Genomic DNA, 144,179 nt, shown 5'->3' with positions numbered 1-144,179 from the left:
AAAAGCATCTAGGCCAGAAAATAGCCAAGATAGTGTCAGAGCATGCCAGAATAGCTCTGCTGCTCCAAACAGGGACTGATGTCAGTGTTTTTCTTTCCAGTTAGCTCTGACAAGCTCTGCAGCTCTGTAGGACCACAGAGTAAACACTTCTTACACATATCAAAGAGCACCTATGATAATGTCAAAAACAAAAAACCCAATGACTTCCATAGAATCTTGTGTTATTGAGGGATAGACCAACACCATTGCTCTTCTGGCTCAGGCTGTGTCTGAAGCATTGAGAGTAGTTAAGTCCTCTGCTCATTCATCAGTAATTCTAATAGATTTATCTGCAGCCTTTGATGCTGTTAACCATGAGATTCTCCTTTCTACACTATCTGAACTGGGAATTTCTGGGAAAGCTCTTGACTGGGTTGAATCCTAGCTTAGAGGGTGTTCTTTTAGCGTGTCTTGGCAGGGACAGGTATCAGTCACACAACCTCGCCACAGGTGTGCCTCAGGGATCAGTATTAGGGACCCTGCTTTACATCACTTCCTTAGGTGAGACCATTCACTCCCATTCAGAATGCTGCAGCACACCTGGTCTTCAATCAGGCAAAGAAGACACATGTAGGCCTAAGTCCTCTCTACTCTCTGCATACATTTATATTTCTCACTTTGGCCTATAGTACACTGAGTGGATCTGCTCCCTGCTATCTTAATTCAATGATCAAGATGTGAAGAGCTCTTTTCCAAAACGCTATAAATCCATTTTTGAAAATATTAAAAAGTCATGTTATTTAATTGTGTATTTCACTTAATTTCAATAAAAATGCAGATGTTTTGTTTTGATTTAGTAAAGATAAATCCACTAAACATAATCCAATACAGTTTCACTGAAATTACTTGAAAAATAAAATTTAAAAAAATGATTTGTGAAAATGTATTAAAATGGTGGATATAGCGTTTTGGAAAAGAACTCTTCATGTATATCCCCAACCACCCACTGACTGCAGTCTTATTATGAGCGTCTGTTGAGTCGATCAGCCATAAACGCTAAACTGTAGGTCATAATTCAAGACTCTTTTCCTCCTTGGTTCCTTGTTGGTGGAATGAGTTGCCCAGTGGGGTCTAAAGGCAACATGCGCATAGTTTATTATAATTATTAAGTGTTTCTTACTGGTTTGTATATTATATATTTATTTATTTTCATTAGGCAATTGATTGAATTGACATTGGTGCTTATTGTTGTGGCGTGGTCTTACCAACTTTTTAAATTGTTTACTGTTAGGTTTGAGTACTGCATTGTTGTTATTTGTATATTCTTTGGACAAAAGCATCTGCTAAACACCATAACCATAACCATAACCATTCCTGTAACAATCCATTCATCTTGCCTCTTCAGATTTCAGTATTTCTGTAAATAAAAAGACATGTTCTATTCACCATTAAACTATAGCAATTAGTAAAAAGCCAACCGATCAATGGCGGCAATAGATACAAGATACAAGCACAACACTTGGCTGGTTCAATCCAAGGATAGAAATTAGACTCTTTATCTGCAAGATTCAATTATAAAATCAATGGCCTTTTTATCAGAAATAGCTTAATCTAATTCAAGCTCAACTTATTCGCCACAATGAATCCTCACTTTTATTATTATTATTATTATTATTGGGGGCCAAGCAGCGAAGCTGCGAGGAACCCATTGTGATTCTTAGTTTTCTTATTATTATTATTCCTCCGCCATGGAAGTCAATGGCAGCCCATAGAACCGACTGGTGAAAAGTTGTGAAATTTGGCACACTGATTAGGGACAGTCCCATTATTCATGTCACCAAATTTCATGTCGGCACCTCGAACCCTCTAGCGCCACTAACAGGTCAAAGTTAGAGGTGCCTTCATGCACGTAACTTTTGACCCGTTGATCCGATTTTCAAAAGTCAGGTATCATTGGAATCCTTGGACCTGCCCGAGTTCAACGCACCCTATGACGTCATTTTCCGCCATGATGGATTTTCCGCCATTTTGGATTTCATCAAAAACACTTGAGAGCCTACTCCTCTCACAAATTTTGTCTGACCGACACCAAACTTGACGTGAAGAATCCGCAGAATATGTTTTGCCAGCGAATTGCTTTTTTTCTCCGGAAGTATTACCGTTTGCTCAAAACAGCGAATCGAAATTCGTGGCGAAGCCGCCAAACAGGAAGTTGGCTCATATTTCAGCAAACCTTGCACGCATCAAAACCAAACTTAGTGCATGGACTTGTGACTCCATCAGGAGGATGCTCAAGAAATTTGGTGACCTTTGACCTCTAGGAGGCGCTGTTATTCAGAAACATGCTTTTTGGCCTATAACTGCTGTTGTGCTTAGAATTACAATGTACTAGTGATGTCTAGTAATACTTTGGAAGATACTTATGTCTACAGATGACAACTTGTGACATCAACCTAATTGATTCGGCCGCCATATTGGACTTAATCAAAAACACTAACACATTTCCCTAGGTCACAAATTTCAACTGATCCTCACCAAAATTGGCACAGACCATCTACAGACCATGCCTTGTTAGTGTTTTGATTTCTGTAACAATTGACAGAAGCGTTTGCCCGTCGCAGCCAATCGAAATTCGCGGCGAAGCCGCCAAACAGGAAATGAGCCCATATCTTAGCTGCCTTTGCATCTATCAACACCAAACTTAGTATATGGACTTGTGACCCAATTGGGACGAAGCCCAATAAATTTGGTGACCTTTGACCTCGAGGGTATGAAGCCACCAAACAGGAAGTGAGCTCATATCTCAGCAACCTTTGAATCTATCAAAACCAAACTTAGTGCATGGACTCGTGACCCGATCCTGAGGACGCTCAAGAAATTTGGTGACCTTTGACCTTTAGGATAGCTTCAATTAGCAAAAATGCAAGTTGGCTTGTAACTTTTGACGTGTTTGACATGAAACTTGTTCTGACTGCTTACGGCCATATGTCTCATTGCCGCATTGAGCCAACAGCGTCGAGTTGCCGTGGTTACTCCGGCCTACTGCTTGGCCCCCACATTGCTGCTTGCAGCTATATTTATCATTACTATTATTATTATTATTATTAATTTGTAAATGGAATGTAAACAAATGTATTATTTTATACAGCTGAAAAAACTATTTAAACTTAAAACAACTTAAAACAATTTCAAGAAAGATTACAAACGCTGTGTGAAAGATATCATTTGATAAAAGGAATAAAACAATAATCTGATTACCATTTAATACAAGATGACAACAAAATGTAATGGTTCACTGAGAAAAAATGTTTTTGTGTTTGCAGAAATTGTCTTCTGCATTTACATAATTGTTTGAGTATGTTAAACTGAGGCTAACCACTATTATCTCATATTCTCTCTCTCTCTCTCTCTCTCTCTCTCTCTCTCATAATAGCAGTGAACCTCACAGTTGTGGGTGCTCGAGTCCAAGTGAAGGTGTAGTTCATTTTTATGTTGTGATGTTAGCTAAACATACATCTAGTCATTGGGAATGTTTGCACTAATCTATCATTAGGAGAGAGTCTCCCACTAGATTGCATCTCCAGGGCCGCAAAATCATTAAATGAGGAGTTATGGGAGCGTGGTACAGGGCGGAGGGGAAAAAATGACCACTTATTCAGCTTACTTTAGCATGCACAACAGGATCAGGCTCTCCAACAACACAAATGTTGATTTCTTGTTTCTTCCCATAATTGTTTTCTGATGTTTTTCTAATTGATGAAATAATATTTACAGAAATCGACAGTAAATCCAGGCCTGCAATTAGATTTCTTTCTCAAGTCTCCAGGGCTAAGAAGTCATTAGAAATTAACATTCAAGAGCTTCCTTGAGGGTATTTCAATTTCTACAAACTCAAAGAGAGCATGGAACCCGCATTATGGGAATGGGAAAAAAGAAGCAAACATGTATGTATGCATGACAAGACTGGTCACCAACAAAGAATTTGAAATGAAGATGTTGGAGAGGTTACAAAAGGTAAAAAATTGTTTTCTGACTCTTTGATTATCTTTGGGGATGTCAATGCTTTGGGGAAATACCTGGTGGCAACACAGAAACCATGTCTCACCATAATGTCTTCACATAAGGTCCTTCTTACACTGATTTTTAATTTACATTTGCGACTGCATTTCTCTGCTTATTTCAGCACAATTGGACTTGAATTAATCATTGAATCCTTCAGCGCCAGTTGCCATCCTTGCAATGATAGTACTTTAAAAATAGAGCCTCTTCAAAGCTAAGAGAATGGAATGAGAATACTAAACATGCAATGCCATGTGCTATCAGCGACTGCACTGAAAAAAAATTGTTTCCTCGCCAACTGCATTCTCACAGTTCATTAACCTGTACTTATTGCCTCCATTATTCAGTCTCTGGCAATTAGAAGAGAAAATACAACCAGCGAAAAAAAAGAAATCACGTCCATTGAAAAGCATATCTGATGGAGTACATGTATTGGCATGACAATTTTTGAGGTGCTAGCCTCTGTCTTAAGAGGGGTTTTCTCATTTTGCAGTTACTATAATTAGTGAAGCTAATTTCACATTTCCTGAAAGCCATTTTTTTCAGTGTCCTTATGGCTGAATGACGCAAATGAGTTTTCTTCACAACTGGCCCCTCTGAAAAAAAATCATTTGAAATCTTATCACTAAAGGACAGCAGACAATTAAGGGCGGTACTTTGCTACTAAGTGTAAATAGCCTCTTTGTCACAAGATGAGGCTGACAGTTATCAAGGTAATTGCAAAATTGATGCTTAAAATTATAGGAGACCTACTTTCTAAGCTTCATGATGATGACCTGTACGAATCGAAAAGAATTGCTGAAATTGTACAGACTGTAGTCATTTAATGGCTGCATTGACCATTATCAGTCATTCCCAGAGGAGCATCTAACAATGATTATCTATGATCTCACGATGACCTCTATAACAAAGACGCTGTCAAGAATGTTGACAGGCATGTTGTCATTCCCACGAAATTCTGCTTAATGAGATGATTCTTCTGTTCTAGAATTATGGAGTAAATATTATGACTTGAGTGATCTGTCATGTGGTTCTCTCTCTAAAAAAAGATGTTGGTAAATGTATAAAAGGGCAGAACCTCATACAGAGAGAAGTTGAAATACACAAGCATGTAAGCAATACTGAAACCAAAAATAGTGATTTTCCCCAAATATTTTGCTGTTACAGTACAGTACAGGATACAGTACTTTACAGCCAATAGAAAAGTAAACAAAATACAATGACCACATTGAGTTTGAATTTGGAAAAGATAGAGATGACTGTGTGTGTGTGTGTGTGTGTGTGTGTGTGTGTGTGTGTTTATTCATTTATTTTTTTGGGTGGGGGTGGGGGTTGCAGAGTTCTATCAGGTTTTTATATGACAGTGAAACCATTATAAGATCCTTGCTAAATCTGTGTAACCTGAAACATATAAAACATTGTAACCTGTAAGGACTATATATAACGTTGTATGAGGAAAACGAGAAAGGGGCCACTTTCAAGAGTAAATCATACAAGTTTTGTATATAAAACACATTGCTGGCATATAAGGTTTTTCTATATCCCATATGGTATAGTTAGTGGAGATGAGGAGGCCATCTGAAACCTGACATATGAGGTGTGCCATGCAGTGCAGCCAGGTTGTGTGTGTGTTAGTCCACTCCTGTTAGGTTGGCAGTCAACATGAGTTGGAGGGAGCAGTGTAGATGAGATGTCAAACATTCATGCCTTTGATATCAATACAGAACTTCTATACAATCATGATCGATTTTTTTTTTGTCTGAGACCAGAAGACTACCTCAGAAAATGACTAAAATACATTACATTTATTTCTATAATAACAGTCATAAGAAAACATATTTTATCCAAATGGAACACTGTAATGTAACTTTAAACAGCTACTGTATCTACCTCAAACCGGATATCCATTCAGGTTTCATCTTCTGTTCGTTGTGTTTACATTAGTGCAGTCTCAGCAGGATAACCCAATTATGCCTCAACTTATATTTCTTTTGAAATGTTGACAATTCTGCACTCATATGGATATTCTATAACGGACAGAAAAATACAACGTTTGCTTTTACGTGGCTACATCAAGCACTGTCTACCACCACCTTAAAATCAATACAACACAGCTCAGCCGGAAATAGAAAACCGCATTTCTGAATACTGGTGTGTCATAGCAACACCCATTGTTGGCTCAGGAATATCATGTATGATTTGTATCATGGAGGTATTATAAGAACTGGAGAAAGTGAAGAAGTCCCGCCCCCATTCATTTCAATGGGAATGCTAGGCTAGTGAAAATTGCCAAAATTGAACGATTTTTTCAGGCTTCAACATGGCGTTTCAAGGGGCTTGTTTCCGGTGCTGTTTTACTTAGCCAATTAAGTGCCAGGTTACCGATTGACGTAAGGTACAGAAGGAGAGCTCTCGCCCACACTAAGCTGGTGCATGAGCTGAGAGTGGAACAGCCACCAATCAGCATGAGGAAAACGCAGGGAAAACGGCACCGGACATGATGCATTTCTGGAAAATGGCGACGAGGAAGTGCTTTGCTAATCGGCGAAGCTAACCAGTCAAATCCTGACCCCCTGATTTGTATATCAAACAATATTTAATTGAGTTTTGCTGCTCTGTCCCAAGACTTGTGTGCTGCTGGGATCAAACTCAAAATTAGCTTATTATGACCGCCGCTAGCGTAGCTAGCGAAGCGGTCATATAGTTGTTGTCAAAGTTTTTTTTTTTTTTTCTTTTTTCCCGTCATTTTTTGTCAACGATTCCCGGGACACCGTAACACCGGAGCGCATGAAACTTGGTGGGCATGTAGCCCCAGTAGAGTTCTATGGAAAATTTTCGTTTCGTCCCCGGGGGTCACTCCACCCCCGCGCTGCCCCCGCCCGAAGCCCAAAAATGACAGTTTTTCCTACATAACTACCTGAACCGTGGCACCGAGGATGACAAAATGTTTATGGTATGTTGTTCTCTAGAGCTTGCATCAACTTAGCTTATAACCAGTCATTTGTGATTTGCCCCCCCATCGTAAAAATTGAAAATGCAATGTAATATTGCTTTAATTGCCCCTATCTTCAGATGAGATGTTATGAACTGCACCAAATTTCATGTGTATGATTAACCTGACACCCTCTGGGAGTATGCCAAGTTTTGTGGAATTTCATCCATGGGGGGCTATAAAATAAATGGATTTATGTGTACATTCAGGACTGTATACCCATCGGCCAGTAGATGGTGGTATTATCTGGAGTCTAAATCCCCCCCTGGGGATTTCAAAAACTGTTCCAAACATCTCAATCTCTGCTAGTTTTTGTCCTAGAAACATATAAGTGACACCATTAGAAACCTTTAATCAACTAGTTTCCAAATATGTTTTAAAAGAGAATGGTTGCTCTGGGTGCAACAAACATGCAGGAACACACACACACACACACACACACACGCATACCTACACACACACGCACCACTACATACACACATGTACATAAAACATTATACAAACACATGCACAAACACGCCCACACGCATGCACACATACACCCTTACACACACGCACACACACACCTACACACACATGCACACACACATCTTTGAGTACATTTTGTGAGACCACCGGAGCTGAGAAGTGAGTGTGTGTGTGATGTACTATAGTGTGTGGGTGCGTTTCTGTGTGCCCATCTGTGTGTTTGCATGTGTGTATATGTGTGTATGTGCATGTTCTGTGTGTGTTCTCTTTCTTTCTTTCTCTCTCTCTCTCTCTCTCTCTCTCTCTCTCTCTCTCTCTGTGTCTGTGTTATCTGTGTGTATTCTGTGTGTGTTCTCTCTTTCTCTCTCTCTCTCTGGGTGTGCCTGTGTGTGTGTGTGTGTGTGTGTGTGTGTGTGTGTGTGTGTGTGCGAGTGTGTGTGTGTGAGTGTGTGCCTGTGTATGTGTGTTTGTGTGTGTGTGTGTGTGTGTGTGTGTGTGTGCGTGCACACGCGCGCATGTGAGTGTGTGTGTGTGTGTGTGTGTGTGTTATCTGATATTGGAGTGACAGTGACGGCAGAGAACACAGTGAACATATACTCAGAGACACATTAAACACACACACAAGCAGACACACACTCACACTAGACAGAGAAGCACTCATACACAAAAGCAAGCGCACACATGCACACACTCATTTACATACATAAAAGTTGCAGTAGGGATGGAGTAGGCGATGGAAACACAAGCGTGATTGATATTTGCGGAGAGAATGTGCAGGACTGAGCGGCGGTCATATTGTGTATCGCTTTGCGGTACATCTAGTATTTTCTGTGAAATTGGCAGATTATCACATTTACATTTTATAGGATCTCCCAACTTTTTTAGAGAAGGGGTTGTACAATTTAGCCAGTGTTTGGACCAGGATGTAATTTGCCACATCGTACAAAGCAGAAAGAGCCACTATAAATATTAAATTTCTCCCTGTTCCTAGCCATGCTTACCAGTTTAAAGTATGACGTGATGGATGACTCAGTTGATGTGTGTCAAATGTCAATCTATGGAACTGCCATGAGCACTCTTAGTCAAGAATAAAAAATGGGATTTTTTTTCAAGATTGCTTGGGGGATACTTGGCTGTGTTTGGCATAGAGTGATTGGCAGGATTCAAGATGCACTGTACCAAAGCCAGCAGCTGACTGAGTATTACAGGATACAGCAATGTCATGGAACTGACATCAAAGCACATTTAAATGCACTTCTATACACAATGGTGTGATTATCTTGCATACATGATGGTATATGAAGGACAGGGGCTCAAGTGAAAAAAAAAACACATTTAATTTCATTGTCACCTCATTTATTTCAACAATTTATCAACAAGGCTATTTTGCACTGCTTCCCCGTTATCTTTCTCTGGTCAGTCAAATCAGACAAGTGATCATTGCAAAAGTGGTGTGGCTCCTTTAAGAGTGTGACATCACTCTCTCTAGTTTTGTCCACTTTTCACTCAACTCCCGGTGAAGTGCTACAGTAACATGCTAGCCACCAAGTGTGTGCACAGGTTAGGTGAGCTAGTTTCAATGGGAAACCATTTGTGCAATGGTATTAGGCTGAGTAGATTGATGAATGTTTTTGAAGTCAGCTGTGCAACACTGAAATAAGCACAGTGGCAGTACATGGAAGTATTGGCGTTCCGTAGCGGCTATGCAATCTTGCAATCTGATTACTGTAGCTCCTAGAATGCTGCAATTTGATTGAATGTGAGAATTCTGCAATTTGATTGGCTGTTGGTATCCTGCAATTTAATTGGCTGTAAGAATCCTGAAATCTGGTCGGGCCCCAAAATCCTGCGATTTTATTGGCTGTTGGAATCCAGCAATCTGATTGGCTCCCAGAATCCTGCAATTTCATTGGCTGTTGGAATCCAGCAATCTGATTGGCTCCCAAAATCCTGTAATTTGATCGGCTGTGGGAATCCTGCAGTTTGATTGGCTGTTGGGAGATCGATTGCAAGTTCATTGTCCACATTAGTGCATGCCTACCGGGTAAACACCTAGGATACAATATGTATTGTGCAAAATGGTAGTCTGTCTGCATTTCCATGGCCTCAATATTTCCCACAGTGAGAGAGGGCCTTAAAGACTGAGAAATGTGGCCACTCAAATAAATAGATAGATAGATAGATACTTTATTGATCCCCAAGGGGAATGACAAGGTGCATCATAATGCTAGAAACCCAGCAGTTCACATAAGGATGTGGACATTAGGATGTATCACATTAGGATGTATCATGAGCAAGTCCCAAGGATGCTGGCGTGGCATTCGGTAGACATTCCTATACCCCATACCTGAGGACTGAGGTTGTCCTTTTCAGCCTCTTGAATTATTCACTCCAGTTTGTGAATTGATAAATAAAAATGGTGAAAAATGAAAATAAAACAAAACAATAAAACCAAGGAGAATAGATGGGTTTGGTAGAAGCATGGCCTGTCTGCAGCCTCCTGCTTCGGGGGGTCATAATTATTTAGCATTCTGACATGACATTTCATTCATGAATATTACAACACATGCATTGCCGTAGGGCTGAACTCAGGTCTTGCCAGCCTATTTGAATTCTAAAGCCTTCATCTTCAGTTAGAGTGACATGGCTATTTTGAAAGGGTCAGATACATTTGATCATAGCCTATCTGCAGGAAAACAACAAAGGAGAGATTGAGAAACATATTGTTTCTAAATAAGAATCATCCCAAATGAAGTATTTCTTGTTGTCTTTTTTTACCTGGAGGGATTTTGTTCCATTGCCAGCGTTGTTTGCTTCTAATGGGATTTTGCTTTATGATTCAGTAATCTCATATGTAAATCATGAAAGAGAGAGAGACCAAATGAATAGTTATCATTTTCAACTTGTTTTCATACCCCTTGATATTTGCATGACAAAAAATGGCTACCATAAATGAAATAATAATAATAATAACAATAAAACAAATTACATTGTGAATTTAACAAAAATAGGCGAGGTCTGAGAAGGATTAAAAGGAAAAGGATGTCAAACATGTCAAAAGAAGTGATACATTAATTTCATTTACACATACTAACACTAATAATTCAACCCACATGCATGATACACAGCTTATCAGAACACAGTACAAACAGTTTGTCTATGTGCTTATTGTACCACATATATTCTCAATCAATTGAACTATATTTAGGCGACTATGTCCAGCTGCTCACAATTCCTGAATTTTACTGAAATACCCTTCTGCCATAGCCTAGAAATCTAAACGCACCCTAGCGGCAATTTTTTTTTTTTGCCTAGCGGGATGGTCTAGGGTCGCACCGTTAAGGCAATCCTGCGTCCGACACCAAGTCAGTCGGTCCAATCAGAACACTCTATCTGTGTACGGAGTCCTTGAGCCCGCCTTAGCACTGTGACGACAGAAATGCATTTACATTGATGTCTATAGCAGCCCTTCGCGTTGCATATGAACGTGCGGGGCACCTTCGGCTTCCGATATTGACACCAAAGGGTCGTTCAACGAGTTGGGTGTGAGACCGTGTTTCAACCTGTAGAAGGCGCGGAGAGCTATATCTCCAATACAAAAATCGTACAAAATGTTACTTTTCTTGGGAAACACGATTTTTGTCCATATTAACCCTGGCAATGTAGTTCACCACTTATGAGTAATTTCAATCAATCAACAGCTTAAAAAACATATTTTAGGGTGCAGTTACACTTTAATATGCATGACATGGAAAAGCGCAAATAGCCATTCTCAGCTCCCACGGCAGGCAGTCTGCGCGTTTCCCTCATTGCGGCCTGTTTGTACATCCTTCCCCATGTTTTTACGCGCACGTTACGCCTGAAATGGGCGCAAAAACGTTAGTACATCTGGCCCTCAGTTTCTTGCACATCATTTTGACATAGTTTTGAATAGCCACAGCAGGCTGTTGCAAAATCCACGTAGTCATTTTATGCAAGCAAGCCGCATACGGAGCCTCTTTATTGTTATCGTCAGACATGATAATCATCCACACATCTTGCACTGTGCCATCTTGCACACTTTTTGTCCGTGTATTCAGTTGTGCCAAAGCCCCGCGTCTATCCTCAAGTGCTGAGTGAGAGGGGGAGTGGCTATTCATGGGTTTCATCTGGTCCCTTTCCACAGGTGTATTAATCAAGCATGCAGTCAGCATTCCTAATAGGTGCTTGATTGTGAGGAACTCATGAATAGCAGAGCAGCAAAAGCCAATATGTGCTTCTTTTTACTGATACATTTACAGATATATTTTGCATTTCTTTTCCAAACAAGACCCAACTTAAGCATACTAATAGCTATTATCTATTGGGCCTGAATTAGGCCTATTGCTAACAAGTAGAATTCTGTCGAATAGCCCTTTGGCAAAGTAGTGTTGGTTACTGCTGTAGTTATGTTGCGTGTATATAGCAAACATCTCTCCAAATTGTTTACAAAAATATAGCAAATTTTTGAGTGAAATTGATTTACATAAATAAAATACAGCTCTAACACTTTTATAATCTCTTAGGGAAATCTCTCTCTCTCTCTCTCTCTGTTGGGCTTGCGGTTAACTTATTAACTGAATATTGAAGAGGGAATGAAACTCACATTTGTCAGCAGGAAATTCAATTGCTCCAGCCACTGCACACAAAAGAATGCACACAGTGTACCCTACTTACAGTTCAGTCACCCAGCATGGCAAATGGATAGGCTACTCAACTGCGTGGATGTCAGTGAAATTAAGAGTTTTGCTTCTTTTTTTTTACAGTATAGTATTTGACTTCCGAACACGTGTATTTAAACTGAAAAGAAACAAGATCTGTTCAGAGACATGAAGCAAAGGTTAGACACATTCTGGATAACTTTTCATCCATATATCAACAGTGAACTAGAGACTCGAATGCACCAGCAATCAAAGCAATATGTGAGAGTGAGAGTGGCCTCGGTGGCAGAGATCACCACAGCCATATACAGTAGGCATGAGGCCGGAGACAGAGTGGCACTTTTACACTACAAACTCATTGTGTTCAAAGTTATCAACCGTTCATTTGGATTTTTTAGTGTTTTAGTCTTGGTGTCTCCTGTTGCTAAGCAACACAAAGTCTAGGTGAGTGAAGCTCTATGTGCTTGTACACAATCATTTGTATTGGCTACTTTTTTGTCTATACATCACATGATAAATTGAACATTCACCCTACTCCATTTACACCATTTCCTCACTCAATAACTATCCATATTGACCGAATCAAATCGTTGCTCTCTTATTCTCTTATGAATGGATCATTCTTGTCAGATCATTCAATGCAAAAAAAGAGTGATGATTTCTACTGATGAGAAATCCCAGTTGGGATGTCCTGAGATATTGACTCATAGAATGCCTCTTAATAATAAATAGTTTGGCCAAATGAATAGTTTAGTTGTTTAATGTAGATTTTCATTAGCTTTCATCAGCTATTTCCACATTTTGTGTTACTGCACAGCAGGGGATCTAAGCTCTCTCTTCTGTGGCATTCATTCTACACGGCTGTTTCCTGCTAAAACAAAACAGGTGTGCATATCAATGCATGGCTATTCATAACCCAGCTGGAGCTGGGTGATCAAGGGTGAATTATGCTTGTTTTCACATGGACCTAATCGTTGTTTACTTATCACCCAAAATGAACCACAAACCAAAACTACACCAGGGTTCATTGTACTTCCTGAAATCCCGTGAACACACCCATAGCTGCTGTTTCTGATGTTTTTGTCCCACAAATGGCTGATGAAAAATGTAGTGCAAGGTACAGTACACAGCCTGGTTGAAAAACATATTGACAACATAACAGGCGGTGCTGAGAGCAGCACAAAATACAGCCATCATGCTCTTAAATATCACTCTTATCCCAGTATGGGGTTCGTTTCTGAGACCTGTTTCTGTGAGCAACTCAAGCTGCTCGATTTAAGATACAGAACCTGTGGAGAGGGTATAACATCACAGCAGTCAGGTCCATGTTGGGAGACCACAAACTGAATATCGACACCTTTGTTTTTTCATCTCACTGGTTCACAGTACTCTGTGGCCAAGTGTGCCAAGACTAAGTCACATATAATGGGTAAGTTGTGTGTGCTGACTGGATCACAGCTCTTCGAAGCGTCATAAATAGCTTCAGTTTTAATGTGGCAAGTGTAATTTTAGACTCAAAATTCCAGGGATGTCTGCAAATCCTTTCTTTGATCTTTCTGAGAATCCGGTTCTTAAACAAATCCAGGATTCCCCCCCCCCAAAGTAACAAAGTAAAAAGGCCACTCCACATTCATCTGCATTGCAAGTTTTTTCCAGATAAAAGGCAGTAGCAATACTGTCATGAATATATTTAGATATAGTTTTAAAGAATCCTTCTTTCACTGGGGATAAACAGCTTGACAACATGAAAGAGCCCAAGTGAGTATTTCCATTTTTATGAGCACTTGTGTAGTCAGACTCTCTTGGTATGCCAGTCTGACACAATGTGCCAGAATTCAATTCCCTGATGTCCTGTTCTCCTAATAAAAATAACACTTCCTAGTAAACTGTATATCCCCAAGAGGGTTGGAGGTAGGGGGAGGGTGGTCAATCAAATATTTCAACTTCCAAAAGCCTATAGAGCTTGACTAAATACAGTTGGTTTCCGATTCCAATTAGGAACATTGTCCAACTGCAGCACATTAGATACTGCTAATCCACTATTGTTACAAATATTTTGTTTGTGGGACTTTTCATTTCAATTTGAAGGCACATACAGTACAGTCCTGACCAGTCTTGACTCTCTCTCTCTCTCTCTCTCTGCCATGTGAAATCTCTTTGCATTTTTAAATGCTTCTTTTCCAAAAGTGTTTCCACATAGAAATCTGCAGTACTAGTCATTGAAATTGGCCCAATATCCCAGCAGAGCTTTGCAGTGGAGACCTGCCATGTGGTGTGTGGGGCAGAGTGAGCTCAGAGCACGGATGAGAGCTCAGTGTCCTCTCAGGCAGAAACACACACTGAGCAAGTGGGCCAGCGCACAAATATTGAAGCTTTTATTTGTTCATTACACATCAATTGAAACCTTACTAAATCTGACCAAAAGCCTCCTGTCCTCTGCCTCACCCCATCTCCTCCTCACTGTGAGGAGAATGAGATTAGTTTTAGGCCCTAATTACAGTGTGGTTTCTCCAAATTCAATTCAAAATTCAAATATTCAATATGGCCATCTTAAATTGATTTCCCTCCCATTCACCGAGGGTGAAGTATGGATCTGAATCTGAGGTGACACTATTGTTGACATCAGACACTATTAGTAGAAAAATAGAATGACAGATAAATGGCTTCAAATGAACAGACGCATTCAAATAAGCTTGATGGGCTGGAAATGTAAGAATTGCTACAATATGTCATATGGTCATACAGTATGTTTAATGGCTGTGACATTAGGTATTCTGATATCATAAGAATAGCAGAAAATTGGGCTGTCTGGTTCTTTACAGACCAAACAATAGAATTTGTATAGACTGAGGTTGTCAGCCATTCAGAGGCAGAGAGCACACTTTGTATACTACTGTATGTTCTGTAGCCCAGATACTGTATTTGCATTTTGAGGAAGGCTTTATAATCTTCTCCTCCAATCACTCAATGTGTTAGCCATGAACCCTAGCTCAAAATAATTGCCCCAAATAAAATAAAAGCAGCACTGACTGACATGCTATAATCCTCCAGCTCTTTTGATCTTATCTGAGATGCTTTGCAAGGGATGGAGAATTAGAAATGACAGGAAATAAAAAATATTGCTAGTACTCAATCTTTGAAGAGATCTATTGTGAAACAAAATGACAGCGTTTCTGTATCAAATTGAGCTTGACACAAAGGGACACTGTCAAAATAAACAACACATGAATTGTCAGCAATTCAACTTTGGCACAGAAATGTACTTTGTCCAAAAACACAGCGTATGCAGATTGAGATGAATGAGATGTTTACATATACAATATTGTCTCTGCAGTGTGTCTCTTTGCTATATACACATCATCCTGCTTTCTTTTGCACTCAGGGTAAAATGCGGAGGGAGAAAGGTCTGTGACATTGAATGACACATATGGCCCCTGCGACATGCTTCCTGCTCTGCTCTGCTGCGGCTGCCCAGGCTCCTCCGCTCTAACCTTTTCCCCTTTGACAGGTGCGGGAGGCATGCACCACCTTCCCTTTAGGCCAGTGATGGACAGGTCATTAAAGACTTCCTTTAGACACACATGTGCACACAGCCTATCTCAGAGCCCCTTCCCTCCAGTCCTCCTGTATTTGATGTCTTTTCCTTAATACCACACAAGGTTACAGTCAGTGAGGAGGCAATCTATTTCCTCCCCATGCTGGACCAACCCCAGCCGTGTGGGGGCTGGGATCTGTGGTACTGGTTGACGACTTTATCCATGGTTCTTACGCGATATCAATTATTGAGAAGCAGAAGAATTGTGAGGGGAGGAGCAGTCTTTCACGTCTACTGAATCTTTCAGTCCTTTGGCCAAGTGAAATGAAGATGAGTTCAATACAGCTGCCGTGAGGGCCGTAAACTCAGCATGGTCAGACCAACAACTATAGGATATAAAACATTTTCATGGGCTCTTTTGAAATGTAAAGGCCTTTCTCCAGACAAAGAATAGCTCTCCCTTTACTGAAGCATGGCACATAGCCTTTCCAAGTAAGTGAAAACCTGCAAAAGTCAGAGTGAAAAGCAATAAATTGAAAAACCAGCAAAGGCCATAGTCCTGGGGTTGGAGGTGAATTACATTGAGTGCTTTAGCTTAAATCCTGGAGGGGGCTTAAATGGAAATCTCTTGGAGGGCAGACAGTGATGTTGACTGACAGGGCTGTGCTGTGGAGCCTCCTGGGCGGCGAGTAATAGCAGGGAGAAGCTCAGGCAAATTGGGGAAGGACACTGGGCTGTGTCTCACGGTCACTATTGGTCAGCGTTAGCCATTGGCTCAGACCTTAAATCATGGTGACCTGGCTGTCATATTATGACACACAAAAGATGTCATTTTTTAATGTAAAATGATTCTGGCTGAAGCCTGAAGAGAACGACTATATCAATGTTTACAGTATGTGTCAGCATTGCTATTTGTTTAGCTGAGTTAGCAAGTTGTCTTGCGATGGACATAACACAGAATAGCTTTGTACTATAGCGTTGCTAAAAATGTACCTCACAAATGGATAGTCAATCTTCATCCATATTCCCATCTTGATTGTCTTTTGAGTTTATGATTTGTCTCGTGTCCTATTAAGCAATTTCATATATGAAATTAGAGCAACAGAACTTGGTCCCTCCAGGGTAAAGTTAGCAAGGTCAGTTAGGATTATTGAGCAGGATCCAACAAGTATTCAACTTCTGATACTGCTGAACGCAGAGCAGATTCAGAGCACGGCTGTGGGCACATGGCCAGTATGCATGGGGATGGTGCTGCAGGACTCAGTCTGGCATAACAACTGAACCAAGGGCTCGAACTCTGTGTGAGTGGGGGGTTTTACTGTGAAGCTCACTCTTTGAAGGAGGTTTTCTTCTGTTGCCGTAGGCTTGCTCTTGAGAGAATAGTTTCTGGGTTTCTGTAAAGCATCTGGTGACAATATATTTGGGCAGCCCATTCTAAAAAAAGTCTGCTAAAAATCCTAAACTCTAAACTACCAATCTGTTAAAGAATCTTATTTCTAATATGTTACATGACCATAAACTCACCCAAACATCATTCTTCTCCTTGGAGTCTGGAGGTTATATCAGTAGGCTAGAGCCATTGGAATCAAATTGAACTGATGAAGTGGCTATTGAAGTACCAAACATGCTCATGTCACATGACAGGTTGATGTATTGGTACTGCATTGTCTCTGTGAAGAGATGTATGTGTGTGGACACATGTCAGGGAGGTGCTAATTGGATCCACTCCTCCAGCAGCCCCTCTCCTCTACTGCCCTTCTCCTCCCCCTCCTCCTCTCCTCCTCTCCTCCTCTCCTCCTCCTCCCTCTTGCCGCCTCGTCTGTCAGCGTGGAAAGGTGATCCAGCGGCCGCCCTCCCAGCAGGACGAAAAAGCCATAAAGCATTCTTACCCACAAACACTGACACGCCAGTCCAAATAATCGGAGAAGATTTATTTCCTTTACTCCCACTACTATTACTACCATATGATCACAATCAGGAGCAGCTCCAAGAGTGCCTGTTCAACCACAGCTAATAGCAGTGTTGACATTGTGTCGAATGTCGATTGTGATCATATGAGTGCTGCCCCACTATTCTTTTAAAGCATTATTTAATCAATCATATTTAGGATGCGTCTGTGTGTTTAGAATATGAATCTGGAGTTGCCTTGCGAAACATGTGAGCTGAACAGAAGAGGCTGGGTCCAGCCTGATGGGCATGAGAGGGCCAGTTTCATGAGTGCTGGACAGACACACACACAGAGAGACAGAAGTACTACTCCATTATTACGGGGGAGGATGGGATCTTTGCCATGTAGAGCATGAAAGCAGGAACCTGGAGAGGTGTTTATGGGCCCTGGGTGGGCAGAGGCACCGACGGGAGCGGCTTTAAAAATAAAAGATGGCCGCGCAATGGCTCTCATTTATAATTCAGGAATTCGGCCGGACCGGGCCTCCACAGCTAAATAAATGAAAGGGAGAGGAGGAGTGAACAAGCCTTAAAAGCCATTAGTCCCCTTAGTGCCCTTTGCTTTGGAATGGAGTGAGCAGCCTTAGTGGTGAAGAGCAGCAGCACAGCGCCATTCTTTAGGTGAGACAGAATGAATTGGAGAGAGACACACAATGACCAGAGAGAGAAAGACATTGTATGAACAACAGAGAGGAGAAGGGACAGGGGAGGGAGAATGAGGAAAAGAGAGCGAGCTTGAAGAGCTAGTAGTGGCACTCCATCAAATATGATATCGATGGCAGGTGGAGACATATTGGGGTGAGATTGCATCTTGAAATGATCTGGGAGCCTCTAAATGGAGCTCTGAAATGAGCTGAACCTGTAAATAGCCGCCGACATTTGTCCTTGAGGAGTCCCGAAGGAAGGCGACGGAAGGAGGAGGACTCTCTCATCCTTCTCTTTCTCTCCCTCCCCCTCGTCTATGCCATCCATCCCTCTGTTTCTCTGTCAGACCCCTGCAGATGACACTGAGGCGCCTCTCTCCAGTGTGGTCCCTCTACCTCTCACCTCTCGCCTCATGTTTTCCATTCCATCAATAGATTGTTCACTGGGCCCTTCCCTCTCATTCTGCTCCTCTCTCTCTCTCTCTCTCTGCGCTGCCTTCCCTACTGTGCCTGCTGAATAATGTACTCTGATGTTCTTTAAATAGAGTGGAGGTCTGTGTGCGTTTCCTGCATCCATAACTCTGCATGGCCCACGGCCCCACAAGTGTCTGACTGAGATGTCAGTGAAGAGGCTGGCTGGAGGCATGACTACACTGAGTTGATTAGGAATTTTAATGTTGGTGTCGGGGGCAGAGAAACAGTGATTTGCTACATATCATGTCGTATCCAATACACCAGTCAGTACATACCAACAATCTTTGCTATACCCTGCTGTGGGGTGAGACAGTGTTGCTAACTGGCTGATGGTGCTAAAATAGACTTTAAGTTTAGCTCTGATACATTTAACTAAAAAATAGAACACTTTTACTGGTTGACATTGACAAGATTACTACTGAAATAAAAGTCACTGAAATTCTTCTTTTTTTTGCCATTTTTAAAATTTCTGTTATAGCTCCAAACTGAACTGAGAGAGAGAGAGAGAGAGAGAGAGAGAGAGAGAGAGAGAAGGACAGTATGCCTTATCTCATTCCCATCCTGTCTTTGGCAATTAATTTCCTCTCCAGCTGTGATCGCAGGGTGACAGTGATGCATGACCAGTTGACAGCTTCAGAAATATTTGCGGAAACTGAAATATGGAAATGAGAAGTGGAAAATTAATTGTTTTGATTATCTTGTCTGTTTGTTTTCACCTCTAGTCAGAGCCAGAGCGATGCCAGCCGAAGCTGGGGTGAAGAAAGAGAAATCTCTCTCTCTCTCTCTCTCTCTCTATCTATCTATCTATCTCTCCCCCGCTCCCCCTCTGTTTGCTTTATGTATTTTGTATATGTGGTGTGTGTGTGTGTGTGTGTGTGTGTGTGTGTGTGTCTCCTCTGACTTATTTGTACACTTTACTCCTACCTCTTTGTTTGTCTATCTGTTACCTCTGCCACATGCAATGCCATATACAGCTTTCATTACATTTTTTAGATGAGGCAAAGAGAGATTTTCATCATCTTTTTTTTGCTTTTGATGGTATTACTTCTGACATAAATTCTCGAAATTCAACTGTCAAACATAATGCACAAATGGGCAGCGCTGTAATTTTCATCTGGTAGATAGATCTGTTGTAGCATTTTTAGATGAAGTTCCCTCCTGTGACTCTTTATCCAATCCACAATTCATTTATTTTCCCAAATGGAAGATGTGTGGAGAATAGATAAGCATTGATTGTCTTGCTCATTTTTTGCTGTTTCATCTTTTTTTTTTTTTTTTGTCTGGTGCAATTTTTAGTGTATACTGCCATCCTGTGGCTTTATCCTACACTGCAAATGAGCACAAACAAGTCTAGAAACATAGCCTGTTTTTTAGCTATATATAGCTATATCCAGTTTAGTTGTGGGATTAGAAGAGTGACAGAGCATCTTACATTTGGCCCAGAATTTTCAAACAAACATCCCACTTATACACCAAAAATACACCAGAGAATGGTGCCACCAAGTGCAAGCTCAATGTGTTTTGTATACGTACCATGTCTTTCAAATATGAGTGTCCTCAAGGAATATAAAATCAAATTAGTTATTGCAGCATTGCTTTCCTACTGTTCTCATAGAAGGGCAAGTGCTCTCCCAGAGAGGCCGACCACCTGGACACTAGATGGCAGTACTGGTTCATTTCCCCTTCATATTCCAGTAAAAGACTCCTGAGTTCGCCACTGATATAGGTAGCGAGAAGCTACGTCAAATGGGGGAGAACTCTCCAGTGAAATGAAGTGAATTTCACTGTTTTAATTTAATATTGTCTATATTATTTTTGTATTGTACATTCCCCTGGCGTAGTTGAACTGTATATTGTATACCATTTGTATACTGTTTGTAGGCTATAGAAATATATAAATTCTGATCAATCTTTTTTTTTTTTTTTTACAGGTTTTCACAATTGCTAAAACACATTTTTTGAAACCTTCCACCCTTTTCTCAAAACTGTCAACACAAATCCCAAATCTCAAACTACTTTTCTGAAACCTCTGGAAAACTGAACTCTAATCACCTAAGAACAGTACTCAAAACTAATATAAACACTCTCTTCAGATCATCTCACAAAGCAGTCCAAATGCAAACACTATGCAGTCATTAGACACTACTAGTACTACATAAAAAACAAATGGAAGACAGTAGTGAAACACAGTGTCCAGGGGAGCTCATGTAGCTCCAGAATGTCAGGTCACAATCGTAAATCCATTTTGCATCTACAAAACAAAACATGAAGTATCTTTGGGGACCTTGAAAAGCACTATATAAAACCTATGTATTGTTATTATTATTATTATTATTATTAATAACATGTACAGTACTGTAAATACAGTAAAAAATATATTGAGAATGGGGGTTTGTTTTGACTGTTTTGAGAAAAGGTGGGTTTCTATACTAGAAGAGACAGGCATTTCAGTGCTGGGAATGACTTAGTACATTGCAGTCTACAGCATATGTACTCTGAATGTATTACTGATAGTTACTGTCAGTGTTGAACCTGCACTGTTCAGCAACCTGTTTACACTCTGAACTAGCTATTGGTTGTGTCACCTTTGCCATTTGTGGTTACTACTAGACATCACAGGGCAATGGCTCTGTCAATGGTTTGGAGTTTAACACGGTTTAAAACTAGAGTTGGAGTTGGGAGTTAGTGACAAACTAGTGACAGAGCAATTGCCCCCACAAGTGCATAAAATGTGTCTTGTTATGTGATAATGTGTTTAGAGTTTTGCAAAAAGATCAGCAAATTGTGTTTCAGATGCGAAAACTGTTTATGGTTTTGCCCAAATCTGTCCGATTCAAGAAATCTTCAGGTAAGAATTTGGTTCAAAGAATGAAGTTTAGTGTTTTAGCAATTGTGGAAAAACTGTAATTACTGTAACTTCGACCAAGTCTGCCCCCTTTGCGCGTCTGTCTTTGCTCTGGCCTCAGTAACTTTGAAATCATTGGTTGAGGCTTACACCAATCACATTGATCAGAGATTCCTAACTCTAGTTCCTGCTTCGTCTAAACTTTACAAACTGACAATAAACAGCATCAACAGTCAGGAAACAGTGTACAGTGGATTTACCTTTGCTGTAATGTCTCAATTTTTCAAACCACATTTTTTACATGTGCAGGTGTTGCTGCTTCTGTTTATCGCCATAAGTTTCAGTTTTGTCTTGCCCTCTCATCCTTGATTGGCCTGACATGTTTCTTGTTTGATGTAAATGGCTATGAACTATGGTATTCCAGGCTTACTCTCTCTCAAAGAAGATCTAGGTGGCATGGGCCAGGCAAACGGTGTGCATGCACTGTCGACAAAATATACTAACTCGACAAACTCCCACCCCATCTTCTATATCCTGATATGAGACATGCCCTTTAGTTCTCTTGAGCTCAGATGTATATGGTTTATGATCCAATTTATATATACTGTATATTTATGTGTTGGTCAAAAACATTTTACATTTTGCTATACGTATATTACTCACCGCCATTTTGGGGTCAAAGCTTGGAGCTGACATAAAGCATAAGGAGCAAAAACTCTGCATTTGTCTTCATGTTTCTTTCTTTACTTCTCTCTTTCTGCATTTTCTGTCTTTACTAAAATCCCATCCTCACCTGTTACTTCAGTACTACAGTGAATTACAGTAAGATGATTGAAATCTTTTGAGTTTGTGTTTATTATAATTTGTTGGATGGGAATTGCATTATGCACTTGATACCGCAACATTCTGGCTATTAGTAATGTTATCCCAATGTGACAAATCATTCAGGTTCCTTATGCACCTGCATAATAAGATTACATGCCTTAAAAAGTCCATATTTGGAAATGTTCTGTTTTAATTTAGTCACTAGTCTGACAGAACTATGTACTACAATAGATATGTGGCTTGTATGATATTATTTAGGCTCCTGAACTCAAAATCCTACAAATACTTATTTTAGATTCCGTATTAATTAAATAAACAATTACCTGGTAATATGGGCCTGAATCAAATATGCAAACTTTATGTAATAATTCATAGTGGAGTGTGAGGTTATAATGTCTAAATGCTGCCATTTTAAATGTGGTTATGGGTTCCCATCAAAGAATGAACCATTTGTCCGTTAGTGATCTCAGAAGAGGGGAGCTCACTCAAGCCACAGCTAGAGGGCAGCATGACTACACATATGGAAGCACTTGTGAACATGTACGATGTTCTTTTTTATTATCAATAATTCATACACACAAATGCTAATGTTGCTATTGAATGAAATTCCTTCTCAGATATAAAAAAGATTTACCCATGACATTTGTTAATGATAAGTTAAAATACTCTCGTCTGATGTTACCTAGACGACTCATGAGTGCCATCTGTAATTGGTTCTGTGTTACTGCAGTCAGGAGCACACTCAGTATTCCAGTCAAGCAGGCTGGACTGGACATGCTGCCATGGCAACCCACAAAGGCTTTGGAGGGTGCTGGACAGAGGACACCTCTGCACACTGGCTCCCGTATGTGACTTTGGCTGGAACAAGGGCCTATCTCCCCAGAAAACCATGTCATCTGACAAAATTTCCCCCCCACACACAACTGAGGATGTAACTGACACACTGGATTTTTTATGGAATATTTTGTCATCAGCTCTGCGTTCATATGTTTTGAACTTCAGGAAATTTGACATCAGCAGTGTAACACAATGCAGGAAAGAAGGATGTTTAAAATGCTTTTCATGACCCAAGTACACATTCAAAATGAAGTTCAGAGTGTTATCATAAACATTTTTTTTTTCGTGGAAGAGAAAGAACGATGTGCTTTGTGTGCAAAACATCCAGCAGGCCCAGAAATGTCAGGTTAGACGTCAGCAGGTTGGAGAGGGCAGGAAGAACAGGGCGGCTCTTTTACTGCCTGCAAATCAAAGTGCTCTTTGTGCTGGCCAGGTTGGGAGTCTGGGGCCCCCGTTGCAGGTTTGGAGCAGGTTGACTGAGTTCAGAGATTGGCCTCTGTTTGTGTGTGTGTGCGTGTGTGTGTGTGTGTGTGTGTGTGTGTGTGTGTGTGTTCATAATACATTCCATCTATCCTGGAGTCAACCACTCCTTAAAGTTAAAAATATTTCCTAGATATACATAGTACAGAGTAGCAGTAACTACATTCTTGACCTCTTTTGGAGCTGTAGTGCAGAGGGAGTTGCTCCATGCTCTTACTACAGTGATGATCTAGCACAGGAGGACAGGACAGGTAGACGCTCCACAGCCCTCTTATATCCTATAGCACAGGAGAACAGGTAGACACTCCTCAGATCTATATCCTATAGCACAGTAAAGCTCCACAACCCTATATCCTATAGCACAGGAGGACAGGACAGGTAGACGCTCCTCAGATCTATATCCTATAGCACAGGAGGACAGGTAGACGCTCCTCAGATCTATATCCTATAGCACAGGAGGACAGGACAGGTAGACGCTCCTCAGATCTATATCCTATAGCACAGGACAGGTAGACGCTCCTCAGATCTATATCCTATAGCACAGGAGGACAGGACAGGTAGACGCTCCTCAGATCTATATCCTATAGCACAGGACAGGTAGACGCTCCTCAGATCTATATCCTATAGCACAGGAGGACAGGTAGACACTTCTTAGCCCTCCTATATCCTATAGCACAGGAGGACAGGACAGGTAGACGCTCCTCAGATCTATATCTTATAGCACAGGAGGACAGTACAGGTAGACGCTCCTCAGCCCTCCTATATCCTATAGCAGATGTAGAGTGCTGCCCACCACAGAGGCTCCTGATGGCTGTGTGCTATCTGACCGGAGTGACCCTTGTGTCCCCTCCCACAGTGGTCGTCCCCACTGGTCACTGGTCAGACCCGTGTGTAGGTGAGACCCTCCTCACACACCTGGAGCTCATGACTCACCTGGGAGCTCTAGCTTTTCAGGCTCGTCAGGCTTCACATGACCAGCACATTTGTGTGTTTTGGAAGACGTGTTCTTTTGCATCAATTAGTGTTGGAATGACATTCTTGATCGAAGATTAATGGTGTTTGTCTGGAGGGATGACCACACACATCTAGTCATAGAGTACTTCATCAGATCTCATCACCTCCAGTGTGCTAGTCACGTACTTATTGTATGTAATGTATTACAATAAGTATATATACCTTTGCTGAGCTGTGAACACTGCGGGAGGGTTTAATTGAGACGTCTCATTCTGTAACTTCTGCAGACTTCCGAATGGTACATGTGGTGCAACCCTGGGAGCAGACAGCTGTCTCTGTCCCATCTAGACACGTCTCTGAGAAAACAAAGCAGCCAAATGGAAACTCTTGATTGCACAACGCTGGACGAGGGGGGAACGAGATGCCTGGTCAAGTGGGCTGCCAAGGGGCGGTGCCATGTTCTCTGCTCCTCGGTTCTGAATCCAGGGAATTTTGGAGGGCTATCCAAACACAAAACCTGACCTGGCGCTGGGAGGGCACGCCGTGAAACTGGAGCACAAAAACAAATGAAACACACACACACACACATACACACACACACACACACGCACACACAGCTGCCAGCTGCAGAGCGCCTCGCCTGCATTCCAAGCCATTTTGTTCTTGGGTCTGGTGGCACATGATTATGTACTTGATTTAATGTTGCTCTGTGTATTGTAAATAAATGCATTAGACCCTAATGAAGATCCACTCTGGTGGCAAGGTCAAATATGCCATGTGCTGGACACTGGCTGCCCGTCACTCTCTCCCCGTCCAGCCAGCTGGTGAGGAAGCGAGCAGGTAGGGGGCTGTGGGCTGCTCGCAGAGAGAGGTATAAATCTCGCTAATAGGTATCTTCGCTGCAGGTAAGAATGGCGCTTTTGTTATGGTGTCTGGGTTCTGTCTGGATCCCCTCCCCCTCTCTCCTCCCTCCTCTCAGTCCCCTGGGGTTCAGGCAAGGGTGGGGGGAGGTGGTGCTGGTGGTGGTGGTGGCGGTGATGGTGATGGTGATGGGGTGGCTGGTGGGGATTTGTGAGTGAGTGTGTGTACATGTGTGTGTGCGTGCCTCCCTCTGTGTGTGTGTGTGTGTGTGTGTGTGTGTGTGTGTGTGTGTGTGTTGGGGAAGGAGGCGGTGGGGATGGGGGGGTTGATGGTGGCGGAGCAGAGTGACCCATTGCAGCACATTAGAATTCAGCTCGTGTCGTCTCCTTGCGCTGCCTGGCTCTGGAGCGGGGAGCGGAGCCGAGAGTTGGGGGCGGCCGGACGGACAGAGGGGGGTGTTGGGGGGAGTGGGGTGTGTGTGTGTGTGTGTGGGTGTGGGGGTGGTGCTGCTGTGACAGTGAGATGGATGATCTTCTCCCCGGAGGACGAAGCAGCGAGGCAAAGCACTGTGTGCATGCTGTTGGCCTCCTGCTCTAACTGCTGCATGTGTCGCAGCATGCACACACACTCACAACAACCACACACACACACACACACACAAACACACACACACACCTCTGTCTACGCATATACATAAACGCATACAAGAAAATACATAGACACTGGACTGGTCTGTGTGCGTATGTGTGTGTGTGTGTGTGTGTGTGTGTGTGTGTGTGTGTGTGTGTGTGTGTGTGCCTGTGTGTGTGTGTGTGTGTGTGTGTGTGTGTGTGTGTGTTTGTGCGCATGTATATGTGTGTGTCTGTCTGTCTGTGTGAGAGAGAGAGCTGACACATTGTTGAAACACTTTGGCATTTTAATGGCTTTTGAAAAGAAAACACTTGGAAATAATTAAAGTTCAACATCCAAAGTCTTTATTAAGAGAACAAAATCAATTCAATTACCTGTAAATGTGTGTTTCGTCTGAGCATGATAATGAAGGAAAACATATTAACTTCGAGTTCCAAACAGAGGTTTACCTTTGCCACTTTCTGTGGATTCTATAAAATGGCTATGGCAACAGACAGTCCAAGTCATTCCTATTGGATGGTACCTGGCACGTTTCAGTTTTAACAACCAATAGGGCGCCATGTTCCTCCCTGTTCATGGTGGAAACCAGTTAAGCAGTGCCGATACACCACCAGTCTGTAAAGGAAGCACACAACTTTAAAACAAGTCTGGTCCCCAGCAGAAGTAGACCCTAGGCATTCTTCAGTTGAATATAAGTAATGGTGTTAGCATTAAGAACAAAAGCTCAGGAAGGACATTTTTGGAGTGAGAACATTTAAAGCTCAAGTTATCCACTTGAACACATGTGGGAGCAGCTCATGGGTGCACTCAAATGGCAGGACCTACAGTATGGTGCTGTTGGGTGGCCAAGATAAGATAAGATGGGAGATAAGAGTCTTATCCAGTGAGCATCAAAACAGATCTGCAACCCTCCTTCAAATTATCTGTTCCGGCTTGGTTCTGTGAGGGAGGGAAAAATCCTAGACGTAGCTCAATGTCATGAAGGAGGGGAAAAAAAGGAACTGTTGCCATGGAGATGGGTTGTCAGCGCGTCAGTAGAGGGCGCAGGGGAGGCGGTGCTCTACCTGGCCAGAGGGAGAGGGAGAGGGAGAGGGAGGGGGGGGAGTGGCCTCGCAGGGCTGTCTGCAGTGAGCACATTAGTAGGGTCAGACACCGCCACCCAGCGCTTCATTAACACACACAGCTCCTCAATCTCCTCATTAGGCACCGGCCAGCACACACACATGGACATACAGTACAGTACACACAACACACACACACCACCATACAGCACATACATGCACATCCATACATACAGCGTATAGAGATTAAATGCACATCCATTTGGCTTTGTGTATTAGCCAATGTTTTAAGACGATGCCAATTACAATCATTATTTCATATCATCTCATCACAAAGAGAGAAAATGAATTGCTCAAACCGATCGTTGTGCCTGTTCTTCACAAAGTGTTTTGTCTACTGTTCCATGTATTTACAAAGCTCTGGCAATCCCCAAAGAAAGCAATTTGATTTGAGTTTGAGCAAAAAGAGGGGAGAGAAAGAGGGGGTGAGAGACTGATGCAAATGGCAAAGGGGAGAAAGTGCTCAGGTGACTGTCTGGTCCCCTGCCGCAGTGTCTGAAAACCCAGACATCAGCCACTTCTCTTTCCGTGTGTGTGTGTGTGTGTGTGTGTGTGTGTGTGTGTGTGTGTGTGTTCACGTGCATGTGCATACGTTTTCTATTAGCAAGCCTCCCTCTGTTCCCTTATCTTTCTCAATAAGAAAGCTGCCAAATCCCTTATTGACAGCACATTCAATTACACATTTGAGATAATGAGCTCTTTTCTTTTGCACTACATCAGTCTTGCTGGCAGAGTCATCTGTCTAGATATTAAACAGATAGGCAGCTTTTGTTCCATTTGCCTTGATGGTTAAACACATGAAAGCACGCTGCCACAGATTAAACTCAAACATGTGGAAATGGAAACGGCTGTGCTAATTGACCATGTTAGCATCGTTGTGCCTGTTTTAGAATGGTGCATTATACTACATGGATTATATACATTTCTATGCAACTCTATGAGTTATTATGAGGTTATGCACTTAAAATGTAGAAATATTGCCTACAAGTTACATTTTTTCATTGAAGTATTGAAGGAATAGAGATATGGAATTGTCTTTGTTGTACTACATGATAAAACAAAGTGCTCTTTTGTGTGCTAAAAAGAACAGAAGAGGGATAGCACATGGCATTGCACAGACATGTCTGTGGCTGGCTTAGCACTGTCCACAGGTGAACCGCAAGCGCTGGTCCCGTTTGCAACAGTCCACTGCAATCCCAGGTCACCCTGAGTGGACGGACGTGAGATTGGAGCACCGTGCTGGATTAGCTGTCATTCTCGGGTGAGCGGCGAGCGCTCAGCGGCAGACCTGATAAGTTGCTCCCATCGCATGTGCATCCCGCCATTGTCTCATCACTCACTGGGCTCTGCCCGCTCTTTGGTATTCATGGAGGACGGCTATTGCTTTACTGTTGCTGGGGGCTTTGAGGAACAACCCACTATTAGCTGAAAACCGCTACCACTGAGAGTGAAGATTAAAAATAAATAAATATCTACGTGCAATGCATAATGAGACAGTGTGAGCCAATGGAGGGGGGGTGGGGGGGCGACTATTTTGTTGAGGCTGCATTTTCTACCACAGTTCCCTTTTTAGCACAGGTGAAAAAAAAACAACAAAAAAACAATCAGTATGGGACAGAAAAAAGACTCCGGAACAATCATATTTCAGTCGGCTCATCAATTCTGACATTGAGATGAATTCTGTTTACTGAATGAATCCAGAAGCACAAATGCATGGGAAAATACCCTTCCTTGGAGGGAGAAAAGGAAAAGGAATGAAGTCAGGACAGGAAATCAGGAAATAGTCCAACTTTGTAATAGATGGAACATGGACTTCAAAGCTGTTTAATTTCATAAAAGCAATATGAAGTTTAGAAAGCTCTGTCTCAAATGTTTGGACTCTTTTGATTAGCAAACCTTTAGGCAAACATCTGGCTGGCAGACATGATTCATATTGGATGATCTTGATGATCTAAAAATCTTGTTCATTTTAGAGCATTTCACAGTCTATTCCATTCCATTGTGCGTATGTTGTAAAGTTTAAATATAATATAATATATATATATATATATAAAAATACTAAACTTGTTTTCCACACAGGATTTACATGTTAAAATTAAACAATTTATTTGAATTAGTTAACCATGGTCTCACAGCTAAGGAATTTCTGTTTGCAAAATACATATTATATATCACTCCATGTAATCTGTGGAAATTGTTTTATTTAAACATTCCTTTAACACAATGTGAGGGCATTAGATCAATTTCATTCAAGCAGCGTCAGAGAGGCTAGAAGACCCCTCCGCACCCCTTCGCACATATGAAACGCCAGACAGCAATAGAATTGGATTAGACTTTGAAAGAAGAAAAGATGATTGCATAAAGGTTAACATTTAAATATTGATTAGGTTCTCCCCATAATTCACTAATTGTGTGCTAAAATAAAAAGCAGTCCAACGCTACTTTAATTACTATGCTGCTGACATTTCCTACAAAAGGATCTCTACTGCATTCACAGTCTAGCTCTGGCAATACAACACTAATAGCAACCAGATGCCTTGGCAGCTAGCAAAGTGAATGTATTACATTCATATTACATTTGCTATAAATTCTTCTGTTGATACACTTTATAATGCATTCACCACGCTTGGGAAAAGCCTAGAGGGCACTACTTGAATTGAAAAAAGGAATAGTATTTTTTATAAACATGTTCATTAGGTTTGAGTGTGTGTGTGTGTGTGTGTGTGTGTGTGTGTGTGTGTGTGTGTGTGTGTGTGTGTGTGTGTTTGTGTGTGTGTGTGTGTGTGTGACTTCTTAGAAGGGTATAGCTTACAGTATAATCACATTTAATATCTAATGGACTGACTGACTGATCTTTCAAAGTCAGAACTTTGTTTCTTTGTTCCTCAAAATACTATAATAGAATTCTGACTTTCCTTTGGAGGCTAGAGACCGTTCTTATTCCAAACTTTTCGTCCAGTTAAGTGTAAAATGCATGGTAAACGTCTCCGCTGAGTAAGTCGGTGATGGACTCCACATTTGTGGAATGAAGAGAGCCCCTCTGTGGGCCACAGGGCCAGTCTGCCAGGCCAGAACACAAGGAACGCAAAACAAGTCTCTCCATAGCCTGAGCCAAGCCACACACACACGCCCGTGCTGTTGAAGTGAGGAGCGGAGCGCCGACTCCTGGATGTGTCCAGAGCTGCTCGTGCCCTCCACCCAGGTCCCAAGAGCCTGACCCGTGATCTTTAGTAGCCAACAACCTCACGAGTTAGGGTCTCAGGGAACGGGAGGAGTGCGGCCGCCGGCAGACGTCCAGACACACACACACACACGCGCCCACACACATGCGGACACACGCACACACACACACACACACATACGCACGCACACACTCACGGTCCAATTCCTGCAGAACTGAACCGGCGACACATTGGAGACACGACTAACTGGCCCTGCCCCGTCGACACACACCACAATGGAGATCAGCGGCGCGTGCTGGCACTCGCGGAGCCTCCAGCGGCACGGCTCGGCACGGCTCGCCCGGGTAGCCTGCGCTTGGCGCCGCCCGGCAGACGAGGACGCTGGAGCAGGCTGCCTGTGTGCTGCACACGGGCCACTCACCGCCTCCGTCTCCTGTCCCTGTCCTACCTCTCACCCTGTGCAGAGAGCGAGCGAGTGAGCGAGCGAGGGAGGGAGGGAGGGAGAGAGGGAGGGAGGGAGGGAGGGAAGGAGGGAGAAAGGTAGGGAGGGGAGAGAGAGAGAGAGAGAGAGAGAGAGAGAGAGCAAATGCAAAGAGAGAGAAACAGAAGAGCAGCAAGTCTCTGGTCTCGTTTCCCTCCTTTCATTTCGAAGCGGCCAAGGTAAGGTCCCGACTGATTCCGTGCCAGACTGGGGCCAGACGCGGTGCGGAGTCCGGCGTGGCGCGGCTGAAGTTGGTCCCGAACAGAGCGAGCGGCTCAGTGGCCAGTCACAGAGAGCCGGGGAGCCCAGAGTGGAGCCGCAGCGCTGCTCCAAATCACTGCGCACAATGAGGCAAAAAAAAGAGAAAGGAACCCCGGAAAAAAGCCAGCGTGCTGGGAGGGAGGGAGAGGAGAAAAAGGGAATCGGAATGGTGGTGACGAGGCTTAATAGCCGAGTCTCGCAAGACTTTTTGATTTCTCTTCTCTTCTGTGCGAATGACGCTAGAGAGGATGGAGTCTGGAGCAGAGGCTGCATCTTGCTCGGCTGTAATAAGGCTTTGTGTGCCTGGAGGAACAATCCAGCCCTCCCCACCACCCCCCTCTTCCACAAGCCAGACAGTCATTCCTTCCTCTTTGTCCGCACTGCAAAATACAGGTCATCAGTCCACATCTCTCACACACTTGCTGACCCACCCCCCCCCCTCACACCGCCGGACCCCCCAGCACGCTGATGTTGGGATTGCAGAGGGCAGCGCTGTCCCTCCACCCCTCACACAATTATCTGTCTGCACACTACAAGATTGAGAACGCCGCCGCCGCTACGCCATTTCTATACGACGAGACGTACAGCGCCAGTTAGGTCCCTGTTCTGTAGCGCAGGCAAACGGGCTTGACGACGAGAAAAAAGAAACGACTTAGACAATAACTCAAGCAGACCCATTTTGACTTCATTTTGTTGGAATGCACTACCATAAGGACTCCACCCCTTCCGCACCAAACTCCCCATCTCCCTCCTACTGACAGCACAGACACAGACACAGACACAGCCACCCGCTGCACCCCCACACAGTGGGACACGAGTGAGTTGTCAGTTCTAGGTAGACCAGACCGCTAGTGTGGAGGACGCCATCTGCATTTATTTTTCTCCTCAGCACACACATGTACATCAGACGAGGGAGAAACCCCAGAGAGATCACCTCCAACCTGTCGACAACACATGCAGCGCTTTATTTTTACTATGAGATTTCTACTATTGAGCCCCTATGATGGAGAGCAAGTCACTTGTCATCAGGCGAGAATCTAAATGATATTGGTCCATCAGCCTCTCCCCCTCCGCACCCCTCCCCCCACCAGCGCCGTGTCCAGAGCTCCCCAGGCCCTCGTGCTCCCAGGAGGGAGGTGGACTGTGGGGGGGGGGGGGACAGAGGTGGAAGGGAGGGATGCCAATGATTTGATAGAATCCCAGAGCTGAGTAGATGATAATCGGGGCATCATCGTTTTCCTCCGACTACTCCACAAGCCTACACGTCTGCAATCAGCCCCGCCGCTGCCGTCGCTCAGCGCCATCAGGAGCCATCTTAGAGGGGAAGGAGGCGCCGCCGCATCAGAGGGAGGCTGAGATGGAGGAGGAGGGAGCGGGCGGCGGGAGGGAGGGAGCGAGGGAGGGAGAGGAGGGGAACGAGGGAGCAGGTGGGGTGAATGCAGGTGCTCCCTCATTCGCTCTCCGCCCGTGATTGGATTGCTGGTCACGTCCATCATCTAATCTCCATGGCAGCCAAGCATGGGCGTCTGGGGGTGGGGAGGGGGTTGGCGACACTGCGTCGCGCCAGAGACAGGACTGCTGCCACTCTGACACAGACAATGACGCTGAGACCCAAATGAGTCTAATAGAGCAAATAAATGATTGGCAAAAGAGAGAGAGGGAAGAATTCTCCTACCGCAGAAGGGGGTAGTTGTTGCTAGCCACTTGCAGGCTGGGTGCTGTGAGCGCCCCAATGCTGCCGTAGTGAGCCGAGTTTCAGACAGTGAAGACGGCACTGCGGCACCAGCCCTCCACTTTCCACTCCTCCCTAACCTCACCTCACTTTGCTGCTCTCTCCCTCTCTCTCTCTCTGTCTCTCTCTCTCAATCTCTCCGCACCTCTCTTTTCCTTTAGCCCTCTCTTTCTGTGTCCACACAGCTCCCACTGACCCTTCAACAATCAATGGTCTGGTCTCACGAGGAGAACAAAGCTCCTTTGGCTCTCTTGACGGAAGGCAGGGATAGTCACATGTCACAGGAGCACAGCTTGACTGTATATCCTTTGTTTACTCCCATCCCCGACATTCTACACAAACAATGCAAAAGATTTAGTGGAGAGAAGGAAGGATGTGGTACAGTGATGAAAATGTAATATCCGTAGGACAGAACGCAGATTTGTATTCATTTGGCTGTGTAATTACATTGTAACAAAACTTGTAATTACTCATTGTTGAGCCATACTAACTATTTCACCAATGCAATTCGGGTTTTAAACATGACCAAATAAACTAAACAAGCTCAGCCCACAGTAAATCAATACATGCAATACTCTTGAATGCATGTTCAAGTCCATCTGTTCTATGCTGGGTTGTGCAGTTTAATAGATCTGAAGCCCTTTCTGAGACGTTTATTTTCCGAGGCCAAATAAGGAGGAGTCATTTCTGTATGAGCTTGTGTTTCAAGTCCAAGTCCATTTGTGCTTGGGCGGCGAGAGGCTCGGGGAGCACAGGAATATTAAAGCAAATGAAATCAATAGAGGCCTTAAACTGGCGGCTGTAATCAATCAACTCTATTACCACCACCGCAGAGTATGGGCTCCAACTGTGATCCCCCTTCACCTCCACACATTTATATGCTGCTGCTTTTCTTTTATATATATATATATATATATATATATACACACACACACACACACACACACACACACACACACACACATGCACGCACACATATACATATATATATATATATATATATATATATATATATATACTGTATATATATATGTATATATATATATTGTCCTTGTTTGCCTGATATGTCATCAGTGTGCTTCAGTTCTAGCAGAGAGAGTGCTACACAGCTGGAGCATAAGAAATGTGATAGGGACGAAGAGGACAGTATGAATTTCACCACAAGTAGAGTTTGATCCCAATGTTAGGAGAACATTTGTCAAACCCAGTGTGTGCCTATTATACTTATGACAGCACTGACAAATAATCTACAACAGCAATGGACAGCTAAGTAGGTAAAGCTACCTTTTCCTTCATGCTTTAATGAAAGGTCCTATTGTAATACTACAGACAACATAGTGTCCACAACATTATTCATGTTGAAATGAAGAAACAAAACTGAATCAAAATATAATTCCGTTCAAGTGTCTCGCCTAACCCCAAAATGAGTTTCTGAGCCTCCGAATGTAGGCAGTGCAGTGGGGCTGATTAGAGCGGCACATATAACAGCACTGGAGCACTTTTATAGGTCATTAGAAGCCCCATCCAGACAGTGTCTGTGTGTGAGAGTATTAATAACCATCATGTTTTGTCACACCAGACAACGGTCAAGGGCCATTTTGTTGATGCTGGCCCGCCGTTCAATGTCATCGATTTCTCCAGGGGGGTCGGAGGTCACGGCTGCATTGATTGGAGAAAGTGCTTGACACAGCGCAGGGAGGACCAGGTCCAGACAAATCAATGTCACCTCAGTCCAGCATGTATATATTATCCTTATTTATTGGGTATAAAACAGCCTGCTGCTAGGCATGTTTGTTACTTTCTCTCCCCATCGCAAAGGTAAAGCTTCAGGAAGTCGAAGGTATGCCCCACTAGCAGGTCATCTACATGTGCCCTTTCCTCTACGTCCACTGGCCTGAGCTCACAAGGAATGTGTCAGGCTGCATGAGAGATGTGTCTGGGTGGGGTGAAGGTCAATGACGTCCACACAGCTTTGAGAAGATGAATGAGCTGATAAAGAACTGGACACAGTTGGAATGCGGCGGACCTTGCAGACAAATCCAGCGACATCCACAAAACCGACGGGCAAGAGGTTCTATGATAGATTCTGACAGGGCAGTGAAGTTAAATAAAATAACTTTATTTAATCATTCAATTCAATATAAAGTGTAGTCGACTGAATAAAATGTACCTTCATGGATACAACACAAAGCACCTTTGGTATTGAAGCAGTGAAAACGTTCAAAAATGTCCTTTAGCTTTTGAACCAGCCATATAATAATGAAAACCTTTCACCACAAAGGTTATTTTTTCATGTTTTCACAATTCCAGTTTCCTAAAAGCATTAATTAGGGCTTGGCTTCCTCCAAAGATAACAATGGAAATGGCAATAAACAGGCGCGGTGGCAAGACAACTTAGAAAGAGAATGAACTTGACACTGCATGACCAAGTGAACAATACCAGAGCAGAGCTTAGAGGAGGGATGCAAATCCAAGTCATGCTACATCATACTATCTCTGAGAACTCAATGGGGCCCTTGAATCGTTCAGCTTGCTTGTAAGAATCCAACACCATGACACAGTTCTAACACCTCTTACTACAGTAAGCCCCAGTATGCATAGCCCTGTGCCAAAGAAGAAAACTATGCAAACACATAACATTTTCGTAGAAAATCTCATGTGAAATTCAATCAACCATAATTCGTATTACTAAATCTACCATGCTCCTGCCAGATTAGCCAAAGGAGCTAAACAACATCTCTCCACAACAGCTGACCCTGGATCAGTTCTCTTCCTGGTCTGATGTGACCAGTGTGTGTGTGAATCTGGATGTCCAACTCAGGGAGAGATCTGCTCTCGAGTCAGCAACTACTTTGAATTCTGTTGACACAATTCTCTACAGACTCCAACAGAAGACTCCAACAGACCAAAGCAGAGACAGAGAGTCATACAGTATGTATATTGAGCTCAAGTGGTCCTCATAGTGTCTCCCCTGAAGGAGCCCAGGTATATCCACGTGGAATGGACTTCTCAAGTGCCCGCTTCTTTGCCAGTGATTTCCTGCTCTGCCTACAGATGGCACAGCCCTGCATCAGGGTCAAGGCCAATGAGAGACCGATGCCTGTAGGGTGTACGCTGTGTTTAATTGATCCTTGGGGTTGATTCATTTAAGCCATTACTTGGGTTGAGGGTTGTGTGTTTTGTGGTGTGAATGAGATGGTAATTGGACAGCACCTCAATCAGAGGCTGGCTCAGAACACGAGAATGCCCCTCGTCCTAATGAACAGCTTTAATGAATTGATTAGATGCAAAGGAAGTGGTAAATCAGTGGACAGTGTGTGCCTGAGACAACTGGACCCACAGCCTCCTGACAAAGCGCTAGAAGAGGCCCTCTGTGGCATCCTGTTTGGTTGTGATCATGTCTGGAACTGACAAATGAAACAACCCTTGAATGTCTTGCACTTACTATGCATTTCATTTGCTTCCCATGTTTAAATAACAGTCATTCCTGGGACCAAATTGTATTACTGAGGGGTTGGTGTTCATTTCAGTAAAAAGAACACGAAAGAAAAAAAAATATATGAACTTGACTAGACTGAACCCCATGGCCGAAATCCTTTTGAATTCCCAGTTGTATTGATTAGCTGAGATCTTATCCTGGTTTGACCGTTGCTGGATGAGTTAGGTGAGTTCCAAGGAAAGCTAGAAGGTTGTACAGTTAACTCCCAGGGTGTAATTCTAAACCATACAACCTACTACCTCAACCCGGATACACACAATTTCTCATTAAGATTGTGGTTTGTCTTGCTGTTGAATTATAATAAATAAAAATAAAATGGTTTCATTAGAACCCTGCTTGTCTCATTACATTTGAAGTGACAACCGTTTGACTTGGGCCACATTTCCATTCAATGGGTATGCAAATATACAGCCAAAAACTCTGCAGTAATTCTGAATCTAAAACCTGCATCACACAGTCCCACTGGAATCGCATCAATGAGAAATGACAAAACCAAACACATCCACAAAACATCTGGCTCAATGGTTTGAGATTGTATCTGCACTATGAGCAGAAGAATTCCTTGACCCATGATCTTCACTTACATGCCTCTTAAAACAGTGTTCCAGAAAGACGCTGGAAAATCCTCCCTAATACTCTTATAAAGATGCCAAAAACAGACTCACTCATGGCTCTGCCTAGATGATATCACATTACCTGGAAAACGGCAAAGGTTGGAATGAATTAGCGGCGGCCTGACAGAATCTCAGGGAGAGGAGCTTTCATTGCCATCAAGGATGTATGACACGCCACAGAGCCAGAGACCCAGAGACACGAGCTTGTGCTGTGCAAATGACCACAAGTTCGGATCTACGGGTTTATGACAAGTGGCTCATCCATGACGTTGGCAAGACTAGCAAAAAAAAGAGGGAAAAAACCACACGGCAGAGCTTCTGCTTCAATTGAAATACACTCTTCTACTGGTCCAAGCATTTTCTTAGAAGTAAAGAGAAAACACCTTACCTAGAAATGTCTTGTCCCTTTGGGTTTCATGTATGGACTTGATAGAACTGGAATGATAAAAAGAAAAACAAACAGTACAATCAGTCAAGTGAACAATATCAAACAAAGTCCAATGCCAAAAACATGCAAATGTCATATTTTCTTTCTTTCTTTCTTTTTTTTTGGATAAGGCACAATAGCTTGTTGTGCCATTGTTACATGTATGCAATCTTGTCACACTTCCAAAAGTACAATTAGACCTTTTTAAGTAAAGAAAGATCAAAGGAGGCCATTCACTGAGCACTGAAAGGTAAAAAAACATACACAATAGATAAATGAAGCACATAAATTACAGCAGATAAGAACGTAACATGCCCGGATGCACGGATCCAAATGTAGCGAGAGATTTCAGTTTCTCTGTCTTTCTCTCCCTGCTAGTCCCTTCTCTCACACAACTGGCATCCACAAGGTCCCATGCGTGCACCCCAGAGCTCTGTAGAGGACCCCAGGCCCGCCTGCCTTCAGCTTGCTTGGAAGGGTGAAAAGAAGCAAAATAACGAATCAAATCCAGCAAGCATAGCACCTCAGGTGGCTGGGGGTCGTACGCTACGGGAGCCATGGAAACGTCCATCTGGCCGGCCGCCTGTTTCCCCTGGCCATCAGGACAGATGAAATTGCACTGGCTAATGTGGTGATGATCAGGAATGCCTACTGTATCCAAAGTAAATACGATGCTCATGTTGCATGCCTCCACTTGCCTCGGAGACAGAGCTCCCTTTCATGTAGGGGTCATCCGGGCCAGGCCCAGCACATACTCCGAGAGCAGCTGACCCTTACCCAGCGTGGGTCTCAACCACACCAAGGGCCACTGAGCTGCTATCAGCAAAACTGCTCTCTCGCTTTCTCTCTCTCTCTGACTCTCTCTTTGCCTCTCTCTCTGTCTGTCTGTCTGTCTGTCTGTCTGTTTCTCTCTCTCTCTCTCTCTTTCTCTCTCGGATTGCTGTGCTCCTTAGGGGGGCATTGTAAAAGTCAAATTGTCCTCACACAATGCAGCAATGCCAGTAATGCACCAAGGATCTTTGGGCGAGGACACATTTGAACACTTGCAGCGAGGGCCGAATGGAGAGGCATTGCTGACATATTTGTCGGGCTCTCTCTCCCTCTGAGTAGCCACTTCCATTAACTCTAATGACCAGCAAATTGTGACTGAAGTCATGCCAGGTTTCTGAGAGCATAGCCAGGCTAAGGTTAAATGTTTGCCCGAGGGAGCCTCAGACATTCCAGAGGGGACTGGGCAGCGTACAGAGGTAAATCAGGAGATGGATCAGTGGTTTTGCTTACAAAAGCCACAAAGCATATCTCAGCTCCACGTCTCCGCTTGTGTTTGTGCATGCTGCACATATAAATATGAGGGTGAACGGGTGGTCACGTCATACAAAGTATTCATTACCAAACTAGAAATTACTGATTATCCTCGTAAGTAATCAAGACAAACACAGGCAGTAAAAATACACAAGAAAAAAGCCAACATGCTTATGAAGGAATGAAAACAGCTGTCATGGTAATAAGGGTGCACTATATCAGTCAATCAAAACAAGTGTCAGTAGAAGCTTGAGATCTACAGGTTGGCCTGAGTGAGTTAGACTTCATCATTACAGATACATCCACACATTACATGCTTCAGTTTCAGAATACTAATGCTGGGTTTCACAAGGGCGCGAAGCTCTTAGCAACTGCAGCTCAAACTGACACGTGTTTACAACTATTAAGGATTGTTTAAGACAGGCCCTATTTTTAAACCTTCATTTGGTCCAATTTTTTAGAAAGGACAAAAAAAACAAATCTAAATCATTCCAGTATTAGAGTTCAGACTCTTACTGTCAAGCACAAAACACCTCTACAATGGCATGCTTAGGGGCAAGTGTGCACAGTGAGCTGCTTGTTATCGCTCATAAATGTTAAGTGTCTGACAAAAGCTCCCTACTGAGATATACCTGTGTCTGTTTACTTCAGTAAATGCAAAGAAATGGTAGAAAATTATTCTTTTTTTACAGTCAGTCTTTACAGAAAACCCCCACCATCCTGTAGTCACTAGTATAGTGTAGTGTCAGATAACATGAGTGGCTAGTCTAATGTATCAGCTAGTGCATGGAGTTATAGAACTGCCATAACATCACAAAGTTGTTTCAGCAATACCCTCACATTTTCAATTTTACAAATACAAAATTTAGCAAACAAAAATGCTACTTTCAAATAAATAAAGGACAGGTCCAAAAAAATGAAAGAAAAATGGAAATAATTTAAAGATAATCTGCATTTCTTTCGTTGGTTTTAAAAATGCACATAATTGTTTCTACAACTACATAGCAACTACATAATTTGTAGATCATACAGTATGGCTTTTTGGCACTATTGTTCCATTTGTTCAAGTTGTAAATGCAAGAAAGCCAGGCTTTGACTTGGTCTGTGTTAGTCGACAGTCAATAAAACAACTTCCGTCGCATTTTTTGGTCAGTCTTTGATTTTTCTTTGTTTTTTTCTGAAAGCATTACCCAGACTGCATTATGGGATATTCAAACAGTGGCGGCTAGTCAACCATATCAGCAGCAGAGAGGCAAACTCTTCATGCTGCGTCACCATTTGACATGAGGGGGCTTTTGACAGACTGCAAAGCCGAGGCGAACCATGTAAACAGTCTCCTCACATTTCACACACATGTGATAGTCAACAGAAAGTCAATCATACAGTAAATGTACACAGAGCCAAGGAAACCACAACACACACCGCCACCGACGGAGAGAGAACAAATCAGATTACAGTATGACTATGGATGTGTATTGTTTACATGTAAGAGAAGTGTACCAACAGGACAGTTCCCATAACTCAAGCTGAATGGACAAGAACAGACAGTAGAGGTTGGTGTTGAGGGGTGTGTGTGTGTGTGTGTGTGTGTGTGTGTGTGTGTGTGATGTGTTTGTCTGTCTGCATGTGTTTGTGCGTATTTACGATGGAGTGAGAATAAGACAAAGGCAATAGGTGAGGGAGGGAGATAATGTGAAAGAGAGACAGAGAAATAGAAACAGAGGGAGAACGAGAGAGATAGATACAGACAGAGATAGAGATAGAGAGAGAGAGAAGAGAGAGAGAGAGAGAGAGAGAGAGAGAGAGAGAGAGAGAGAGAGAGAGATAGATACAGAGACAGAGACAGAGATAGAGATAGAGAGAGAGAGAAAGAGAGAGAGAGAGAGAGAGAGAGAGAGAGAGAGAGAGAGAGAGAGAGAGCACAGCAGTGCTCACGTGCCACTTGGCCACAAGGCAGCATTACATGCATGGGGGGAGTCAGTGGGTTCATAGCAATTACTCAAACATATGACAGAACTCATGACTCACGCACAGGGCTGCATTTTGCCCTGCCAAAATAAGACTCCTAGTCTGAATTCTATTAAAGGAGCGCACACACACACACACACACACACACACACACACACACACACACACACACACACACACACACACACACACACACACACACACACACACACACACACACACACACACACACACACACACACACACACACACACACAAACCCCTACTCCTTCTGACAGATGTGCTTCCCCTCCTCCCAGCGCTCTGCTCCCAGCTCTGCAGAGCCATGTTTATGTAACCAAACCTGCAAAATTCTTCGCCTAAGATCCTTCCCCTCCAAGAATAATAAAACAAGATCAGAATAACAATAATAACAAAAACAGCAGTGCGGATCACAGCCATCCACGTTTATTCCGTGTGCCATATCCTGTCTCCAAAACATTTGCGAGATTTCACTGACAAAGGGGAAAAAATGAACTGAGTCAACTGTGATCCGTTGATCGCTTTCAACAGAATTCTATAATGTCATGAAGGAATTATCACATACACATCACAGTATGTGTTATCATGAGCTAAAAGAATAGCAACATTTGTAATAACAGGAATAGTAGAGGATATATATATATATATATACAGTATATATATATATATATATATATATATATATATATATATATATATATATACATATATATATATATATATATACAGTATATATATATATATATATATATATATATAATATAGTATATATCATCTCTGGTGGCTTTACCTAAATGTTATTCAAGACCTAGACAATCCAGTAAGCTAGAGCACAATAAAACTGCTCTGAGCTGAAAATCAGCATCAGAAGGCTGAAGTTATTAGATCGATCACACTTGCCCTTCCAGCCACCAAATCCCAGCCCCCTTCTCCCCATGGATTTCATATCTAAGGGCCAGCAGACTGAGGTCAAAGTTCACCGGAGCTTGACCGAGACTGAACAAATGGAAAGGGAACGCTGCTTACTGATGGGGCTGCTAAACCAGCCATCTGTGTGGTAATGACAATAACTTGAAGCACATTGCAGAATGCCTGCAACAACACATATGCCAAAATTTCTTCAAAAAACACAGTGTGTATCACACAAATTGTACCAGTATAACAGTTAACTACTAACACACCCACGCCTTTAGCCTGCGGACGCCTTGAGCCATTTGGACACAGTGGTGGTTTCATTTAGAGCTGTTTCAGCACTGTGACTCACCTGCGTGTGTGTTGCAGGCGCTAGAGAGAGGGGGATCCATGCCATGCAGAGCACACACACAACCACTTGGCTTCCCCTCACTTTTCCAGATGTAAACCTGTCAGAGGCCAAAGCCCCTCTGGCGCTTGATAAATAGCTAAATCTCTGCTGTTAACGTCACGCTCACAGCAACAGGAGGCTTCTACTTCCCCGCTCTTAGGGCCACTCATATTCCATACTTCATAATTCAGCGCTAGAGCTGGACTGGACATGTCTGTCTCTCCGCCTTCCCTCACTTTATCCCCATGCGCTGAGCTTTAGCACTTCTTACATTGATGTATGTGCCACTCAACTCCAGGGTAGCTACGGTTGTGTGTGTGTGTGTGTGTGTGTGTGTGTGTGTGTGGGGGAGTGTGTGTGTGTGTGTGTGTGTGTGTGTGTGTGTGTGTGTGCGTGTGTGTGTGTGTGTGCATGTGTGTGTGTGTGGGCGAGGGGGTTCAATTCTGTTTTGTTTTGGTCCTAGCCAGGGCTTCGGTGGAGGAAGGGGGGGTTGCTTGATACCACCAGTAAAATGCACATGAAGATTTGCTGGGATGGGAAAAGGGCCAACGCAATGACTTTGTTTGACCCATCTGCCAATCACTGGCAGCGCTGCGTGCCAGACTAAACACGGACACCATTTTAGGGGGACTTATTGGCGGCAGCTGCAGGATCTGCAGCCGCAAACGGGAAGGTGGAGAGCAAAGAGCAGGGGAGCTGCGCGAGACAACAAGCCGCTCACACACACAGAGCCATCTCAAACAAAGCCTGAAAAACATCTCATTTTAATCAACGCGCATGCGCACACACGCGCACACACACACACACACACACACACACACACACACACACACAGACACACACACACACACACACACAAGCGCGCACACACACACACACACACACACACACACACACACACACACACACACACACACACACACACACACACACACACACACACACACACACACACACACACACACACACACACACACACACACACACACACACACACTGTGTCATTGTTTCCTGATTCCCTCTTAAAGACATCTCCTCATTCTGTTGGTGGACTAGAACAGAGCAAATGATGGTTGGCGCCGAGGTCACTAAAAGTCAATCAGCGCGAGCAAATGCTCCCCAAAAACCTCACTATGATGGATATTCAGTAAGGATCCAAGCCACTCCATGTTTTAGGTTAAGAGTCTCCAGGATAAATAGTTAGTGCTGGCCCTTCTTTTGTCGAAGCCTTCAAGTCCACATACAGCTACATTTGCTATCTGAGAAGTGACAAAGAAAACACTGTGATGAAGCAAAAGAAAATTGCACAAAAATATGTCCCATTTGCCAAGATAAACCTCCTCTGACAGATTGAACTAAAACAAATGTGCGCAGCTGAATGAGAGCCAGGCAATAGTAATTGCTCTTGACTGACACGCCTGCAGAGGCCAAGCCTTTCTATAGTGGAGAAGAAACCCTCACACAATCAGCATACTGGGGCTGTGGCTTAAAGGCACTGCGTTCCTCTGGATGGAAGAAGTGACCAGAGGACTGAACTACTTCAAGTTCACAAAGTACAGCTGAGAGGCAGACAACCTCACCCTGTGTGGGACTCCATCAGCTCTATGGATTGCGTTAATGCGTGGCAAATAGTATATGTATGACCTGGATACTCCACATATGCATAACCAGAATGTAAATATACAATCTACAAATTGAATCAAAAATGGGCTATGTCTTGTGAAGTGGAAATTCCAGGTGAACTGAGGCAACTCCTATCAGCTGTGTGGTGCCTATTTACTGACCACACTTACTGGGACCACAGTTTACCACAAGAAAAACCAAATAGACACAGGGCTTTGACTGCACTACCCTAGACAAAACACAATTATCCTGTCAACATCATCGCTTTTCTATGAATAAATAGAGAATGGCAGAAGAATACAATCCCATTCACACGATCCATTTTAGTGTCCAACAATGTTCATGTATATTTCTTTTAGTTTTTCTTTTCACCTTGTGTACATGTGGCTTCTTTTCAGTTATGAAGTGAAAATAAATAGCAGAATGACCATCCAGAAACAGGCAGAGGCAATAGAGTATGTACAATGCTGAGTCACGGGCTGGTATTTTTCCCTTTTTTGCCTCTCACAAACACACACACACACACACACGCACAGACACACACACACAAAAGAGACCAGAAACGAGTCTTTCCCGATCTTTCTATGTAGGCAATAATGTGAGAAAATTTGAACTAGGTTCAAATATTTGTCATACTTCCCTATTGCCTTCTTTATCAATATGCTCGCAAAGCACACAGGTGCACTATTGCTATTTTACAGTGATTCCCTTTATTCAGGCTTACAGGTTGATTTGAAAACGACTAAATCTGCAGGGAATTTCACAACATCAGACTATTACCCTCTGTCTATAGTAGGATCATGCCACATTTTTATAGTCACAAATAAGGGACAGTACACTCATAATGGCAGATTTTGATGGAAACTGAAGTGTACCAGCAATGCAGTAATCTTTGAGGGGCATGTATTGATGAACTGCCATAACATCCAAAGGAAAGACTGCTACCCAGCGTGGTAGTTTGGATTTAGAGAGAAAGAAAAAAATCAATATTTTATGAATTTCAAATGATCAAGTCTACAAAATAAACATAACCCTCCATGTGACTAAATAAGGCATTATGCCAGGATCGATGCTTATGGCATTTCACAAGGCGAGTGAACACATTCTCTTGATTGGCTTTCTGAAAGCATTTCACATGAATTCAAATGACATTTTAGCTTAATTACTTTTCTTGTTTCTGACCATGCAGCCAATATGGTAGAGAATGACAAATCATTCACAAAGGTCCTTCAACATTTCAGTATGTAATGAATTAGTGCTGGGTGCTGCGTCATAGCATGGAGATGGCCAAAACTTCATGCATTATTGCTATATGTCTAGGAATGCTTGGTATGACCCCTGTGAACTGAAATAAACTTGTCTGTAAACACATACAAAATGGGTCATCTAAATATTCATCTGAAAACTGGAGGAAATTAAAAAAGAAAAGAAAAACAGTATGTTTGGTCTTGAGAAGTTTGTACTATTCTCATTCAATACTCCTTCACATGGTTGCACAATCAGAGGGACAATTTAAATTACTACACTAATGACTTCTTAATATCCTAGATAGATTAGCAACCTGTGCATAAATGCTGCTATCAAACATCATTATGTCTCCCACAGAAGTCATTCCTTTTGAAAAACAGAATTGCAGACATGATTTTACAGTTAACAGAAATGTTATACAGTGGACAATGGTATGGTATTGGGTTTAGAACACTGTGAGCTTCCACAGGTATTCTATTCCAACGTCTCACTTTTTTTTTGTTTTTGCACAGACTTTGTTTTGTTTTTGCACCCACTCTCGAATATTTTCAAAGGAAAATATGATATAAACATATTATTCTAACCTTTGCAGACAGCCAACGGTCATACATTTAGTGAATGATTGTGAATTTAAAATGTTGCATTGTGGTTGTTTCCACACAAAGCTCATGTCTCTACAGTGTTTGCCAAGTAACAGTTGTTTCCTGACCTGACTGTCACTTAAAACTGTGCTAGGCTTCCAAACCCTGCTATATGGCAACAGACCCAGGCACAGAGGTCATGGGACAATTTTACCAAGAATTGTCTGATAATAAACAGAATAGAAACGGGGCGGTCCTCCAACGCCACAACAAAAACAGAGAAAGAAAAGGAAAAGCTGGTCCCGGGAGCAGCAGATGCCAGACGAGCTGACGGACTCCCCGAGGGCAGAGGCACACAAAAGGCAGCATGAAACTGATAACCCAATCTTGATGGCTGAGGCCACCATTCACTGCCATTACCACAAGTCCTATTAATGGCCAAGGCAATGTTGTGTTTTTAAATGAGGGAAGCAAGAGAAAGTGAATGCCATTATCACCTCTTACAAGGGATTACAATTAAAGAAACCTCACGCACAGAAAATTCCAATCCATACTCTTCTATTTATTTCAGGGTATATTTCATACATTAGTATGTACAAAACTTATTTAGTGTTATTCAAACTCAAGGTTGTCTTACATGGAATTGACATGAAATACAGCTCTGGGAAAAATGAAGAGACCACTGCACATTTTTTCTGATGTCACCCTATGGTTGACTTTCAAATAAGTTGGCGGTCATATTCATAATTAGGAGACCACAGCAAATTTTAATATGACTGTCAACTCATTTGAATGTCACTCAGCAACCATGGGATGAAATCAGAAAAATGTGCAGTGGATTCTCTGGCTGAGAATGGCCTTTGTATAATGAAATCAATTCTTCATTTTACAATTATTTAAATTCAATTTATGTGTAAATTAAATGTAAATTTGTTGCAATTAACTACAATATTATAACTGCAATTAATAATATATTGACTATTATATTCAATAATATAATATTCATAACATGTCGTGCAGAATGTAATGCACAGACTCCAGACTGAATAAATCTGAGAGATCCAAAACGAGATGTTCTGGCAAATAAATCCCACAGAGGGGGACTCACGGTGGCAGTTAAATAATACAAAGCAACTATGAAATGTCTGACAGTGCAGACAGTGTGGGGACAGACTCATAAACTGACGAAAGAATGGGCAGACTGCTGTGACGAGGCATTTTCACAGTAGACTGTCCATAAAACTAATCAGATCATAAACACAAAAAAGAGCAGCTTAGTTAAGGATGACATGGCAGACAATAAGAATACAAACAAAGTAGAAAGACCTCGGTCTATGGCTGAACTTCAATGTTTCTTGAGGTAAATATATATTTCATCTAATATGATTTATTAATCTTCAATCTGTAGACAACATAAAGGTCTAGCAACAGCATCATTTTATAATAAAAAATTACTGACAGAAGACCTATTTTGCCCGCAAAAATGTTCTGAGTACAGAATCATGAAATCTTAGTGCTAATGTTTGGGTCAGATGGCCCATTTCAAGTGGGTATGTATAAAGACAGGCAGGAAGATATTGTCTGACAAAAACGAGCAGACTTGAAACCAAAGCAATTGCATCTAGCATACAACTGCTAATTTACCTCTGTAATTTCAAATATGTGGCAATACAGAAATAATTCGATTTATATTTCTATTCGGAAAGCCTGAGAAAGTCCATCTATTCTGCCTGCATTCTGGACTATGCCCTCATTGGAGAGGCAGCTGCTATTCTTTGGTGAATTGCGATAAGCTTGGCTATACAATTGGTGCAAATGCAGAGCTGTATAAAATCACAGCAGCCATTTCCATCATCTTGAGATAATTCACAAAAGGTCAAAGGAGATCATTAGTAATGCATTTGCGGTTGTCTGTTGTCTGCACAACTGAAAATATGCTCATGGGGCATTAATAACTCAAAATGCAATGTTATAAGTGAATGAAAGCAAACATCAAAATATCATCAAAAGACCCCTCCAAGAACAATATCTGAATAATAAAGCAATTGTATTAATACAGGGGGATACTTTGGGGTAAACTAAATCGAAATGAGTTTTAAATTTGAGGACAAAGGATCTTGATCATGCAAAGTTAGAGTTGATTTACATTGCATCTAGCAGCCATTTGAAAGTATACTATTAGCACAGGCATACTTGACAGAGGACTAAAGCTATACGTATCCAGCCCCGTCTGAGAGCAAGCAAGCAAATCTCCATCATGAATGAAAAATATATAGACCAACACTGAAAGCTGCAATTCTAGTGTTTGTTGAAAATGATCAGGATCCCCTTCAGTCAAACGAACTACACGAGTTGCTGTTCAAATTTGTTCAAATTGCACTGCCTTTTTGTCCTGAAATTATGTGCGATAAAAAAATCAAACCGCAGAGACACTCAGACTGCAGACCCCTGCATGGCCAATATGTCCTCTCACAGTGTTAAAAAGTCAACAAAAAAACTAAACCAGAATCCTCCCCTAGCTGCACATCTGCTCTAAAATGGAACAGGCTCTTCCTGTGCTCTTGCACTATCTTACACCAGTTTCATGAAATCATCCACATAGTTTCAGGGACGGAATCAAAAAAGTAACATCCTAGTCGATATTTCTTTACTCGCTGGTGACAATAAGTGAAATGTATACATTTCAAGTGTGACCATTTTTAACACACCACAGTTCAATGCCAGAGCTCTGTCAAGGCAACTTCACACAGTGATAACACAACAACGACAATTCAGCATTCCAATTTACATCCCATTTAGGAGCTCGCCCAGCATGACAACAAAAGGATGGCCCCAACTGTCCAACAGTTTACATTTATCTACAAACAGCTACACAACAATTGAACAATAAACACAAAGAAAATGGTTGGTCTTGACAAAATTATCATAATATCACACACACACAAACACACTACTGCTACCACCACCACTACTACTCCTCCATCCTTCTATATGTCAGAAGTGAGCGCGGCGTTGGTAGGGCCGAGCAGGGCGGCATGAGGCCGGAGTGGTGGAGGGCGAGCGCAGACAGAGAGGGTTTCCAGTGGCTGCTCCTGCTGGGCTGCATCCCCAGAGCTCCTTTTGTGTGGTGTTAACCCATTAAATCCCACCTAAGTGGCCATTCAGTGTAGTGTCATCTACCCCAGGGGGTATTGTGACTGTGCTTTGTTTGGAATAATAGTCCTAAAGGGGTTAGACATCAATAGCACTTCCCAGCACCTCCAGGCTTCCTCTTGCTCTCCCCACTCTTGGCCATGTGGGTTTTAACAAAGAGGTGGAACTCCGTGCTCTGCGCCACCTTGGAACAGGCTGCACAAGCATCTCTTGAGTCCATCATGGAGGCCATATAAACCTATAAACCTCCTCGGAGCTCTGCTGCTCACGCACAATGAATGGAGCTTGGAGGTGAGGCACTTTCAGCTGTGTCACCCAAGAGTTTCCATCAGAACAGACCTCATGCTGGAGATGAGAGGAGCTTGTTTGGACACACAGCCCAGCACCCATCTGTATTTGAGGACTGCTCATTGTCAAAGAGAGCAGGCTATCTGCTGTTATTTCACCTTGTCATGACCAGGCCGCACCCCTGTTGTTCCTTTTAATGGCGCTTTCTAGTCTGTCTAGCCCTATCTATGGACGTTTCTCACTTGTAAACAACCTCTTCCCTAAAAATGCAGGAAATATTAAAGGAAAACACCAAAATATGGTGGAGAAAAAAAAAAAAAAAGAATCTGTTAAATGAAGGCTGAAATGATATTTACAGTGCTATATTGTACTTATAATAACAATTCCCTGCTCCAGTCTCTGCATTGTTTTCTTATTCTACTTTGAACATCTGTAGGGAGGCACTGAATCTACAGGTGATTTTGAACCTGAGGAAATAAAAATGACACAACCCTATACGCATTTCTGTATGCATCTTAATGTCAACAAAAATAGGTCGCTCCACAAGTTAAGATGAAATGTATATGAGGATTAAGATGTTGGTGAAATAGTAAAAAAAATATTCCCTTGCCAGTAAAATCTCTGAATTGTTATAAAATTAAAAAAAAATGTGATGTCCTAGCTAAATACAAATGGAACTAAAGAAATGATGGTTTAATGTATGAAACTCCCCCCAAAATAACAGAGTTAATGAGCACAGATTCCCTGTTACTGCTAAAAGACACTAGCACATTTATACAACGCTACACGTACAGTTCTTTGTGGTCTGATGCTAATGAATGTTGTGAAAATGTTAGCTCTGCTGTGGGATGCTAATTTCTCTTCAGAAGCAAGTGCTCCTACTGCGAGTGAGATTTGTTCCCATTTTCTTTCATTTCTTTTTTTCAGTCCTCTGCTGTGCTCTGGTCATTCTAAACTTCTCTATTCAGCACGGGTCACTGCTTGTCAAACGCTGCCTCAATTCTGGCCTTTCTGGTAGCAGGTGAACTGAGCTGAAGACTTTCCCACGCTCCTAAGCTAAACCTCCAACACTGACCCTTCCTGCGTGACGGCCATCTGTCTGTGTGAGGAGGAGACAGAGGGGAATGTGTATGTGCGTTGGGAGGAGACAGCGTCAGCTGCGCCACACACACACACACACACACACACACACCAGCTTAACATTCCTAAACAGTGCTAATCAAAAATCCTCTATTTCCCAAACTCTTTTTCTAATCTATATAATCAATTAGAATAATACTGCTGTAAATTTGTTTGATGATGATCACTGCTGAGTAACTTTTGCAGTATTAAACTTCAAACGATTGGTCTAACATCAAATGCAGGTTATATTTTCACGTCTAATTTACCTAATAAAAAAAAACTATTTTTAAATAGTTTAATTTTATGGAATGTAAAATGTGATGAAAATTGAACGGATGGATTAAACGATCTGTGCAGATGTGAACTTTGGAGATTTACTACAAATTCATAAATAAACAAATACACTGTGATAATGTCTATGATAGACAACAATAGCTTTCTACTGAAATTAATAACTGAATAGGGATAGGAGAGCACAGACTGATTTATCGAAAACAACCAAAAGCTGCTACGCCTGCCCAAGGAGGGGCAAAAAGAATATTTGCAGTTTGGAAAAAAAGGAGTTGAGATTTGTGATCATGTGACACATGGACGGACACACACACACACGCACGCACACACACATGCACACACACATTCTCTCCTCGATCATCTCCCCCCTCATTTTTCTTTCTCTTCTTGAGAACAGCCATGTGCTGTAAGGTTTCATTTCGCTCCCAAAGAATGTTGTCGTCCGAACCGCCGAGCATCCGAACACCAGAGCGTGTACTGCCTCCGTACTTCAGAAAACATTTTTTTTTTTAAAAGCACCCCACGAGATTATTGCTCGTCTGACAGCGTTGTTTTGGAGCCTGAGAACCAACCCTCTTAAATGGGGAGCTCCTCATACTTGGCTGGTAACCATGGAAGCAGATGCCTGCTCGCACCGAAGCTCCTTACCTCCCGGTGGCAGTGGGCTGCTCCCCTCGCTGCAAAAAGAAGAGGGCACGCCTCGCCTTTCTCCTCCTCCTGACCCAACTTGCCTCGCGCTGAAAGCCAGCGCTTCTGCAGGGTCACTGGTCTAGACTTGTTTGCGTGGTCCGCGGAGCAGCCTTGAGGTAACCCTTGCTCTCTGCATGCCGTACTAGCGCAGACTGCAGGGGGGTAGGGACTAGGGGGGACAGGGGGACGAGGTTGGGGTGGACGGGAGGGGTGGGGAGCGCTGGAAGTGGGGGGGTGAGGGGGGGCAGCAGAGATGTGGATTTGAAAAGGAGCTCCCATCCGATTTTGCCATTGTGCCTTTTCAACTCATCGATCGAATGAGTATCGAACCTTCTGTCAGTGCATGTGTGTGAAACTGATAGCTTAGCAAGCATTTTTCTGTTCAAACCTGTGCTGTGGGCCAAATCTCTCTTGCTCGGGCTCTCTCTCTCTCTCCTTCTGTCTCAGACTCTGTCTCACGCTCTGTCTCTGCTCTCACGCTGACTTCTCTTCTTAATCTTCTTTTTTTGTTTGAAGTTGAAAAGCAGGGATCCTTCACAGTGCTTTTTTGTTCTTTGAATTAATGACAATTAGATTTAGCTCTTTTCTTCTCATAGAGGCAATCATCGTGAGATTTTGGAGGGAACTTCCTCATTCAAGATAAATGTTCAGTGAGAGAGTCCTGAATTACAGAATTTAAAGTCTGAGAAAGATGACTGGTTTGTTTGTCCTGGTTAAACATTCACATTATTATAGTTATATTTTCTGAGTGTATAATATTTGTTTCCTTTTTGAGGCACTTTACAAATGCATTCATAGAAAAGGTGAGTTACTTCAGACATTGTGCCACTATAAAGCGCACACTCATATTGCTGCATGAGCTGTTATTGCTAGTCATAGGTATCAGATAATTGTTAGTGGGTTGTGCTATTTTAAAGATAATCAACCCACTATTAGTTTCCTTTCTAAACAAAGAAAATCAGAAAATGAACATATTTTTCCCCTCACAACTGTGATACAATTCAACTAAATGAAGAAAAATGTAATGTCTTGAACCTCATCTAGTGTTATAGTATAGCAATAATGAAAACTAATATAACTATATATTAAACTGCCCATTAGGGACAGGTGTTTGGTGCAAGAGTTACAAGATGTTGATGCTAAAGCTGGCTTTAACAAAAGTGGATCTTGGCCACATATTAGCCATAGGAGAGACAAACTGTCTTCCACCCCCCTCAGGTAGAAAAGAGAGAAAAGAGTGAATAGGTGGTACAAATCTGAATGATTTTAGAGAACATTTTCTCTATCAGCTACAGCATGTTTGATGACTGCCCTTGCCATGAGTCTACTCGAGGCATAACGATAGAAAGAAAAAAGAAAATTAAAAATAAAGAAATATTTTTGCTGTGATAATTTTTTTTATATTAGGGAGAAGAAACATAAGCCAAGGCTAAATACCTTGTTAAAATATTTATACAATTACTGAATTATTTCATAGAGAAAATAATCCTATATGATTGATGGATGTTCTGCAAAATAAAATAAAAAACAATCTGCTAAATCTTTCAATTCAACATTACCTTAGAGAAACATAATGTCAAATTGCATTTAAGATCAGTTTGAATACACATTTCAAAGACAGCTTGTTAGACTTTAAGTAGCTATATTGGCTTCTCAATTAGAATGAATGAGATACTTCAAACAGTATAATACAATACAAATGATGATCCTCCAGGAACTAATTGTCCAGTAATTAACACCAACCACAGATGTGCACAACCCTAACATTTGAAGCCTGAAAATGGCAATTGGCACTAATTGCCCGGGCATAGAGGGAAAAACAAACAATTCAATGGGAGATGCAAAAGAGCAACGAGCCCACAGCAAAGCTGTCATGACTCGAAGGTCAACAGCATAATAAAACTTTATGTTCCACTTTTGTCAACTTATTTAGGGCTTGCTACGTTGTTCACACAAATGAAAATGAGCTCCAAGTACCACAGCGTGTGTGTGAGAGTGTGTGTGTTTGTGTGTGTGTGTGTGTGTGTGTGTCCTAGCCTGACATGAGGAGAGGCAGACTCTTAAATAGTAAGCTAAATGTTCCTATTCAGTTTAATGTCTCACTGAGAATTTAAAAATATCTGAGCAATTAGTCCGATGTTGATGATGTAAAAATGAAATGCACTATATATATATATATCATATATTTTCACTCATGCTGCCAATACATGTGCAACAGGTATATACGCAGAAACGGCAACAGATTAAATAGGACAGACAGGACAGACAGAGATATCAAAATGTTTCTCCTTGTTCTAATATTATGAAGCCAGAACTGTTAAAAATGTCAAAAAAGTTGTTCTTTTTGTGGAGGGGCGCCTATGTTGGTGGGATGCGAGGAGCCGAGCCAGTGTGTGGGGCAAGTGGAAGGTGAAAGGGGTGCATATGGGAGTGTGTGGGGCGAATGGAAGGGGTGCATATGGGAGTGTGTGGGGCGAATGGAAGGGGTGCATATGGGAGTGTGTGGGGCGAATGGAAGGGGTGCATATGGGAGTGTGTGGGGCGAGTGGAAGGGGTGCAATATGGAGTGTGTGGGGCGAGTGGAAGGGGTGCAATATGGAGTGTGTGGGGCGAGTGGAAGGGGTGCAATATGGGGGTTCACAGCCACCACCCGCGGAGTGCCACCCAGGAGCAGCAGGAGGGAGACACAGCCAGGCCAAAGGGAGCCGACAGCCCTGCAGCCGAGGAGCCTGTGCCTGTCCACACGATTGTTCCAGTGCCCACAGGCCACAATACAGCACGCGCACTGCGTCTGATCTCAACCAGTTTTGTGGGACTAGGATTAAAAGACACAGGATATATTTACAGACTAAAAAAAAAAAAAAACACAAATGGGATTGTGAACTTCACAGTGATTTGAAATTATTCAAATCATCACCAAGCTGTATAGGACAATTCACTTCTAATAATCCTTACAACATGATTGATCAGAATTATCACAAAACTATTGGACTATTAACGTAGTCCAATACTACTAACAAATTAATTGTAATAAATAATAATCAAAATGAAATGTGCTGCAATTGCTAAAGGTAAAACATGCATCAATTGTTTGAGGGAAAACGTAGTGTGCATGATTCACAACTGTCGCACTGGTTGGGGAACAGAAAAAATCACAAAAAAGTCCTTAACATCTTCCAAAAGTTTTTGAAAAACACATTTAAATCGATAATTAAAGTGCCCTGTTTTTATAAATTACTTTGAAGAAATAGAACCGCAGTTTTGGAATGAGTTATGACCTGCCTCTGTAGCTTATGTTGGTTGCTATGGTCGTCATTTCATAATATCAGGGATTATGTGAACGGATTGCCTGAGCTGAGTATCACTTATAAAGAAGGAATAAATACAGACACACTTTCTAAACTGTTTAAAGTGTGTCTATTTGTCATCTCTGTCCAACAGAAAAATTAAAAATAAAATGTCCACATTAAAATCAGCTGCAAAGTGCCTTGCTTTACATCACTCACAAACAGCAGCTGAGAACAGCTTCAAGCCATACATTACACTGCATTATTGTGATGAACCCCTATTCCCTTCCTCTTCACCAGACAGACCTGTTCCAGCGTCCACATCCACCAAGAGCAGTGACTCACCATGAGCGGTTCAGCCAGGGCCAGCTGTGATTTTCTTTCTCTTTTCGTCTTTATTGTTGGAGTGCAGGGTTGAGATTGCTCAATGCATTATTAATAGCCCCCATCAGTAGCGCGCTCTGACCCTGCCAAACGCCACTCTCTGCCCACTCTCAGGCCCACCAGTGTTTGCCAAGCGAGCCCACAGCCGCCACTGACTCCACAAGTCCTGCGCCAACTCTCTCACACACACGCACGGACTGATGCACCCACAGACACACAGGCATAGAAACAGACAGACAGACAGACACACACACACACACACACACACACACACACTCTCTATATCTCTCTCTCTCTCACACACACACACACACACACACACACACACTATTCTATACATTATGTTTACTCGAGAGCATGTTGGGTCCTCAAAAAAGGGAATTGGTGAGCAGACAGCACTGTTCACATACACACACACACACACACACACACACACACACACACACACACACACACACACACACACACATTTTTTTCATAACCCTGCTCTTCTTTTTACCTTCGGTAATTTATAAAATAATACAGCCACCCTTAGGAATGCCATTTTATAGCCCACCACTACTTCAGCACAATTTTAAACAAAAACCTAGATCAATCACTGAATTTAAATAATAACAAAACACATACATTTTGTTTATGTTTGTTGTTTTACAATAACATAGTGTACAAGTAAACGTGTTTGAGTAAATGAGGGGCTTCCTGATTTCTTATCTCACATTAAGGACCCTGTCATGCTTGGGCTCTTTTCTGTGAGAGAAGGAAACCAGCCATACCGCCACCACCATGGTCTCTGGAGACAACAAACAAACAAAAAAACAAACACACACACACACACACACACACAGAGAGAGAGAGAGAGAGACAGACACAGCCCATCCTGAGGGCTTAACCTACACACAGGGAGTCTTCCTCATCATTGTCTCACATTAAGCTACATTAAGCCACTCGCTTAACAGTGTGAAAAGCAGTTAAAGGGCCAACATTTACATGACAAGATGCCGCTTGTTGTGAAGTGTGGCATGGACAAGAGATCAGACAAAAGCTGATGGGCTCGTAGTCTGAGTGTCGTCACGAACAACCCATAGAGACACCCCCCTCTCCTCTGTCTCCTACACACACACACACACACACACACACACCCAGACAGAACTAACATAAATGACAGATCAGTCCATCTGCTTTGTTCTTTAATAAGATCGTAAATGGCTCACTATTGTTCAAACGTGGGGGGAAATAACAATTCCATTTCCAATAACACACACACACACACACACTCTCAAATGAGAGGGCAAGCGGCAGCACGGCTGAATTGTCAGAGACGAAGCAGCCAAAGATGGGTTAAGATTGGAAAATGTCTTATTGCCAGCACACACACACACACACACAAATAAACAATGATAATGTGTGTATTTAGCTTAACATACCTCATAAAAACACAATTATGTTCCCATGTGAACTCTGGTGGCCAAAAGATTTGGACTAAGACGATAAAATATCTCCCGACAAAAATGAAAAGAGCAGCACTAACAACACAACACATGTTGGACAGCGCAGACCAACTTAAAAATCTCAACAAATACATATTGATTTTGATCTTTATTCAACATGAAATCAGAAGCGGAGATCTGCTTATCCTGGGGCAGTACAATATGAAAAGGAGGAAGGAATGGGAGATGGAGGATTGAGGGATAACATCTATGATATCATTAAGGAGCAAACAGACGTTTTCTACTGGCTGGGCCGATAAGGATGCATTTTATTTATTTATTTTTTTTCTGGTAAGAGTAACCCCTTTTGAATAAGCATTTGAATAAGCACCCTTTTCACCAGAATTCTAAACAGCCTTCATGAACAAGAGAAAGAGGAGGATGTGGAGGGGGGGTCAGGCTTGACAGCCCAAAAGCAAAACAATTGAATGTAGAGAGGTTGAAGATAGACCTTCAGAGATGGCGCGGAGAGCAGCGAGAATAAGAAATATAAAGACGGAGAGAAATTAAGGGATATGGAGAGGAGCCGAGAGGGAGAGGGAGAGAGAGAGAGAGCGATCTGTCGCTTTCTCCCAGAAAGAGAAAAGCAAATTTCTCTCCCTCTCTCTCGCTCCCTCTCTCTTTGTGTGCAGCGCAGGAATGTGCTTGCTTTTCATTTCTGCCTTTGTGTCTGGCACTCAGGCCCTGGCTGGCACAGTCTTAAGCCACTGCGGGGTCAGCCGGAACACAGAAGCACATTCATGAGCAGATCAAGTTTATGGGAGAATCCACTCCTCCTCTGCACCCCCCCTCCCTTCATTTCCATATGAATTGTTAATAAAATCGCAAACCACCACAAGTGTGCTCTCCCATCAGTGAGTGAAGTCAAGCAGAGGAAACCTTGGTTGAGAAAAAAAAAAAATGAGAAAGAAAAAAAAAGAAAGAGAGGGGGAAGAGAGGGGGAAGAGGGGGGGGGGGGTCTCATCCCCTCATCCTTGGGCTGAATAGGATCAGCCGCTCATGCAGCCCCAGCACAAGCAGACTAGCCACTGTCATCTTTTACACGCCACAGACACGTAACCTCTCCCTCACCTAAACCCCCGCCGACACCGACCGCCTTTCAAAGGAGCACAACGCGTAGCCGCAGTGGGTCTGTTGAGAAGGGGAGGAGGGGGGGGGGGGGGGGCGCTATGGAGCACATGGCGTAGGGCACAGTGAAAAATGTGCTAAACGCTAATTGTTCCACTGGCACTCTCACGGCCAATCTAAATTGTGAAATGAATTCTCTTTTTGGCGGGGGGAGAAGGCAGACATGTCCAGGGAATCCAATCACACAAAGCCATAGCTCATAACCTCCCCCAAACACACACGTAAACACACACAGACATGCCTCAGATAAATCAAATAGAAGTAATGGTGCCTCTGAAGCAATGGGTGAGAGAGGATGATTGGATGCAAATAGAACTGCCCCCCCACTCACAAAAAGCCCCCCGCCCAACAGCCCATCTCAGGAAGAAGAGGGGAGGAAGAGAGGAAGAGGAGAAAGAGGACAGAAGAGAGGAAGAGGAGCGAGAGGAAAGGCTGGAAGCTGCCGCTCTCTGAGCGAAGCTTTGCTTTCTTTTCCAGTCGTGTTTCCTTCTCACCCCAGCCCTGCCAAACAGCGCCATGGCACAGAGCAGAGCAGAGCGAGCGCTGGGGAGCGAGGGGGCCGAGGAGGAGCAGTGGAAAAACCCACTGCAGAGCCAGATAATGATCCCGGCAGAGCAGAGGGAGCCCATCGCCTTGACTCTAATTACCAGCGCCCCGACCCCCACCCTGTCAGATTGGGCCGGGCCAGAGAGCAGACCCTGAGCGGGCCCACACGCACGTGTCCTCTGACCCCGCCACACTTTCCCAGGGCTCCGCCGAGCGCCCACCATTGATCCTCACCCCCACCCCTCAGGCTCCCTCTACATCACCCCCCACCCTCCACCCCTAACCTGACGCCTGACACCGGGTGTCTCCCACTGACACCCACAGCAGCAGCAGCAGCAGCAGGGTTTCAAACGGGCCCAGAGACATCAGCTGATCAGCACAGAGGTGAGAAGAGGGAGGGGCTGCTGGAGGAGGAGGGCGAATGGGATTGGACGGAGAGAATCCTCTCGCTGTCTCAATTCTCCAATCACACGTGTTTGGAAGAGTTTGTCGTCATCCGTAGTAGAGGACTACCTGGCTACTGCTACATTTGAGTAAAAGGCATCCTCTGTGCTTGTGTCCATCTATAAAACAGCACTCTTTATCAGATCATGTGTCCGTACACAGCAGATGGAGATAAAAGCTTCATGGAAATAAGAAATGTTGCTTTCTTATCATTAGTAACATATTTCTAGTTTATAGACAGTGTTCATAACACATGCTATATAACATATATAGCAGAACATACCGTATATATCCATGGTACCTACATTTCAAACTTGACAAGCTACTGGCATATACAAACTGCCAGCTGCAGTGCTAATATGGTGAACTGATGCATACATACTTTTCCATTTCCACATCTCAGAGGATACCTGCTTTGCTGCACCCCGTTTCCCACATTCTGCACCTACAGGCATTTGTTTTGAGTTGCTGACACAAGACCATAAACCTAATCTAAACACAAGCTAAAGGAGAGACAGACTCCCTGGCGATCTCTGACAAGAGTGAAGGACATAAATATTCTGCTTCAAATGAACTGCAGCAGCCAGGGGGAGACTGCAAACAAGGCTCCAGTTTAATCACCATACGTGTAAATCTGCCCCTGCTGTAAATTAAACTGGCTAAGCTCGCCCGCCCCTCTGCTCAGCAGCAATAAGGTCCGCACACACTGGACTCATCTGGCCGCAGCCTGCATTTTTTGGACTCCATGATTTGCAGGCGCGCCGAACTGGCCTGCATGCCTTGTGAAGTGGTATGGGCGCTAGCGGCAGTGTGCTTGGAGCACTTGAGACATGTTTGTGGAGACAGAGAGGAAATATTCATTACTCCACACAGACAGAGAGGGAGATGAAAAGATATGGAAAGAGAGAATGTCTCCCTCATCCGCTTCGATTTGCTTCAATTTGCAACATACTGCATTCAACTCTTTTCTGCACTTGGACCAACATATACATACAGTACACTACATGCATACAGCACATACACATACAGCCCTCTTATGCAAGGGCAGTCAGTTGCTCACTATAGCTAACTACCAACCAAGTTAGATTTAAATTCCTTGCTTTGATTTCGTAAGACACACTCTGTTCTATCATGTCACATCATGTGATCTTCTAATCCAACACACACACACACACACACACACACACACACACACACACACACACACACACACACACACACACACACACACACACACACACACACACACACACACACACACACACACACACACACACACACACACACACAGAGACTTCTTCCCAGAAGTCACCGAGACTGCACTGCATGACCCTTGACTGTATTCTAACATCGCTGTTTTTTTTACTAACAGAAGTCATCTGGTCCTGTAACTTGAGGGATGACCGCCATTTCAAAATAAAGGTCCTCTTCCAAACCTAACTGTCACTTCAAATCTGTATTGCATGAAGCACTCCCACCTAAATGAGAGTCTGTGCTGGCTTTACAGTAGGAAGACTTGGGTGCCAGAGCAACAGGCTTTCCTGCGCAAAGGTTACTCTATAGCAATAGAATCTAGTATGCAAACACAATACTTCGAGGATTAGAAGTCAATTTAAAAAAAATGTTTTTTAGCTTTGCCGCAGCTCGAATATCTCAAATGTGCTGATTTTTCTGACATTGTTCTCCCCCTCATGCCCCACAGAGTTGTGCTGCATTAAGAGAGTGGGAGTCCTTGCTAACCCCTGCAGCACCACTCCTCATCTGCTAACCCCTCCGCGTGCTGGCCCCTCGCCCTGAGTCACACATCACTGCTGAAGCCGGTGCCTGGATCTGGACCAGTGTGAGCCCACAGTAAATCTCCTCCAGACCTCTGCAGACAGAGCTGTTTGTTCCACCAGAGCAGGGAAATGAATTCCTTAAACGCAATGCACAGTATCAGCATGGCCGAGCCTAGCTCAGAGCAGAGGGCCCCCTCTAATACACTCGTATAGCCAACGGTCTTCCTAAACATCCCTCATCCATCAACACTTCAATGCAACTCTTGCCTCATATGAACCCACAACTGGGACATACATTTATGCATTTGGGGGCATATACTAGGACAAATGTATGAGACAATATATGAGTAGCAACTCTGTTTTTATCGATAACGTGACAACAATAAAATTGGAGGAAGCGCAACACACTCTCATTTTCACAAGTCAACTTGACAAACATGTGAAGTTATTGCGAGCAGCTGGGTGGCTGGCCTTGAGGAGGGGTACTGGCCTGTGGACATTTCTGTCAGCTACACAAACACAGAAGGAGAGCATGACATCAGCACTCTGTCATTTGGAAGATCTATTCAAGGATTACAGACTGGGGCTGAGCTTCAGCCCCAAGCAGGCTTATTCCACTGAAACTCTAGCTGTGTGTGCACACTCTGTCTCTCTTGCACACACACGCACGCATGCACACACGCACATATGCATGCACACACGCGTGCACGCACACACATACACACACATTCTATATATCATAACTACCATAAGCATAGTCTTATACAAAGACACATATACCACACTCATAGGAAACTCACTACACACACAATACCCTCTAGCCTTTGATGGGCGTGTCATCTCAGTTTGACTCCTGATACAAAATGGAGAGAGATGTTCCATCCCCAGAACGCTGACCTACAGTACAGACCTATCTGATCAACAGCTTAACCATATGAAAATGCTGAATTACCAGCATAATTCTGAGGTTTGTCCTGCCACATATATTTCAGGGGAATTAGGCTGTGATTTGTCAAACAGAATAGAATGCCTTTATTGTCATTGTGTTTAAGAACAATGAAATATTGGTGGTCTGGTATTCGGAAAGTCCCTGAACACTCAAACAACACATTATGAAACTGCCAACAAAAGTGCAAAGAGCATGAAAGGGTTACTTTGCAAGGGCCATTTCCAGCATTCCTCTTCTTCTCTCTTTTGTGAAGGCAGAACGCGCTGTCTGTCTCACAAAGTGAAGGCTAATTAAAGTTCACCAACTGACCACATTTGACAAGGCGTTATGCTGTTGTTTCATTTACTTATTTTGAATTTGGTCTATGAGGCAAGCCCCATGTCTATTCACTGGCAGGATTAATAGGCTCTTACACTCTTAGCAGCAGAAGACTGGTCAATATGAAACCAGACAACTAATTACTTCACACTGAGGCTAACTCCCACTGCTATAGGCTAGGTCTGAGGAGCACAATGGCAGAAGACAATATTAAGTTTCCTCTCCCCTGTTTTCTTTACTGCTTTTAAACCTATTTCCAAAGGCCTCTTTGACACCCTCCCAACACTTTACAGGGTTTCCTCTTTGTCTAGTCTGAAAAGGCCAAGTTCCTGTATTTTACCTCTCCCTCTATGTACATCTCTCAACACCCACCAACTGCTTTGTCTTTTGCTTCATTTTGTGTGTCAAAGAGGCACAATTATCGTAGCAAGCCAGGGTTCCTTGCAGCATTTTGAAGCCTTCTTTCAGAATATTTTGAAAAGATTGTGACTGTGTACTATGTCTGTGTGTCTGAGACAGTATTCATCACTGCAGTTTAAATACATTTATTTTTCTTAGCTAAAACATTACTTTTATTTAGCAGAGCTTCCCAGATTTGGCCAACGGCAACTTTGTAAATGTAATGCCAACTGCAGTCCTCCCAGAGTTGACGTAAACTGAGTGATGTGCTAAAAGACAGTAACAGTACGATGTAAACACTGAGACTGGAGAGTGAAGCTGATAAAACATGAACCAGAAAACCAGTCAGTAGGCAGCAATGCTTTCAAACTACATATCATACACATTTAACTGTACCACTTCATCTTTCAAATATCAGAATAAAGCTTTTACATACTTGGGATCCAGCTAGGACTGCTATTTGTCACTGTTAATAAATACAAAAACTCTTACAGAACATTATTAGCTTATATTATATTAATGGATTTTGAAATCTAGTTACATTGTATTTCACTGACAACTATTACAAGATTTGAAAAATAACTGCAAAATAAACAATTTAAGCAACATGTAATTTTCCACTTTTTAAAATGAACTAGTTTTAGCAACATTTTAAATTTAATTTTGATGGTATATAGTCATGTAAAGGACAGATCAACAAAACTACGGTATCATTACCACACTGGTATTCAAGGATATGTACTATGTAGCTGTTTGATAGATAGAAAGATAGATAGATAGATAGATAGATACTTTATTGATCCCCAAGGGGAAATTCAAGATTTGGTTAGCAATACAAATTTAAGAAAAACATTGTAGTCAAAAAGTAAAGATAAATATGTGTTTTCATTGCAGAAATGGATGTTATTAAACACTGATGAAAAATATTAATAAATAAAAAGTTTAAAAACATCAACAATATGTTAAATTAGGCTTTACAATGTATGTTCTGCTCTCGAACTGTGTGGACAGGTCCACCGACTAAGCTAGACCGTCAGAAAGAAGCAGCTGCCCCTCTCAACTGCTCTACCACATACTGTAGATCCACCCATTCTCGAAACCACCTGATTGTAATTAGCACAACTCTACAGCCAGATAGATGACATAATCAGTGAAAACACCTGTGTTAAGTGCACAAAATGATCTGAAATGATGAACTGTGCTAATCTACTGCAGATTTTCCACAATGCTTAGAATATGAAAATATGGCAAACACTCAGGACATGTAAATACACTGAACATGAACCTTTTCTATTCATGGCTTTCATCAGGTCCCTTTCCACAGGTGTATAAAATCAAGCATCTATATGCAGACATGGAAAGGGACCTGATGAAACCCATGAGCTGTGGCCTAATTCGCTAAAAGCATTTTTCGAGAATATGTTCTCGAACCGGTTTCATTCAGAATTCTTTGAACCTTGGTGCTATCTAGTGAACTAGCCCACATTTCCACCAGTTTTGAACCAAATCAAGGATGTGTCATCAACAATGAGAGCTGCATGCAGAGCAAAAATTAATAAGATGCAGAAATGGGAGAATGATACGAACAGTTGTCCTGTGAAAACGGCAAAAATTAGCTGTTTAAAACGCTAGTGCCTTCAGTGTAATGTTAGTTGACTGGTTTTGTTTACTCATGACAACAGTTGATGTGGACAGAAAACTCATGCTTCTAGCCTTCTCCCCTCTGAACAGCCGAATGACACAGCCACTCAGGTTTGCAGGGAAAAAACAACTATTTTCTGGTACGGGTTCCTAACCAATGTGCCACGTTCCTAACAGGCTTTTGTTTGGTCGAAATGCTCTGAAGGGTTAAAATGTTGGTTTGCAAATGGGACAGAGGGGCAGTTGAGCAACAGTGACGTGGTCATCCACGTCAACCTGAGCACAGCTCTTTACAACAAAAAATGCTACTGTTAGAGAACTAAGATATATAGATTCTGTTGTAGGCTAATACAAGAAATTGAGCACACAATAATTCTAAAAGAAGATCAGATAACCAGCCTAACTGTAAATGTTAGCAAAGTCAAATTCATCCTCAATACTGAGTTAGTAGATTGTGACATCACCACCACACCCACCGCCAAATAAAATGGAACACTGAAAATGATGATGTCCGTCTGACTTCAGGGTTCAGCACCACACAGTCTTCACAGGTTTTCAGGATAGTTATCCAACCTATACAATGTTTCCAAAGATGTACAATGTTTAAAAGATCGACAACAGGGTCAATGGTAGTGTAGTGGTTAAGGAGCTGGGCTAGCATGCCGTAGCCTAAAAAGTTGAAGGTTCAACATTCAGCTTCCACTGTTGTGTCCATGAGAAAGGCACTTAACACTGAGTTGCTCCAGGAACGATGGCCTTTGCAATATAATTGGCATAAGTCGCTAATGTAACTATAGCATCTCCAAACACCATCACCAAAAGATGCCTGTCAGCATATTAGGCTTCATACTACAAACTTCATACTTCAAACTACTGTTACTACTTTTCCATGTAGCAAAAAATGGACAAAGGTTGACGTGCACTATATTTTTCAACTCCTCATTTGTTTCCTCAATTCTCTCCTAAATATGACCAGATCTTGTGAGATTTTCAGTGAGGCCTGCAACAGCACCAGTCCTCTGCAGTCTTCTGAGATGTTTCAATGCAGACATCCAAGCCAATCACCCCTTATTTATCAGCACTGCAAAGCATTTGAAATACAAGTCTTTACCAAGGAGACCAAACATGCTTGAGTATGCATGAGTTTGAATGTGCCTGAGGCAAACCCAAGCTTAGGCAGTTTGATTGTGTGCGGCTAACCACAGAGCAAAATTACCATTCCACCAACTCAAACAGTTTGTGCCACATGTTGCTCTTCCAATGCTTCAATATCTGAACAAGAAAAACGCATCTAAACACATCTAAATACATTGCATTCAAATTCTAAGAGTTCCCATCCAATTGGGCCAACATTTCTGGGCTTAATATTAGCAACTATTTACATCTTTCAATTTTCAATGTTCTTCTCAATGATATATCTCCACACAAGTTGAGGTAAGGCACACAACCTCAGTGGCAGTCTCAAACTAGGCCTCTATCGCTATGATGGTGTTACAGGCAGTGGTGGTGGTGGTCAACACCAAATTGGGCCAGTGGAAAATAACCCTTATGCAGCAGGATTTGTTCAAATTGCAAGGTTGAGATGCAAAAGTATTTAGGCATGCAAGTTCCTCCCCCAAATGACTGGGCAACATACTCTGTACAGTAACTGGGCTTGACTTAAACTGCAGCATAGACAATTTATGAAAAGCGAGAAGGTTGCAAGCCAAACCCTCAACAAATCATAGGGTTCACAGAGGGACAGTGCTGCAATCTGTGGTGAGGGAGGATATCATTAGATTGTTACCCATCAAAGATCATTACGATGTTGGTGTCGGGTGCCCTGTAATTCTCAGGACCAAGGCAAAGTTGGCCATGTTTTCTGATAGAAATGTCACTTTCCCTGAGAACTTAGTGACGAACGGTGCCTCAGGCCATATTGGTTAAGGGACAGAGTGATTTTCTAATTTCCATTTACACTGCATGGTGGGAACTGTGATGAGTATGAATTCTGCCACCATTCCTCAGTACACAGGGACACTGAATGAGATGAAACATAAAATGTATACAGTATGTTTCAGATAATGGTAAATAGCTATTTCTCCACTTACAATGGACAAAGCACCATTAAGGCTGAGATTGATAATACACAAGGCAATCTATTGAGCAGTGATGTCAGGGAATAACATGATCCATTCCAAGTGTTCGCATTGGACGATCACAACCAGTTGTCCACTAATGATTTATTCTCCAGAAAAATATGTGCCTGAACAACATCGCTGAGGCCGTTGCCCAGCAACACTGCTAAAAAAGTTACCCTGTGTTTCACATTAATGATCTTATCACTCAGACAGAGGGATACCCCACAAAGCTTTTTGAAATGAAGAAAACGAGTACGACAGTAGCTTCAAAGGTACAGACCTCAATTGAACTCCATTACAATCTCAGTCCTGTAGGACAGAGCAACATACTATTCCAGCTAATGAACCTCACTGAATGTTTCAGTCCACCAGCACCCACTATACTAGATCCTGTCCCACTCCCACATAACTATGAAAATATTGGCGTGTTCTTTCACATGTAGTTCTACTACATCCCTGAAATCCTGCAGGTGGACACAGGATGGATAATAAAAATAACCAAACTTGGTGACGTCTGTTTTATTTCAAGCACCAGATCCAGAAGGCTTAGTTTGGAAAGAGATCCAGGTATGTTTACTGGGTATTTTAACTTTTGTGGCCCGTGGATTAAAGCGAGCAGGGCTTATAGCAAACGGTGAGCTAATACAGTTGATTACTGACTGGCATAACAATATCTAGCCATTGTAAATCTAAATCGCACTAAACACTGTCTTTGTCTCATTTTTTTTTTTGGTTTCAACCGGATCATGGCGCTTCAGAACATTATGTGCTTTCAATGCATGCAAACACAAATAATACTCGAGAATAAAACAACTAAGCTTACTGTATTTCATTTTCTTACTTTATATTCTATTTTAGACCTAGAGTTCCACAAGACAAGTCTACTCCCAAATCAGTTTCTCCTCAGCCACACCCGCAGTTTGCAATCAAAATGAGTCGTGTAGCCGAACTCTTTTGGCTGGGACCTGTGGGTCCCGCACTCCTCCCCAGGGAGAGCAGGCATATATGCTATTGCTTCAGAGAAATTGAAGGCATGGCTGTGTTTGATTCCATTGATTTCGATCAATCTCAAATATCAACAAGCTTTCACAGGATCAAGGACCACACCTTCAAGTTCACCTTTAAATTCAAGATTTCCACATAGACTTCATTTTCAAAAATCAAGCTATTTCTATCAAAATCACCTTAAAACATTCAACACAGCACAAATACTGTAGTGCCCCAATAAGGACCCAAATGCATAACAATTTTGGATTTCTCCAGCTCCAACACGGATCAATGGGAGCTGAGCCACACACACACACACACACACACACACACACACACACACACACTTCTCATGTGTCTGCATGTCCAATAGGAGAGATAAGGCAGACGGGACTGATGGGACTAATGTGAGGAGAGAGCGAGAGGGCCAGTGGCGTCATTAGTCTCAAGTGAGGTCATGAGTAATATTGCTACAATGGACGTGAGGCGGGAGGGTTCTGTGTGGCATCCATCTTAATAGAGCAGGTCCTGCTCTGAACACCCTTGCACCAAAGATGGTGGTGGGAGGTGGAGTTGGGTGGTGGTGGTCGGGAACCTGGCTCTAAAGTTCTATAGCGGAAGAATAAAGTAGCCTGCTTTTCCTTTCTCCTCACTGGCAACTTAAAGAGGAGAGAAAGAGAAATATTCTGAAGATCAAAATCCTTTTACTAACTGTTTATTAGTTGATTAGTTAGTTAGGTAGGTAGTTAGTTAGTTTGTTTATTTATGTATTTATTTCCACCGTGAGAATAACTCTGCTGCTCACAGGTGAAATACAGTACATGTTATCAAAGAGAGACAGAAGATAATAATTTAATCTAACAATGAAAAGGGGGCTATAGATCTGCCATTCTGATTTTAAATAAAAACAATAGTTTCATTTTTATTCCCGTGAGTACTGGACCTCAGGACTTCCCTCTACTATGAAAAAGTATCAAAGTTCACAATATGTCACAAGTCAGAATATGCATAATTCGCCTTCCGTACAAATATGTACAGGAACTAAAGTCTGCAGGTAAATAATTGATGCAAAGGCTTTAAGGGGAAAACATAGCTAACTATTTATGGCCACTTTCCACATCTGAATATAGTTAGGTAGTAACTCACTGTTTGGATATTGGTTCTAAGCTGTCTGGGATTCTCTTCACATATATACTTCCATCTGCAGACTGCAGAGCTACATTTTTTTCTGATTAAAACAAAAAAAAAATATTTATGGTCTATTGCCAACGTAGGTCCCGTGATGTTATGTTAATACATGCCATAAAACTATGCATCCTACATTTTTTCACACTGGTTTAGAAGAGTTTAAGTAGCCTGTTCATAAAATATAATTATCACTACTCCTATTTAGATTTGTATAATTGTTACAACACATTTAATGCTGACTTTTTCATTTACATTTTGGCAGTCTTGCCTATTCCATCATAATTCAATAAAACTAATGTGATTTTCTAAATATTGAAAATCAATGCAGGATTTTGGGTCAAGTTCGAAAGATTCACACCTTTCTTATAGGACTGGACAAACACATTGCCAAAGTTCTCCATATTCCACTACGTGAGGACAAGTGATATGAAATGGACATATATAAGCTTTGTTAGTTTACAAAAATGCTGTCCAAATGGCCTGTATGAACACATTCTTCCCTCTATCAATTCTACTTCACATAGAGACAGTCTAGTGATAGGCCGTGAACCTCAGCTTGGTCTGGAATTTCCAACACAAAGCTTTCTTTTCACCATGAACACAGCTCAGTCACAAAGATAAGGCAACCACACTTTGTTTACAGAGGGAGAAAGACAATCCAGGCGCCACAGTCAAGCGGTCCAATGTTAAGAAGCGAGCACGGAGGCTATTCATACAGCATCTGGTCTGCACATATATCCAAATGCAAACATAAGAGAACAACCAAACCTTAGGAGACAGTTGCTTTCTGGGCTAAGGACTGTGCCCACACAGACACACAGAGAGGAGAAGAACGACAGAGAGAATGAGAAAAGGGGAGAGCGAGAATAGAGTTCAACTCACCGTAGTTGAGCAACAGTTGAAGCATGTGCAGGAAGCACAGAATCCATTTCAGTGAACCCCCTGTGCCATTCCAGTTTTGCGCGTTTCAGACAACTCCCTCTCTCTCCAGCCCAAGCTGAAAGCGAACCCCCTCCCTCTCTCCCTCCCTCCCTCCCTCTCTCTCTCTCTCTCTCTCTCTCTCTCTCTTCAGCCCGAGCTGAAAGCGAACCCCCTCCCTCTCTCCCTGCCGCGCTGTCCCCCGCCCCCCATCCACGAGGGAATCATTTTGGAGTGGCCATCAGACAGCGAGCCGGCTTTAGCATGGTGCAGCTGTACCCTTGTCCAGCGCTCTTTCTCTCCACTACGCTCCCCTAATCCTTTGCAGCACGAAAGCAAAGAAGAAAAAGAGGAGGAAAAAAAGTTGGAAAGGAGAGAGGGTGTGTGTGTGTGTGTGTGTGTGTGTGTGTGTGAGGGTGGGGGGGTGCATAAGATCTGGCCTGAAGCAAACAGACAGAAAGAAAGTGAAAAAGAGGGCAGAGAAAAGTATGCACAGCTGCAACCTGAGTTGGGTGATCAGAGGGAGAAGAGCTCCCACCTGGGCCAGGGACAGGCTCGCTTCTCTTCTCTTCTCTTCTCTTCTCTTCTCTTCTCTTCTCTTCTCTTCTCTTCTCTTTTCTCTTCTCTTCCTCCGAGGGCCTGCAGATCGGCTCAGCGACACGGAGGATTGAGACGGCTGCTATTGAGGGGGAGGAGAGCTGGCGGGTAAGGAAACAGTGCATAATCCCTGCCTGCAGAAACTTCCTCCCTCTCATTTTCTAATAAGTGCAGCTACCCCCTTGGCCAGGAATGTTGAGGCAGGGCTTCAAGGGGCCCAGTTAGACAAACCCTCTAAGTCATTTCACCATAGACCTGAGGTCAGACGCAGCAAGTGTGTGTGTGTGTGTGTGTGTGTGTGTGTGTGTGTGTGAGAGAGAGAGAGTGTGTGTGTGTGTGTGTGTGTGTGTGTGTGTGTGTGTGTGTGTGAGAGAGAGAGAGCGGGAGCTTGCACTTGTGTGTGGGTGAGCATGCTTGTTAATTCACATGTTCCACCACATTATAGAACTTAACTGAGCTCACAGGTAAATGGAAGAAATAAGTTCAGAAAAGATTTTCTCCCCTCTTTTCTCATCTTCTACATAAACACAATATCTTGTTACACACTGTCTTCATCCAACCACAGTCTCTCACTGTGACTAAACTGTTTTCTAAATCTGAATATAAATGAACCAAACCATGTAACTCATTCTTTTTTTCCAAACACTGTCCCTTGCGCTCTGATCAAAGATAAAGAAAACACAGCAGTCTCCCCTAGTCCATGGCCCTACATAAAGAGTGGCTTGTGTTTTAAACAGACAGAAACAGTTCCATTATTAACTACAGTGGGGCCAGCCGTATCAGATAACAGCTGTCATCCTGCTGAATGACATAAACCTGCACTCTCCTGCTCTCCCGCTCCCTTTCCCACATCTACTCATAATGCAACCATATAGCCTACCTGACCAAAAAAAGGCCTTCCACATAAGAACTCTGCAGGGAGTACGCGATATGGACAGTGCTACACTTTGATTTCAACTCTCATGTTGTACATACTTTTCTGTTAAAGTGACAAACTGAAACGCTACGTGCAGGATGTATCAGTTTTGACCTGAGTCAAAAGTGAAGTTGCGAGATATCCATACATATTCAACCAGGCATTGCGACGGGCTTTGAAGTAAGTGAAACTGTGCAAATGGAACTAATCCAAATGTGAAGCAGCAGAGGGGCCACGCCAACAGGGCCCACATGAGCTGCAGTGCACTTCCTCAAATCATAATGAAGCTGACAGGCTGTCTTAAGACCATCACAAGACATGAAGCTGCTGCTGCTGCTGCTGCTGTGGCGGAGAGGAGAGGCTCAGCAGAGCGAACCTTCAGCCTGCCTGGCCAGCACTCCAGTACTTGACCCTCAGCGCAAACATCACCCCACCCCAGATAAATCAGAAGCCCGCTCAGGCATTATCCAGTGTGATATGTATACAAAAAGACTCGGGATTTGAAGATCTGAGTATGTTGTTTGCTGAGAATAAACATACTATCATTTACATTCAAGTCAAGCGAGACCATTAACACATTATATTTCAATGGAAGCTCCGGTGTTTTAGAATATCCACGACGTCACTGAATGAAAAATGTCCAAACCAAACTATTAAACTCCAGAGAGGGAAAGGAAAATAATTCTAACACAGAGACAACCATGACCTCATGCTGACTTCTTGTCATGGTCCCTTATAATTATGTTCAGCCTTATGTTTTGCCTCTAACCCTGACACTGCAATACACTGTACTCTCCTTGTGAATTGCAGTCAGCACCATGCACCAAGCCCTTGATCCCTTCACAGCATTAATCACCGACTGTTTCTCGCACCTCTCTCTCAACATGGCTGATGTTCTTCAGCTTTTATTGGCCTTTTACAAAAGCCTTTATATCTTTTTAAAGCTCCCTTTCTTTAGGGCCTATGAGGGTCCTCTTGTATTTTCCGGCACAGTTCTATAGATGGAACGGATGGTAAAGGAGCAGAGACACAGCGCTGCTGCTCGGTGAGCTCTTCTTTGCTTCTGAAGAGTTGAAATGCAAAGCCAGTCCCTAATCCTGGTGAAAGACGCTTGATATGTGAACTCAGTGCTCCTGAAGCAATACCGTTGATTGGCTGGAACAGCGCTGGCTCAGTCTGAGTCACCATATTTGTTTCCCCTTCTTGTAGCCAGGACCAAGCACAAGCTTATGTTTTTGAATACGCAAACACAACAAAATAACTAAAGCATCATCAGAAGAAATTGCCTGAGTTTGAGAAAATGTGCATTTGATTATTATCAATGACCGCTGCTTCAGATTTCTCTCTCCCAGATACTCATGTCATCAGCAACCACTAAAATCTTGAAAAGGTTCCACTGGTTCCATGACTCCTTCGCGTCTCATCTTCTATGTTCCTTCTTCTCTCTCTTCAAACAAGACCTCCGAATTCCGACAATCATGGCGGGCCATCAGACACTTGAGTCAAGCAAAATAAACAAATAAAGTGCTTGTCTCTCTCCAAAACAAACAATGCCAAAGATTCTTCTGCAATTCTGCAAACACAGCATCCATTTTTCGCTGTTCAGGCGAGGTATCAGTACCAAGACCACACAAGTCTCAAACGCAAGGGCAGTTAAGCAGTCGTCAACCTTGTCTTCACCGTGGCCTTTTCCAGAATTATTTTGGAGACTAATCACGCCCTGGGGAGCAGCACCTCGGCAGCCGTGGGCTCAGAATAGGGGCTCTATTAGATGTGCACTTGGGGCTCCGCCAGCCTACAGCACTGGGAATTATGGCCAACAGGACAAGTGCTTGTGTTCCTGCCCATTACAATCCACCTCTCGGTAGAGTAGCATTGTTTTTGTCCATGGGTTGAAGCACCATGGATCCCACAGGCCAGTGGGTCAGAATGGCGCTGCTTCAGTCTGCATACCTATATTAAACCCCACTCCAAATAGCGTCTCAGCCCTTCTGCTGCCTGCAATTACTGGGCTCCAATGGAACTAACATACCATGGCTGCTAGCACTTTCCTTTATAGTTGTTCCCTAATTACAGAGAAATACCTCTATAATAAGGTGGTCATTAAATAGCAATAGAGATGCTTGTATTCACCAGGGTAGTTAAGGAGTGGGTTCTTCTATCTAAGCCTTCATTACAGTCTCCTAAACCTACCTCCTAGGTAAGACCAAATTCAACACAGGGTGAACTAAACAACTTTAACAAAGTAATTGTAATTGAATTTAGCGTGCAATTTGCTGCCACGGTTTATCTTGACCAAGTGATTTTGATCTGATGACTTTCAAATTAAATATGAACGACGTACTGGGTGAATCTGTCTGAGTGTTTTTATTTTCTATGAACCATGGCTTTGTCATATTCACTTAAAAGACATGCATGTCCACGGCAAATTCATTACAAATGATTACAAATGATTACCAATTGCAGGACTGATCCACGGTAGCAATTCACCTCAACAGTCCCATTCATTTTATGATGACTTCAGACTTCAGAAACCCATAACAACTTTAAGACCCCTCTTCCTTGACTAAAAAAGTCTATATTTTTAGCATCTTTCTCCAGATGAATCATTGCGATCATCCAAGTTCGTGTTCTCCTCTATCTTAATTTATGGGAGTTGGGGAGCGGCTGCTGACACTGGGAGGCCCGATCTGGCCTCCCAGATGTTATTGTTGAAAGGCGGCTGGCCAGTTTGCCTGTGTGAATGATAGCCTGAGCAGGCGGCGTGCCACTAGATGGGCTGGGACCTTCGCTGGTGCAGTACAGGCAGCCTGACACTGGTGAGGCTGCCCTTGAGGGTTCATATATCATTACAGATTATTCAAATTACAATGGGAACGGCAGAGAGGAGTAGACCCTGCATGTGCTAAATCAGCCCTGCGTCGCCCAAATATGAGATGATCCAGTGAAACTAAGATTAGACTCTCTTGCCCTTTTGGCCCTTCCCTTCAGAAGAGTAGAGGAGTGATGTGCGGTGGCAAGGGTTGTCTTCTCACATCTCATTTCCATGAACAACTTTAAAGTTGAACAGGACAGGTCAACAATGTTGGTCAAAGTTAGGTTTGGGATGTATTGAAAAAGTGGATAGACAAATCCAAGCTGGATTTTATAACTGACAGATGTTTTCATGTGCTCCACAGTCAATCTTAATATTACTTTTTCTTCCATGCAGTGGAAAATATTTGAATGATCTTTCACACATGCAATTATAAAAACAACTCAGCCCCTCCCCCCCTCTTCTTTCCAACACTAGAAGTGAGTTGGTTATTTCCTCATTTGACCCAAGGTCCATTAAGAAGAACTCACAGACAAAATTATATTTGAAAGAAATATTGAGGAAAAACATGGGAATGCATATTTTAATGGCTAGAGCAAAATTCACCGAAACAATGGTTGCTGTTTACAAAAGATAATTATCATTTTCATTAAGGCATAATTTAAAGATATCATCTAGCCCTGAGGAACTCCAATTTAGTGTTTGAGGGAGGGGAGGCAATTTGCTCTATAATTTGTATTATAATGACGCTTTTCTGATGACTTGATATTGGAAGGCATTTACATACAAGCAGGCAGAAAAGTGATTATTTCCTATCATCACATGGTGATGGAGTGAGAGACACAGGGTGAGCAAGAGGGGGAAGAGGGACAGAAACCAAAACAAAGGTAAGGAGAGAGACCAAATGAAGCACTAGGTAATGACAAAGAAAATACGCAGTCATCTGCAATCATTTTTCAGCAGCTAACAGTAACAGCATACAAACTCTCACACACACACACACACACACACACACACACACACACACACACACACACACACACACACACACACACACACACACACACACACACACACACACACACACACACTTCATTAGGCACATGGACTGAAATTAGTTTCTCACCATTGTTGTCTGTGATTGGCTGGGAACTGGAGTTGTGCCCAATGGACGCTCAGTGTAGGAATGCTGGATTGGCTGCCTGGGCTTCCAGTAACCATAGCAGCCTGGACAGAGGCAGAGACTGGAGCTTGCTCCTTGTCTGGTGACTGAAAGTGAATCTGCTACCCCACCGCTGAGCTGCAGTCTCTCCATGGAATGGCCACCTTACGAGAGTCTCCCCCTGATCTCCCAGCAGCCTTTGCGTGAGGAAGTAGCCGCTGTGAAACACCAGACGTTGGCAGCGAGCCCAGAAAGCTCTTCAACCCCTACAACCCCATCCACCCACCCACCACCACACCCACCATGCAACTTCCATCTCACCATAAAACTCTATCAAGCAACAAAGGCATCATTAAAACAGTAAATACAAAACAATACTCATGCATGTCTTCACCATACAAAATAAAATAACAATAAAACAAATATAAATTTTAGCATGACTTGTTTTTTTTTCCCTCCACATTCACTCCCCAATTCTGTTGAAGTGTTTTTCCTCTTGGTCTGTATTTCAACCATAAACTGCTAAGAGGCAACCAATTTCATTCTAGTAATTAATCAATGTAATTGTTCATTTTATCATCATCTCTATTTCCTGACAACAACATGACAACGAAACGTCGGTAAGACTGTCAGATCTGAGATGAAAATATGCCCAGATCAGGGAAATTGATGAGAATATTCCTTGGACTAGAAATTATATGTAAAAATAAACAAATTCAGTTTAGCTGTTGTAGTTCTGGAGCCAAATATGCCCTGCGGAGTTATATGAATTTTCACTCTTCTTTTATTCCTATTCACAGATACATTGTTTAATTTTATGCTACTAGCTTTGATACTTAAACTTTAGTTTTCTATGACATTTAGAAATTATTCTACATAATATTTTCTTGGGCTAATTTGTGAACTCTACATTATTTCTTAATTGTCTTAATTTAGGGTGTAATTGTCCTCCAACAAATTAATCATAAACAAATAAATAGAATGAATGTCTGGTTCACTAATTCCATCAAGACCCTGGCTGGTAAATGTGTCCATTTCTATCTGTGCTATTCACATGACACTGAACAAAACACAATGGAACAGGGAAATTAAAATCTGTCTTGTTATATTTAATTCAGTCAAGGATGCAAATGCTTTCCCTGCAAAGTTGGAGCTGTTAGTCATTTCCCAGTGATAATATTCAGTCAGAAAAGGAAGGTCAATCTCAGTCAGTGGGATAGTGCCTAGTCCACTAACAAAGACTGAGAGAATATATTCTGTCTGCCAGGGTTGAGACCAATGCTACAGACAACCTCAAAGACGATAAATAATAAAAAGGCAAGTCATCACATTTCAAATATCAAGCTTGCTTTTCACTAATTGTTACTTGAAATGTAATCCTCCAAAATATTGCCTCTGTCTTTCATATGTTCAGCTAATAAAAGTTTCATTACCCAGGCCTGATGATGGAGCAAACGTCAACACTTCCCTCGCCATATTTTATCTGGCGTCTGCACTTGAACAGAACTACCATCTTTGTTCCTGAAAAACGTTCCACTAAATCGGTCAGGGGTGACCAGGGGGAGTAAATAGGCTTCATTCTGAGGGCTTGACAAAAAAACAACCAATATTGTCTATTTGTCGTTGAGAGATCAAAGTCAGGATTTTTTCTTTGCTTTACCATGGATAAGCCTTTGGACAAACAGCTATTCTGAACAATTCAGATCACTCCCCTGCACCAACAAAAGGTCTCAGGGATTCGTTGGCTGATATTCTAATACCTATTGTTCCCTGTGAACCTGATAAACATGGTGAGACTCAGGAGAATGGTGATTCCACAAAGCCACCCCCTCCCCCTTTTCAACAGCCATGGAGCTAATCTTCTTGCCTGATACCGTATTAATGACCTTTTAATTAAAACCAAGAGCAACTCTGGACAAAGGCTGAATTGGTCCACGCCAGGATCTACCATCAGAATCAACAGAGGCCATTACCAAGAAACTGGAGTTCCAGTGATGAGGGTGGGATGAAACCTCAAGTCTTACCCCCAGACGAGACGACCATAGCGTACATTAAGGTAATAACGGCAGCAATGTACACAATGCTATGTGCGCAGCACTTATCCACATGAGAGTGGAGCGTCTGCACGGCTCTAATGGACTAAAGTTTGCTTGAGTGATTGCTTTTTCTGTTGTCGGCAAACATCAAGTACTGCTGGGCAATTCTGGGCTGCGCTTGCACAGGTTAAGTCCTCACTTTTTGTACCCATTAACTGGACAATCTGTACATTGTACATCTCTCAAGAAATGGGTACACAAAAAAAGAAAACTGTGTTAAATATGGGAGATGTGTGTGTGTGTGTGTGTGGGGGGGGGGGGGGGGTAATATATCACTAATATTATTACTATTACAACTAGCAGTAGCACTATTATTAGTCATTTTTCTTACAATGGTGGTGGCAAAAAAACACTCCTTTACAAATAGCACAACAATGTCCCATATATATGGGGATATATATCACAAAGCGATAATACCATAAATACCAACATTCCCTCAGACTGCCATTAGTATAAAACAAAAATCCTAAAGGTGAAAATACCTAATAAATCCCTAAAAAGAAGATTGAGAAGAAGAGGAGGGAATGTGCGCCCCATGCTCTAGACACGAGGCTATGCTCTCGTCTAAAGAGCCACGCAGGACAAATGGCGGTGCGGCCCAGACGAGCACCTGCGTCTGCCCGTTGACTAGCTCCATATATTCATGTGTATTGTGTGATGGGCCCCTGGCTGCTGGGGGAGGAAGGGGGGTAGACCGTGGCGAGCTGCTCATCTCTCATTAGCCATGACCTGGCAACACAGGGGTCGCGCACAGGCCCAGTCAATGCTAAGCTGCTGCTGCTGGCCACTCACAGAGGCTTTTTGATCTCGCACGGCTAACCAAGCGCGCTCGCTGTGGAGCAGATCTGTCAGTGACCGCCCTCCCCACGTTCTGCTGCCTCTCTTGGACCGATGGGTGGGGGAGAGAGAGAGAGAGAGAGAGAGAGAGAGAGAGAGAGAGAGAGAGGGAGAGAGAGGGAGGAGGCTTGAAGGAGGAGGGGGAAGGGGTCGCTACAGGTCAAAGGGCAGGTCAAGAGCACTGCTTATTTTACTCCTCTGGCCAGTTTCCCTGGCCGCCCCCCTCCCCTCCCCCTCTCCGTCTGTGATTGCCTCTGGGACACATGGGGTCTGGCTACATTGTTAGCGGTGGAGGCGCACCACTGGGCCTCCGTAAAGGTCTTTCCACAGGTCTGCCAAGCCCCTCACCCCTCTAACCTCTCCAGCTGCCCTCATTATCTCTCATTATACCCATCCGTGCATATTCCCATGTCTCCAGAACACGAGCGGTGCCAAAATATTTATTTCTGCTCTCGTTAAACAGTAAACAGTAAACAACAATTATTGGATGAAAGCAAAATAATGCATAGAACGGTCTAGGCACCTCCTGGCACATGTACGGCACCACAGTGTGTGTGTGTGTAAGCTATGCTGTCATTCACCCTGCCTCCATCAGAGACAGAATCAGACTCCAGCTTGGAGGAGCTGTATGTGGAGGTCAGGACACACAGTTGAGATTCTATCTCCAGTCCAAACCGGCCCCATCACAGGGTGTGTGAGCTCTACATCAGAGGGTGTGTGTGAAACTACACACAACTAGCCACTTTCACAAAGACTCCCCGCTTAAATGGAACCAATCCGCCTTTCTGCTGTAAGCCAACACCCTGAAGCTTAGCAAAAGGGGGTGGTGTGTGTGTGTGTGTGTGTGAGTGTGTGTGTGAGTGTGTGTGGGTGGGTGGTGGTGGTGTGTGTGTGTGTGTGTGGGGGGGGGGGGGTACTTTTTCTTGATGTTACACGCTGTTGGTCCAAACGATACAGAGAGCAAATGGAGCAGCTTAAGGGGAAATGGGATCCATTGTGGGCAGGCTTGCTGAGGGTGAAGCGAGGACATTGCTGAGCCATTCATGCGCCCCTGTGCACTGTTTGCCTCCCCACCACACCTGCTTCCTGTGCGAGCGCTGCCAATCAGATGTCACAACAGCAGCCGCCAGACAAGGAGGGAAAAACACAGGAAGTCTGCGCATCATGAAAAGGTCTAGAGGTGTCCGACTGAACCGTGTGCTGGATGTACTAGCTTATTTTGCAGTGGCTTGTCATGTCTTCCAGCCTCAACCTCCGTAGATGTCTTAGTGAAAAGAACATCCCTTGGCAAATCAGGGCAGCAGCTTTGCATTGTAACACAACACGTTTCAGTGTTTAAAAACTCAGGATGAGCAATGAACATGAGAGACAGAACACGACACAACACGAATAGATGATGTCTTCACCCACCACTCTATTGATCCTCTACAAAACTCACATTATCAACAACATTAGCCAGCTTATAGCAAATGTCAGATCACATTGATTACAGCTTATTTATCAAAGCCCATAATGCAACAATTTGCAAGGCCTGCAAAGTATTTATAATTATATTAATTACTCAATCAATGAAATATGACATCGCATTTACTGTAAGGCAGTGTCTTAACTAACTTTATAATTTATAAATCTATCACAGTGTCATGCATTGATTCTGTCAGCACTGGTGCTATCTGCATAGACCTCTTAATTACCTACTACCATACAGAATAATTCTTGAATAAGGGCATTCTTTTCAAAATAATACAAAGCCATTTGTCGGCCATTGTTTGGATTTGCTGCCATCTAGTGGCAAAAGTGATGTTTGGCCAAAATGTGTCTACCTAGTTATGCGTAGGCCCTATTTCCCTTATGCATTTAGAAAAAAAGTTACCAAACCATCAATGAGGACACAACACATTTGCCTCCATTAAAAAACTTCCTGAGCTTCCTCTCTACATTATGAAGTTGGCCAAACAAGTCACCATCAAGACATGGCACTGACATGTACCCACAGCACTAATTCTATAGATTCTGAGAAGCACTTGTAGCATGCTGTATAGAGTAGCCTATATCAATTCAGCAAGCCACTCAAACCTTTTATAGCTAACAAGCTAAAAGCTGACAGTCTTGCCTTTTCAAAAGCCAGAGTCAACACAGCTGTTATAAAAGCCAGCTAACATGTTGAATAGCAATGTAAAAGCTCCGAGCACTATATTGTGAATAGTACAAATGGCAGGTGACATTATCTCCTTACTATTAAAACATATGGAATGCTTGCATAGTTTTCATTTAAGTGGACATTTGACCAGCCTCAATGACACAACACTATATCTCACAAATGACAATCTATCTAATGTCTCAAATTATAATTTTATAATCATCTTGTATAAACTTCTCATTCCCTCAACAAACAGATTTCAGAAATAGCCACTGACCTTTCAGACATGACTACTGTCAAGCATTCAAAAATGACCTACCTCATACCAGCAGATGAGGGCTCTGAGGGCATCTGACAAGTGCTGTCATTTCCCCCCATCTTAAGCTGCTAAGAGAGAGAGAATGCCATCAAAGTTAATGGGCACTAACAGCGCTGTCAAGATTTTTCCGGGGCTTTATGGAACTCCTGCAAAGTGATGTGTATTTAACCCAGTGTCTGGGAGAAGGGGCGGGGGGTCAGCATTGGCAGAGCTGCTCACGTTGTCCTTGCCAGCGCCATTAAAGTAGCCGCGGCAGTGGGAGACGGCCCTATAATGGGGCCTGACAGGTCAAGGACCTGTGGAAGGTCTGTGTCCCACCCGCTCCCCCTCCAGCCAAAAGCAAAACAGCAGCTTGTCAAAGTAGTTCCTCTTTAGCTGCTGTCTAATTCTGCTGCAAACTGCTGAGAACAGCACAGGATTGGTTCTGAATGAATGATACTTTTGTGCATCTTTTTTTGGCCATCCAACAAACATGAGTGTAGAATGTTTTCATTGAAAGCCACACTGTTTACACTGTTGGACTTGCAATATTTTAAATATTTTATTTTCTCAGACTGACAGAAGTTTGACAGTGAAAATGGAAATATGTTAAAAAGTTTAACTTTGCCATGTATCTGACCGGGGGACGGGTTAACGAGTCTGAACACAAAATACAGCCAATAGTGCAACTAGCATCAATAACCTAACTTATTTGAACCACATATTAGTTGGCTTGCACTTTCTTACCTGTAGGTGGTTTCACATTATGGTGTTCCGTTGGGGCAAGAGGAAAGTAAAAGGGAATGTACTGTAATAATGAGAACTGCTTAGAGTCAACTTTTTGATAGTCTCCTTACAACCCTTTTTATAACCTTGGTTTACCAGACAAAGGCTAGCTGGTGTTTTTCGCCATAGACAGCATGATGATCGCATAAAATGTGAATTCTGTCAATAGAAACCTTTTATCAACACAAGTTAATGTATAAGGTATGGCGGATGTCCAAGTCTCATCAATGTGATTTAAAATATCCTCAGAAAAGTATTTTATGTCATAAAAGTATGTTGGTGTGTGGTATCTAACTATTACTTAGACTTGATTGCAAACTCCAGCTCAAACCCTGCACAATTTTGGAAAGCAGTAAACTCACACAAAAATCTAACGACTAATTCTTTGCCCACCCATATCAAATATGATGACTATCTCATATCTGAACAAAATGAAATGACCCTGGCTTTCAATAAACATTTTGTTGAAGCTGGGCATTTATTTGATAAACAGTTCAAAGGGTCTCCTCAGATAGTTGACAATTGTGTGCAGCACATAAACCCTGTTTCTAAGTTTACTTTTCAACCTTTCTCTGAAAATGAAGTGTCTAAGGCATTACACAGTATTGACACTAAGAGTGCTACTGGAGAAGATCATTTAGATCCTTTTTTCCTTAAATTGTCTGCTCCTATCATCACAAAGCATATAACGCATATATTTAATCTTTCCATTGTGATGAGCATATTTCCCAGCGCATGGAAACTAGCCCATGTGACACCTTTGCACAAAGGGGGTGATCGAGATGATTTAAATAACTACCGTCCAATCTCCAAACTACCCTGTTTGTCAAAGATTTTTGAATCTTTGGTTAATAACCAACTCAAGTCATTTCTTTCATGCCATGACATATTAAATCCACAACAATCTGGGTTTAGAACAAATCACAGCACTGTCTCAGCTACCACTTTAGTGACAAATAATATATTATCTGCTTTAGACATTAAAAAGCACTGTGCTGCCCTTTTTGTTGATTTGTCAAAAGCATTTGATACAGTTGATCATCCCTTACTGTTACAAAGATTACATGATATTGGTCTAGATGATAATGCATGTAAATGGTTTTGGAATTATTTGTCCCAGAGGTTTCAATATGTTAAGTCAGGAAATATTAAGTCAGAGTTTTTGCCAATCACAAAGGGTGTTCCACAAGGGTCTATTTGGGGCCCAGTTCTCTTCACCATTTACATCAATGACATTGTATCTTCACTAAATGGTTGTCAAGTCCACCTTTATGCTGATGACACTATTTTGTATTGCATAGCTGACTCTGTTCAACATGCAATTGATAATCTCCAGCTTTCATTTAATGTTCTCCAAGAAGCTCTCATTAATCTTAAATTAGTACTAAATGAGAAGAAAACTAAATTTATGTTATTTACTAGAGCAAGGAACATTGAGGTTAATAGCATGCAAATAACAACTGTAACTGGTTCAAGCATTGATAGAGTCTCTGAATACAAATATCTTGGTATCTGGCTGGATGACAAACTCACATTTAATTACCAAGTAGCCATCCTAGTAAAAACACTGAGAAAAAAAATTGGTTTCTTCTACAGAAACAAGGCCAGCCTCCCTATGGAAAGTAGGAAAAAAGTTGTTGAAGCAGTTTTCATGTCAGTTCTAGACTATGGTGATGTGATATATAAAAATGCTACTGCTTCTTCACTAAAAGCCCTGGACTCAGTCTACCATTCTGCCCTGAGATTCATTACTGGTGATGGCTATAGCACTCATCATTGTGTTCTATATGATAGGGTCGGGTGGTCATCTCTGACAGAGAGGAGACAACGTCATTGGTATCTGTTTATTTACAAGGGTATTGTTGAAAAATTACCAGGTTATATTTCAGATATGCTTATGTGGAATTCTGGTGCCTATCAGACTAGATCAAATGACTCCTTGTTGCTTAAAGTTCCTCGTGTCCATTCTGAGTTGGGCAAGTCAGCCTTTTGTTATGGTGCCCCTACTTCCTGGAATAATCTTCAGTGCAATTTAAAAATGAACTCTATAATTCCATATAGTCAATTCAAGTCTGTGGTCACAAACCATCCTATGCCAATTTGTACCTGCTTTAAGTAAATGTCTTTATTATTATTGTTATTATTATTTTTATTATTATTATTTTTGTTGTTATTATTTTATTATTATTATTTCATGTATTTTTATTTTATTATTTTTATTTCCCCCTTCCTCCTCTATAATGCAATGTATATTTTCTTATTATTATCTTATTTGAACATCTCTTGTTCCTCCATGCATTGTTTCTGTAATCTCGGCTTCATTGAAAATGAGGGCTACCCTCAATGACTCTCCGAGAATAAATAAAGGTTGAATGAATGAATGAATGAATGGTATGATGGAGGGGGTAAAGTAAAACAATCATATCCATGTACAGGCTGCACCTGAGCCAGAATTTAACCCCGCCCACAAAATGTTGAGAAATAGAATTGAGTATGGATTTGTCAGGCTACACCTGAATTTTAACTGGGTCAATAACAAGACAGCAGAACATTAGAATCAGGTGCTGTGTCCACCAATCACGTTTTTTACGCTGAGCGCTTCGAGAAGTGTTTATTGTTGCTAAGTTACTAAAACAACGCTGTGAACTCTGAGCTACATAGACTTTATATTGAAAATTGTCGCTGTCGGCGCAAAAAACGCGATTGGTGAACACAGGGCCTCAATGTGTAACCACACTTTATGATCAGAAATTAAACTAATGTTTCCTGTGTCAGTCATCAAACTATATGAAAATGACTAGTTTGCTCAGTATTTTTCCTGACACTTTTCCTGAAGACAATAGACTACTATCAAGAGTACAGCATTTTTTCAAAAAAAAAAATTGAAATGTGCATGACTTTACACCTGATATAAGCCTTGATCACATATGGATGCTCCACCCACAGACTATCTATTACAGTATGCTATGCTCAAATGATCAATGATCAATGAACATCATGCTGTTTGGTTGGGGCAAGAGGAAAGTAAAAGGGAATGTACTGTAATAATGAGAACTCTGTGTTGGCACTCTGTGTTAACTACACTATGGTTGCAGTTAAGGGACAGAGTTGATCTAGGTGATTCAACACATTTTACATCCTGTACACATTAACAGATGACCTGTGGGTGGACTACCCAAGTCAAGTGTTACCAAAGTGTCAATGACCTCACCGAGCTAAATGTCCAGCTCACCTGCCTCGCTGCTCTGTGTGCCTGGGGTCACCCCTAATCTACGGCTCAACCAACTCATCTGCATGGAGAGGAAATGTCACATGGTCCTCAAGTTAGAACGAAATAAAATAACATTTGCATTTCAGTGATTTCATCCTGTTGTCATTTTAATAAGTAACATAATTATTCCTGTGTTTAATAGCCATGATTTTAGACATTTCTTGTAATAATATGCTTGTATTGTAAATGTATAATTGAGGTCTTGAAAAGCACAATGGGACAAGGTGACACTGTGGTTTCTACAGACAGTCAGGCTAATAGACACAGCATTAAGGCTCCAATGAAAGGAGAATACTAGAAAATCACTCAGTAAAATGTACAAAATAATTACAGCATTAGGTTAGAGAGACAGCTAATCAAAGAGATATACTTTAGCTTTAAACATTACAACACACAATCTGGACAGATTCAGTCTTTAGGGCAGATGGCTTGAAATGGTTCACTGATAATAAGCAGCATACTGTACCTACATGGATCATGATTACTTTCAAATCGCCATGCTCCTTTAGAAAATAGTTCTGAAAGGCAGCTAATCAAACCACCTCACCTTAAAACAAATGTTTAACAAATACATTTACTCAACCATAACACATGAACTGTTATTTATGATCCTACATGAGGGTTTCTTCTGTTAAACACACCTTCGTAATACAATTGTGAGTTCATCTAAAGGCCATGTGATCTCTGGCATGTTCTTCCACTTAATCAGAAGTGTTCAAGTCCTAGATACAGCTATCTATGGTTCAGGTGGCATTGACAGCATGGTCGGTGATCCTCCTCACTGTCCACAGGCCCCAGTGCTCCCACCTCCAGCACATGCTCCGTCAGACTGTCCCTCTGCTCCTCCTCCCACTCCAGTCTTAGAGCACTGCTGCACAGAGGCTCCCAGCTTATCGGCCAGTAGGAAAGGGCTGAGGTGGCAATACTGCACACGTACACATATCACCAGGCAGACAGAGACACACACACACACACACACACACACACACACAGAGTTAAGTAAACTTCCAGTACCACAAGAGAAGTACACTTGAGTATCTTGGTGAGCCCATTATTGTAGACTTCAAATAGGACAGAATATTCCAGCTGAAGACATTTTTGGGCACCTTTGAGGGCTTCTGATGAGGGGTGTCCAACATCTGGATGCTGAAGTCTGCAGCGAAGCGGCTGCACTGTAGCACAGTGGCCATCTCGCCATCAACCTCCACAGCAACGTTGGTCTGCCATGACACAAGCAGAGCATTAGCACTGATGCTAATAACACAACACCTGACTCTTTGTGTTCCTTCACATGCAGCATTACTTTGGGACTGATTTTACGACACACTCTTTCCAGAAATGAAATGTGCTTGTAGAATCTGAGGCATCAGCTGTAGCAGTAGAGTGAAGAATGGTAGGACTACAGATCAGATCGATGCTGCCCCCTAATTTTGGACCATGCTGATGAAAGACCGTCAGGGTACTATACTTTAAAGGAATGTGAGGCGTCAAAATCCAGCTGTTCTGCGCAGTCCAACACCGTTCCTTTGTATGTCACCAGCGCGTTCTTCTCCAAAGAGGTCTTGGGCAATTTAAAGAAACGGTATGTTCCTGAGGCATACTTAACACCACCTAAGGAGAACAACTCACAGTTTGTAGGGGTTTGAACATTGAACACTAACAACAACAAATAAATAACAAGATTACACCACTGTCACCAACACCTGCACTGAATTAAGATTCTACATCTAACAAATAGCAACAAGGACAGAGGATGCAACAACTGAGGAGAACGGAAATGAAATAAATAGCTTGTGTCACAGACAAGAGTATGTGAGCAAACCATTTCCATAACCTACAACTAATTATAAAACAAAGAGCAGCAAAGGGAAGTATTTCATGGCAGCGCCTGTTACATATAAAAAAAATAACAGAATAATGACCTGCTTTTTTTAAGAGTTCACAGTTGTGGACCACAATATGAGTAGCAGCCACAAGGTAGGGAGTGCTGAAGCCAATCTCCTTCACCATGGAGATTAAATCCTGCCAGTAGAGGGAGCCAGCCATGCCTTCACCTACCACCCATCCAGTCATACAAAATAAATACATACATACATAAATAAATACAATAAATAAACACATTCCAACATGCTACTGATGAGATTTGGTACATATCATTTATTGTGACAAATGAGCAGACCCTAGCAAGACAAGACTATCCTGTGGCTTGCTGGTTTAGGAAAGAGAATGAAGTGTAAATGTCAATATATGCCCCTTCCTGTACACCAGTGCTAATATTAGTGTCTAACAAAGCATTTACCCCACAAGACAGGATCTTCCTTGAAGGATTCTGGCACGACTTCATTGGCGTACAGATCGCTGAAGTAGAGCTCCCCTCCTTCCTAAGAGATAAATTATGTCACATAAAAATGACACAGCATAGTCACAGACTGAGCACTGTAGGCTACTGCACGTCTACATATGCGACTGCGTTGGCGGTGTGGCGTTACTCTTGTACTGCGCTGCAAAGGGTTAGCGCTTCAGCTAACCCTGTTATTTCATTATCGTGGTGAAATACAACAGCAGCAGATGTGAGTACTTGACCTTCCCTTCCTTACAGTTCCATGATTACACATACACACCAGGGTTGCATCAAGCTGGCACGTTAGATATGATACAGAGAGTCGACATGCAAAACAGCTCAGTCTCACCCATGTGACATCAGAGCATACCCCTTTAAGGTTTTTTATTGTTTTTGTGGGCTGATTTGTTATGTATTTAATCATGACCAAATGTATGCTTTATACGGTATTCCACACACATGGCTAGATTTACTTATGGCTTGGCAGTCTAGCTGAAGGTCAAACATGGCTAATGGTAATATATGCAAGGCTGTTAAATTTTAAAGGGACACTTTTCTCTTTACTGTGTGTCCTCAGGTGGGGGCTGAAGCAGCGTCTCCATATTTCCCCGTGACACACAGCCCAGGGAGGCGAACGGCTCACCTTGAGCACTCTGTAGGCTTCCGCCAGCACGGCCCGCTTGTCAGGGCACAAGCATATCACACAGTTAGACCTGCACAAAGCCAGAGTCTGCATTACCACAAGCCACAGACAGATCTCATCTTATATGATCGTGATGATTGTGAGCCATGCAGAGGATTATCCCTCTGCTCATGCACCACACTCTACATGTCAGCATTGACTTCATTGAAACATAAATAAAAAGTGAAATACAGTTCAAACCTACACCACCACATCCAAAGAGTTACTCTGTATCCCAGCTTCCTCCAGCTTCTCCATATAGCCCTGCACAAACACAGTGTTGGGCTTTTTGTAACCAAACTTCTCCTGGTGGTACTGAACAAACTTCTGCGCAGCAGAGACCTATCAGAAGAGAGAGACAGGAAGGTTACACAAAGCATAAGGTCCATGTGAGTAGGCTACTTCATAAGCTTTTGTAATACACACCAGTGATTCTGTCATGTCGATGCCAGTCACTTGGCCATGCTCCCCAACCATTTTGCTGATGACGTAGCAGTCCCGTCCAGAACCACTGCCCAGATCCAATACTTTACATCCCTCCACCTTCTCTGGGATCACAAGACCACAGCCAAAGAACCTGCAGCAACCACACCATCAGCATCATGCACCCAAATGATATGCATTAATGTCTGAATATGGGCCAGAGAGTTAAAGGACAAGCCTTCATTATAAAAAATATCTAAGGGTTATTCTGCAAAAACATGTCAGGCATGCTCCTACATGCCTAACAGTACCATTCAAATATTTACGGATATCTGTCAAACCACAGGCAGCCGGACAAGAGGGCAAGTGGAACTCTCAAGGGGTGAGGGTTACCTTTTGCACACCTCAGGGTGAACTTCTTTTAAGGCATCACGGGCGCTTTTTCGCATTAAAGTTGGAGGCCTGGAGCACGACGTAGCACTCGTCTGCAGATCTGCAGAAGTTTCCAACCGCGAGCCATAGTAATTCTGTTGGATGCATAAATTTCATGTGAACTTGGGAGTTTTACGGTATTTTGCTTACAGTAATATGGCGCTATGAGTTTAGTGGCCTGCAATATTAAACATAGCCTATGCATTTGTAAAATCTTTAAAACATGCAATGTAGCAGCCTACCTTGACACTTTCGTGAACTTGCGACGCCATTGCGTCCTTTGTGTAGCCTTACTTTGTTAGGGAACTATGTTGCTGCTGCAAAACAACACTGCAACATATAATGTTACAACAACAACGGGGTCAAGTCATATCAAACACAGTGACATTTGACTAACATTTGCTAGTTTCTATCAAATAGGTGTTTCGGTAAGATTTTTTTCCTGTTGAGTAAACATGAGTTCGTCAGCTGAAGCTCAGACGTACAGTAGGCTATGTCTTTAATCGTTCCGTTCTTCTTACAGTAACACATCAACCGCTCCAATCTATCACTTGTATGGCTTCTGCACGATGTAGGTTAAATGGTATAGCTTAATCAATAGCTAGTCCAACCCTTTCAGAATGGTAGGGGTATGCGCTCTGCGTAAACAGTTATCTAAACTCGATTCACCGCGGGCATGACCATTTCCGGTGCTGTGGAGCAATCTTGGAGCGCATTGCCTTGTGTATTTCATAATAGGCGACTTGCCTGTTCGAGTCAAGGATTTCTGACAACAAACTCGGTGGCCCCAGAACTGCATTTGGAATACTGGTAATTCACCAGTAACAACAAAGAATACATTTTCCCCTTGGATTAATTCATATAAACCCAAAGACATTTTCTAAACATGTTGATTAATGCACTACAGGGTCTCCTGCAATTCTAATTAACTACGCAGAGAACTTACAAATGTGGAGCATATGAGTTAGTTTTAGGGTAGCTGATTAGACTCACCTTACAGTCTCTCTCTCCTCAAAAGAACTCAGTCACAAACTGTAGTCAATTTATGTCGGCCTCAGGCTTGAACTCTGGACTTCAGCAATGATACTGTACCAATCATTGTGACTCATCATGATAATAAATAAATCATAATGTATCAGTGCAAAAAGCATACTGAGTTTGCATGACAGTGCATGTATCACATTGTTGTGGCGAAGATGGTAATACAATTTATGTTCTCAAGGTCTTCATGAATGTACAAACAGGACTTAATTCTAATTCTACTGTGGGCACTTAACAATATTGGATAGACTAAAGTTTGATCTTGATCTTGCTTGAATTATGGTTAAACTAAGAAACAATCAAGATTGATCCGTTTGCCTGTTTGTGTCATTAGCGAAACACAACAAATTGCTGGTGTAATGATTAAGTCTCTGTTAAAGCGCATAATTACTGTAGCTATACAGATAGACACCGCTAGACCGTATACAGAACACAAATATTTCACAGTGGACAAAACCTTCCCCTTTCTTATAGACCTATAACTTCTCTTAGACCATCACTGTTTGATTGACCCAATCATTACCAAAATATGTATTTTGTAATATTCCTTTAGCCTAAAAGTGTCCATTGAAATTGGCACAGATCCACCTGACCGGTTTAGCCTACACATTTCGTTGGAGCACTTGGGCCTTCAATCATTTAACAGATATTACATTTAATTGAAAACTGTTATTTAATCAGCTCGCATAATATGTTTCTTGGTTTACATAGGCTATGCTTGCTACATTTTTTAAGCACAACTGATAACCTTGACCTTGCATTTGCATCTGAAGTTTACTTGGGACAAGATTTACTCAAAGCAAAACATTAAATTAGTCTAAACATGCACAACAACTAGGCTAAGCTTAATAGGACTTCAAGGTTTAGCAAGGTAACAGCCTTTTTGAACATAATCATCAGGACGCTAAGACATCATGTCCTGTTCTTACCAAAGAGCTCTCAAATGTTCTATTTTAAGATCTGTTCCTATGTTGCCAACCAGCATCACCATGTTCTGCAACCCACACACATAGTCCACTGTAATGACAGTCTCTTGGGCCTACTATAGACTTTAAGAGCTTCTCAACATTAAGAAGTTTCCTATCTCTGAGCCTCATGTTCCCCATCTCTGTGTGTTCACTTATGCATTTACTTAAGCTTATAATAGTTGTGAGGGGTTTTGTTTTAGTAGGTGTCTCCATATCTCCTGCCTTCTGCGGCCAAAAGTCGACATACATCGAACGTGAATACATCGTGCCAATAATGTGATGTGTTGTGAAGACATTGTACCAACTATGTGTTGTGATCTCGCCACTGGAGCGAGGATGGTGTTATGAAGACTTTAGCATGAGTAGCTTCTGCTCAAAATACCTGTCTGATAAGTGCCCAAAATGCATTGCAATGGCTGCCAAGTGGAGGGACTTGCCTAAAAGGACAAGTGTCTCCCTTACAAAAACTATACTAGGCCTAGGCCTACTTCAAGTGTCAGAACTGCAGGTTTGGAGAAATTATTTGTAGCTCAGGAAATATAATATTCTGTAAATGAAACAACTGCAGTGCACATAGTACTGTACTCGACTATTGCACTTAACTACAGAAATCCAATATTTTGGACTAGGAAATATTATTGTACTGCATTAGGACTACTTCAAGACAAAACCTGGAAGCCTATAACTGCAGGGTTTTTCACTCTGCAGTGAGGGCTGGTGACCTCTCGTCTCAATTTTGCCATGATGTTTTTAGTTGTTATTGCTGTTCTTGTTGCAGGGGGTATGATCATGGGTATGATATGATCAGCCACATTGCCTTCCTTCGAAGTGATGCTAAATTCTTCCTCCTTGTTCTGAAGGCTATCTCGCATAAAACATCGAATTCCAAATGCACATTATAAGGAACATGATTAGTTCAGGAAGGCCTATAGAGCAGATATGTACAATGTGTGTAAGAGGCTGAATGCAAACCAAATTCAAATTTGGACACATGCTGACGTACTATTTGAATAGGCTACTAAAAGTGGTCGGAGAGCTCGCAAGCTTAGTATAGCCTACTTTCCATTATGTACAAATAATTCAAACAATGGCGTTGCGCAAGGTAAAACTAATGTATCCACCAATAAATTATAAGGAGCTTTGCTCAACTTTCAAATCAGCAGTAAATGGTATGTAGGTATATGGTATTAATTTAAGGTGGGCTACGTACCGCTTTTTCTTGTTGATCATTGAAATCTGAATCTCGCATGGTATTTTAATGAAGGCCTTGACTTTCAGTTTTCAAAAACGACCAAACGACATTCTCCTTCTTGATCGACCACACAGCGGCGCAATAACACCAAACACCCTAGCGCCACTGCCAATTCAAGGGAACAGGCGGTTGGCCGTTAGATTCCCTAAAGTGGGTAAGATAGATATCTGAAATACCTCGCGCGACGCGGCATCTCTAAAAGCATCCAATCACTGAATGACACCGATGGCTTCATGGTTTGTATTGTTTTCCCAAAGTCATTTATATCGATCTTTATCACTGTAGTCTGAGGATGAACGAGGCTTTCTTATCTAAATAGTCAATGCAAAATGTCTCAAACCATAAACATAGCAGTCAGGTCTATACCAAGTCGCACTGAATATGAATTTATTCCCATCCTCTCCAACATGATCTAGACAAGGGATGTTAAACAAAGATGCAGGCTTTGGTTGCACACCAAGGCCAAGGCATATAGAGAATGAAGAGGGGCATATCAGTCAAACCAAATGCATGCCTTTATGCATTTACTGATAGACAATATTGATCTAGAAAATAAACACTACATAGAAATGGTAGCATGGAAGTTATATAATAATAACAACAATAATGCTAACATTAAAAAAAACATACTTTATGTAATTGACTTAATCGCTAAATTAGGCCATAACACAAATATGGATCTGTGTTGTTAGCTGGCTGCTTGACACACAAAAGAACCCAGGTGATGGTCTGGGTTAACAGAAGGAGAAGGAGCTGAGTGGGGGTAGCCTGGGAATTCCCAGCTTTGGCAAATTTGGGATTTGTTCTTGTGAGGGTCTGCTGGTGCTCCCAGGCTAGAGAGGGAGAATGTGTTATAAATCGGTGGTTAGTGCTAGCCTGATTAGAAGGTCTTGACCTATGTATGCTAGCCTACCTTCAACATTTTACACCTCAGTGACCACCATATGACATACCAGTTGGCAGTTGGAGGAGGGAGTCTTGGCAGCAATAAGAGCAGATAAATAAAGCTTCTTGCAAGAGGAAGAAGCCTGATGTACTATGATGAATGCAGACATTGTTGTTTCTATGCCTGCGCCATGCTCGAGAACTCTTCCCACAGCTCGCTGTCTGACATTAAGCAGAATCAGTCAGCTGTGACCTCTTTTTGCCCTCTGTGTCCTGGGTCTCTCACAAAAGAGCGCACTGCTGCCTTCCAAAGGGCAGGCTAAGTATGTCAGTTTTTACCTTGTTGTAAGCAAATATCTGTGGGATAAGCCGAGAGACGTTTTTGCCTAAAGTGATATGCCATTTGTTAAAGAGATACTCTCCAAGTCTGTTTATTTTTACTCATCTTACTGTCAGTGTTACTTCTCTGGAAAGGTGAAAAACAGGTCAGGGACTAAAAAAAATCCTTGAACTGCAGAGGTCAAAAGGTCATGAACCCTTATAGAGGTTTCATTTCCGAGGCAGCTGTCAACAATAGGGTGTTTGCAGGATGGGAAAAAAAAACACAAAACGGGAGTTAAATTACTAGGCTTCAATAGGAATCTGCAGTGTTACATTGATAGTAAATTCATGTTGAGATTGAAGTAGGCTACCTTACCAGTTGTAGGGTGCAATTAAATTAAGAAAACGCAAAAAACAATCCATTCATCTTTTTAGCAAGAAGATTGTTTGATCACATATGGTCCTGCTGTCTGTGCCATGCGCTTGAATGGGCCAGTGGATGTTCACATAAGAGCTTGTTATCAGGCTGGTAGCCATGCTTTGTTTGGATGATTGTTGTCTTGTGATGGAGAAAAGATACAATTTTGGTTTGATGTTAAAGAGCTGACCTTAATCAAATCTCCTCTGCTAAAATTGTCTGTGACCCTTTGTACCACATCCAAAAGGCTTTGACCACTGGCTTAGCCTTGAACATCAAAGCCAGCATTTAAAAAAGACTCCCGCCCTTTTCTTCTTACAGAAGTCTCGGAAAAACAGATAGCTGTCAAACTCTATAACCTGGCCTCTGTTTGAATCACTTTCTTATTTGTTTAATTTATTTTCCCTTTTTGCTGTCAAGGCAGGCGAGGGGTTATTGTTAGTTCAAGCCTGACAAACATGTCCGCAGAGGGTAGGTTCACTGCTAGACTAAAGGTTACGCGAAGTTTAAGCAAAGGGTAATCATTGGAAGATCAAATAAAGTGGAAGTCAACGTCAGGGGATGTGTACAGTGTGACACAGGCGCCCTTCTACTCAGGAGACAAAACCTTACTGTTCACATCCGCTGAGCACACACATACGGTAAGTTCTCTTTCTCTCCCTCTCATATGTACACACACACACACACACACACACACACACACACACACACACACACACACACACACACACACACACACACACACACACACACACACACACACACACACACACACACACACACACACACACACACAATGTCTCAGGCACATATGCAGACACACACATATTCAGGGTCATAGTCATGCGCAAACTGAGCTGAGATTTCTCTTAACTTCTGCTCTGCCTTTGAACTTTCAGCCTTTCCAGTTAAAGACAGGCATTACAACACTCATCCATTTCCCATACATAAAATATGAAAACAAACCGGAAAGTCAGATGATTAGAACATCATTGTAAAAGTGGCACAATGTTACATATCTCTCAAAAAGTAATAATAAGAGAAACATATCATTAATATTGAAATATATGTCCCCTATATGAGGAGGGCACTTGTCATTCATTCATCCTCCCCTCCCCTTCTCATTCTAAGTTCCCCATGGCAGTACACACTGACTTTGCAAGTTGATGGGAAGCAGAAAAAAACAAGAACAAAATGTTTCACTTCCAGATTAGTCTGCCCTTTGGTAGGAAAGACTGAGGAGGTTATGGTGACTTTTTCAAGGTGCATGTAATGTCTTGTACATTGAGTTCATCCATGACGGATGTGTGTGTGTGTGTGTGTGTGTGTGTTTGTGCACGTAACAGTACCAACGTATACAGCAGCTGTGGACCTTTGAATAATATAAATCAGATGTAAGATTTACATTCTTCCACTTAAGCACAGGGGTCATTAGCTCTCATCTGCGCAGCAGGGCATACTTTATGTGTATTGTTCCACATCAGCAGATTCATGCCAACTGTGCAACTTTCTTTAACCCAACAAAAATGCACGCAAGCTCTCATCCAATTACCCGAGCGAGGATCTGTAAAACCTTCAGCAGGGACATGAAGTGTGTCATCCACTTATAGCGAGTGCTAACGCGGCTCTACTCCCTCTCTCCATCCATCAAAGCTCAGGGCCCAATGGATCACTGACAGGAGACTTTTTTGGAGGGAAATTTCAGTGCATTAGTTGAATAGGGGACCTGAAAGCTAAGCCCAGGCTTTTAGATGGTTAGCCCACTCTTGAGTTAAAAATGGCACCTTCGTCTTATGTAGTATCGAAGCTGTATTTAGGTTTTTCACAGAGATATTTCTCTCATGATCAATGTGGAGATTTTGCATTGTGCACGTCTCATAATGACCTGAACCGGAATGAACTGGACGTTTGTGCACAGCATTGGCTGAAAACAAAACAATGGTCTGTCAGCTGCAGGTGTGCGGCGTCTCTCCACCACTGCTGTGAGCAGCAGACGTTTGTCATATCTTTCAGTTCCGTGGAAAATCTATTGAATCAGGAGTGTGCAGCCCGATGACCTTGCTTCTCGTGATGCCAAGAGCCGTAACTCCCCTCTGCTTGTTGGTGTCATTTATCTCGCACCTCCAGCATGCTGCTGATTCACTCCTCTGACCTTGCGTCGCTTTTCCTGCCATTGTCTGCATGGCGCGGCGCGGCCCTCCGATAGGGAAGGCAGCTTCCAGAGCTCCTGCCAGGCATCCCGAAAGACACGCTTTTTAGTCTGACGAACCGCAAAGAACACTGCTTCACACTGCTTCAAAACGGCATTAGATTCTCAGACAAACTGCAACATGATTGTGTTTTTAACAAAAGGGTTTGTCAGAGAGAGAGGTAATTACTGTGTGTGTATGTATGTGTGTGAGAGAGAGAGTAATGGAGAAGATACAGTACCACTGTGTGTACAGTATGTGTGTGTGCATGGCTAAGGGAGAGAGTGGATCTCTGTGTGCATGAATTCTCTCTTCCATTTCTTGAGATGCAAACCGTGAGCCCGAGGCAGGCTGCTTTTCTTCACAGAGTGTCTCTTTCTGGAATAATTCTCTTCACAGGCCACTGATCTCTCTTGATGGTGACCCAGCTGAAGCTCGGGGTCACACCCACTCGATCACTTCCTTCCACATTTATGTCACAGTGACCAACAGGAATTAAGGTCACAAGTGAGGGCTCAGTGTAGTAAGTAGGCCAGCTACAAGGTTGAGTCTGAATATAGTCAAAACTTTCTCCTCTGCTCTGTCATTCATGTATGTATGTACATATCTATATTAATCTGCAAATCTAGCTCTCTACATTATCTTCAAAAGGTTTTGAACAACCTAGGAAAAATAGGGTTTAAATAATAGTAAAATATGTTATTTTATTTCATTTGTATTAAATTTATCAATTCAAAGTACATAAGAGGATGTACTAAATTGCAGTGTGTGAGAAATTTCAAAACTTGTGTCTGTTTCTATTGGTTCATATAAATATATTTGTGTGCTAACTATTAGATTCACATACACATCCATGGTCATTTGAGGAACAAACAAACCCAGCACATCCCCATTAGCTTCCCAAGCTCCACCATGTAGTTTTGTGATCTGGGCACCAAATCCCAAGAAAATGTAAACATATCTTTACAGTGTACCAACTATATTAGCAAAATTCTCCTTAGCAGACCAGCTAGCTTTTATTAGTGCCTATACTGTGCTGTTTGCAAGGTGCATTGCCTGTAGCGAATTGGCTTGCTAGACAACTCTGCTCCTGTATACACAGTTTGCAGCATATGTATATTTTACTAATCTCTCTGTGTTTATGTACTGTATGTATATACATTATACTATTAGTATGTGTGCGGGCCTGAATACGCATTGATAGACAGCAGTGAATGCTCAGCAATACACAGCAATACACAGCATATGTTCTCAGGATACTGTAAGTACTTTGAATATGTTAGGAACAGGATTTTCCAAGAATAAATCCATTTTATTCCAGTTGTGCATTTTAGTACTTTATTTAAAATCTGTGCAAGTAAACACCAAAAATGAAAACATTAAAAAAATGATAATATTAATAACCATAATCATAATATAGCAGTTCACCTGCAAGAAAACAATACATATATTTATATATATTTATATACTTCTTTAAACAAGCATTCATTCTGAAGCTCCAAAAAAATGATTTTAGCACTTGTACTGTGTAGAGCTTGATTGTTGGTTTTCTACTTGTAAAAGAAAAAAAGAACAAAATAAAGAAACAAAAATAAAACAAACAAAAAAACAAGTATAATGCACATCTGTTTCCAAAATTTTAAATGGTTTCTCTTTTTTTCTTCTTTTATCTTTTGTTCAGCAGTCTACTTCTTATGACTGACAGACAAATCACATTGTTTAATGCTATGGGCTTCATGACAAAATACCTATGCTTTAAGACTCAGAAGGTCCCCATGTCCAGCTTTACACAGGGACCATCCCATGCATCATCATGCAACAGGCAGTCAATATCAGACATAACACAACATGTTGCAGAACAGATTACTGTAATATTACCATGTAGAGACACATGCAAAAGAGGGACTGGAAACAAAAAGAACTTCATTTTCTTTAAAGTTATGTACAGTGTCACACAACAGTGTTAATATTTCCTCTGGGAATTTAAAACAGCTCTCTTTCATCCATACAAAATAGCTCATCTTTCATAAAGTTTTGGCTATTTACAGAAATATAGATTGTAATGAGTCTATGACAAGTCTTTTAAGGAAAAGAAAAACAATGAAACTAATACCTAGGAAAACGTAAGACTTCAAAATGTAACATTTCAGCAAACTTTCTGTGGGACACAAAAAACCCTTTTGCATCTTCGACCATCCTTCGGCAACACATCCATGACACTCCACAAAATAGCTTTGACTTTGAGCAGACTTTGGGTGTACCTCAGTCAACCTGGACCAGCCACCTCATGTGGATCTAACTCAGTTGACAGCAAACCAATGTTTATACCAAAGAGACTGCACTTGTCCAGTGTACGTTTATTCGCCAAAGCTGACTGAAGAAGCTATTGTCGTTACATGCCCCTTTTAGCCAATGATTTTTGTTTTTAAAAAAGTAAAAATTGACATGTTGGCACAGTTCAAATGCTACAACAACTTACACCAAGCAGTTCACCAAATAGTTGACTAAATGAATAAATTAAAGAGGCTTCAGAAAAAAAATACAAATTGTATTCAGCCCACATCACGTACCATGAAATGTGGAGACAATGTCACAGCATCAGAACATTAATCCATCGGCATTGCACCATCCCTGACTAAATGAAATTGATAATAGATTCCCATTTGGCTCAGTAATAGGGGCATCTATAATATTACAAACCTCAGCTGCAAATTTTAAATGATCATTCTTTGAAATAAAAAATGCTAGTTTCTGAGAGTGAGACACAGTCTCACAAATATAAACAAATTATTATTTTTTTTTACAGATTTTCTATCACTTTTAGTGAAACATTGTCGAAAATATTTAAAAGTACTGTTTGGTTGCACTTCCCACAGAAAGGGATCATATTAAATGTATTCTGCAAGTAAAAAAGTGTAACATAGATTAAAATGCTACAATCAGCTTTAAGTATGTATAGAACACAAGAACAAAACAAACAAGGTCATCAAGTGGATGGAGCACAGTCATAGATAAATGGAGATGGTTGTTTCTCAACTCAGAAAAATGGTATCTCTTCTGTGAAACAGTTTTACATTATACATGTAAACAAATAGCAAAGCAAAAGGAAAAGCAATGTTTTGCAAATGTCTGGGAATTGTTTCCTGCATTAGAAATAATTGCAGATTAAAAAGGGGAGGAAAGCCAAACAGCCACAAAGAAATGTCTCATCAATATACATCCACAGATTGACATGACTGTTGATTCGATCACTGGCATTTCTTAAGTGAACCATTGAGCCTCTGAGTTTCACTCTGAGGCCTCTCTGTATGGTCCTCTCCCATGTGTCTGGGAGTCAGGATGTGTTCAAAGCCCTGCATGTCTGCAGGTGGTTCCTCTTTTACCTTCACCTGCACCTGACATGCTGTCCGACTCCGCTCTCGCTCTTTCAACAAGTCTGCATTGCCCTTCTGTAGCATGTAGTACAAAATGGGGTTGGACCTCATCAGTCGAGGCGAGTCTGGTTGGGAGAGGTCCTCGTCCCCAGCAGTGGGTGCAGGTTTTGGTTTTGGAGACTGTGGTGTCCCCTGAACCCCCCAAGGTGATCCAGGAGCACTATGGCTCATGTGCCCAGCATTCAGAGACCTCGGGTCAGCTGGACCATGCAGTGGGACAGGACTACGGCTCTGGCCACTGGCTTCAGTGCTGTGCCCAGAGGGCTGATGGACCCTGCTGCCGTTGAAAGTGTAGCTGTGCTTGGGAGAGCCTGTGGGCCCTCCCGGCTGAGAGAGCTCCCTCAGACAGTTGTTAGAGAGCAGGAGTTGCTTCAGCACATTAAAGCCACGGCTGTCACTTGGAGGAGACTCACTGACAGGGCACCTCACCGGTGGGCTGTCTGCTACGGGAGGGCTCCGTTGACCTCTGACCTCCGGGCTGCCAGGCAACCCAAAGGCAGAGCAGGCGCTGCTGCCACCACTGCTGCCATTGTTGTTGACCTTCAGGGTGTCAAGGCTGTCAGGAAGCGCACAAGTCTCACTCCCTGTGGGTTGTGCTTTTGGCTCCATGGAATATTTCCGCTTCTTAGGGATAGTTGGCCCTTGGTGCTCCTGCTGTTCCTCCTTGACGGAGACCTTCTGGGAGTTGTCTGGGGTGCTAAAGAGGACAGCCCTTGGCTGCTTTAAAAGATGGCTGAGAAGGCCATCTCTAGGGATCATCTCTGGGGATATGGGCTCCTGCTTAATGACTGTCACATGAGGAAGACTGAGAGGACTGCTTCTACTGGAGTCTGACATCATACTCTGGCTCTGTTTGACCTCCCTGTCATGGTCACTGGCATGATGCTCCCCTCTGGGTTCCGTCTTCACTGTAACATCTCTCACAGGGCTTTTGGAGGCACCCAAACTCTCGCAGAGGCTCGACTGCAGCTCTTGGCAGTTGCCCCGGCCTGCCTCTCGTTTCCTCTTGCCTCCCACTTTGTCTTTGTTGGTGGCATTTCCCAGGAGAAGCTGGAGCACGGTCCGCCTTTCCAGAAGATTCTCGATTTCAGAAGTGGACTGCGCGGATTCGGGCCGCCGTGGGGGTATTAAGTAGGTCCCTTCTGATCTAGGTGAGGGGCTCTGCTGAACTGGTGCCGTGAGACTCTCCAGTAAAGTCACACTGTGATCGAGCTTCATTTCCTGAGGGTGCCTCTGGACAGAGGGCATGGAGGTTTTGAGTGGTGGGGATGAGCTTGCGCTTTGTTTCCCAGACTGGGCTAAATTCTGCAGTAATTTACTGGCACTGAAAGCGGGCTCGGTGACACTTGGCTCGCTTGGGAAGGATTTGTTTTTACACAGATCTAAGGGAATGGACTGTGAATGAGAAGAGTCATATAAACTGTACGGGGAGGATGTACTGCTGGTGTCTTTGCCATATGACAAAGTAGGTAAGATCAGGGGACTTTTGCTAACAAGTCCACATTGAGGACTGAGAGTCCTTATTTCCTCACACCTATTAACTACAGTCTGTCTGGCCACTGGCGCCCCGCTAACCTTGGGGATTATGACCGGGTGCAAATCTGGATTATCCAGACTTTTGTTTACATTCCCGTTATTTTTATGATCTAGCAGCAACTGTAAAAGTGTAACCTTGTGATGGGGCTTCATTTCAGGGTTACTTTCAAGCTCTCTGTCCTTGCTGCAAACTGCAGAGGGTGGAGGGGGTTCGGGCTTCCACTTGTTTATCAGACTCTCAGTAATTCTGTCTAAAGCTGGGGAGGAGGAGGTGGAGGAGGAAGACGAGGCGGAGGAGACGGGTGCTGGGGCGCTGACCCTCCTGCTCTTCAGAGAGAGGTCTATTGGGGAGCAGCTGGAGCTGCTGCTCTCGGCGTCACTGCTGTCTTTGAGGAAGCTGCTGTCTGGACTGGAGTGGCCCCCGTCAGAGAGCACAGGCGAGCCCCGGTTAGACGCCGCGCTCAAGTCGCTGCGCAGGTGGCCCTGGCTGTTGAGCTGATGCTGTGTGTTGTGGTTGTTGAGCAGCTGCAAAAGTAAACTGCTGCAGTTTTGAGATGGCCTGCTGGCGAAAGGTCTCTCGAACGGCCGCCGCTCTCGGAAAGGAAGCAGTGGCCGAGGGGAGCCCCCTGTCCTGCCGTGCCCCGGAGGAGTCCCACTTGGACTCTGCCTGCTGGAAGCCGGTGCCATAGTGGGGGCAGATCCGTTTTTGGCTTGTAAGGAGCTTACAGTGTCTGATGTGGTTGTCTGTTTTGTGTCCTGCGTTTTATGCGTGGCCATGGCTGCCAGCCTTTCGCTTGCTGACCGCCCAGCGAGCTGTGCTTTGAGGGCTTGCTCGCGAGAGTACTGTTGCAAGTGAGCCTCGCTGGACAGCAGAAGAGCCAGCTGACTGCAGGCCACGCTGGGGCGGGGGGACGGGGCTGGACTGGACCGAATGTTCACCAGGTTGGCCACCGCTTTCAGCCGCTCTGCACAGGAGAGGGACTCCGTGGAGGAGGACTGGGCGTTTTTCTGCAGCACCTTTGGCGACTCGCTTTGCCTCTCTTGGCTGGCCCGCCTGCGCTGGTAAGGCACACTGTTGCTGTGGTTCTGGACTTTGCTCTTCTTGATCAGGCCCTTGAGGCGACTGGAGGCCGACTCGCGGCACGGCCCCGCCTCTTTCCCGTCCTCCGCTTGGCCCTTGTTTATGTTCATTTGGCCGCTGCCCTCCTGCTGCTGCACCTGCTGATGCTTCAGACTCTGGACCAGCTGCTGTGACAGGGCCACGTTCTGGAGCCTGGAGCTGAACGACTGCAGCAGGGACGCCAGCAGCGTGCTCTCGCCTTTGCACTTAGCAGAGCCGTTCAGGGCAGCGGCATGCTCCTCCAGGTCTCTGTGTCTCTGGCCATTCAGCTCTGCTGGGGGCGATGGCCTCTTCCTGCTCTCGTGCTCCATCCAGGCCTCGGACCTCAGCAGCCGGGCCTTCTTGAGGTGCTGGGTGACCCCGGTGTGGGGCGCGGTCCTCTCTGGCTCGGTGCCTTGTGGCGGTGGAGGGGCATGGTTAGGTTGCCCTTGGCCTGGCGCAGGCGCTTTGCTGTTGCCTTGCTCCTGGTTGCCGTGCCCAGCCTGGCATCTCTGTGTAGCTGTGGCAGCCTGCCCTCCGGTGACCTGATGCATGAGTAGGCCTTCGAGATACGTTAGAACAGCAGAATCTTGGTGCGTCTCAGGGCCAGGTTCCTCCCCATGAGTCATGTTCAACACTATAGTCTCTAATATGGTTCGCCACCACGACAGAGAAATCAAAAAGAAATAAAAAAAGATTTTCCTCTTCTTTCTGTCCTTTTTAAGCTAGGAATCTGTGATTTTGAAAATTACAAAAAGGTACAAAATGTAATGATGGGGATGTTTTTGATCCAATCTTGAAGAACAAAAGGAGCATGCATCAGATTTTTTCACAGATTAACCAGATGACCTTGTGTGCGTCATGACTGTCCACTGAAGAGGGAAGTTCATGTGGATTTGTTACAGCCCCCGGAAAGGATTGAACAGGGGCATGTCAGAGCCTCCCCTGTGAAATTCCATGGCAGCCGCCATGCGGTCAGTCTGCCCCAAGGCTTCAGGGATGCCTGTGAAGATCCTCGTCCACAGCCTAACCTCCTGACCACTGGCTCACCCACAGAAGAACCTACAAGACAAAAACAATTCAGTATGAGAAACCCTGGAGAATGACAGAGTAGCATTGCATACAAAGGATCAAGCTGCCAAACATTCCTGCAACGATTGCATTATTGCATTTTACTGCTAGGCACTCATTTCTCCCTTGCAATTAGATTAATTCAATTTGATCACAAAATAAATTGTGTGCCCACATAAGCTAATAACGTTTGGTCTTTTAGGCTGTCTCAAACCTTTTTCCACGATAAACAAATTACTGAAATTGATATAAAAAAAAAGACTGACAAATAATACTATTGAATTCAGCAAGGTTTTCAGATTTACAAACAGGTTTTGTTCCAAAGAAAGGCTTTCCCACTCACTGCTCTGGAGGGTATGTGTGAGTGAGGCCAGGCAGGCAGGCAGTCTGGATCTAGCCCTAAAGCAGTACATTAAATGTGGCTCTGTTCTAGCATGCATGCGCTGGGCCTTCCAAGAGCTCGCTTCCCCTCTCATGCGAAAGATCTTGGCCAAGGATTAGTCCTGAGCACGCACTTACGTGCACACTGTCACTGCACTCACTCACTTGCCCTTTCCTTGCCCAGCTGCCACACGCATGAGACCAAGGTCTGCCGAGGACTCTAGGGTAGGGTAAACAAGGTCACGGCTAAAGGAGCAAGTTCATAACCTACAAATAGCCCACTGCTTATTGTGACCACTGGCAATGAGGTGTAGGAATTAGAGACTTAGAGACTAGAGGCTCAAAATGACTACAATATACAGCACAGTGAAAGACAAAGAGACTTGATTGATTGGCCAGGTATTAAGTGAAACAACAAGACAGTGTAATCCCTGCAAAGATGAGATGTTTTGACAGAACTGGTGCCAAGATAACCCACTTGAATGCCAAGAATAAGACTACTCCTCCATATGCACTTTTAAAGCAACAAAAAAAACCCATATAGGCCAAGACTGATGTCTGACTCATTGAACCAAACATGATTGGAGAAGGTCCAAGTTTTCAATGTTTTCAAAGTTATTACGAGAAAGAGACCATGAAACCACAGCAAGTGGAGGCCCTTGTGTGTGAGTGCCAGTGTGCCACTTATAATACCGTTTAGGTCTGAGTCCCAGAGCAGGCTGTTACGGGGTGAGCCTGTGTGCTGTGTGCTCTGGCCCTGTGTTGATGCTGTGTGTGCGTGCCTGGGCGCATGTGTGTGAACCTTTATGGAGAGGAAGCAGATCAGTGTGTTTGAGGTCACGCCCCTCATGCTCCCATTCCCTCCTCTGCGGTCACCCCCACCCCCCTCCGCTCCCCCAGAGCTGTGTCAGCTCCTGCCTGCTGCCTCCCTGCTAACCCGCCACCAGCTGTAGCCCACATGCCAACACCATCATTGTACTCTGTGTGTGTGTGTGTGTGTGTGTGTGTATGTGTGGGTGTGTGGGTGTGCTCTGCCCTAAAAGTGGTTTGGTTTACTCCAAAAAATGCTCTACATTTTCAAAATGTAACAACCGTTGTTGTTGTTGTTGATGATCATGCCACCGAATCTAGTATCTACCTCGAAATGAAATGAGGAAGCAATACCGAGGTAAAGAAGCACGCGAGCCTGAAATTAGGAAGAAGACTGTGGCGGTTGATTTGAGTTCATAGCTATAACTAACCTCCTGACAACTCTGTGGGGAATGACAGCCATTTGAACCATCATTACACTGATTTTGCAGCCCACGGTTTAGCCCAGTAAATTGGATATCTTTGTCCTTTACCACTGACCCTGACAATTAACCCACACATCACAGAAGTAAGCAATGAAAACCACTCACAAGGGAGTTAAATGACAGCATTTCGGCCCAGTAATTAAAGGCTTGGGAGACTTCGCCAGAAAACGAGGGTGATCTGTTAAGGTGGAATAATAAGCCTGTGGCTCCCCGTGACAAACTAGGCCAACTCTGACACTACTTAATGGTCAGCCCATCTTCAGAGCAGCCCAATGGGTGGCTCTAGCACTAATTGGCACCTGAACTTGCGGGTTCGACAGAGAGCATCTGAGTGGAGGGGAGACCTTAAGGCCTTGTCAAGCTGCTACCCTGCATGACAGAGGTACTTGACAACAACACCATTCCCTTTAACGAAACGACTGAAGAAATCCCAAAACAAACCTGCCCACTGTGGAAAGACCAACTGAGGCCAATCATGAACACACATCCTTCTGTTGTTGTCGTGTTTTTAGAGTTACGCGAGATCAGCTTGTGCCCTAGCCAGTTTAAATGGGATTAGGGGGTTTTAAATACACACTGAACTGTCTTGGTCATGCTATTTCTGTTCAGTGTACAGTGTTCAGCATGTAATTATAGTCTCAAACCACTCTCATACACTCTCAATTTCTTCATAAATTAATTTCACCATCAAATCTATTCGCTACATAATAATAATAATATATTTCATAACATTATAATGGTATAATTCAACAATTTCATATCTGTTAGATATGCCACTATTAAGCTGATATTTCTGTAGTCATCTCTAAAAGAGAACTCAAAGATCTTTTGTTAGATGAGTGACCTGATTAAACAAAATGGTAAAAAGGATTTTGATATCTGGTTTGAAAGTCCCATTTTGTAGGGCAGAGGTGTTAAGATGAATTGAGCCCCAAAAAAGTAGCAGATAATAAATTACATCCCCCTTATCCAGAAATTGTAATCCATTTGTGCTATTTAAAATGCATGATGAAGCAAAAAAAAAAACCCTGCAAGATCCCCCATTTCAAGTCAAGGTCATTCCTCCTCACTGCTGAGTCTCTCTAGTTGATGCAACAGCTGGCGCCCATACAAGGCATTAGGTTATAATAAAAAGTGACAAACCTGCCCTTGTTGGTGTGGATCACGTCTAATACCTGACAACTCTTGCTTAGCATATGTGGCCCGGGTATTAGCGATGTCTCAAGGTTAGATGTGATTTACAAAGCAGACAGACGCCCAGCTACTGTAGGACTAAGAAAAGACAGCCACAGCTGCCTCAGTCCGTACCACCAACAATAAGACTGCCTCGTTAGACAGAGGCGCAAAATCACTCGCGTAACTGCAACAAGCGCATTCCTGAGATAGCGTTCAGTGACTCAGTCAATCAGGGCCACGCACCACACAAACTAGGTCACTGTGACCTACTTCCAAAGGAGCATGACGGGCATCACGCATCAATGTTTTCACTGATGGAGCACGCCCCTCTTTGTGGCTTCGCCAATTACAAAGCAAGACTTGAGCAAGTTGGGTGGTGGGGGGGGGGGGGGGGAGGTTGGCAGTGTTGAAAAGAAAAAGAAGAAAGGCCTGAGCTTGACCTACATACACACAACCTAAACATGTCTCCTGGTCCTTTGAAAAGGACTACCCTCCCCCTCATAGGTCAGTGGAGAGGAGTAAAACTAGGCACACACTCTATTAACAGGAAACTGAATATTGAAGCCAGAGAGGTTACTTACCCCTCGGACAGATTTAGCACAAGTGTGTGTGTGTGTGTAATTAACATCAGGAACCACAGCTCTTCATTGCACTGTACTGTACTGTACATCACACATCTGTGACCGTTTTGTCCCATCCATTTGGGTAAAAGGGGGAGAATGAAATGGATAGCGAATAAACCTCTAAAGTCACAGCAGAGGAAGCCTTGCGAGTTGCGACCAATCCACCACACGTTGCCTTGGCTGAGAAATGTGTCCAGGTCTGACAGTTAGGAAGGCAGAATAAATATTTGTGTTTTCTAGCCTAGATGAGGAACACTTGTGTTTCCTGAGGGGAACATTTAAGTGGGCTTGGGAAATAGTACAGGAACTGTTTGTCTGTGATATCCCATGATAGCACTCCGTGTTCCTTCACATAACTTCATGGAGGTGCCTGTTATGCTGCATGCGCTAAACGGCTTTGGAGGGCCTCATTATGAAGGACACACCCTCTCAGGAAAGAGTGACCTAAATCAACTACGAGGTCTACGTGATTGAAAAGGATGCGTAAAGATATACAACAATTTCCCCAGCAATATCTTACCACACCTCAAGGCTGTACAGTACATGAAATAACTTAATTAAGTCGACAGAGAACCATAACACAACATTAAGCAGCATTTGACTTATATAATAACCTAAGGGGTTTCTCCATATCTAACGGCAATCAAAGACGCAAGAGTGGAACAAGAGCAAGCCCATGCTTCTGCACCTCCACATCAAGCTTTAGGAGAGGCTTAGCAAGCCCAGTCACACAGGCACTAAAAGCATCATTAGGTCTGGCATCAGAACACACAGTGGGAGTGAGAGCCTTAGCAGAGACCACATCAGGGACGCGCCCTGTTTGTGCCATATGCTGGCTACAACACTGCAATGCTTTCATCCCAAAGCTTCCTTGGAGCATGGCCTTATCTCAAATCCACTGGAAAGATCAGATAGAACGCCATATAGAAAATCCTTAGGCTGGATTGTTTACAAAATTGATGAATGTCCAGAATCACACAATATTTTGTTATGCTGCAAAGCAGTCCATTGATCCACTAGATAATCAAAAGATACTGTAGCAATGTGACTGCGCTGTCCATCATGCATGGTGTCCACATATGTGTCCACACATTTAATTCCATTTGGGGTTAGTTAATCATGGCTGTTTTCTCCAAACTTCTAATGTGAAGGGTCATTAGATGCATAGCAATATTTTAGCAATAGTTACTATTTTTCATTCCAAATACCGCAATTTCCCAACTATTAGCCACGACATATTGTGCAAAATTTCTTCAGCTATGAGGCTAATACACGGGGGCCGTGTAGGAAATTACTGTATTAATAGTCTGATGGCATCATCAATCCAAGATTGTTTGCATAGTGTCCATGTGGACAGTTAAACTACTTTTAAATAAAATAAAATATCTAAAAGGAAAATAAAATGGATTTTAATAGCAGGTAAATTTTGAGTAAAAAAAAATCCATATTTTACAATAATTAAAATTCATGCATGAAACCTACAGTAAGTGTTTTTCTCTGGGGAGATAAATCACATGAGCACAAGACTGCAGCTCAGGTCTACGTGTGACAGTCATGAATGGCTTAGTGGCCTCAGCAGCCATTCCTGTTGGCTGGGGATGATGTAACCAAGCTTTCTTGGCTTGTTATCCAGACATGCAGGTGGCCAGGTCACTACTAGCCTGGTCACTGTGCCCTATATCTCCTGCAGGCACGTACTGAACCTCCTTCATCCCTCACTAGATCAAAACCTTTATGTGCCTTAGCATTTACTATCTTGTCAAAGACTTGTAAATACAGTATACTCCACTCAGGGTTCCCACAGCTTCTTAAACATCAAATTCAAGGACATCTCAAGAACTTTCTAAGTCCAATTCCCTCAAGTTCAAAGAACCAACACCACACGGCAGATCAAGGTTAATTACTACAACACTAGATTAGATTTTTTATAATAAGAACTGGCAGGCTTTGCAAAACCTCACAAACAGTAGGCCTACTTAAAAATAGAGTCTTGAATGTCTGGGCACTTCTCCATTCAATTGTGCTGTGTTACCTTTATGGTAGACTGTGGTATCTTGGCTTTTATCACCCAACATGTAGGCCCTACACTTTCAATGACCCATGTCTATTTTCAAAAACTTCCAAGGTCTTGGTTTTGTCCCTGAAATCCATGTAAAGGGATGTCAGAGGCCTGTGTGAGCCCTGTGGATTGCCCTGTGTCATGACTCACCATTGGAGGCTAATAGTGTGCGTGGTCTGAAAAACGACCCAGACATCTGCGTTATGTTCTCCTATTCATGTGCCTTCACCTACTGTTCTCGCTTCACTCTCTCCATGGCCTCCACACCATTATGGCTCTTATGGATGTCAAGCCATCTGACCTGTCCGTGTCTGGCCCTGCTTTGTCGACTTCAGGACATAAATGACAGGATCTGCTCACCAAATCACTCGCTATAGCCATCGAGGGTTAGCGGGATTCTGATGCTAAAAAGATAGCAGGGTGCTGAAACAGCTGCAAAATATTTTATGAGCTTCAGCTCTCACAGATGTTAATAATTCATGTGCAAAATCAATGACATTGATTCCTGACCAGGGATTATGACCCAGGTAAGAGTGACAAACGCATTGGTAGCACAGTGAACTAAAACGACAAAAAGGCAAAAGTTTGCCGGTGTGCAAAACAAGAACACCTCATGATGCTAGCAAATGATATGCATCAAAAAAAGCTGACTTGTAATTTAAGCCCGCTGTCTTTTGATGAGTGATAAGGTTATGAGTCATTTTAATCATTCAATCAAATTAGACACGCTCTTTATCCTTCTGCTTCCCAATGAGCCTCGTCCGCCTCCCCTCAGACCTGCAGCAGACGCCGCTTGTTCTGCAGCTCTGACCAGCACACTGAAGCACTGAGGCCTCGGCCGTACGGGAGGCTTGTGTTTCCCCTCACACCAGAGGTTAGGCGAGCCTGGCGTGCCTTCACTTCACTTGGCCATGCCAGCCCAGACACACACTATATAGTCCTGCCTTTTTTTCTTTTCCGGGACTGAGATGCCAAGCACAGGTACAGTGTAGTAATCAATTTGCACTGCAGGCAGGGAGACTGTGTCTGAATACTAATGTGCCTTCGCTCCCCACCACCACCACCTCTGTCTCTCTCCAACCCCTCTGTCTCTCTTCCTGCACTCCCTCCCTCCCTCGCTCTCTCTCTCCCTCCCTCTCATTGACACTTCCCCTATGTGCTCGGCTCCTAAGCAGTGTAGGGGGCAGCAGCCTTGTCTGTGCACAGATAACTAGCAGCACTAATAAACTGTGTGAGCACCAGGATTAGAGGACTCTGTCAGCACAAGTCAGCAGTGAAAAGCAGCTAAGTGCACGCACAACAAGGTCAACATTAAACCTATAGTCACCCGGCCACCTCTCTCACTCCCCCTCTCTCTCTCTCTCTCTCTCTCTCTCTCTCTCTCTTCCCCCCTTCCTCCCCAGGCTCACTTTTTTTCTCTCATCGGTACAGCACTTATTCTCTACACACACACACACACACACACACACACATTTTCTTATTCACTCTATCCTCTATCTCACGCACACACACACACACGCACACACACAAGTATGCCATTTCTATTCACCTCAAACCAATACACACAGCCACCCACAGTCACAAGAACTTGCATCCTTCACACACAAACACACACACACACACACACACACAAACACCCACACACCCACACACACACAAACAAGCAAGCCTCCATGGGCTTGAGATAATTCATCATATTTTACTACTGACGGCTTTTTACCTCGGCTGAGCGATATTGCATCCTGGCGAAGTGACAACAGCAAGACACATGGCCAGGCTCCTACATCCTAAGGACACTTGCAGTCTCCCCCTCCCCTCCCCTCCCCTCCCCTCTCCTCTCTGCCTCAGTGGCTGCAAGAGCTGCTCCAACTCCACAGAGGTGGGTTTTAACCCCAGACGGGTGGACACAGCCATGGTCACTTCTTTCTTTCTTGACATGCACTCCAACACAGCCCCTCCACACACACACCCCACCACAACCAGGCACACACCTCTTTCTTTCTCCCTCATACACACACACACACACGCACGCACACACAAAATAACAAAAAAGCCAAGGAAAAAGCTAAGCCAGACCGAAATGCTTGAATGGGTAAGACCTCGATTGCTTCAGCATGCCCCAGAGCTCTGAGCTCTCACAGAGAATGGCATTTAAAGTCTTTTTTAATTTGCCAGGGAAGATAAGGACATTCTCTGACAAATCACAGCATGTGCTACTAATTATTTGGACAGCAAAGCTTTTTTTAAACCATTACAGCTGAACAAATACAACTGGGATTCATACATGAAAGGCCTTTCAGGCATCAGGTCGGAGTTAACTAAACCATGTGTTTCTGTACATGTTTAAAGATTTATTGACTAAAGATTATAAAAGCTGAGCATTGACTAACTAATGTACATAATTAGTGTTGCAATTAAGCAGATCAATATATAGCAAAAACTGCACCGAGAGCAAAGACATTGAGATGACAAGTTAAGTCATTTCATTCAAGCAGCACAGTTCCCTTCCCCTATCTCTCTGCATTTTAAATAAACATGCTTTCAGGGCTTGCACGCCAAACGCAACCCAACTGCAAATCCACAACCTTGCTAAATAATTAGTTTCTCTCTGTTTGGGTCTAATCTAATTCCATCTAAATTATGTTGATTGAATGCCAAATTCATTTATCTGTTTGTCAGTTTGTCAGTCACTTTCTGGTGATTCAGCACTTTAATTACCCTGGGCTGTGAGAGCAAATGGAAAGTGCACACGAGGAAGGCGTTTTGGGTGGCTGTGAGTGAAAGGGAGAGGCTGTCAGGCTGTGTGGGGAGAGAGTTAATATAGCGTATTATCCATCATGCCCCGCTAAAGGAGATTGTGGGGGTGGGAGGGCAGGGCCGGGAGAGGGGGGAGATGGATGCCAGGATTGCTTGCCTTTGCAGAACTAGAGGAGCTCCATCATGTACATAACGAGCGTGATTATCAGTTTTAAACGAGAGGACTCAACCTCCCCGTGGCTGTCTCCCCCAGCCGCAAGAGAGAGTGCATGGAGAACAACGGGCGAAAAACCAGGAAAAAGAGGCAGAATAATGGAGGGAGGCAGCGGAGGAGTGACACCGAGAGAGGAAAAGAAATGCAAATGAGGAAATGGGAAGAAAAAAGGTGGAAGAAAATGAGCAAAATCAAAGCCCTCAATAACAATCGGCTGCTTGGAGCCTGCTCTGGCTGTGTCGCATTAGGGAGCAAGGGGGAGACAAACAGCAGCAAAACACTTTTTCACAAAGGTGGGGGCAAAGCAGGCAGGAGGGCTGGCAGTGCCAATAGCAATGCCCTTGACTTAGTGACATGAAGGGGGTGGAGGGGGGGGGGCAAAGCTGTCATGTGACACTCTTGTCATTGGCCACCTGGCAGATCCTCCACCTTCTCACGACCTCATCCTCCAGTGACCTGCAGCGCTCGTCTGGGTGCGGCGGAGGGGGGGGTGGGGGTGGAGTCAGAGGGGGTGCCCCCCCCCCTCTGCTCCGACTGTGGGAAGGTCGAACAGGTCACTGTGTCCTCATCTGTAATCCGCTGCCATTCGTCAGCAGCCGGGGCCAGAGGAGCCAGCCTCGCTACAAGCAGAGAATGCCCAATTAGGCAGCTGTCACACAAAGCAGAGCAGAGGCTGCAACTGAAAAAAGGGAAGAAATCATCCCCACACACACACACACATACACACACACACACACACACACACACACACACACACACACACACACACACACACACACACACGCACACACATGGATACACACACACGCACACACATACACACACACCTCCCACTCCCCCGCCGCACCCCCGATGCTGACTGTCTGTCAAAGGGGACACGCAGCTGTGGGTGCCAATTACAGCGACATGTTAACCATTTCCCTTCCGCCAGGGAGGAGTCTCCCTCCTTTGCTCCCCCAGCCCTGGGAGTGCGCTGGCCTCTGGAGGGGCTGTTTTTGTGGGGTCTCTGAGGCACGACGCCAGGGCGTTGACGCCCTCCACCCCCGCACCCCCGCACCCCCGCACCTTCTTCCTCACACCACTAGGCAGTCATGATCGCTGAGGAGAGCTGTCTTGACTTAAAAAAATACTTGGCTTTGACTGGAGCTATTTTTAGCAGCAGCTCAAAGATAATTCTTCTCGCTGGCTGATGGCAGATTTCTCATCTCAATCTGTTGTATGCGCACTGGTGTGCATGCGAGACAATATTTTATCTCGCCGAGAAGAAAGGAAAAACTACACAGTTATGAAAGGTTACAATAAACGGGGTGTCAGAAACTACCCATCTCTGACAAACCCCTCCCCAAACACTCTCTCTTGCACAAGCTCACACACACACACACACACCCTCCAACAGTATCAGACTGTTCCAGTCGTGGAACTTCACACCCACGGAGCTGACGCTGCACCAGGATGGCTCCACACACGGAGTGTGAAAGAGGGAGACAACTGGAGAGCTGATCTCACCTTGGCCCCTGGACCTGTCCTGCAGCGCCCCTCTCCACCTCTCCACGAATGTCACAATAGCCTTCCCTCTCTCTCTCTCTCTCTCCCTCCCTCCCTCCCTCCCTCCCTCTCTCCTTGCCTCTCGCACATTGCCTGTCTCTATCTATCCATCTCTCGCCACATGCCCCAGAAAGAGTGGAGCAGCGCAGCTACAGAATGTTACAAGTTTAATCAGAGATAGATGAGGCTGCTGGAAGGGAGAAGGAGCTGACTCCGGGCTGAATAATCTCTCCTCTTCTTAATTAAATGATTGAAGAAAAGCCAGCACATTAAAAGGAAGAGTGTGCCTGGGTCCTCTGCCTTTTCCCTGGATGGGGGCGGATGGAGAGAGGGGGCAGGTGGAGAGGTGGGCGTTGGGTGGGGGGGGGGGGGGGGGGGAGTTCAGAAGAAAGTGAAGTCTCACTAACAGTCCTCCGAGCCAAAAGCACGGGCTCGGGGAGAATGTGAGGACTATCTCAAGGATACAAGCAGGCTCTGACAGAACAAGGGGCTGTGCGCTTTACGTGCTTGAACAGCTGTACACGCTCACGCTTAAATGCTGATGGTGTACATCTTGGAGACTCACTACAAAGTCAGCTCATCAGCAAAATTCAGCGTTTCACTGAGAGGCCTGGCTAGGAAGTTTGTATATAAAATCAGGGCATTTACTGCACAAGACACTCATTTCACTTTATTTTCACTGGGATGTACAGTATATTTACATTTACCAACAGTACACACTATAACTCATGCTCAACGCATGTTCGCTTAGAACCGACTCAAAAGAACGAATAATTCAAGGGGGCCGGTCTAAGATCAGTCTCATTAGGGCTCAATCAAACCTCCCTCATCACACTGATGACCTCCTCATGAATGTAATGTCAGTCTGCTCTGCAGACAAAGGATGTGCTGAATATTTTACGCCCAAGATTCTGATGGAGGTCAATCAAAGTCACCGAGTGGAGGGAGCCGAGGTGACCTTTGTTTCACGAGAACTTGTGCGAGCGGAAAGTTGAGCTGAGAACTTGAAATAGATGTGTTGACAACGCGTGGAAGAGGGGAGTGGGGCTTGCGTGTTCGTCTTCTCTCTACGGCCCGTTTGTGCTCTTCAGACGCTGAGTGGAGCATCATGAATAATGCATGGCGAGCGCCAAAACCGCCGGCCCAGTTTAAAAGCCGATTCGCTCGCAAATGGCTCCTTTTCCTGGCCAATCACAGCCGGGCCTCTTTATCGACGTGGCGTGTACAAAGATAATGCTTGTTTCCAGATGAGAGAGTCAGGCAGGCATTCCGTCTGTAAATGGTCCCCATGTGTACCATTCCAATTGCTGTGCTCTAGGCCTGGGATCTGACTGGATTGGGCCACAGTGTGGGATGCCATAGGAAACTCAGCAGTGCCTAAAGCCATAATAAAACAACATGAGTAAGAATGGGATGGCACAATATTTGTAAAGCACGGCTGTCCTAAATTGGACTGTACTCCAAAAAAAAACCCCAAGAACTTTTATTTCCCCATGAGCCATTGTTTACAAATAATATTAAAATAAGATTGCTGTTTGTGTTTTCCCCGCTTCTGACAAGGGCCGCGTCCCAATTGGATCTCATAAGGCCCCCCTTAATTTGCAATTATGCTCTCACACTTCCCCATGCCAACCTCGGAGGGCTGACTGTGCCCTATTTATCATCCGGCGAGGCGAGCAGGAAGAGGCCCTCCCTGCTACATCTGCATCTTTGCTCGACTTCGCTGGAGCCCTCTGCAGTAAAAATGATCAGTGGAGCGCACCTTCAGAGAGACAACGGCGCCGCGTGTTTAGTCATTTACAAGGCGCTTCATCCGCTTCGTCCAACAGGAATCTCGGCACGGTGAAGGCAGACAAGGAAATGCTATTTGTACTGCTTTGGAGCTGAACCAAATGACCTTGGTGTTAACACAATGGTTCTCTATTCTCCACTAGTCAGCCTACAGATGTTTTAAGGTGTGTTATCTGCTTATCTGGCTGGTGGCTACTACTCCTGTCTGCCTCTGTTTTCTCCTCCCTGCTCAGGGCTCTTCTGGGCTAGCGGAGCCGAGGGCTGGTGGCTGTTGTGCCGGTTTCCTCTCCCTCATCACATTCACTGCTGGCTGTCTCTTCTCTCGTTCTTCCAGTGCAGGTTGGGCCGGACTGCGCCGTGGCGTGGTCTCGGAAGAGCTGACGACACCCTTTCCCTTTCGCTTCAACCGAAATAATAATAAGCACTTTTGAAGGACTTGAAAAAGACAAAAGTAATGACAGCAACTCTGGGGGAAGGTAGCAGTGGAGGCGCCTGCCACAGCCGGATGGGCAGGAGGGGCGGCGGCCCTGTCACCAGTGGCAGGACTCAGTCTTCCCTGGCGCTAATTAGCAGAAATGAAGCCGGATTAAAAAGTTAATGGGGGGGATGAAAACAGCATGAGCCATCGAGCGGAGGCCTTGCTGTGGACTTCAGAGAGGGCCTGTCCCTTTAAGGGAGTTGGTTCCTGCTTCTGTGTGTGTGTGTGTGTGTGTGTGTGTGTGTGTGTGTGTACACAGTATGTGTGTGCGTGTGTATGCGCGTCTCCTCTCTCGTCGTCTTCATGGCGGCTGCCCACTCCCTCTCAGCCTGTGTGTCAACAACAGAGCTGTTTTCAAAGCTCTCTCAGTGCCACCAATTCCGTGTGCCCTAACTGACAGATGCCCATGTCATCTGCTGGCGCGGCGTGTCCTGCGGAGTGACGAGCGGTGCAGACCAGCGTGCCCTGCCCCGTCCTGTCCCGTGATGGCCGGAGAAGCAGCAGCCCAGCGGCCCCCGCCACACGGCAGAAGCTGTCCAGCAGGAGAGGACCACACAGAGCAGAGCAGAGCAACAGAGAGGCTGTTTACCCAACTCTCAGGGGGAGACATAACTTCAACTGCAACCCTACCTCCGCTCTACTTCCCCACCAGCCCCCACCCCCATATCAACACACACACACACACACACACACACACACATTGGCTCCCTTTCGAGCTGTTGCAGAATGTCACGGGGTGAATGTACGCGACCTTGAGGCGCTGCTGTGCCTCAGTGAGGGTCGAGCTGCCTGCGGCCGCCCTTGAACTGCCTGTGCGAGACAAAAAAGGGAATGAGGGGGAGAAGAGAAGAGAAGAGAAGAGAAGAGAAGAGAAGAGAAGCTTCCCCAGCCCAGCGCCCAGATACAGATCTCCAGCAGCCTCTCTCTCTCTCTCTCTCTCTCTCGCTCTCTCTCCCCAGCTGCTGCTCTTATCTCGCACGGCGGAGGGCGAGGGGAGAAAAGTCCCGGTGAGGGGCGGATGCTTAAGACGAAACGTCACAGTCCTCTAAAGGTCAGGTCGTCGACGTAGTCATTAAGCTGCCATTTGCTTGCTTGCAATCGAGAGTGAAATGATATATCTGGAATTGAATTTTACCTGCTATATTTGGCAGCATTTCAGGGAGAGAGAGAGAAAGTTTCCCATTACGGGATGGTATTTTAGAGGTTATGCAACTTCACGAATGAAATGTGGGGTGGACAGCTCTGTGGCGAAAAAGGTTCCGGTCACCATAAAAGAAAAATCTCCGATGGAGTGGCCACCTCCGATCCCACCCTGGGAAAAGTAGAGGAGAGTGGAGCAGAGACTAGCACTCCATCCAGACCTGAGATTCCTCCATCCGGTGGACAGAGTAATCTAAACACATGCAAGTCAACACGCAGGGGTTGGGGGCGCCTTGCGGAGAGGGTGGGGACTTGGAGGGTACCTAACTGCCTTGGAATAAACAAAGTTTTTTTTTTCACGATGTGAATGATGACAGCTTCCCAGAGGCCCGGGCCCCGTTCCGAGGAAGCATGGGGCCCTACCCTTCATTGGATGTAACCTTATCTCCTGCCGGAGTGCTGCCACGCTTGTACCCAGCTGTTCTTGTCCTGTACTTGGGTGTGCTCCTCTCTCCGCAGAACCATCTCAGGTTCCGCCCCGAGAGAGCCATCAAGAGGAAGGAGACCTGGACTGAATTTTCCGACCAGCCCCTTCGTACATACACACTAAAAGGTGACACATGCGATATGCCTCTGGCTCCTTTCTTAAATGTTTTTTTTTAAATGCCCATCACCATCATGCAACATGTTTTTCTTCAACTGTGCTCGCTTCTTCCGTTTGACACGACTCTAAGAGGTCACAGCCACATAAGGTCTCAGAAGCGTTTAGCTACGAGAATGCTCCAAATGTGTGACGAGCGCACTGGTCTTTTCTCAGAGCGGCCTCTCCTCTTCTGGGGGGTCTGACCAACGTCCTGCGCTTTGCGTCACAGGCACATCCGAGAAAAAGCAGCACACTCTCTGCCATGCCCATCACTCTTAATTTAGCTTAGCGAAATCAAAATAGGTGAAGCTCTCTAGTGCCAAGTCATGCCAGTTAGGGGGAGGTATTTGCATACGCCAATGCCACGGACACCTGCCAGGGACCTTGAGAAGGGCCAGGGGCAAGAGCAGAACCTTCACAGCAGTGACAGCACACACAGACTACACAAGGTCAAGGCAATAACACTGCAGAAACAGGATCCTCAGAGACAGCCAGGGCAGACGCATGACATTACGCCACTAAAAACCCTTTAGACACACACTATTACCAAACACAGCCTGGCAACAACAAGACATTTGGAACTTATGAAAGGAAAACTAAAAACATACTTATCTGAAAATGGGCTGCAGTGAGTGCACATGTTATATAATCTCTTAGAACACTTAAACTCTTTAAGGGGAAAAACTGTTCTTGTGCAGTATATATCGAATATAGTGTATAGTATAAAATAAGTATATAGGATCCAGTCTTGATTCACTGTTGATGGCATTTAGTCAGAGGTATCTATTTCAGATCTCTCTATCTGTAAGCAAAGATAACACTATGCCCTCAGTGTGAATTGCTTTGGATAAAATCTGGATTGTGTCTAAATATAAGCACATACTTAAAGATGGCTAGATCTATAAAAAAAAAAACATAGGGCCTCTGTATGCTGTGAATACAGCTGACTGCTGTTAAATACAGGTGCCTCTCTTTGCTCAAAGCATTCAAACTAATGGGGGAATTGTACTTGTACTTTAATTATTTTCCATTTTTTTGTAAGTCGCTCTGCACAAAAGGGTCATCTGAATGAATAAGTGTTAACTCCATTGAATTATATTTGACCAACCTAATTCCAAATATGGGCCAAGCCACAGGCACAAGCAACCACAGGAAATTCATACCAGATTACTTTTTTCCTTATTTACTGTGGCTTCTCATCCAAACAGCGCTAGGTTCTGTGACCCAACAAAATAGGTCAAACACACACGGCCTACAAAGAAGAGTTCCAGACTTCCACAGAGCCTGTCCACAGAGACAAACCATCATTAACCTCTAGCGCCATGAGATCACATGTGCGTATGGTCAGATATGCATTCAGCCCTTATCAGGGATCATGTATGTGAGACACGGCCGTCTTAATTAAATACCATTCAGAGCCACAGGCCATGCATCGCTCAGGCTGCTCAACACATTTACTGATGGTGCGCGCACATTGCGTGTGAAGATTACATATGCCATATGCTTGGCCTTTCCCTCAAAAAATAAACTCAATATTGCCACTGGCAATGAACACTCTAGCGGTAATCAACAGTCCTGTAGGGCTCACTGTCATTTGATGAAAGAGCCTTTTGTTTGTTTTGTTTGGCTTCTCTGAAAACATAAGACAAACTAGTTTTCCGTCTCGTCATTGTCTGCATGCTTTTGTCCAAAGCAGCTTCCTTTCTTTGAACCATGACCTAACGACAGCGAACTCCATCCTCTAGCGAGCCCGGTTCCTTGCACGTGCCTGGGCCACATCAGCCAGTGTTGACAGCAGGGGCTGCTTCCGGCTGCAGGTGTTTGCTGCCATTTCCTGCTTCCATGGTATGTACGCGCAAACCATAAACAGCTGCTGCTACTGCTGTCGACTATCTCTCAGTACAAATTCCTCCCGTGTGATGATTTGTTTTGTACCGCTATAAACAAATAAATAGCCCAATATCGATTCCCCTTATTCTCTTCTCCTGCTGCGCTGCCTTTGTATCTTTCTCATTTTGTGTGTGTGTGTGTGTGTGTGTGTGTGTGTGTGTGTGTGTGTGTGTATGGGGGGGCATTGCGTACAGCAGACTAGCACACACTTAATCACAAAGAGGAATACCTTAAGCGGTGGTTGCAGGAAGGCAGCGGGGGTGAAACAAATGGCCAGAGCCACTAACTTTATGGCCGTAGCCCTTCTGTGTGAAAACACTTTTTGTGAACTGGAGAAATGCTCGCCTGCGTTTGGGCTCGGTGCCACAGTCTGCTCTGCTCTGCTCTGCTCTGGGCTGCTGGCCGCGCCGCGCTCCATCTCCCCACACACACACCGCCCCTGCCTGCTCGCTGTGGCCATGACCTCCAGTTGACCTTCAGCGGCGAGGCAAACAAGGTTGACCCGTCGCTAAACTTTCCCCCACTGGATGATAAGCACTTGTTTAATTATATTCATCTACATGGATCTGACATTGTTCCAGGATGAAGTCAGTGCTCTCTGAAGGTTACGGGGGGTGGAGGGGTGGAAGGGGGCGGTGGGGGACAGGGGGCGGGGGGGGGGGGGGATGGGTGGTGTGGGCGGCGGAGGCACAGAGCTGAAAGTGGATGGGAATTTTAAAAGCCACGCACACTGCAGCAAGAGTGCAGCCAGCAACTTTTATTTCCTGCTCTGTGTGAGAGTCACGGGGGATGTGTGAGCGGCTGCTGTAGGGGGGAGAACAGTGGACAAATCGCATTTTATCTCTCCAAATGCTACTGTACTCAATAGCGCTTCTCTTCCTCATTCACAATCACTGGGATCATTTGAGAAGGGAGAACAAAAGAAGGTTGCACAATAGCAGATTTTTCCATGAACTTATCACTCATGGCTGGGTCAATTCCCTTTGACAGATATAGGTATGTGTGTGCGTGTGCGTGTGTGTGTGCGCGCACGTACGTGTGTGTGTGTGTGTGTGTGTGTCCACATGTGTGGGTATCTGTGTGTGTTTACACCCCAGGGGAACACTGATCATGGCCGCCATAAAGTCTCTTTAATGGCTGGAGCTGGCCCTGCTGCGCGCGCGTCTTCAGCACATTTATGGGCAGAATGGCTGCTTCTCCTCCCCTTCACCTCTCCTTGCTGCCGCCTGCCTCCACCCACACAACCAGCAGCGCGGTGGCACAGCACAGCGCGAATAGACCGGCGCAGCCCTGCCCAATTAGATCATTGCCCTTATTTACAGCATTCAAATGTTTTCAGGTCAACCCTAATCTCGTCCTAATCAGTAAGGTCAAGCCACAAAAAAGTGCATGCAGATAGCTTAGAAAGGAAAAAGGGCCAGCTAAATCGGAGCTGTCTGGCTTCTGTGTCAACCTCAAACTGCTGAACCGTGTTACATAAACAGAGCAATGGCACATAAAAGCTTTCTGTTGATCAGCACAAAGCTGAGCACTGATACATGTGTGCCATGTGTCTGAGAGCTCTCTGAAGTGGTGGCAGGCGCATTGGAAGGGAAGTTTTTTTGTAGTGTGAGAAGGGATGACTGAGTTGATAAGCATCTAAAGCTAGCCTGTTTCAGAAACTGACAACAATAAGCACAGAAATGAAGAGGACTGAAAATATATTACGTCGGTGTTTCGCATAATATCTCCACTTCAACACAGCTCACAAATGTAAGAGGATGCCTTTGTCTTCCTTAAAACTACAACTTTGAAGTGATCAGCAGCCGCCCTCCTCTTTCTGAAAGAGTAGCCCAGGGGTCACTCATTGCTAACTGTCTCTGTTCAAAAAGAGTCACTGCTACCCAATCTCACAGGTCCCATGTTCAGCCAGTGATGTGAATACAAGTTGAACAAGAGGCCATGTGTTTGCTTCAGGTTGGCCCATATCATGTTGGAGGGCCAGTGGTTCAGCTCTGCAGATCACCAGGCTTGTTTCAGCTCTGAATAGTGCAGACTAGCCACCCAGGTCTGCCTCTGTGTCAGAGCGAGTGACTCAGCTCTGCCAGCACGGAGACCAAAATCCATTTAGCCCCTGGCAAACGCCTGACAAGTCTCCATTACAGAATTAAGAAAAGGCATGTGAGTTAGATGTTGACATTCTGGCAGGGCTCTCATACAGTGCCACTAATCACACCATTTCCATCTCATTTTTCAAAGTGTTGACTACCGTCTTCTATGCTCTGCAACTTTGTTGCAAAAATAGTATATCCAAGCCTGCCCCTTGATATGGTTACACAAGACACAAGCACAATAGCGAGAGTATCATCTGTCTGCAAGTTCTCAATTTTCTTTCTCTGAACTAGCAAGAGACGAATGACTTGAACTCCAATATGGGGAAAGAGGGGAAAAAAGACACTGCAAAGCAATAGTAGAAACCATGTCAGCAAATAGCTCAACCAATGCTCACACTTAACTGAACCTCCCAACATAATCTAAAGGTTATGCAACCACACTTCAATGTGGAGCAAGACTGAGGCTCTTTTCAGACATTGTGCAATTCAGTTTGTTTGCATTATGAAATGATGCATAGCAAATTCAACCACTGCCACAGCTGTCGCCACGGCTCAGCATGAACCCAAATGAGTGCCCTTCAAAAGGTCGCATGTCTCCAGACCTGACAGCAGCTTATCAAATCCTGTTTGACCTTGGCGCGACATTCAGATTGGATAACAACCTTGAACTGTGGGAGAGCCTCGGTAAAAAAGACACCCTTTCTGCACTCAGCAGTAGGAGTGGCATCAGGTTTCAGGGAGCCATTACTGGAGATGCCCACTAAAAATACAACAGCCAAGAGCAGCTCCAGAGTGGATGAGCCCATCAGCTGTAATTATGTGATGAAGTCAAGGGGAGATAGCCTGCCCTGCGCACCATGCACACTCCGCACACTCACTGAGAGGTGTCAGGGCCACAACGCTCCCGCAGCACACACACACACACAAACACACACACACACACACACACACACACACATACACACACAATGTTTAGCCTGTTTCAATACAGCAGACCTATCGCCTAACAGCGTCACCTACAGTATGTCTGGGAGTTCTGATGAATATGTGATTCCTGATTCATTCATTCATTCATTCATTCATTCATATACCCATACAAGACACACACACACACACACACACACACACACATACTTTTTCGAAATATTCTGTGATTAACATCAGTGATTATGCGGAGGGAAAAAAAAACAAATCAAATCAAGAAATGACAACCTAAAGCAAACAACAGGGAAGCAGGCAGCACTCTGGAGGCAAGTGTTCGCATATGAAAGAGACATGTGAAAAACACAGGAGTGTAATGTTTATCCAGCTGTCCCTAGGATCCCCATCACTGCCCTGCACAAATTCCTTCAACAATTCAAACATGGAGGACAAACAGAGAATACATGGACATAGAGTGCCATGACCTGAACTTAAAAACACTAAAACCCCCTGGGCAGAAAGACTAAACTGCATATCCATCTACGCTGGTGTGGGGGATGGGGGTTGTCCTCTGTTGCCCAGCAACAGATCACCGCCACCTTTTGAGTTCAGTGATTCAGCTCGACAAAAACACACACACACAGAGACACACACACACACACACACACACACACAGACAGACATACACAATATCTCTGTCTGTCTGTCTGTCTCTCTCTCTCTCTCTGTCTTCACCATCCCTGAACTTTGCATGCCTGACTGTAAGGCACTGGACATTTCCCTCAGTCCTGCTCATGTCTCTGAGCACATGCAGTCCGTTTGACTTGTTCCCCTCTGTGCATATGCACAACTGATTCAGACATGATGAACCCCCTCTTGCCATGAGCTCTCCTGAAAAGCAGACCTGCTCACACGCGTTCGCAGGTGAAGCCTCATTCCCCTCAACACGCCGACCTCCCAGAGAAGAGCCAACTGCTCCCAGCTCAGTCTTTGACTGGGGACTCGCCCATCAGACACGACAGATGCCACAGCCGTGAGCCCATCTGCCCTTCCAGAGGCACAGAATTGACCAGTGTGGAAAACCGCAGCCCGGTGGGGAGAATGCCATCAGACATGCATGTGTGAGATGCAGCGCAGCGCAGCAGCCCCCTCCACTTCTCCAGGCATAGCGATGGATTTGCCCTCAGGCCATTGGGCTTTGGCTGAGCTCTGGCCTAATTAGAGGTGCATACTGTCAAGCATTGGGTTTCCCCTTAGCCAGTCTGGGCTCCAGCTCCTTGCTCGCTACCTGGGAAGCATAAATATAAACAAGCTGCAGGCCAGGCGTCCAGTCTCCCATTACCAACACTAACTAAGCGTGGTAAGGAGATGCCATTGGCTCGCCACTTATATAAGGCCCCGAGGTGAAATATACGGCTTAATTATTAGGCTTAGTCATAAATATAGAGTAGCTTAAAGGATCCTTTCAGATACATTTGGCTTGACTTCTGGTGGTCTGTCTGACCAAACCAACCAACAAAAAAAAACCCCAATTCTATTGACAATAATTCTATTGATAAAAATACAGCACCCACACTAGTATCAATAACAAAATTGTCATCAAGGATTTAAATTGCTCATGTCCTTATAACCCAATGTTGGACTGTGATGACATGACACCAGTTTCATACGACATGCAACATGTAAGATGTCAGCAGCTGCTGTGCATTAAAAGGGGACCAATGTGCTCCAGCAGGACCTGACTTGTGCAGGCGGCTGGCCTGCAGCTCTGCGTCTTGGATGAAAAGAACTACTCAGCAGTAAATCCACAGAGCCACACTCTGTCACCCCTCCCTCCGTGTCCGTGCCACACATGTCCCCTTGAACTATATATCAATCTTCACCTGTCATTCATAAATTCTCAAAATCCCCTTTTAGTTAATTGCTGGTCAAATTTAATTTCTCAGAAAAGCTTTCAAAAGCAAAAGACACAATCAAGTTCAGGTACTATGCCTATCTCTCCTCCAGCACAATGCTCTTGTCCTTTTATCCTTTCTCTTTTTATCTTTCATTCTTTCCCCATACCTGCTGAAGTCAATGAGGGTGCATGTGTGCAGTGTCAGATGCTTGCATTAGAATCAGATGATTATGTAAGCATGAGGCTCCTCCGCTCCCCGATACCGAGCGAGACACAATGCCCTTGGCTGAGCTCGGAAGACTCTAGAAAGGGCAGCTGGCTAAGAAGTTGTGAAGGACAATCCCCCTCTACTAATAGGACAGCGGCTCTGCGGCGGCCTTGGACTTGGAATCCGTTTTTTTTTTTTCCCTCTCCCTCTCTCGACAGGAACATGCATCAATCCGTCAGCGAGCCAGAGACAAGGTCTCGTAACCTTCAGAGAGGTGAAAAAAAGACACAGGTCTTTGGATTGGCTGAGAATGACTAACATTGTGGTCTTTTTTTTCTCCCTCATCACTGGGGCTCCCTTGACTGTTAAATTAAGACACAGTTGAATAACACTCCTAAGTCCAATTTAACCATCAGTCTGCCACGTCCTCTTATGCCTTCAATTATGCTGAGCCCTTCCAGAGCTTTGTTTCATCTTGAGCCTCTCAAACCTCTCCCTATCCTACATTAGCATGGCCTATAAAAACTCTAGCAGGGCTGTACAAACAAAGGCCCAGCCAAGACTAATCAGGAGCATTGAAAATAACCCAACTTTACTATTTCAGTTCCACAACACCAGGCCACCCTCAAATATTACTGTTAGAACACAAACACACCTCAAAATACAGACGGACCCACAACAAGGCTAGCACGCTGAAGTTGTGAATAATGTATGTGCTTCACAATATTGTTACTGTATGTGAATATTTCTATATTAGGTACTGGTACTAATAATACTATATGAACAACATATATGACATGTAACTCAAAATATGTGTTTGTGGAAGCCTTTCTCTCTGGACACAACAGACTAACGATAAATGACAAAATGAGAGCTCATTCATTTTTAAATAGCTTTGCGTCTGTTGTGTACTTTCCCATTTTTAGCAATTTGACTGGAGTAATGCTCAACACTCCGTGTCAGTGCTCTGCATGCATGGGATAAACAGTGTCTTATGTCCTCTGACTGTCTCTTAAGTGGAAATGGTTAAGATGGCTAGCGTCAGCCACGCTCACGGTACACAGTGGGAAGTCTGATTCTATGGTCCCTCCCCAAAACGAGATAGACGGCATGTGCCAGCCAATGATCTACATCTGCCACATCTACATCTCTGAACTGGTATTTCTGACCCCCACTTCCATAACCCTGCAAATAAAAGCAATCCAAGTGTGAAGTGCAATTATGTAGATATTCCAATTATTTTTAAAGGCCTATGTATATATATTCATACACTGAGCAGGATTCTTGAGAGTATTGATATTTTTAGGGGGGGGGGTCTGTCTTTACCTTTCAAATTCAATGCATATATTTATTCATGCGCGTTACGGAGGGGGCATGCGCATCATAAATCCGCAGGCGTAATATAGGCCCACTCTATAAAAATGTCACTGATACACCTCGGCTGCCTCGGGGTGACATTTCTATTCTACAGATGGAAAAATCATTTCTGCGCTGCACTGCTGATAGATGAGCTGGCACAGAAAGACATGATTTAAGACGCTCTCTTTCCTTTTGCCCTCCACTTTTGCTTACGCCATTAGTTTAATACTGGATCCTTTGCTTACATTTGTCTTTTTTCCTTCTTCCTTTCTTCTTTGTGTTCACAAACCACGAACCAAGCCAATTTAAGCAGCACAATAAACGTCTCTACCCTCCCTCTTTCTTTTCTTTCTCTCTCTCTCTCGCTCTCTCTCTCTCACCCTCTCACACACAAGCTGGTGCAGTGCTAAGTTTTCCTGTTGGCGTGTGCTCATTGATCTGGTGGTGTTTACAAGATTTCATCTAGCCAGTTGTCTTTTCAACAAGACGGCTGTTGGCGTGGGCCCTCCGCTTGATTTATCTGACCTCGATCTCAGTGTGGGCTCGCTTGGTAGTCTGTCTTCCTCCCTTTACCCTCATTCTTTCTTTCCGTCTCTCTATATTTCAGCCTTCTTCTCTTCCTGTCTTTCAGCAAAGTATGAATAATGTAGTTAAAACTCAATCACAAGTGATTAAACCAGGGACGCTGGGAGGTTTCCTGACCCGCTGTACGTTAAATGAGCCTATAATTATCTCGTGAACAAAGACACTCCCCGCCCACTCACCACCCACTCGCCCCAAAACTCCCATCCTCCACTTCCAATCTTTTCATGTCATCCTTTTCCACACCAACATGTTATGTTTGCCCTGCCCTGACACTGGCACTTACTCAGTGCCATTTTATCCCTCTCCATGTTGATGTGTGTTGGTACCAGGGTTAAAGTCCATTGCCTGGGGCTTGCCACTTGTGATAAACTGGACAGACAATTTCACTGAACAAATAGAAGACTGTATCTGGCTGTGGCTATAATCATGCACTGACCAACACAAAGAGCAAAACACCCCTGCCCTCTGTGCCAAAGCTTATGTCTGCCTGTTGTCTCTCAGTGCTGAATGAGTCACCAGAGCTTATTAGTGGCATGCTGTATTAGGTGTTTTGGATCACGAACACAGCTTAATAAATGTCTCCTGCAGTTGTCATACACTTGGGCATTAGCCTTGTGTTTAGGTGCTTTGGGAACAATGTGACCTTATAGCTACTGTTGCCCTTTCCAGAACAAAGTCCATCTAGGGTATTGTTCCCTGTTGACATTTTCTAGTACGTCTACAAGGCTGTCTCTTAGATAAACACCAAGCAACAAATACATTCACAGCAATGCTTTAGCATACTGTTGCTGTAATAACTGGGAGGCAAGGCCTGTTGTTGAGTATCTGCCCTTGTCTGACTCAAAAAGTAGACTGGAGATAAACAGGAGTCCTTGGAGAAAGAGGCCACGGAACTGTTGAGGCTGACCTGACCTGAGGTTACTCGCAGCCTAGTGTTGACCAGGTTCCAGAAGGATTCAGTAAACACTCTTCGGAGTATGACACACTCAGGATCTAAACAGGGTTCTATCCACAACCACTCTAGCACTTATTTTCACTGCCATGTTATCTCTATACGAACAAGAAGAACTGGATTATATAGAAAACCAGAACAACAGAAGTCTACTATAATGGCAAGGGACCTTCATGTGAAAACAAGCTCAGTTCAGTTCTAATAATGTACATAAACCTTTACACATACACCATAGTGCAAGGACCTACATAAGTGTGTCAAGCAAGAAAATACTATCTCAAGGAGCCAGGCAGTTTAGAAGCTTCTTAGCTTGCTTAGAGGAAATGCTGAAGCAGAGGAATTCAGAAGAACGCTTGGGCTAACCAAGACTAGAAAGTGTCCCTTTCACCCCTTCCACCCACTAACCTTTGCCACCAATGCCATAGATATCTTCATCACTACTGTCTGAGACCACATTAAAAGACAGTGGATGACCAGTTTTTACAGTTAAAAGTCATCCCTGGACCACATCAGATGAAAGAGCAACGGAGGAAAACCACAACTTCTTATTCCACAGCAGCATTTTTAACATTTTCAACAGAAACGATTTCATCTCCAAACAGCAGACCACAGGCAAAAACCATATTCAACAGTTAATATAGCCTACCACCGGTCTTGTAGGCTATTACTGTACATTAAAAAACACAAAGTTCTCAAGCAAGGAGGGGGGGGGGGGGGGTAAATATGTAAGACAGATAGACCTATAATAATAATAATAATAATAATGGGCTGAAAATATAATAATATTAATAATATAATATAATAATATAATGAGAAACTGTATTCTCGTTGTTTAAATAAATGATAAAAATAAATAGCCTAGAAGTCCATCTTACTCTTCAGAATATCCGTTCTATGCAAAAATACTTTCTAGGACAAAAATGAAGAATCATACGAATAGCCATTACGGCCATTTGGTATCGCTCACTACAAATAAACTCCAACCATGTTTAATTAACTGAATGTGGCAAGTGAAAGAAACTCTATCCATTAACCAGACGGCATCCACTGTAGACATAACGTAACCCTTAATGATGCTGGCTACATCGTTCGCAAATGAAACAAAATGGAAACTAATGCTACGTTACCGTCACATCAGTCGGTGACACAAACACAATCTCGTTCCTTAAGCAGACGTTTTACTGTATCGTACCTTATTTCGCTCTTCCTTCGATAAACACAGAATGTATTCGAAACACACTGATGTTGCATGCTAGTTCACACGAACAATACTGCTGCCGTGTCCTCGTCATGTCATGCGACGGCTTGTGGTGGAGTGGGCTACATCCAGTTGGTCACGTACCTGTTTAGATGGAGACCGATAGGAGTCTTTGGGAAATTGTGCTGCATTTTTAGAAACGCGCAGGATTTTTCTGAGGTGTCTTCATACAGTCGATATTTTCGAATTATGTCAGTTTCGCCAAATAGGCCTACATGGTTCTGTACATAACGACCCTTCGTGCGTTTCCTTCACAACATTCTATACACGAAAAGGTCTTTCTGCCTCTGGTAGCAGTTCAACACCAGGTCCTGCAGTCGACTCCGGGTGAATTGTTTGTTCAAGGTATCCCCGGCACTCTGCAATGCCATCTACACTCCTCCTCTCCCTTGCATGGACAACACCCTTAAAGGCACAGGGACACAACTGACCCAGTGGCCAGACCCTGCGCGCGTTTGGCGTCGTCTTTTTGCACAAAGTTTAATACAAGCATAATACAGGCAGGAACACCATAATTGTGAAATTATTCTATGGGACTATTTTTGCCACATTCTGCCATTTTGCTATACTATATTAAATGCACCATGATGATACATAGATGTTTTAATTCACAACACACAGAGAAGAAGAAGAAGAACTCTTATTCACATGGTAGGCTGTATTAAAATATTGTCTTGAATCTCCAGCCATAGCCTAGTTCTTGAAACACCAACCAAACTGAGGGAGAGAGGCATGTGTAATGATGCTATCAATAAGTGCCTAAAAAGACATTGACCCCCACCCCACCCCCCGCTCCAACCTCCCCCCTCCAGTGTTGTGGCCTCACACCTCTTGCTCCCTGCTGTGCCATGTTGGGTGGGGGTCTACCATTGCCTTTTGCTGTGGCCTCGTCCTCCTTGGCAGCTGCCTTCGTCCAGTTAGATCACTGACCACACAGCTGCCCAAACTCAAGGGTCCCACAACCATGCCTTGCGGGAAAAGATGGTTCAAAGACCTGTGTATGTTTTTGACAGAACTTTACCAAGGAGATGTCCACACTTGACTGGGTTACGTTGAAAATATATTAAATATGTTGGTTCTATTAAATGCAGCTAGAGACGACACATACTATATTGCAGTTAATGCAAATAATTCAGAACAAATTAGAGAGAACTACTGAACTGGCTGTAGTCATTGATTAACTGCAAGAACAGTGGCATCTAGCACAAAATAAATAATAATAATAAATAAACACTAATAGTGCGGTTGATGACCCTTCACCTCAAAACCTTTGCCATTCTATGTTAGAATTTACCTTATCACAGGTAGGAAAATTTGGCAGGAAACATCTCTCTTTGTCAAAGGTCATTTCACAGCATGCCTGCATGGAGAGTTTGAGCTCCCCCATTGTTGGCTTTCTATTCTAAAACAGTCCATCCCAATCTTACGGGGTGGGGTGTTGTTCTTCACGCTTTATTGTTTATTCATAGACACACCTGAGAACATATCACACACTTGGAATAAACAGCAGGGGAATTGTTTTGACTATTGTTTTCATTTCAAAAGTTCATTCTATGGTCACTGTAACATTTGAAAATAATGAGAAAGGAAATGTACTAAGCTATTCATGTGACAACCAAATCACATGAAATACATGAACATCTTTTGGTTCAAAGGTTGCCATGCCTCAGACCAGGGCAGCCTGCCACTTTAGACTGTGAGCACCTGATAGTCACAAAGGAGAGCATAATGACAGTGGGGCCAGCCTTTGCCCTTTGGACCAGCCTGGTTTCTCTAGAGATGACTCTGAACAGGAAGAGCAAAGAACAAGAGTGCAAACAAGGATATACAGAGGAAGCACACGTATTACCATTTCAACTTTGGACTTTGAGTCAAAGGTAAAGAGCTGGTTTGGACCGACGGACAGGTGGAAAATGAAAACACACAATTACTGATTAACAATATACTCAATAAGGGATTTTACAAAACATCCTAAAAATAGGATCCTGTCGGTGGGAAAGAACAGAATGTGGTGTTTACTATTGTCTTAGTGACATCATTAAAAAAGTATTCAAAGGTAATGAAACAAGTATTATAACTGATGTGCCCAAAACCCCAGTCTCAGTTCTATTACATTGTCTTATCTCCATCATAAAACCATATGATGGGATCATGTCAAGAGGTAACCTTTTGTGTTGTCTTGTAATAAACATCTTGTGACTGCAGTTACAGATGAGCCAAAAGCCATCATATCTTCTACATTTTCATATTTTTCACTGTGTACTGTCCTTCCTTGGTAACTCCCTTGAGAATAACTCAATACCTTAAACTCATGCTCATTTACTTTCCATTCACCTAAACTCAGACCAACACAATCAATACCGATTCACTTAACAAAAGCAAAACCAATCTATCCAACGTCATTGGACTGATGCTACACTGATATGCAAGAACATACAGCATAGAGTGCAACATATTCCAAAACAAAACCAGGATATATCAGAAGGAGCTCCCATAACCTCTATCTCATGAATAGAAGCACAACTAGACAAACTCCTCTAACCCTCCTACTGGTTTTGCTGAAATCCACTGCTGATCGTGCCACTTGGCCCAAGAGGGTTTGGTCACTGAAATGAGCCTTTTAACCAGAATCCCTTCTGACCAGACACTCTCTCTGGATTAAAGCTGTTGTACCATAATGTAACCCTCGTTATTTCCCAGAGCGTGCTGGATCAATACAGACTGTTTATGTATGCAGTGCATGTATAGCGCACAACATCTCATTGAATGAAAGGTTGCTATTATGGTCGCTTAAGACCTGGCAGGGACTCAGGAATGAGCAGTGGCCAAAGATGAGGCTGCTGGCCTGGATAGCTTCTGCTAAACTTACTGATTCTCAATTCTTTTCATATCACAAAGTGTTGAGTTTCAGGACTATGAAATATGAGGAGGGCCAAATATGACAAAGAGTGCAGTAATGGGAAAACTTAATGACAACCTCAAATGAACAAAAAAAATAAAAATACCATACAACCCTTTACATTTGCAGAATATGTATCAGAAATCCCAAGAACCGACACACACTCTACCAAGGAAAATGGATAGCAAAAAAAACTGTAGCTACTTTTGCTATGGTGTCATGTAAACCATCTGAACTGATGTGCTGGTGTACACAGAATCAACGCCGTCAAATTGTCAAGATATTTGAGAGAGAAACAGAACAGAAGCAAGACAAAGAAGCAGCCGAGAGGAGGCAAGAAGAGGAGAGCTGGCGGGAGAGAGAGACGGAGCATGTACTATAAGTGTATTAAAATGTGCTCAGCTCTGACACTGTCTCGCTGTGACATGTTTTTGTAGGCAGTGGGGGTGGAAGATGTCGGCAGGACAGGCCACTCACTGTTTGCACATTGTGCAGCCATGTGTGGCTTTGGAAGGTATATTTTTACCCATGTACATCTTCCACTCTCTTTCCCATAGGTATTGCCCAGTCTCAGGGGCATTGCTCCCATTTTGTTTTTTTTTCTTTGTTGGGCCACTTAAGCATAAAATATAACTGACCTAGCTTTGAGTACTTTATAGGTTGAAGGAGGTATGAATTGCACCTGCCTATGATGTATGAATGCATACGCTGAATAAAAGCAGCTCTCTTTTCAGATCTCATTGACCTAACACATATGAGTAATTGGATGCACAACATCTGAATCTCAACACAGCACCCACTTCTCAAAACATTTTTTAAAAATGCAAATGTTTCCCTCATTTCTCTGACTGAATTGTGCTAATCCAGCAAGCTGCGCTATATGTGAGTGGGGTAACCCCATCAAACCATGCACTCGCCATGAAAAATGGCTCCAGCTAATCTCTGTGTGTGCACACCTCTTATCAATGGGCTAAGACTTCATATTCTTCGCCCATGGCTCTGTCTCCTCATGTAAGGGATCTTATGCTCTAATCCTCTGATCACACACAATGAAGCTTGTATCTCGTGCCCTGCTACACAGCCTCGCTATGCCTTTAAAGAGCATGCTAGATGAGAGCCAACCGAGGGGATCTTTCAGTGGGCGACTTCATGCTTGTGTGGCTGGGAGCTCAAACACTCTCTGGATTCTCAGTGTGACAGAGAGACAGACAGATACCCAGACACAGATCCGTAACGCAGTTGGGCAAGGCGCAGAAACACGAAGATGCTGTCAGCCATCAAACTGTTCTCACAAACATTAGATGGATCGAGTTTCAGTATCATTCCTGACACATTTTTTCCTGGCATAAGAAAGATGTGAAAGCCTATGATTTGTTCCTTTCATAGATCAATATACCATATTTTTCTAGTTAGACCTTGGAATCCAAATGGTAGAAAAATTTAGCTGAATGTCTCCAAAGCAGCTCAGCAATAAGGATGTTCATCCAGAGTTTTGTGTTCTTTTTTTCAACAGTGGCCTATATTTCTTTGAAAAAAAAAAAAAAAAACACTGCTGGAATTTCTTGTCTATCATGTCTCTATCCCCCCCCCCAAAAAAACTATCTGAGAAGCAGGTCATGGCTGATCCACATCTGCATGGATGTGTGCCACGGGGAGGTAAGCCTCGCACCAAAAAATGAGATGCGATGTGTCAGACCTGTTTCGCATTGTGCCGTGCCACTCATTATTCTCGCATGCTTTTGTTTCCGCATCTTGTTGACCTACTTTGTCCTCTTTGACTAATCCCCTGGTCGTTTCACGGGTGGTCTGGGTGGAGCACTCTTCTGGCTCCCCTTCATTAGAATATCAGACAGCAGGAGAAAAGAGGGGAAAAAGGAGGACTCTCAAAATAAATAAATAAAATAACAAGCACGGACTGTCAGGGGATTTGGAAGTGGAGCACAGGCCTTGGCGTGCATTGTCTCAAGGGCCTGGCTTGAACTCATTTACAAGGGACCTGGCCTGTAATCTTGAAATCAAACTTTATGCATTGAGTTTATGCATTGTGTGTGTGTGTGTGTGTGTGTGTGTGTGTGTGTGTGCGTGCAGGTGTGTTTCACAGATATATTATCTGTGTGCAAATGCAGCTTTACTGTTTGTGTGTGACCTCTTACCCTATCTTCTAGTTGCCAATTCTAAATTCACAATAACACTAATGTCAAAGTCTGTAACAATAAACCCAGTCGTGTTTAGATGCATACCAGTTGGTGCCTCATCAAACACAGGCAGGTTAGTCTTTGCTTCCCAATGTCCACCAGTATTACTCTGTCAAGAACCCTGTGTTCCTGTCCAGTTGTTTGGCACAAGGTAATGCTATTTATATTATAGATTGCCATGCCTACAATAGAAAACAATATCCTGGTCTCTTTAACACTAACTCAACTCTCAACATATTTTTCCTGATTAATCAGGACACAAAAGATACTATAGCAACTGCTTTCCATTTGATTTGGTTGTGGACTACACATTTTAAGGAAGGCTGGACTGTAATGGTAAAGCCTGTAAATTAGCATGAAATACTAACATTACTTATAGCATCTTTAAACAATGTGAAATTGTATCCATTTTCCAATATGCCAGACCATAATACCCACCCTACGCCCCGTAATAAAAAGCTGTGGAGCCAAAGGCATTCATAAAATGAAATTTTAATTGTGTTTAATATTTCCTTGCTCAGTTTTTTATGATCTTTCTCAGATTGCTGAGTCCCTAGTTAATAAATTGGATTTCATTCTGGCCCTTCCCTCTCCCAAGTCACTGGTATAATTACATAGATGATGTTTAATTAGGGCAAAGAGAATAATTATCCATCGTCGCTTGATGTGTTTTTCAAGATGTACACCATTTTCTTTATCAGTGAGCCAAAAAATCCAAAAAGGTGGATGGGCAGAAATGGAGAGATAAAAAAGAAGGCAACCTTGTTGCGCTTGATCAACATTAGCATCTGATTTCCTGCTCATTCAGTCGTGCTTTATTGCCTGTCCTTCCCGTCACCCTCTCTGCTCCGACTCCTGACCTGCCACCCTGTTAGCACACAAGGCTGGGCTGCAGCACAGCACAGCACACACCGGCACAGGCTCCGCAGCCCTGCCTCTGCCTCTGCCTCTGCCTCTGACTCAGACGGGAGGAGAGTGGAATAACCCCGGCTCAGGCGAGCACAAGAGCCAGCCAAAGGACACAGCAGAGGTCCTTGTCGGGGAGGGGGGGAGGTCAAGCCGCTTATAGTCTCCCCAGGCTGACAAGCAGCGAGCTGGGGAGGGGGGCGGGGGTAGGACAGTAAAGCAAGGGCGGCGTGAAGTGTGTGCTGGGGGTTACCTCAGTTCAGATGGCGCTATTGACATACTGTTCCCCTGATTACTCATTACATGATCAGCAGGGAGCTGTCTGGGGCATCTCGCGCAGACATGGGGGAAATCCAAAAGCTTTGGGGATCCGCCCACCACCCCGCGCTGCAGCCGTTGCAAGGCCTGCCCTCCTTATGCCCTCTGTAAGCGATGAGGCGGAGGGGTCAATGCCCCCACTGCACCCTGGCCACTGCGGCGAGGTCAGGGCCACTGGCGTGTAGGTGTAAGGGTCATAAAAGCCGTAATGTGAAAGATGTGGAGCCAAACAATGGCCGTGTTTGTTTCACTTAGCGCAGGCAGACCATAAACTTCATGTGCATTTAACGAATGTTTTAAGGAGTGGGCGGATGCGCAGATTTTAGAGATGAGATTGGAGATTTGTCTGGCAATGGGATTCCAGATTGGATCCATGCAATCACGATAGGGTCAAATTAAAGTAGAATTAGCTTAAGTACAGCTGGATGAAGTTCATGGCTTTGACATTGGATTGTTTGTTGGACTGAAATGGTCAAGATAAAAATAGAAATATTTTTGATGAATAGGATTGCATTAGAGCCGCATTTAGAAATACAAAAATCAAGAGATTAAAATATAGCCCCATTGCCCTGACTACACAACAAAACATTATAACATTGTAACAAAACGTTGTAACATAACAACTAACCTTTGAGTGCTTGATTAAACATTAGTATGTTATTGTTTACAATATAAACCGTGTAGCTGGTTTGTCTTTTGTTTAGTTGTGCATTTGCATGTTCCCTTTTTCTTTCTAGTGAAAGAACAGTGACATTTGGGCTGAAAGTCTATTTAAGGATATCTCTCAGTTTGTTTGTGATACTAAATAAAACACAGATTATGAAACCACAGAGGTAAACTAAGTAGGGTGACCTTGTACTGGCACTGTAATACAACCCCCAGAATGATCTGCAGGTCAGCAACCTTCTCCTTCTCTCCATTATCATGTCTTTCCCTTCTTCCCATCGCCTCTGCCTCCCGCTCTCTAGGGGCCCGTTTATGTCTGTTTGTCTTTGACCATCCTTACAAATTTATGTCTGCCTAAGGACTCTGCTTTTTCCTTATAGTCATCAATTTCTATGCCTTCAATGTAACATCAATGTCATGGCGGTCACCTGAAGGCATGGGTCTGTGGCTTGAGCCAGCGCCGGAGCAGGGTGTGAATGTTAATGAATGTTAGTGAGGAGAATGCCAGGCTTTTATGGCTTTTATGTGCTCCGTGTGTGCTGGGTGCTGGGCTTGGGAAACAGTGCAGGTTTCCAAGTGAACAGCTTTAGTGATGTGTAAAATGTACACTTATGGACATGCAAGAAGACACTTACCGAGACACACACACACACACACACACACAAACACACACACACACACACACACACACACACACACACACACACACACACACACACACACACACACACACACACATCACACATACAACATACATGAATACACACACTCATACACAGACATACTGTAGACACACACCCACACACACCCACACCCACACACAGTTATCAGCTTGTTTCTGTCCTTCACTCTGAAAGTTATCAGAAGAGAAACTGAAAGAAATTCTGAAAATAGCTTTCCTGCCTTAGGTTTGCAATTCAGATAGCATTTTCTTACCCTAGCACTGACTTATACAATATGGGTATTTTTTCACCGCTCTTCATCAGAGGTCTTCTGAAATCTCATGTATCCAGTTCTTTTCTCCCCAATGTCGACATAACCTTGTTACATCTAAGAACAAAAAATGATACTGCTCTGTACCTGATATTGCACTTTACAGTGATACCAAGTTCTAGGACAGCGAGTGGAGATTTGTTGGAGACCCGTGTCAGCACAGTAAAGCACTTGTCAGATGGCAGTATGCACGGCTGCGATGTTTCAGGTCTGAAGTTACTACTATACATAGCCGTGGAAGGAGCAGTTGTGCCCCTAAATTTACGGCATTCAATATCATCTTACTGCAATGTGTCAATAATTGGTGTGAATATTATATAGCATCCACGTCCACTGGAGACGGTTTTGCCAATGATATGTCTTTGAATCTTATTCCATGTATCCATTACACTGTTTGATTCCACAAATTCCTGGTGACCTTGTGAAAATATGGTAATTTTGTGACCTGCAGTGCAGGGCTGGGTAATAGAAAAATAGAATATGATGAACAGAGGTCATGAAATTGCAGTGTTACACACAGTACATCTTCTGGTCCTATGTGGACGGTTGAAACACTATCATGCAACAGTGTGTACCTCAGCATCAAATGCTCTTCGATAATGTTGACAACCAAATCATGAGTTGTGAAATGTGGGGAGTGGTAAATGCAGTAGGCCTGAGGTTTACAATCCCTTTAATGTTGTTATAATTAGAACGAGAGAGTGTGTGTGTGTGTGTGTGTGTGTGTGTGTGTGTGTGTGTGTGTGTGTGTGTGTGTGTGTGTGTGTGTGTGTGTGAGGCGAGAGAGAGAGAGAGAGAGAGAGAGAGAGAGAGAGAGAGAGAGAGAGAGGTGGCTTAATATTGATCAGATTATTGCGAAGGGCTGCTGCTGATAACAGCACGATGGGCAACATTTAATACCACACTGTGAAAGACTTCACATCTAATCAACAACATCAGAGCTCCACACAACTGCAATCATCTCCAAAGAAAATGAAATTGTTTTGGGCTACAACAACACTTTTGGTAAAACCTGAGCATATTCAAATGATGTAGCCTACTTAAGCCTAGTTTTGGTTAACATCAGGGGAAGTCCTATATAAGCATCCGTTTATGCCAGTAGTCATCAGTAGTTCATGATCATGAGCTTTGCTACATCTGACTCATATGCAAGATTATTATTGTGTTGTACGCTTTTGTGTGGATACCCTTTTATGAAAATGTCACTGAAGATTCTTAAATCACTGATGACATTTATAAGAAACTGCTGTGGCTTTGTCATGTGGAGATACCATAAAAGAGTCTGTCTGTTCAGCATGATCTCCTTGTCTGGGGGAGAACTCTGTAGATTTAGTCCTAACATGATGAGGTTAATGGCATATTAATCCATAAAATGTCAGGTGTTCTGCTTGAAAAAACACATCATGAATAAAACATGTTTTCATGTTATGCAGGCATGTCATGGAAGTGGCTCTGTCTTTTAATAGGAGCACCCTGGAATCTGAATAATCATCTACGGTGTCATAAAGGCAGTTATTAACCTATTTTCCTTGGAAAGCAGCACTCTGATATATATATAACCGGACAAGCTGCATAAACTGTGAAATCGCTCAAAGGGTTTAAAATGAGTCAGCATATCCAATCAGTGCTCTCTACAGCCTCTAACAGTAGGCAGTGCAGCTCAGACACTGGACGTTTTATGATGGATTGCTGGAAGCAAGCTACCCAGGTGTACATCATTAATTACTTTACTAATTACTTGAGTTGGGCAGTGCAGTTCTTTAAAACAGTCATTTATGACATTAACTCGACTTAACCCTGCACTAATATCCTTTTAAATGTTTTAAAACTGTCAATAAACTGGTTTGTTTTTTGTTTGAATATTTTTTAAATTCAATTGAATTTCAAGTGAATTGAACTGGATTGGTCAGTGTGTTCACGCCACAGAGGCGAATGCAAACTCATCAATGAAAGATGGCCCAGGCCGAGATAGTCAACCTTTTTCAGACGGGCCAACACAGTTATTTACAACAAGACAGAAGATTGCAAGAGCAAATAAAACAGTATTGATTTTGTAATTGATAGTAGCATGCCTTGTATTGATCAGGATCAAACACCTGCCATTTGCAAAGCTTTGCATTTTCTAGCAATAGGAGAGTATGCAATTAAGGCTTGATTAGCATTCCAGACCCAAGTGTAATTTGGTTGTAATTGGAGTTCATTAAATTGCTAACTTGTTCTTCTCAGGCTAGGAGATGCATTCCCTAATCCTGTGTGATTGTGTCCCTTGTCATTTTGAAAGACAACTGCAATATTGGAAACACTGTGTGTAAATGTATGATACTCCACATGTGCGCATGGACCAGGGATGTGCAAGTGATAAAAGCAAATTAAAAACAGCTAGATTGCATGTGTATCTTCTAAAATGGCTAATATAGGTGGCTGTTGTTTTCTATTTTAGCTCGAGTGCCAGAGTAATTTGCCACTTCTAAAGGCTTTTTCATGAGCCATGAGGGGATATATTTGACAACTGTGCGCGTGGGAGTGTGTTACTTTCAGCGTAGCGTCACATGAAATGACAGTGCTGGCTGTGTTCTTTCAACCGAGACAAAGACTTCAGGAGAGACGTCAACTGATCTGTGAAAAAGTGTGCGTATGCACAGTGCAGTACAAGTGCTCGGTGTCTCTACTGCTGAAAGAGAGGGGAAGAGGACTCTTGTTTTATGTGATGTCTTCTCAGTGCAGTCCTTGTCAGCGATAGAATGGATGGTCCTAAAAGCTCTCTGCTTTCTCCACACCCCACCTCTTCCCACAGCAAAATCAATGGGACGGTGTTGTACACAATAGTGGAGGACACAGTAAAAAAAAAAGCTCATACCAGGCTGAACATCCCAGTTCCATTTCATGCATCGGTGGCTACAAGCTCACACCGTCAACCACTGCTGTCGTCCTCCTCCAGTCTCCTCTGACCTCCTCAACCTCCACATTCCACCAAAGAGTCCACCTCCAGAGAACAACAGACTGGCATCTCCTCCACACATCACACGCTGACAGGCCCTCTGCCCACACACACTCCCTCCTCTATTTGCTCCATGACTAACATGCTACTACTGTACCAACCAGTCGAGTGAGACCGCCGTGGCTGCATTAGCCAGAGATCTGGAGCTGGCATGACTGGGTGTGTGTGCCCAACCAGCAGCTGACTGGGACAGACCTGGGCCTCATCGAGTGCACACCTGGCAGGGCAAGCTGTATCAGCTTCATGCTCAAAGGAAGTGTAGTCAGAAGCCTGCATGTGAATTGCATTTTTTATATATAACCTTAGCCTATCATTTCGCTATTTCTGGGGTCCATGATCCAGCCACAAATGTTATTGTTTATTCTTTGACTTGCACAATGGCGTGCGAAACGAAAAGTTAACAAAAAAATGTGTGAACACAGATGATCCCGCTGGTCAGGGTGAGGCCGGTATCTGGTTCCTGACTTGCAGCAGGTAGGCGATGCCTGAGCCAGCTGCCTATTGCGTGATGCTAATTCATCATGACATGGTCAATGAGGATCGCTCCTACATGCCCTCCAGTGAAACACCCATTAGCTTTCTGTCGCTCACACACCTTGCTCCTCACTGAGTGCACTACGGACAGTGCCACTGACAGAGAGCTGGTCAGGTTTCAGTCTCCATATTGGACAATTTTATGTTGGAGTGCGGAGGTACATTTTTATTCCCAATGTCCTGTGATTCTCAGTGTCCACTCTGCAGCACGACAGAAGCTGATTTAAGTCACATAACGGCAAAAAAATCCTCCAGATGTCTAAAAAGCTTACCGGAGATGGTTGTCTACATACATTAAAAATGTGCTGTGCTGTGAAAGGCTTAGATTATTCAACTTCTTTTATTAAAAAAGCTTTGCCCTTTTGAACAGTAGGTAAGTAATATTGTGCATTTGCATGTCAGTTCTTTGTGTGCCGTATCAACTTAGCCTGAGATAATCTAATAGTATTTCATACTGAGAAAAATCCATCCTAAGCACTCAAACCACTGACTGTGTACCTCCACAGGTAGGCGTCCACAGATTTATAGTGCACTAACGTCATCCTGGACTGCAAGGCTTGTTACATGGGCGATGAGTGGAAAACTCAGTCAGCTTTCAAGTTGTCCAAACGTTTGGCAAGAGCCGTAGGTTCCTCTAACAGGAGCTGTGCCATCCACCCCTCTCTCTTCTGTTGTGAGGGGAGCAGTGACGCGCCTGCATCCATCTCTCACACCCACGGCCTTCTGCTCAACACTGGTGTCTTCTGTTGCGTTGGCCACCTGTATCCGCCTGCCAGATCCTTATCTTTTGATAAGAAATAGCTTTGGTCAGGCGCTCTTAACACAAAATATACCTCTTTGGCTTCAAAGGTAAATGTAAAAAGAAGCAGACTTAAAACACGATGCTGTGACCTTGATGCGTGACCTGCCGTTGCATGATGTCTATTCTAAATCCCAGTATGAATGAGATTCACTGAGCCATAGTAGCAGTTGCCTTCTCTATCAGTCATTTCAAGCTGAAAGAAATCCTCTTCACCTACAGCGACTTTGTCTCCACCGTTCCCTTTCAAAACTCTGAAAGTCAACTCTCAGCAGGTGTTAAATAGATTGAGGGGAAAACATGTTGTTCCTCTTGAGATCTCTAAAAATTGATACGCCCTCTGCTTTGACCTCAGAATCAGCGGTGTAGACGGCATGACCGCAATTTTACTGTGCATTATGTTTTAGAGGCTCCTGCACCATCTCACACTCAGCCCAGACACTGATATATAAGCATTTGGTTATTTAATATTCACACACAAGGGGAGAGGGATTTGGCCAGTAATATGCATGGCATGGATAATCTCTACACATTTAATTTCAAAAAGCACGTCATTGAATTTGCTGGGAATAGGTATCCCACAATGCTCAGAAATACCCAATTAACACTGGGAAAGATCTGGCGCTCAAGTATTTGGGGAAATCTAATTCCTTTTAAACTAGCTCTCTCAGGAAAGGAGGCAATAAGGCCCTTTATCAAATACATGCCAGGAATAATTAGGTTATTGCAGTCCTGCCTGTTGTTACTCAATAATTAGGGCAGTCTCCTATGGATTTGTACAAAGGACATGTTAACCTTGAGGGTAAAAAATAAAGAATGGGGCACCGTTGACATCCATGCGAAGGTCATTGCCTATAAAGCTGCAGGTGTACCCTGATCACGTATTGTGTATTCCTGGGGAACTGATGCGGCAAGCTGCTGGAAGTTCAGGACACCATGCAGATGAAAAGGAATATGTGATGAAGTGCTCTCAAGTCCTCCAGAAAACAATACAGTGACTGCTCTTCTTTTCTTCCTCCTCTCTCTCTCTCTTTCTCTCTCTCTCTCTCTCTCTCTCTCTCTCTCTCTCTCTCTCTCTCTCTCTCTCTCTCTCTCTCTTCCTAAAGCGTTTCTGTTCTCCCCGCTTGGTCTGTTCCTGGCCTGGACTTGAGAACACTGCCCAATGAGTAATGTGTCTGCTGAGACTATCTGTTGACCTTTTTGGTAGACCTTGAGAGAGAAAAAAGACATTTCCCCTCAAATCTGTCTCTCTTCATCTGTGTTGACAGATTTAAACCAACAAGATCAAGGTCTTTCACACTGGCTACTTCCATCGGATCACAAATTCACTGGTTTTATATTTCTAGTTTTTGAATTAGATTTTGCTGTGTCTCAAATAAATGTATTAGAAGTAGAGTAGAAGTAGACATTTCATGGGGGATAGAGGATAATTTGATCAGGTCTGTCTGTCTGTGTGCACTCATTCGACCACAAATATATCGTTGTGATTTACTCCACACTTTTATACAGAGTAGAAACATAGATCATCCTTGATCTGCATCTGGATCAGGATTTGGATGCAGGATTTTCACTGTCTTTTACATTTATTATTTTTTGTGTCACATTTATTCAAAGTGATCTTTATTGACCAATTATAAGAGTGAGGTGTCTCCGGTCAGCTGTTCTTATTTTGTTTTTATTTTGTCTTATTTATTGCATAGTTAATGTATTAGTGTGAGCAAAGATAATTGACCAAAACATCATTGTAGTTATCATTAGAAGATATTCTGTATTCTTGAGAGTCACACAGTGGCTTTAGCAGAGCAGAAATGTGTCCAGCCCCTTGGGTGTGTCGTGTCAGAGGCGTGAATGCTCCAAGGATCCAATCCAATTTCAGGTGGGGGCTCTGAACAGAAGTGATGGCAGTGGGGGAAATGTTTGTTTTCATTCACACCAAAGTCTCCCGCTGAGATTAAAATAGGTCAGAAAGGATTAGAGCTGTAATAAGAACTGTGTTCAAAATAACATGATATTTACAATCCATCTGAGGAGTTATTATTCATTTATGATATCAGCATATGTGAAAACCCCTTGTGGACAGACCACATAACTCATGCTATATTGGAATATTTGATAACTGAGAATATCTTTGGTTATACTGTTTGTGTTATATTTACAATTCGGAATGGATCTAATCTAGAAATCTTGAAAATGCAGTAACATACTGGGGAGTGTGTGAAATGTCTCATTTATTGTTAAAGAGTAGGCTATGTTAGTGAGTAATACATGTAATACATAACACAATGATACATAGTCTGGAGGAATACCCTTCACGTGTTGATGTAATTGTGGTGGCGTGCTTTATATTTTTAGATGTGACATTCTAGTCTTACTCATACTCATACAAAATCATGTGTAATGTGTATTTTTTTTTTTTTTTTTTAACCCCAGACACTGCTATAAGCTGTTATCATGGAAATACATTAGTATAGAAACATCATAGAAAATTCCATGTTAGCATCAATTCATTATTTTGTACAATATCAAAGATTTTCAAAATGACAAAAATGTATCTTCCCGAAGTAGATGCCAACCACAAATAACCAGACTTTGAAAACTGAGCTGTGAAAAGTATGTGTGACTGACATGAAGGGAGGATTGAGTCCAACCTCGGCTGTGTACCAGCATGTCCCCACATCTTCACACTCCAGAATCACTCTCTCGGCCATCAGAGGTCAGTGATCTCTCTCAGGAATTAGCAGGTAGCGGCCGAGGTCACGCCAGGTGACCAGAGGTCAGGTCAGGGAGCACATCCCATAATTAGAGAGTGTGTCGGCGGCGGTGTAGCATGAGATGTGGGGTGCTCTCCCTGCAGGTTCATGTGAGGTCAGAAGTTGCACTGAGGACAGCCAAGAGATTAACCTCCACCTTGAGTCCTGGGAGATCAAAGAGATACACTGGGGTGGCCACTAGGACTGCTGCAATAAAACAAGAGTGATTATCCCCTTGCAAAGATGGGGGATGGATACATACTCAAGACACATAATTGCACTCCTTCATATCCATCGTATAAGTGTGTGTGTGTGTGTGTGTGTGTGCGTGTGTGTGAACTCGCAGTGTGTGTGAACTAGCAGTGATGCTATTATGGTACAGTATTATTTGAACTTGCTACAAAATATATGTATTTGTGCAAATATGTGCATTTGTTATCGTGTACCACTGAAAGCACAGGCAGCTCTAGTCTATGTTCCGTTCTTGGTGTGGGATTATGGCATACAGTGAAGAGGCAGTTCCAAACTAAGAATCTTTTCTTGTGTGAAGCAGACAGTGGGAGATTGGTGGAGAGGAGAGGAGAGCACAGAGTGGCCTGGTTTTTGAGCACACATGCGATTGCTGGATGACTGCCCCCATTACTGCATGAGGTGTGAGCGACATTTCTGGACAAAATGACAAGAGCGTCCATCCCTGTGGGGTCAGGGGGCTGATGAAAGCCTACGCCAGCCTGTGTTTAACCATTCAGGCTGGAGAGAGCAGCCATTGTTCTCTGAATCAGAAGGCTGTCTGAAGTGTGTGCGGCGCCTAGCTTCAGCAGGCCACCGCAGGGCATCTTAATGTAGCTCCCAAACTTTGTTGAACTCAGTTCACAACTCATATACGGCCAGGCAGGTGGGAGACATTTTTGTTGCTCCCAGGACCAAAGTGGTGTAACAATGAGGTTGCAGTTATATTTAATGCTAGTTTAGTGTAAGAAAGCACAGTACCATGCTCTCCTTCCTAGTGAGGCCTTGTCCCCATTTAGGAAAAGTCTGGTAAATATCCATCAGCATTACCGTTTTCACATCGTTTTTCATTGATTTTCAAATGTTCTGCCTCCACACTAGAACAGTACACACCATAGAAGTGTTTGTTGGTGGTGTCTGGAACACTACATTTGCTCAGTGTTATGGTAACACATCTCATCAGATACTGAAACTTTCTTTGTCTACATTCCAACACAAACCAGGTGTTTGCAAATGTTCCCATCTCAGAGTGCATTTTTGAAAAGTAATGTTTTCGGTGTCAGAATATGTTGTTTTAGTGTGGATGGATGTGATAGATAGATGTGAATATTCATATTTAACCTGCTTAGTATATGGACAGGGACTTAGACCCATCTCAGTGTTCAACTGTCATCCATACTAAATGTAGACGCATAGAGGAGTTGTATATTTGGGTAAAACTGTGCTATTGTGCTTGTTACTTTTTTGCTACCCATCCAGATATTGTTTTGGATGCTTTGGATAGTTAATACAGATAATTAGATATGGATAATTTCATAATGACTTATATGGAAGCCTCAAATGAAACAATAATGCACATCAAAAATGATGCAGTATTCAGCAGTTATTCAGAATAATTGCCAGTTTTTTGACTGTTTAGATTGTAAAGATAATTGGATGATTTCAGAAGCCAAGGCACCCTTCATTTTCTGATCTAATGTGTTCAAACTCACCTTAGTCTATTACAACATTTTGTAGCTTTCTCTCAGCTTCCAGAGAAAACATGCAGAGTATCCAAAGTCGTCCCAAAATGTGACTTGTGTGATAAATACAACATGACTTAATAGAAAATAGTAAATAATTAAAATCCCCAAAATGTTGTACCTCTGTCATGAATACAGAATGAATACAAAATGTCATGAGTGCATTTTCACCTGATCGGGGGCTTGAGTGTTGAAACAATATAATCCTACTGAGAAATAAAGCAGAAATGGTACAGCAGAATATATTTCATGTTTCTTTTGCCCAACACTCCATGCAGTATACACTGAATACAGTGAAAGATTGTTGCGCTCTAAAGACTTTGGAGGATAAGTGAACCTTGGACCTTGCCTCCTGGGGTTTGACACAGAGGACCCAGTGTCCCTCTCTCTCTCTCTCTCTCTCAC

General features: G+C 43.4%; 2 protein-coding genes and 1 long non-coding RNA gene across 5 annotated transcripts; all 3 read right to left on the bottom strand.

Annotated features, from left to right (window-relative positions):
- Nucleotides 1-26,530: 26,530 nt before the first annotated feature.
- LOC134099786 (uncharacterized) lies at nt 26,531-68,746 on the bottom strand. The gene is made up of 3 exons (XR_009941160.1): nt 68,655-68,746; nt 37,488-37,534; nt 26,531-26,824 (listed from the first exon to the last, which is right to left on the bottom strand). It is a non-coding gene; the product is annotated as an uncharacterized LOC134099786 (long non-coding RNA).
- A 14,948-nt stretch (nt 68,747-83,694) lies between these two features.
- zgc:153372 (uncharacterized protein LOC767695 homolog) lies at nt 83,695-88,530 on the bottom strand. 2 transcript variants are annotated; one of them, XM_062552957.1, is made up of 11 exons: nt 88,480-88,530; nt 87,729-87,816; nt 87,448-87,581; nt 87,058-87,208; nt 86,837-86,973; nt 86,593-86,662; nt 85,908-85,989; nt 85,531-85,662; nt 85,077-85,219; nt 84,715-84,828; nt 83,695-84,533 (listed from the first exon to the last, which is right to left on the bottom strand). In XM_062552957.1, exons 2-11 carry the CDS (start codon nt 87,756-87,758, stop codon nt 84,387-84,389), a joined length of 1,140 nt encoding a protein of 379 aa, XP_062408941.1. In that variant the 5' UTR covers nt 87,759-87,816; nt 88,480-88,530; the 3' UTR covers nt 83,695-84,386. The 2 variants fall into 2 exon arrangements, with proteins under 2 accessions (XP_062408941.1, XP_062408940.1); XM_062552956.1 differs by lacking the exon at nt 88,480-88,530 and adding an exon at nt 87,972-88,163.
- A 7,356-nt stretch (nt 88,531-95,886) lies between these two features.
- nrip1a (nuclear receptor interacting protein 1a) lies at nt 95,887-127,297 on the bottom strand. 2 transcript variants are annotated; one of them, XM_062552377.1, is made up of 2 exons: nt 127,050-127,297; nt 95,887-101,691 (listed from the first exon to the last, which is right to left on the bottom strand). In XM_062552377.1, the coding sequence occupies exon 2, from the start codon at nt 101,256-101,258 to the stop codon at nt 97,809-97,811; it is 3,450 nt and encodes a 1,149-aa protein (XP_062408361.1). In that variant the 5' UTR covers nt 101,259-101,691; nt 127,050-127,297; the 3' UTR covers nt 95,887-97,808. The 2 variants fall into 2 exon arrangements, with proteins under 2 accessions (XP_062408361.1, XP_062408362.1); XM_062552378.1 differs by lacking the exon at nt 127,050-127,297 and adding an exon at nt 126,900-127,026.
- Between the last annotated feature and the right edge of the window lie 16,882 nt (nt 127,298-144,179).

Source organism: Sardina pilchardus, chromosome 13, assembly GCF_963854185.1.
Source record: "Sardina pilchardus chromosome 13, fSarPil1.1, whole genome shotgun sequence".
Taxonomy (NCBI): Eukaryota; Metazoa; Chordata; class Actinopteri; order Clupeiformes; family Clupeidae; genus Sardina; species Sardina pilchardus.
The sequence above is the reverse complement of the archived record's forward strand: the minus strand, read 5'-3'. Positions and strand labels throughout refer to the sequence as shown.

Excerpts from the sequence above, each read along its gene's own strand:
- zgc:153372 (XM_062552957.1), bottom strand. The coding sequence starts at position 87,758 with ATGGCGTCGCAAGTTCACGAAAGTGTCAAG. Across the intron at positions 87,209-87,447 it reads CACCCTGAGGTGTGCAAAAG|GTTCTTTGGCTGTGGTCTTG; the intron begins GTAACCCTCACC and ends TGGTTGCTGCAG. Across the intron at positions 86,974-87,057 it reads TCGACATGACAGAATCACTG|GTCTCTGCTGCGCAGAAGTT; the intron begins GTGTGTATTACA and ends CTCTTCTGATAG.
- nrip1a (XM_062552377.1), bottom strand. The coding sequence starts at position 101,258 with ATGACTCATGGGGAGGAACCTGGCCCTGAGACGCACCAAGATTCTGCT.